Raw genomic sequence first — 144,179 nt, forward strand, 5'->3', positions numbered from 1 at the left:
CAGCTATATGAAGGATGCTTATCTATTTTCTTGGTTCTTTCGGTAAAGTCACGTAGAAGGGAAGTAATAAAATAATAAAATTTAAACATAATATGTATTTTATTATGTTTTAATTTTATTATTTTATTACTTCCCTTCTACGTGACTTTACCGAAAGAACCAAGAAGATGAATCCCTGCAGTCACAAAAGCTTTAAATCGAGATGCTTATCTATTTTTGTTACAAATACTCTCCACAACGCCGCTATTTTGTGCAAATTATTAATATCACCAGGGGACTTTATTCCCTCTTTCCTAGCAGAATTAGCATTAAAATGGATATTTATGCATGCAACAACACTAAAAGGCTCATAGCAACATCGTTTGAGACATATCAAATTCTTTGGCACGTGTCGTGACGGGTACCCCAACATCCGATCATGTCCGTTTTGTACTCGTTGAGCTGCATTGGATTTCGGTTGCTGAACGAAGACATTATAAGACTGCACTCATTACACACAAAGTGCTTGCCACAAATGAACCACAATGCTTTGCTGATCTCATCGAGGAGCATAAACCATCATGCAAACTCCGATCATCCTTGCAGCGGCTTTTGGCTAACCATCAAACAAAGAGTCACCATAATCAACGTTTTTGGGTTTAGATCGCGTTATTTATAAATGTGTTGTAACCCTCCACCACCCGACACGGCCAATCAATAAAAAAGTGTCACGTTGACAAATGACAAATAGTTCACTGCTTTAGCCCACCGATGTGTTGAAGCGTGAAACCACAACATTTACAAAAAAAATGTTGGTAATTGCATCCGGCATCATTGGGCAATTCGCCAGAATGGTGAGGCTCTGCTCTGTTTCCCGTTCTTATATAGAGCAGCAGCAGGGTGACGTCATCATTAACTCATCAACTCATCAGGTGCAACGGTTTGAGGCGGGGGGGGGGGGTTATTGTAATTATATACTAGATTAGTATTCAGGCAATTGTTACGATGCGAGCTAAAAAGAGTCACCGCATCGCGTGCTTTCAAATGCGCTTCTGCAGCCATCTGGAATGCTCTTCCTTCCGATATTAGGAAGCCACTGCAGCTATGCACTTTTAAACCATCCAGATTGAAAAGACATTTTTTTAGAACTGCTTGATGTTGTTTTTAGTTCTCTGTCCTTCCCCCGCACCTCCGATTCGCGCGGTTGACTACGTACGGTGCGAAAGCAGTTCAACTATCACTCTTTGGTTCTTTCGGTAAAGTCACGTATAAAGAGAAAGTAATAAATTAAATACTAGCATACGACGTTTCGATTGCAACACAAGTAATCATCATCAGGTATAAATGAAATAGAAACACAAATCTAGTATACTTAATAATATTTCATTACATTTCTAAGTATACTAGATTTGTGTTTCTATTTCATTTATACCTGATGATGATTGCTTGTGTTGCAATCGAAACGTCGTATGCTAATATTTAATTTATTACTTTCTCCTTATACGTCACTTTACCGAAAGAACCAGAGAGTCATTCCTGCATTCACGAAAGCTCCAAATTAAATATATAGTTCAACAATCGTACCTAAAAGCCGAGAGCAATGGCGGCACAGCGCCCCCTACTGGACGATCTGCGTGAAGTGCAACAAAGGCGCAGACTGCCGCCCTCTGCTGGCCTGCTGGGGAGTGGCATCCACGAAGTTTTCTGTACTTATGCACCAAACAAAAGTTCGGAGTGTTCGGCGTTCTAGGAAATGGTGGGTGCAGTGCTCGACAGAGTGCCGCCTACAGACTCCATAATCTTACTGGGCGACTTCAATGCTCACGTGGGAGACGATGGAGATACCTGGAGAGTTATGATTGTGAGAAATGCCCCCCCCTGATCTGAACCTGAACGGTGAGATGTTAAAGTCTATTTGTTTAACCAGGTGAGAACTCAAGAGACCAGGATGAGTCTCGGTGGCAAGAGTGATTGCTGATGCGTTTAATAATTCTGCACTAGTCACGGAATGTCGATAAACAAACACCATGTTTTGAACACAATGGTTGCACAGCGCCCCCTACTGGGCGACCTGTGTGAAGTGCAACAAAGGCACAGACTGCCGCCCTCTGCTGGTTTGCTGGGGAGTGGCATCCACGAGGTATCATGGAATGCCCTCGTCTGTCCCTCTCTACAGAGACGCAGAGCTTTGAGTCGAGTGAATTCCGGTGACTCGCGTGGAAAAAAACCCGACAGGGACTTTCCCATATTCTTAGGTTTTTTCGGTAAAGTCACGTAGGTAAAAAATTCAAACTAATAAAAGTAAAATAAAAATAAAATAAAAATCACGACGTTTCGGAGGCAACACAAGCTTCTGTCTTCAGGTGGAACCGTCACAGCACGATAGCTGTATCACTTGATATCACTTGATACAGCTATCGTGCTGTGACGGTTCCACCTGAAGACGGAAGCTTGTGTTGCCTCCGAAACGTCGTGATTTTTATTTTATTTTAATTTTACTTTTATTAATTTAAAAAAAATTTACCTACGTGACTTTACCGAAAAAACCTAAGAATATGAATCCTTGCAGTCACGAAAGCTTCAAATCTAGAAGGGACTTTCCCAGCCACATGCACCGTGACCCTGACCCAACCGGCGTCTCTCCCCCTGCAGTCGTTCTCTCTCCCCTCCACCGCTACAGCGCGCTCCTTGAGGCCGCGTAGATTGGAGGATCCTCACCCAGTGTGTCCCATCCTCCCAGCAATGTTCATACGGGAGCCCTCACCCCATGGCACGTGCAGGTATTGTGTGTTTCCCTCGATCGATGCGGGGTTTGGTTTGTGCGATTTAGCGTGCAGTAATACCACCGTGGCAAGATGTAAACTACCTCGCATGGTATGCCTGTTGCTGTATAGTTGGAGTCTGCGTGTCTCTCTCTCATCATCATCACGGTAGCTAGGAGATGTTAACTACCTTGCCTGGTATACAGGAGCTCGTGGGTTCGATCTCGACCCTGACGCCTGCTGCTGTATATTTGGAGTCTGTATGTCTCTATCTCATCATCATCACGGTGGCTAGGAGATGTTAACTACCTCGCCTGGTGTACAGGAGGTCATGGGTTCGATCCCGACCCTGATGACTGCTGCTGTATATTTGGAGTTTGCGTGTCGCTCTATCATCATCACGGTGGCTAGGAGATGTTAACTACCTCGCCCGGTATGCAGGAGGTCGTGGGTTCGATCCCGACCCTGATGCCTGTTGCTGTATATTTGAAGTCTGTGTGTCTCTCTCATCATCATCACGGTGGCTAGGAGATGTTAACTACGTTGCCTGGTATACAGGAGCTCGTGGGTTCGACCCTGACGTCTGCTGCTATATATTTGTAGTTTGCGTGTTTCTTTCGCCGTGGTCACGTGACAATGCAGCCTTTAAAGCGGTGCTCCAGAACGCTAAATTAGGCGAAACTTTTCGCCAGGATGACGCCATATTTATTTTTTCTATTGCTGCCATTATAAAGTCACGAAAAATACCATGCAGCATTTTCATTAAGTAGTTGTATATAAACTCTGTGGTTTTTTCGGTAAAGTCACGTAGAAGGAAAATAATAAATTTATACAAATAAAACATAATAAAATAAAATTCTCAAGACGTTTCGGCCACAACATAAGCAGCCGTCTTTAGGTGAAGACAGAGCTGTCTGAAAGACAGTGGCCCAGCTTAAAATACGATGCCAAGCTTAGCAGTGTTCATTGGAGTGCTGTCTTTCAGACAGCTCTGTCTTCACCTGAGGACGGCTGCTTGTGTTGCGGCCGAAACGACGTGAGAATTTTATTTTATTATGTTTTTTTTGTATTATTTTATTATTTCCCTTCTACGGGACTTTACCGAAAGAACCAAGAAGATGGTGGAGACTTGGTGCGATGAGGGGCGGAGCCAGGAAGAGGTGAAAAGAGCGGGTGGGTGCCTGAGTAGGTGAGTGGGTGGGTGAGTAGTTGAGTGGGTGAGCGAGTGGGTGGGTGAGCGTCAGGTGTGACGGTTAGACCAGGTGAGGGTGAGAGGTGACGATTGGTGGAGACTTAGTGCGACGAGGGGCGGAGCCAGGAAGAGGTTAAACGAGGGAGCGGGTGGCAGGGTTATGGGGCGTTGAGGGAGACAGCGAGGATGAAGGTGTGAACCCGTGCCGTGAAATAAAGACCTTACCTTGGTGACAAAGAAAAGGGCCAGAGTTTTCTTTCACATGTATGTTGAACTTCTTTCGCACCGTACGTAGCCGTCCATGCTAAGCGGAGGTGAGCGGAAAGGGCGGCTTCGCTCTCGGGATCAATGTGTAGAGGAGTAAAATGTGAACGTGACGTCAGGTGTGCCGTTCAGTGCGATGACGTCACGTCTCATAGGGTACTTAAGGGATACCCTGTGACGTAAGCGGGGTCACTGTGGGAACGGGTAGAGTGAGCAGGGTGAAGAGGGAACCAGTGGGTAGAGAGAGGGATCGAATGGTGAGTCTGGGGAGAAGCCGGTGGTAGCTGTAGAGGTGCTTCTCTCTCCACTCGGTGGAGTCGGCAGAGTCCACGATCCGACACGAGAGATAGAGACCGGAGCTAGACGGCAGGGACCCGGGCTCAGAGTAGGACCCCTAGCCCCTGGGAGTTGTGTACCCTGCTGTGTTATTATAACAGCTTTAATAAACCCTGGCGAAAGCCCTTAACTTACCTCCATCTTCGAGTAAATCCTTCGGAACTTCTCTACAAATGGAACAACGCAAACCCCTCCACCACGACACGGTGGCGATCCTCGGGAGAGACTCAGTGTGCGTACACGGCATTCGATAGACCACGTTTCGGTTTAACGTAACATTGGATTTCTTTCTCCAATATTTTACACGGAAAGCTGATCAAGTAAAACAATGAATGCATTTGTTCTTTTCTATCTACGTGACTTTACCGAAAGAACCAAAGAACACTGAAATTAATACGTAAATATTTGTAAAATCATAGATCTACTGTACTGTCTAAATATTACGTTTCAATGCGAGCAAAACATTTTTGTTGTGTCTTTGTTTGTGTTTCTCCCTTGTGATGGGACTTTGCAGGATGAACGTTGAGATTTATAAGGAGCATGGGGTGACCAATAAGTTCTGAATTGGTCTGTAGTAAGGTAGGGCACTGATAATGGGTTAACGGGTATGCAGTAGTATATAGTGTAGTGTATAGGGGTGTAGTGTATAGTAGTGTAACACATTCCTGCGGAGGGAGCTGGTAGGAACGTTGGGTTGCTCGGTCAATGGCCAGGGTCAACGGCTGCGTGGTGTATTCGGCAAATATGCCCGACTGTGAGGGCGGGCACAAGCCGGCGTGAGTCGGTTAAACGTTGAGTTTTATAAGGGCACCACGGGGTGACCAGCCCCTCCCCACCCAGCCTCACCCCTCCCACCCCCCACCCTCACCACCCAGCCTCTCCCCACCCCACCCAGCCCAGCCCCTCCCTCCCCACCTAGTCCCTTCCTGCACGATAGACACAATAATCCCCTGTGAGCTGGTGTAACCAGGTTCCTACCAGTATAATGTCGTGTATAGTGGTGGTGTATAGTGGTGTACAGTGTGGTGTATAGGGTGAACGTTGAGATTTATAAAGGGGCACGGGATGACAAATAAGTTCTGAATTGGTCTACAGTAAGGTAGGGCACTGATAAGGGGTTCACAGCTTTGCATGTCTTCAGTGTTCTTTAAGTCACTTTCTTTTTTATACTGTACATTATAAAATTATATCACGTTCAATAGAAATTGCCTTCGTTGATAATACGAAGAGTAAGTTATGAAGTGTTCATAGTGTTAAATGGTAAGTTACGAAGGCTGGGAACGCCACCTCATGGCACCAATGTTGTAAGTTATTCACTATACGACGTTTCAATATACGAACAAGCTCCAGGAACGCAGTATCACTGTGTGCGCAGCTAGCCTATTTCTACCCAAAATTCACGACACAGTCCGGGGTTTGAGTTCACTTGTGTGTGGCTACGTGGTCAAACGTGGGACTACTATACTGTGCACTGTATGTACTGTATTGTGTGTACTGTATGCGTAAAGGCAGCGGTGGTGTAGCGGTTAACGCTGCGCTACGAACCCGGCGACCCGAGTTTTGATTCCCGCTCACTGCCACCAACACGCAGTGATGTCGATTATCTGAACCGGTCCGGGCCTCCCCTAGGTAGACTCCACCCCAAATTAGTACCTGGTGTAGCAAACATCGCCGCTGGGAGAGACAAAGGCGGTCGGGCGTGGTGCCGGCCACCCACCCACCTCGTGTGCCACGGTGCCGGTAGCCATCATCGGTGCTGCCACTCGTCATATATATGTAATAACAGACTCCGTCAGGCACTGCTGGTCTCCGCTTGTCTTTTATTCTGGTTCTTCTCCGCACCCCACTGGTCTCCTCCACGGACCAGCGTCGTCTCCCTCTCGCGTGCCCCACACGCTCCTCCATTAGCTCCCCTACTCCCACACTCCGCACACCGCTGGCCGACGGCGTGATGAGGTCCTTCGGGCCACATGGCCGATGGCGCGGATCTCTCTCTCACCACCCAACGTGGCTCAGCTTCTTAACTTCCCTGACTGCCCCGATCTCTTCCGGGCTCCCACTTATATATATTCCCCCCACGTGACCCTGACTCCCCCCTCCCGGATCCTCAGATCCGGCCTTCCCATACTACCCCGCTGGCTCCGCCCCCATTCACCTCGCCTCCCATTGGAGCCGAGGTGAACGGTGGCCCATCCCACACGCCCCGCAGACCAGGCTCCGCCCCCCAATACCCCAGGCCGTGTGATCTGACCAGAGCCCAGCAACAACCCCATTTACGCTCGCATTACATATACGAGATCCGACGGGCGGTTTCGTCTAACGCCGTTAGCAACGTGAATGCAAGTACTGTGTCATTTTAAACATGCTGTCAGCGAGCGCCTAGTAAGGCCGGCTGGGCACACGAGAGGGTTAGATGTACACACATATATACAAAAACACACACTTATACATGTGTAGTGGTGTTAACTACTCGCTGTTCGCAAACTGAGAGCGGATCGTAAACAAGTTTTCCCGCTCAATCAAACGGTCAGGGTCAAATGGGGTGAGGTAGGATCCAAATGCCAGATTGGGAAGGACCAATCGCAGGGTTCCACAAGGTGGCCGGGGATTGGACAACCCGGCCACGAACAGGTATAAAAGCCAGAGCGCTGAGAGCTCTTGGTTAGTTCTGCTACACGAAAACCCAAGTCGGCTGAAGACAGCTAGGACCCTGGACCAAGCCTTCCAGCCCTTATCAGGGCTGGGGCTCAGTGTAACCAGTGGTCAGGGGAGATAGGTCCTGGATAGGACCCTGGCTCCCAGCCTTCCCGCCCTTGTGAGGGCGAAGGTCCTGAGCGACCAGAGGTCAGGGACCCGCCGGGCCAGCTGCGGGTCAGTGTGCCTCCCCTAGGTCCCAGCCGGAGGACGCTAGGCTAGCGGGAAGATTAGATAGATAGCAAGTCCGAAGGCTGTACCTTCGTAGAATAGGAGCAAAGAGTGAGTGTGAGCTGTGCAGGGTCAGGAGACTGTGTGTTAAGATAATAAACAGTGTGTGCCATAAAGAAGTTTAGAAGTCCGTCTTTTACAACACAACACATGTATACACACACACACATATAAAGATCCCCCATTTAGCCTTAACAGACTGCTGGGGAAAGTGCTGTTAGCGAGCACCTATGAAGGCCGGCACGGCACATGAGGGGGTGGGTGGCCAGCACCACGCCCGGCCGCCTTTGTCTCCCTAGTGACGATGTTTACTACACACTGCACCAGGTACTCATTTGAGGCTGAGTCGACCTAGGGGAGGCCCGGGACCGGTTCAAATAATCGTAACTGGTGGTGTTGGCCGTGAGCGGGAATCGAACCCGGGTCGCCAGGTTCATAACGCAGCGCGCTAACCGCTACACCCACCGCTCCCCACATAGACACACGCACACAGATACACTTATACGTACACGAAGACAAAGATCCCTCCGTTTCGCCTTCTGTCTCTCCCCCAGTGGCGATGTTTAACTACATCACCAGGTACTCGTTTGGGGCCGAGTCGACCTAGGGGAGGCCGACGACCGGCTCAGATAATTGTCGCCGATGTTGGTGGCCGCGAGCGGGAATCGAACTCGGGTGGTCGGGTTCATAGCGCAGCGTAGCGCTAACCGCTCCCCACACACACGTGTACGCGCACGCGGACGGACGGACGCACGAGTGTGTGGAAGCTGAGCGATCTTTACTTCACACATTGCACATTTATTCACACAAACACTGCACCTCAGCCAACTCTCCATTGGTCCCCGTGTCTCCACGTATTTCTCTGTGACCCCGTGTCTCAACGTGACCCCGCGTGCCTCCGTGTGACCCAATGTGTCTCCACGTCATCCAGTGTGTCCCCACGTGACCCAGTGTGTCTCCACGTGACCCCGTGTGTCTCCGCGTGACCCAGTGTGTCTCCACGTGACCCAGTGTGTCTCCATGTGACCCAGTGTGTCTCCACGTGACCCAGTGTGTCTCCACGTGACCCAGTGTGTCTCCACGTGACCCAGTGTGTCTCCACGTGACCCCAGTGTGTCTCCACGTGACCCAGTGCAAACTCCAAATATGCAAGTGTCAGGGTCGGGATCGAACCCATGGACTCATGCATACGAAGTGAGATCACATCTCTCCACCTGATGCGGGACGAATATATTGGTGTCTTTTTACGAAACATATGTATGTTGTCAATGTAGTCAATGTAGTATATTGGTGTCCTGTATCGTAGTTTAGTGTAGTGTATAATCGTGTATCGTGTGTGGTCTATAGTGTGTATCGTGTGTGGTGTCTAGTGTAGTGTATACTGTGTCGTCGTGTCGTGTTTAATATTGCTGTATAGTTGCATGTATTTTGAACTTCTTTCGCACCATATGTAACCAACCGTGCCTATCGGAGGTTAGGAACACGGTTATTGTAAATGTGTTGTGTTAGTTATACCTGCACACCACCACCAACGATGCATCGCCAAATGATGTTCTCATCTCGACCAGGAGGCAGCAATTGCCAACCCACCCCAGCTGCATTGTCGATGTTCGACGCACGGCGGTCAAACCACGTCTCTACAATGCTCAGAGCTGGACTTTGGACCAAATTAATCGAATAATCAAACTCTGTATGCGTTCATGCCTGGAATTGGTAATGAGGCTTAAACCATCAACTCGTTTCACCGGAGAACCGCGTTCAATCACAGGCGACTGCTTGGAATCGAAAGCCAGCATCTCAGGATGTGTTATTTTTACGATTGTGATCATGTTCTTACAAAGTCCATTGTTGGCACTGGTTAAAGCCAACGGCGCGAATCTACAGGTACATCTAGAAAGGTTTGTGTGATGCGGGGCTTGTTTTTACATTCCTTAAACATCTGAGAACATTCAATGGGGTGCCTCGTGAGGTTTGTAACCCCGTGTAAAGTCATTAAAAATCCTTGTTTCTTGTCTGTGAGCCTTGATACAAAACATATTTTACCACTCATCATCTACACACTACTCACCACCCTATATCCACACACTACTCACCACTCACCATCTCATATGCGCGCACTACTCACCACTCACCATCCATCCACACACTACTCACCACCCCATATCCACACACACTACTCACCACTCACCATCCACACACACTACTCACCACTCACTATCCACACACCACTCACCATCCACACACACTACTCACCAGCCACCAACCACAAGGGAGAACATCTCCCCGAACAATAAACCCGTTTCACAGATTTCAGAATGAGAGGAGACCAAGAAAGAACTGCATAGCTTAAACACAGATCCTCACAGAAGAAAGAGGCAATGACACAAACGTGCAAAAGGCAGAGCCAACCGACTCGCCCTCGCCTTAAATGGACTTGCTCCTCGCTACATTCATGACCTCCTTCAGCCACGAATATTCCATCAAGATCGTCAAGATCCTCAGCTTGTGCATTGCTCACCGTCCCACGGTCTCCAGGCTACACACGTGGAGGTGCGTTGGCAATTATGGCACCTACACTCTGGAACTCGTTGCCTTTCGAGGTCAAGGGGACTTCCGAGGCACTGCTCATCTTCACATCTCCACTAAAGCCGTCTCTGTTTAAAATGGCTTTCTCCCTTTAGTGATGTTCAAATGTCCTTCTCACTTCTTTCATTGGGTGATGTTCACTCATTTTCATCTTGCCATGCATAACACCATAAGAGCGATTGTTTATGGGCTCTTTGTAAATGGGAATTATTTAATTGTTATCAAATTAGGACCATTAAATCACAATTCAATTATTATTAAATAATTATTAAAATATCCTTTGTAAATTATAAAAAAGCATTAGTACAGTATTATTTATTTATTATTCAAGACTTTTTTATTACCGCTATTAAATTTGGAGCATTAAGTTATAATTTAAATCAGTATTACAATATTGTTATTTAATCATCATTATTTATCATTAAGTAATAATTATAAAATTGTTATTATTAAATGATAATCATTCAATAATTCTAAAATTATTACGATTAAATTATCATTACTTGACGGTTATGCCACTTGGTTCAGGGCACGGGGTCTGCAACCTGCGGCTACGGAGCGGCGTGCTGCTCTCTGAGGGACGGCTGCTTCGTGAGACGTTTTTATTTATCAAGGACCACCAGCACCGACTCTCCTACTCACACCACGTTGCATTGCGGCTCTTGAAATAATTAGTTGTTTGGTTTTTATTTTACTTACGGGTTTGTAAAAAACAAAGAAAAATTTCTCTCCTTGTTATTTTGCTTTCTGAACCCCCTGGTTTAAGGGAATCGTTTTTTTTAACCTTGAATATGAACTTACAGCTGTGTGGTTTGCTGGGCAAAACGCACAGCCTCACCCTAGCCGGAATGTTTTGTTTACGTAACAAACCTTTCTCATTGATTGTGTCGGGTGGTGGCGGGTTTAACGACACTTTAATATTTACGCGATTAACCCAAAAACACGTTTTATGGATAATATTGGTCGCGAAATCCTACTTTGAATTTGAAATCTTGAATAAGAATTTACACAGTGCGGTTGACAGTGGAAAAACACAGCCTCACCAAATCTGGTGTACAGTCTGTAGGGCAAACCATCACCTTTTTCGTGGTTACCGTGGGGTTTTGGTAAAAATATATCAATTGCGACTCTTTAACCTTAAACCATCAACTCGTTTCACCGGAGAACCACGTTTAATCACAGGCGACAGCAGGGAATCGAAAGCCCGCATCTCAGGATGTGTTATTTTTACGATTGTGATCATGTTCTTGCAAAGTCCATTGTTTGCACTGGTTGTAGTCAACGGCGCGAATCTACAGGTACATCTAGACAGGTTTGTTTGATGCGGGGCTTGTTTTTACATTCCTTAAACATCTGAGCACATTCCATGGGTTGCCTCGTGAGGTTTGTAACCCCGTGTAAAGTAATAAAAAATCCTTGTTTCTTGTCTGTGAGCCTTGATACAAAACATATTTTACCACTCATCATCTACACACTACTCACCACCCTATATCCACACACACTACTCACCACTCACCATCTCATATGCGCGCACTACTCACCACTCACCATCCATCCAAACACTACTCACCACCCCATATCCACACACACTACTCACCACTCACCATCCACACACACTACTCACCACTCACTATCCACACACCACTCACCATCCACACACACTACTCACCAGCCGCCATCCACAAAGGAGAACATCTCCCCCAACAATAAACCCGTTTCACAGATTTCAGAAGGAGAGAATGAGACCAAGAAAGAACTGCAAAGCTTAAACACAGATCCTCGCAGAAGGAAGAGGCAATGACACAAACGTGCAAAAGGCAGCGCCAACCGAATCGCCCTCGCCTTAAATGGACTTGCTCACTACATTACTGACCTCCTTCAGCCACGAATATTCCATCAAGATCGTCAAGATCCTCAGCTTGTGCATTGCTCACCGTCCTACGGTCTCCAGGCTACACACGTGGAGGTGAGTTGGCAATCGCGGCACCTAAACGCTGGAACTCGTTGCCCTTCGAGGTAAAGGGGACTTCCGAGACACTGCTCATCTTCACATCTCCACTAAAGCCATCTCTGTTTAAAATGGCTTTCTCCCTTTAGTGATGTTCAAATCTCCTTTACACTTCTTTCATTGGGTGATGTTCACTATTTTCTGCATTACCATGCATAGCACCCCGAGAGCGATTGTTTAAGGGCGCTTTGGTAATGTTAATTATTATATTACTATTACTGAATGATTATGGACTCAGGGAATTTATTATTTAATTATTAAAATACTTTTATTGCATTATTAGCGTCAAAGTATTATAGCACAACCATTTATTAATTAATTATTATTTAGGTGTAAGTATTAATAATTATAATTAAGTTAATAATATATTCAAAAATCGGTAAATCATTATTTCATTATTATCCATTTCCAATTACATGCTAATTACATTATTATAATAATGTTATAATAAAATGATACTAATTAAATTATTATTATTATTACTTGACGGTCACGCCAGTTGGTTCAGGCCACGGGGTCGGCAACCTGCAGCTCCGTAGCGGCGTGCGGCTCTTTGAGGGACGACTGCTTCGTGAGACGTTTTTATTTATCAAGGACCACCACCACCACGGTCTCTCGTACTCACACCACGTTCTTATTTATCAAGGACCACCACCACCGTCTCTCGTACTCACACCACGTTGCATTCCGGCTCTTGAAATAATGAGTTTGTTTTTTATTTTACTTACGGTTTGTTAAAAACAAAGAAAAAATGTCTCTCCTTGTTATTTTGGTTTCCAAACCACTTGGTTTAGGGGAATCGTTTTTTTTTCGTAAACCTTGAATACGAGCTTACAGCTGTGTGGTTTGCTGGGCAAAACGCACAGCCTCACCCGAGCGGGAATGTTTTTTTGTTTAGGTGACAAACCTTACTCATTGGTTGTGTCGGGTGGTGGCGGGTTTAACGACACTTTTACGTTTACGCGATCTACCCCAAAAACACGTTTTATGGATAATATTGGTCGCGATAGCCTACTTAGAATTTGAAATATTTAATAATAATTTACACAGTGCGTGTGACAGTGGAAAAACACAGCCTAACCAAATCTGGTGTAACCAGTCTGTAGGACAAACCATCACCTTTTTCATGGTTACCGTGGGGTTTTTGTTCAATATATCAATTTCGATTCTTTAACCTTGACACTGTGTGTGTGAATGTAACGCCACGTCTACACAGGTGAGTACGGGCTGCCGCGTGCAACATTCCAGGGCGCGTCTCGTGGTGTTTATAATTTAGCTGCAGGTGAAGCCAGTTCGTTTCCTTGTTCGTTGTCGCTGCTCTGATTTTTTTGCATCTCGCTGCGGTGGCTGGAAGATGTTAACTACCTCGCCTGGTATACAGGAGGCGTGGGTTCGATCACGACCCTGACGCCTGTACGTGTACTTGGAGTTTGCTTGTCTCTCACTCCATGGTCGTGTGAATTTATCTCCGGTCCTCCAATTCCCCCCCCCCCCCCCACACTTAGAAACATGCGTTTAGAGTGTTTGGCTGCTAGAAATGTCCACGTAATAAACCACTTCGTTAAGCTATCATTTGTGGTCAGATCGCTTCTGAAAAGAGTTACATACCTCAGTGGGCCTTACCTGGTAAAATTATATTTTTTATTTTTAGAATCTGCCAAACTCATCGAGTCCAGGATGTAAAATGTTAACATTAACAATAGGTGATGAATATATATATTTTTTTACGTTATGAAGATGTAAAACCTCTTTTTTACATAATTGGAAAATATACAGCGAAAGTCATGTAGATAACGTGCTTAAATGAACGACGATGTTTGTTTAGCTAGGGGTTGTTCGCTGTGGTAATGCGTGAGGCCACCCACCCAGGGACCCAAGCACTCAACCGCACGCCCTCCCAGCCACCCTTCCTTCACTCCTCCATCACCGCCTGCTTGACCGCCCTTCACGCCATCCTCCTGCCCATCTTTCTCCCCTCTCACCAAATAACCCCCACACTCAGTCAACCACCACCACCACCGCCTCACTCACACCTTCGATAAGCACAAGTGGCCAAGTACTCTGCGAAATAAGTTAAAGATACATAGAATGGAAATAATAAAATAATAAAAATAAAACAGAATAAAATAATTCTCACGACGTTTCGGCCACAACGCAAGCAGCCGTCCTCAGGTGAAGAACAGGTCTGTCAAAAAGACAGCGTCTGAATGAACACCACCAGGCTTGGCAGCGTAAATTTAAGCTGGGTTGGAGGGGGAAGAGCGCCGTGACAAAGGAATTTGCATATCAAGAGGAATTTAGCATATTTGTGGGAAATGCAGGTATGTGATTAGTACTACTTATGCGCGTGCATTATGCAGGATTAGCAGCATCAAAGGGAGGGGATATGGAAAATGCAGGTATGTGATTAGTACTACTTATGCCAGTGCATTATGCAGGATTAGCAGCATCAAAAGGAGGGGATATGGGAAATGCAGGTATGTGATTAGTACTACTTATGCCCGTGCATTATGCAGGATTAGCAGCATCAAAGGGAGGGGATAGGGGTAGCATTAATAAAGGGAAGGAGTGTTAATGGTATGTAGCTGCAGTAACTAAAACCACCACGTAAACAACTAAGTATAAACTACATAGTATCATCAGTATACTAAATATACTCTACAATAAACTGAGTAATACATTACAATCCTACGTCGTAAATAATATAATATGCTTCCAACTAAACTTTATTCTTTTACATAACACGAGTCTACACCGTACTATATACTGCCATAGACAAACCAACCTTAAATTATATACTATATTGCTATAAACCACACTAAACCTTATACATTGTAATATTACACTTATTGTAGAGTATATTTAGTATACTGATGATACTATGTAGTTTATACTTTAGTTGTTTACGTGGTGGTTTTAGTTACTGCAGCTACATACCATTAACACTCCTTCCCTTTATTAATGCTACCCCTATCCCCTCCCTTTGATGCTGCTAATCTTGCATAATGCACGGGCATAAATAATACTAACCACATACCTGCATTTCCCATATCCCCTCCCTTTGATGCTGCTAATCCTGCATAATGCACGGGCATAAGTAGTACTAATCACATACCTGCATTTCCCATATCCCCTCCCTTTGATCCTGCTAATCCTGCATAATGCACGGGCATAAGTAGTATTAATCACATCCCTGCATTTCCCATAAATATGCTAAATTCCTCTTGATATGCAAATTCATTTGTCAAGGCGCTCTTCCCCCTCCAAACCAGCTTAAATATACGCTGCCAAGCCTGGTGGTGTTAATTCAGACGCTGTCTTTCTGACAGCCCTGTTTTTCACCTGAGGACGGCTGCTTGCGTTGTGGCCGAAACGTCGTGAGAATTGTATTTTATTATGTTTTATTTTTATTATTTTATTTTTTCCCTTCTACGTGACTTTACCGAAAGAACCAAGAAGATGAATCCCTGCAGTCACGAAAGCTTTAAATCGAAATTTAAAGATACATACTTACCCACTCACTCACCCACACACTAACCCACTCGCCCACCTACACACCCACTCACCCACACACCTCTGATTAGCATATATACCACCACCATCCACCCAGAAAAAAACGGTGCAGTAGGATTAAATAAATAACAAATATTTCACAGATGAACAGAGGATGCATGACGTCAGTAGGTAAATATTAGTTGATAAAGTTTGAAAACGATTACATACTTTGAAGCTTAAACAAATAGGCCTTGCATGAAAAAAATGGATAAAGACACAGGTAAAAAACAAGTTAACCTTTACATCAGAATGTTTCCACAAGGTGCTGTTCCATTGTGCAATGCACACAGCCTGACCCTAGCCGGTCAATCAGCCTGTGGGACAAACCATTATCGCTGCGTCCCTGGCTGCTGCTGCTGGGTTTTGTTTGTATAAAAATTATATTACCTGAGACCGGTCAAAGCTATGTATGTTTGTTGGACGTCTTTCACACCGTACGTAGCCAACCGTGCTAATCGGAAGTGCAGGGGAAGAACAACAAACTAAAGACAAAAAGCAATTTTAGCTAACACAGTGTGTGACTGTAACGCCACGTCTACACAGGTGAGCGCGGCCGCCGTGTGGAACATTCCAAGGCGTGTCTTGAGGTATTTATAACTTAACTGTAGGTCATGTCCATTTCCTTGTTCGTCTCCGCTGTGTGAGCAGCTGCTGCTGCGATAGCTCCTCCATGAGCTGCGGCGAGCGACTGAGTGCGAGTGAAGCCATGGGCCATGGCGAGCGCGTCTCCCAGTGATTGTGTAGACAGTGAGCTGAGCTGCCCCATCTGCCTGGGCACGTTTGACTGCCCCTCCACGCTGAGCTGCGGACACTCGTTCTGCCTCCGGTGTCTGGAAGGTGCCTGGGAGACAGCGAGCAGCTTCAGCTGCCCGCAGTGCCGAGCGGCCTTCCCTGAGCGACCCCAGCTGAAGAGGAACGTGGCGCTCGCCAACCTGGTGGAGCAGCTCAGAGTTGGAGAGAGGATGGCTGCAGTTGTCTTCTGTGACACCTGTGGTGATGGGGAGACTCCTGCAGTGAAGACCTGCCTCAGGTGTGAGACTTCCTTCTGTGAGTCCCATCTAAAGCCTCATCTGAAAAACCCCAAGTTGATGGACCACGTCCTAGTGGCTCCCATTGTCAGCCTGGAGGAAAGAAGATGCAAGAAGCATAAACAGGAGCTCATGTTCTACTGCAAGCAGGACGCGAGCCTGGTGTGTGTTGCCTGTACCATTACCGGAGAACATAGAGGGCATGATGTCGATACACTGGAGGATGAGCATGAGACACGGAAGGTGAGTACCTCACGGTGTGAGAATGGGATCGCTTTAGTTCAAGGTAGCCATTTGGTTTTGAAAGGGAAATGGACAGGAGTTTGAGTGCAGGGAGGAGGAGGGTGGGTTGATGCTTTTTGAGTGAGCCGTGCTGGAGGAAGGCCGTGTTTGGACGTTGCTCGTGAAGTGAAGAGCCATTGTGTTGAACGAGCATGTCCCTGTCCCCTGCTGTGGCCTCTACAACACCTTGGCACGAGCTGACAAATTCGCAACTTCCACATCGCATTAAAGAAAACATGAGGAAGTTATTATTCTCTCTTCATTGCGCCTTCTTGCTTACAGACTGTTAAGTCAGTCCAGGCTGACTTCCTTGGCACTCTTCTGGTGGGCAATTCTAGAGCTGTCACTGTGGAGGGCTCTGTGTGGAGTGGGGCTGAGAGGGAGCCGCTCAAGGAGTGGAGTCTCCTCTGGTGACTTCGTCTCTTACAGAGTAGAGTCGGAGAAGAGACGCGAGCAGTGGATGAGAAGAGGAAGAAAGCGGAGGCATCTGTGGGACAGATGAAGTCCACTCGCAAGGACGTGCAGGTACGACCTGTGGGCTCTGTGACCTCGTGGCCTCCACCCTGCGTGAAGTCTGTGACTCTCTCTATGAGGACAACTCCGTAGATTCAAGTGAGCCTTCAGTATCATTGGAAATAGCAATACATTATTTATATTGCTGCTTGAATGTGGATAACGTTTATAACAAACAAGTTAATTTTTAGTACCACTGCAAAGCTGTATATGGGATAAATTGAATGACTTTCTATGGGTTTGATAATATAAACGTGCATTGGATTAAAAACTAACACTTAAAACAAGTAAAGATTGTGATACAATTTAATAGACAATCTGAGATCTTTAATTCTAGAACACAAGAGATGACTTGAAGAAATATGAGAGGGAACGCAGGGAAAACTGTTTTATCACACACCCAAGTATAAAATAGACAATGCATACATAATGAAATGGTAAAACTTGTTTTACTTGCATTTCAGTTTGTATTCATTGTGATGTATTAATGACTGAATCTTGGTGTCGTGCGTATAAGGCAACCGATAATTATGCAATTGCATATACTTTTTATATTTCTGCAAGGAATGGGTTTGAGCCTGTTTATTATCAACTGCATGGATTTACATTCTAACTAAATATATGACCTAGAATAGGGCGTATTCTCATATAGAGAACTGGGCGCCTTTGACCAGTGTAGCTTGCGACGGAAACTTCACATTCAAACTCTTTGGTTTTTTCAGTAAAGTCATGTAGGTTAAAAAAACAAATAGATTAAATCACGACGTTTCGGAGGCAACACAAGCCTCCGTCTTCAGGTGGAACTGTCACAGCAAAATTACTGTATCAAGGGAAGAGCTCTAAGAGATAAGACCTTATATACTGGTTAATGGGAGGGGGAGGAGCCAGGATGGGCCGTGGTGGGGGGGTTACAAGCTGGTGAGGTGACGACCAGTGCTGCAACTGCGGCTACGCCTGGAGCTGCAGCCGAGGCCTTGTGATGTAGATGGCGTAAGTAGATAAGAGAGCAAGGATTACGCCGCCTATTGTTATGCACGCCGGTAGGTTGCAGGCAAGCAGTGTGTGAAAAGCTAAAAAACTACTATGGCTGTACAATTATAAGGCAGCTAGAGTTTGGCTTGGTTGATGACATCTTTCCAATGATTGCTTAGTTTAAAACCATCCTCTCGGTTAAAGTTGTGTCTATGTTTGTATATCTGGATGGCTTCATGGACACATCTTTGGTAGTTACCGGGAGGTTTGCAGAGTACTTTGGTATCGGAAAAAACGATATCATGAGAACCCGCTGTGTTGAAACAACGATCAGCTACGGCCAAATAATTCGTTCTGCCGTATTTCAAATCTGATTTGTGCTCGCGAATTCGGTCAGACATATGTCGTTTTGTCTCCCCGATATAGCAGTCACCACAGGTACAACTCAATTTGTAAACACGGGGGTACTGTAAGTCAGGAATGACATCCTTTACGGGTGGGATCAGATCACGGATTTTGTGTACTGTATTGAATCGGACCTGGATCTTGTGTTTGTTTAGAATTTTGGAAATAGTTTTGGTAACGCCTGCTATGTATGGCAACGTAATTATATTGATCGGAGTTTCAGGTGGTTGTTTCTGCATGGTGGGAGAAACAGCTTGGCGGATAGTACAGTCACAGTATCCGTTCATCTTGAGGGCCAGATGTACATGTTTTAATTCACTGGCCAGGTGGTGTTGGTCTGAGATGCAAGCCCTATGGTATAGTCTTTTGATGAGGGCATTCTTTTGAGCCGGGTGGAGGGCTCATTGCATCTCAGACCAACACCACCTGGCCAGTGAATTCAAACATGTACATCTGGCCCTCAAGATGAACGGATACTCTGACCATACTATCCGCCAAGCTGTTTCTCCCACCATGCAGAAACAACCACCTGAAATTCTGATAAAAATCATCACGTTGCCATACATAGCAGGCGTTACCAAAAATATTTCCAAAATTCTAAACAAACGCAAGATCCAGGTCCGATTCAATACAGTACACCAAATCCGTGATCTGATCCCATCCGTAAAGGATGTCATTCCTGACTTACAGTACCTCATTGTTTACAAATTGAGTTGTACCCGGGGTGACTGCTATATCGGGGAGACAAAACGACATATTACTGACCAAATACGCGAGCACAAATCAGATTTGAATTTCACCTGAGAACAAATTCTTTGGCCGTAGCTGATCATTGTTTCAACACAGCGGGTTCTCATGATATCGTTTTCTCCGATACCAAAGTACTCTGCAAACCTCCCGGTTACTACCAAAGATTTGTCTATGAAGCCATCCAGATATACAAACATAGACACAACTTCAACCGAGAGGATTGTTTTAAACTAAGCAATCATTGGAAAGATGTCATCAACCAAGCCAAACTCTAGCTGCCTTATAATTGTACAGCCATAGTAGTTTTTTAGCTTTTCACACACTGCTTGCCTGCAACCCACCAGCGTGCATAACAAAAGGCGGCGTAATCCCTGCACTCTGATCTACTTACGCCATCTACATCACAAGGCCTCGGCTGCAGTTCCAGGCATAGCCGCAGTTGCAGCACTGGTCGTCACCTCACCAGTTTATAACTGCCCCCCCCTCCCACAGCCCATCCTGGCTCCTCCCCCCTCCCCTTAACCAGTATATAAGGTCGTGTCTCTTAGAGCTCTCTTCACTTGATACAGTAATTTTGCTGTGACTTTTCCACCTGAAGATGGAGGTTTGTGTTGCCTCCGAAACGTCGTGATTTAATTAATTTATTTCTTTTTTAACCTACGTGACTTTACCGAAAAAACCAAATAGTATACAATTATATCTTGCTCAATCAAGAGTCATATCGTGTGATTCACTTCATCTAGTGTTGGAAAAGATCCTAGAATATGGCAATTGTGTATTTATATCAATCTTTGTTGACAAATATGAGTAACAAAAATGCGTGAATGTTTAATTAAGATCTGCTAGATCAGTGAATGTTTCACCAGGTACAGCTAGTATCGTATAAAGCTCTTACGAGTGGGAACACGCAGCAGTGCTGGCTTAGGAAACATACCCACCCCTAATCATTCGCTCAGCAAATGAGAGCGACGCACGCTGAGCCAACCAGACCCCACCCCCCATGATTCTATTATCACGATTTAAAAAAGAAAAATCCGTTTTTTTTTATGTTAGCGAGGTGAGAACTCACTCGACCAGGATAGAGTTCCAGGCTCCATCTAAAAAAAACCTCGTCACAGAAATGTAGACTGAGGGCACCGCTAAGTTCACAGAGGTCCTGGAGCTCTTCTCTGAGAATGACCCCAGACTGGGAGTGCAGCAGCTGCTCCACCCTCGTCTCCCACTGATGCCATGGTAGCAGGAGTACAGTATTATGCACAGCATGTCATACTTAATGAGGTTATTATAAAAAAATATGTTGATTAAATGTTTACCATCTGTATTATTGGTGCTTTTACCGATACCCCAATGAAGCCCTCATCCGAAAGCAATAACGCTGATGGGAACACATCCCCATATATACAACAGTACAATGCCCAATTTTAGCGTTGATTCTATAAGCGCTCACTTCTTCAGGAAGCATACTGAGCATTTAGCGAGGTCTGCCAGTATTGATACAATAATTCAGTCCCAAAAGGCCATGGGGCAAATAGATTGTGTACAAAATACTTTAATTGATGATGTGCAGAGACAAATCTATGAAGAAGGTGATTCGTGTGCTTATCTGTTTTGGTAAATAATTTACAGATCCTCACCAATACACTTCTGGATGAAGGTTCCGCAACATCGTGTTGATCATTGAGGCTAGTTGGCCATACTTAGTTGCATGGGTCAGTGCAGGTTGGTGAAGGTAGAGTCCAGCACTGGTTCATATCTCAATCATTACGCAGCCCTCTAATCGTGTTGGAGGCAGGAGAGGGAGCCAAGCCTAGGCTGAGGCCAGGACACTCCAGTAATGTGGGTTAGTATCAGCAGCGTGGAAGAACGCGTCACAAAATCTAGTTTAATATATGGTCATTTTAGAGAGAACAGGGAGGCACTTATTGAGGTTGCGACTGGGAATTTGTAAATTTAGGAGGTCCTTACATACTTGGCGTATTTGTTTATAAGGAATCTTAGGATGAAGACAGCCCAGTGGTGGTCTCTAAACAAATCCAGGGGGGAAATTGGAGGTGATACAGAGGTTGCACTAATGTGTTGATATGGAGGCATCAAGGTGAAAGTGGGCAGCCAGGTGGTATAATGGAACAAGAGGCTAGGCAGTCGATGATTTCACACGAGTCAAAGATGAGGAGGATGGCGGCTTGGACTATATCAAAATGGAGCCGAGGTGAGACAATTTAACACGTAGGCTTTCGCGACCAATGTTATTCATAATCAACGATTTTTGGGTTTAGATCGCGTTTATTTATAAATGTGTCGTAACCCTCCACCACCCGACACGGCCAATCAGTAAAAATGTGTCACGTTGACAAAGACAAATAGTTCACTGCTTTAGCCCACCGGTGTGTTGAAGCAACAACATTTACAATTTGAGTACGACGTTTCGCTGGTAATTGCAATCAGCATCATCGGGCAATTCGCCAGAATGGTGAGGCTCTCCTGTGTCTCCCGTTCTTATATAGAGCAGCAGCAGGGTGACGTCATCATTAACTCATTAACTCATCAGGTGCAAAGATTCAAGGGGGGAGTTATTGTAATTATATACTAGATTAGTAATCAGGCTATTGTTACGATGCGAGTTGTAGATTAGTAATCATTTGGAATGTGTTTAATTGTGATTATGCTACATTAGTAATCAGTTAGTGGTTGTTTCCCTTATAAGTAATTGTAATGTATCTTATTTAATAATACGCTTCCAGGCCGCACTAAGCCTATAGCTGTCTGAGCGATTAAAGTTATTTCTGTTTCTCTCAATTTCAATCGATTCTCTAATTAGTCTTTGCCAGTAGTAACTAGTTTTACACAACACTTCCACGTTGTCAAAATCAATTGAGTGTCCATGTTGGCATGCATGTTCTGCTACTGCCGACAGTTGTGTTTGTGATAGTTTAATATTTCTCTGGTGTTCTTTTAGTCTTACACTAACGTTACGCCCTGTCTGTCCAATATAGCATCTGCCACATACACAATTAATCCGATATACACCTTCTGTTGATAATTTAGGTAATTCGTCTTTAGTGCACGTTACTAGTTGTTGAATTTTGTGTACTGTACCAAATCTTACTGTAATGTTTTGCTTTTGCAAAACACGGGCTAATTTATCAGTCACTCCTGAGATAAATGGTATTTTTATTGTTTTAATAATCTGGTCGCTTTCAGCAGTGTTGCTTTGCGATCGTGATTTGGCTTTTAGTGCTCTGTTAAAACAGTGTCAGATGGTGAAAGTCTAGTGAGAGAGATTAAACATGTTAAAGAAGCACTAAGACAGAATGGCTACAATAATGCTCAAATTAACAGAGCACTAAAAGCCAAATCACGATCGCAAAGCAACACTGCTGAAAGCGACCAGATTATTAAAACAATAAAAATACCATTTATCTCAGGAGTGACTGATAAATTAGCCCGTGTTTTGCAAAAGCAAAACATTACAGTAAGATTTGGTACAGTACACAAAATTCAACAACTAGTAACGTGCACTAAAGACGAATTACCTAAATTATCAACAGAAGGTGTATATCGGATTAATTGTGTATGTGGCAGATGCTATATTGGACAGACAGGGCGTAACGTTAGTGTAAGACTAAAAGAACACCAAAGAAATATTAAACTATCACAAACACAACTGTCGGCAGTAGCAGAACATGCATGCCAACAGGGACACTCAATTGATTTTGACAACGTGGAAGTGTTGTGTAAAACTAGTTACTACTGTCATCTGGTCCAACCCATATGAGACTAGGCTCGAAGGAAAGCTGTCTCGGGTGTGGACCAATCAACTTCAAGGACAGTGCACATTATCAGAGTTATGTTCTTTAGTTTGTATTATGACTGCAGGTATTGCGGTCTATGCAAACATGACTCCTTGTAAAAAGGTGTCAGTTTTGTTGCCAGATAGAAGGGTAAAGAACCAATTATCATACAGTGCGCCTTTTGGCGTCATCTGGTCCAACCCATATGAGACTAGGCTCGAAGGAAAGCTGTCTCGGGTGTGGACCAATCAACTTCAAGGACAGTGCACATTATCAGAGTTATGTTCTTTAGTTTGTATTATGACTGCAGGTATTGCGGTCTATGCAAACATGACTCCTTGTAAAAAGGTGTCAGTTTTGTTGCCAGATAGAAGGGTAAAGAACCAATTATCATAGTTACTACTGGCAAAGACTAATTAGAGAATCGATTGAAATTGAGAGAAACAGAAATAACTTTAATCGCTCAGACAGCTATAGGCTTAGTGCGGCCTGGAAGCGTATTATTAAATAAGATACATTACAATTACTTATAAGGGAAACAACCACTAACTGATTACTAATGTAGCATAATCACAATTAAACACATTCCAAATGATTACTAATCTACAACTCGCATCGTAACAATAGCCTGATTACTAATCTAGTATATAATTACAATAACTCCCCCCTTGAATCTTTGCACCTGATGAGTTAATGATGACGTCACCCTGCTGCTGCTCTATATAAGAACGGGAGACACAGGAGAGCCTCACCATTCTGGCGAATTGCCCGATGATGCTGATTGCAATTACCAGCGAAACGTCGTACTCAAATTGTAAATGTTGTTGCTTCAACACACCGGTGGGCTAAAGCAGTGAACTATTTGTCTTTGTCAACGTGACACATTTTTACTGATTGGCCGTGTCGGGTGGTGGAGGGTTACGACACATTTATAAATAAACGCGATCTAAACCCAAAAATCGTTGATTATGAGTGAGACAATTTGTTTATTTATATAGAAGATTTTGTTTATTAAACGATATGATCAATTTGAAGGGCAAGATAGCACCTAGAAACCTAAAGTGATAGACCTGTTCAATGAGATGTGAGTCCAAAGACATAACGTGAAGGCAGGGAAAGATAGGTTTGGAGTAACTGGAAAACAATGTGGCTTTTGTCTTAACAGCATAGAATATGAATTTACAGAATCCATCGCATGCCCCTTGCAGGATTCCATGGTCCAGACCAAGGCTCACATCTCAGGCGAGTTCACCCGCATGAGGGTGACGCTGGATGAGGACGAGAGGGCAGCTCTGGATCGCGTGGACATGAAGGGGCGCGAGCTGCTGTCCCGGATCGAGGAGAACATTGCTCATTATGAGCACGAGATCAGCGAGCTCCAGGCAGCAGCCACGCGCCTGCGCACTCTACAGGAGGAGAGGGACTCACTCACGTTCTTGCAGGTAGAGCACTCAGGGATCCAGGGCGAGTGCCCCAGTTCACGTATATTCGTTGCGTTTGTAAACTTGGCAGATGCGTTGCAACACAAAACACAAGATAACGCCACTTCCATTGTCAAGACAACATATAGCCCATGGGTTCTGAAAGTAAATGTAGAGTCAAGTTCACCAACTTGGATTTGTATATTGTAATAAAAATATAAACTAGCGCTGAATTAAAAAAAAAAACTATTAACACACAAATTCCTCGAGTTAATTGGTTGGTAATATATGCAGACATTGGCATTACAAATTGTAACCGCATCATCCTGTAATGAACATCAGATTGAGGCCACTTGACACTACATTACAAATTTTCATTTTACCAAATGTATACCAACCATTAGTAATGCTGAACACGGAAGGGCTTTTAACATCAGGAAAGCCAGAAGCAGTTATATTTCAGCATTGACTGCTGATGAGTCTTTGAAAGTTGAAACAAATCCCGAGATTGCTTGCCTCAACAAATGTTCACCCTGCTAAATTATGGACTCTGGTAACACCACGCTCTGGTTGTAATTCACGCTCGCAGTGGATCATTATTTTGAATGTTGGTTCACAATCACTGCAACTCGATGTCAAGTGCCACGGACGCCTCTTGCCATGACATCGGGTACCGAGTGGCAACAGTTTTAGAGGCCACACCTTGCTTATGAGAATCATTGAGTCCTAATGCATCCATGGCTTTGTCTTGATGACAACCAACAACACTAGGCCACGCGAATGTCTGAGTGCAGCCTCATCGCGTCTACCAATCACCGTGTGGTTAACGTGGCTGGAGGTGAACTGACTCACGCCCCCTGCCCTGTCTGACTCCTGCAGGTTCACCTGAAAGAGACAAACCGGTATGGACTATGAACTTGCACAGATTAACACACGGGGTGACGCCTTGTGTGGAACATGGGCTGAGTAATGATGATGATGTGTGATGATGATGTGTGATGATGATGTGTGATGATGATGTGTAAGACGAGGGTTGTGTGATGTTGTATGCTGTAATGCTGTGCGCGATGTTGCCGTTTGTGATGCCGTGTGTGATAATGCCGTGTGTGATAATGCCATGTGTGATGATGCCATGTGTGATGATGGCGGGTGATGATGTTGTGTGTGATGATGTGTAGTATGATACTGTGTATGCTGATGCTGTGTGTGATTATGCTGTGCGTGATGATACTGTGTACGACACGGGCTGTGTGTGTCACTGCTGGTTTTTGTCTCACAGGAGAGACGCTCAGAAGGAAGATCTACCCTCATCTGCCAGCAAAAAAGACATCGCCACGATCAGCGCCCTGCAGGGAGCTGTGGTCAACCTGCTGGCATTCATTTGTGAGTTCCACGGACTCTTACCACCTGTGCGTGTGTGTTATTGTGCGTGTAATTGTGTCTTGTGTGTATGTTGCGGAGCGGTGGCATAGTGGTTAACGTGCTACAATATGAACCTGGCAACACAAATTCGATTCCCGTTCACAGCCAACACCAGTGACAATTTTCTGAACCGGTCATGGGCCTCCCCTATGTCGACTCAGCCTCAAATGTCTACCTGGTGTAGTGTGTAAAAACTGCCACTAGGGAGACAAAGGCGGCCTTACGTGGTGCTGGCCACCCACCACCTCATGTTCTATACCGGCCTTGAAGTGCCACTCGCTAACAATTCTTGCCCCTACAGCCTATTTGGGCTATACGGGGTGTCTTGTAATTGTGTCTGTTTGTATGCGTATGTGTAGATGAGCGAGAGTGAGTACGGATGTGCAATGATGATGGAATGCTCTGTGCACTGAGCTACAAACATGGTCACCTACACGTGACTCACGGCCACGGCTATCATCAATGGTGAGTGGATTCAGAACCAATTCTGAGCCTCTCCCAGATGAACCCTTGGCTTAAACGACTACCGGGTACGTGCTGTAAGCATCAGCACTGCGGACACAAAGGCGGCCTGCAGAATGCATATGGTGAAATGGCTTTTATAACTACATGAATATAAATTTAAATAATGTTGTGGCTTGGCTCTCCAACACACCGGCGTGCTGTACTAGTGACGAATTGGCATGTTCTGTTTACGTGACAACCCTTACTAGTTGTCTGTGTCGGGTGGTGGCAGGTTTAATGACACAAATATTTACGCGATCTAACCCCAAAAAAACCTCTTATGGATTATATAAACTTAGGGTTGATTGGTAATGCCCAAGGATCATACATCCAGACTAAGACACGTTTGAAGATTTTTAGGCTTCATGTCAACAGCCTGATGCTCAGAGAGTCAAACTAAGGCATTTTTAGGATTCTTATGCTCCCCAGTTCATGGCTGAGGCTCACAGAGTGAGACTAAGGCATAACCATGGTCAACCTTGTCTATCACTACACGGTACGTGCAAACATCAACATTACGACTGTAATGTATTCATTAGACAATAATATATAGCACACACACGAGTGTATTTCACTATTACATAAGTTCCATTGATATGTAGTGTTGTAAGGACGGACTTCTAAACTTCTTTATGGCACACACTGTTTATTATCTTAATATACAGTCCCTATCACACTAAGGGGTATATGGTCCCCTCACCCGTTACCCTCAGAAGGTACAAGCCTCCGGACCTTGCAGGCTATCTAATCTCCCTGCTCTCCCAGCGTCCTCTGGCTGGACCTAGGGGATCTCTCCCCGACCACTGGTTACTCTGAGCCCTAGCCCTGATAAGGGCTGGAGGGCTTGGTCCAGGGTCCTAGACGTCTTCGGCCGACTTGGGTCTTCGTGTAGCAGAACTCCTCCAGAGCTCTCAGCGCTCTGGCTTTTATAACTGTTCGTGGCCGGGTTGTCCAATCCCCGGCCACCTTGTGGGACCCTCTGATTGGTCCTTCCCAATCTGGCGTTTGGATCCTACCTCACCCCATTTGACTCTGGCCGTTTGATTGAGCGGGAAAACCTTGTTTACGATCTGCTCTCACAGTTTGCGAACAGCGAGTAGTTAACACCACTACAGATATTACACGCGTGTATTATCCGTAAGGATGCTGTTGGCCAAAGTAACCATTGTAGCAGATGAAACTACGAGTATAAGTCTTCTCTGTAATGGATGTCATCATCAGACTCGAGTCAGACTACATCATCGTAGTGATGCGTAGGATTCATTGTTAATGATGTAGGCTCATATCCATACTAAGGCACCTTAAGGATTATTGGGGTTCTATGTAAATTCCCGAGGCTCACAGAGCCAGACTGGGCTATCATTGTGGCTGACCACGTGTATCACTGTGCAAACAGATACATTGCTATTGCCCATGTATTGCGATACCTCTACGTTCACATACAGCACACACACGAGTGTAAAGGAGTATTACATGAGCTCTATTAACCCTACACGTGTGTATAATTGAGTGTGGATGCTGTTGCTATTCTGCGTGTGAGTGTTTTACACAGAGACAATGTGGCTGATATTCTTAGGATTCCTTATTAGTGCTTGAGGCAGCGTGATACAGACTCAGACACAGTTAGGATTCTTAGAGTTCCGTGTTAAAATCTGAAGCTCTCAGCATCAACGGCACTGAGTCTTTGACACACACAAGCTATGGCTGATATTATTAGGATTCATTACACTGTGTAATAAAAAATGTCCCTGGGTAGTAAGTGTTATTTTCTAATTGCGTATGACTCAAAAGTACACAAAATGGCTATTATTTCCCACAAACTTTGCTTTTGTGACCAAGACAGTGATATTTTGAAATTTACAAATTTTCAATGGGAATTCCAGATAGATTCAGTGCTGAGTAGTAACTTGTAGTAACTTCTAGAACATTCAAGAACTTTCCAGTACTAAAAAAGTAGTATAAATACAGGACCCTTAAGCCTACCAGTTCAGTTTACAGTGGTACCTCGGTATACGTCGTTAATTTGTTCCAGAAGGTAGGACTTATACCGAAAATGACGTATACCAAGCGAATTTTTACTGTAAGAAATAAAGGGAAAGGAAATAATCCGTTCCAGAGTATAAGAAATTATATTTAATATGGCATAATATACATTAATGGGGTTGTATAAAATAAGAATTAGACTTAACGTATTACTAAAATGCATACATAAATTAAAATAAATGCCCACACGAGTGTACATCACTACACTATCACACACACACACGAGTGTACATCACTACACTATCACACACACACGAGTGTACATCACTACACTATCACACACACACGAGTGTACATCACTACACTATCACACACACACACGAGTGTAAATCACTACACTATCACACACACACACGAGTGTACATCACTACACTATCATACACACACGAGGGTACATCACTACACTATCACACACACGAGTGTACATCACTACACTATCACACACACACACACACGAGTATACATTACTACACTACTACACTACCACACACACACACGAGTGTACATCACTACACTATCACACACACGAGTGTACATCACTACACTATCACACACACACACGAGTGTACATTACTACACTATCACACACACGAGTGTACATCACTACACTATCACACACACACACACACGAGTTTACATCACTACACTATCACACACGAGTGTACATCACTACACTATCACACACACACACACGAGTGTACATCACTACACTATCACACACACGAGTGTACATCACTACACTATAACACACACACACACGAGTGCACATCACTACACTATCACACACACGAGTGTACATCACTACACTATCACACACACGAGTGTACATTACTACACTACTACACTACCACACACACACACGAGTGTACATCACTACACCATCACACACACACACGGTGTACATCACTACACTATCACACACACACGCGAGTGTACATCACTACACTATCACACACACACGAATGTACATCACTACACTATCACACACACACGAATGTACATCACTACACTATCACACACACACACACGCACACACGAGTGTACATCACTACATTAGCACACACACACGAGTGTACATCACTACACTATCACACACACACACGAGTGTACATCACTACACTATCACACACACGAGTGTACATCACTACACTATCACACACACACGAGTGTACATCACTACACTTTAACACACACACACGAGTGTACATCACTACACTATCACACACACACAGAGTGTACATCACTACACTATCACACACACACACACACGAGTGTACATCACTACACTATCACACACACACGAGTGTACATCACTACACTTTAACACACACACACGAGTGTACATCACTACACTATCACACACACAGAGTGAACATCACTACACTATCACACACACACACGAGTGTACATCACTACACTATTACACACACGAGTGTACATCACTACACTATCACACACACACACGAGTATACATCACTACACTATCATACACACAGTGTACATCACTACACTATCACACGCACACGAGTGCACAACACTATCACACACACACGAGTGTACATCACTACACTATCACACACACACACACGTGTGTACATCACTTCACTATCACACACACACGAGTGTACATCACTACACTATCACAAACAAGTGTACATCACTACACTATCACACACACACGGGTGTACATCACTACACCATCACACACACACGAGTGTACATCACTACACTATCACACACAAGTGTACATCACTACACTATCACACACACAGTGTACATCACTACATTATCACACACACACGAGTTACATCACTACACTTTCACACACACACTAGTGTACATCACTACACTATCACACACACACACGAGTCTACATCACTACACCATCACACACACACAAGTGTACATCGCCACACTATCACACACACACGAGTGTACATCACTACACTATCACACACACACACGAGTGTAAATCACTACACTATCACACACACACAGAGTGTACATCACTACACTATCACACACACACACGAGTGTACATCACTACACTATCACACACACACACGAGTGTACATCACTACAATATCACACACACACACGCGTGTACATCACTACACTATCACACACACACTCGAGTGTACATCACTACATTATCACACACACACGAGTGTACATCACTACACTATCACACACACGAATGTACATCACTACACTATCACACACACACACGAGTGTACATCACTACACTATCACACACACACACGAGTGCACATCACTACACTATCACACACACGCGTGTACATCACTACACTATCACACACGAGTGTACATCACTACACTATCACACACGCGAGTGTACATTACTACACTACTACACTACCACACACACACACGAGTGTACATCACTACACCATCACACACACACACGGTGTACATCACTACACTATCACACACACACGCGAGTGTACATCACTACACTATCACACACACACGAATGTACATCACTACACTATCACACACACACGAATGTACATCACTACACTATCACACACACACACACGAGTGTACATCACTACATTAACACACACACACGAGTGTACATCACTACACTATCACACACACACACTAGTGTACATCACTACACTATCACACACACACACGAGTGTAAATCACTACACTATCACACACACACGAGTGTACATCACTACACTTTAACACACACACACGAGTGCACATCACTACACTATCACACACACACACAGTGTACATCACTACACTATCACACACACACACACGAGTGTACATCACTACACTATCACACACACACGAGTGTACATCACTACACTTTAACACACACACACGAGTGTACATCACTACACTATCACACACACAGAGTGAACATCACTACACTATCACACACACACACACGAGTGTACATCACTACACTATTACACACACGAGTGTACATCACTACACTATCACACACACACACACGAGTATACATCACTACACTATCATACACACAGTGTACATCACTACACTATCACACGCACACGAGTGCACAACACTATCACACACACACGAGTGTACATCACTACACTATCACACACACACACGAGTGTACATCACTTCACTATCACACACACGAGTGTACATCACTACACTATCACAAACAAGTGTACATCACTACACTATCACACACACACGGGTGTACATCACTACACCATCACACACACACGAGTGTACATCACTACACTATCACACACAAGTGTACATCACTACACTATCACACACACAGTGTACATCACTACATTATCACACACACACGAGTGTACATCACTACACTTTCACACACACACACTAGTGTACATCACTACACTATCACACACACACACGAGTCTACATCACTACACCATCACACACACACAAGTGTACATCACCACACTATCACACACACATGAGTGTACATCACTACACTATCACACACACACGAGTGTAAATCACTACACTATCACACACACACGAGTGTACATCACTACACTATCACACACACACGAGTGTACATCACTACACTATCACACACACACGAGTGTACATCACTACACTATCACACACACACACGAGTGTACATCACTACACTATCACACACACACGAGTGTACATCACTACAATATCACACACACACAGAGTGTACATCACTACACTATCACACACACACACGCGTGTACATCACTACACTATCACACACACACACGCGTGTACATCACTACACTATCACACACACACTCGAGTGTACATCACTACATTATCACACACACACGAGTGTACATCACTACACTATCACACACACGAATGTACATCACTACACTATCACACACACACACGAGTGTACATCACTACACTACCACACACACACACACACGAGTGCACATCACAGCACTATCACACACACGAGTGTACATCACAACACTATCACACACACGAGTGTACATCACTACACTATCACACACGCGAGTGTACATTACTACACTACTACACTACCACACACACACACGAGTGTACATCACTACACCATCACACACACACACGGTGTACATCACTACACTATCACACACACACGCGAGTGTACATCACTACACTATCACACACACACGAATGTACATCACTACACTATCACACACACACGAATGTACATCACTACACTATCACACACACACACACGAGTGTACATCACTACATTATCACACACACACGAGTGTACATCACTACACTATCACACACACACACACGAGTGTACATCACTACACTATCACACACACACACGAGTGTAAATCACTACACTATCACACACACACGAGTGTACATCACTACACTATCACACACACACACACACACGAGTGTACATCACTACACTATCACACACACACGAGTGTACATCACTACACTATCACACACACAGAGTGTACATCACTACACTATCACACACACAAACACGAGTGTACATCACTACACTATTACACACACGAGTGTACATCACTACACTATCACACACACACACGAGTATACATCACTACACTATCACACACACAGTGTACATCACTACACTATCACACGCACACGAGTGCACAACACTATCTCACACACACACGAGTGTACATCACTACACTATCACACACACACACGAGTGTACATCACTTCACTATCACACACACGAGTGTACATCACTACACTATCACACACAAGTGTACATCACTACACTATCACACACACGAGTGTACATCACTACACTATCACACACAAGTGTACATCACTACACTATCACACACACACGAGTGTACATCACTACACCATCACACACACACGAGTGTACATCACTACACTATCACACACACACACGACTGTACATCACTACACTATCACATACACACGAGTGTACATCACTGCACTATCACACACACGAGTGTACATCACTACACTATCACACACACGAGTCTACATCACTACACTATCACACATACGAGTGTACATCACTACACTATTACACACACACACGAGTGTACATCACCACACTATCACACACACACGAGTATACATCACTACACTATCACACACACACAGTGTACATCACTACACTATCACACACACACAGTGTACATCACTACATTATCACACACACACGAGTGTACATCACTACACTTTCACACACACACACTAGTGTACATCACTACACTATCACACACACACACGAGTCTACATCACTACACCATCACACACACACAAGTGTACATCACTACACTATCACACACACACGAGTGTACATCACTACACTATCACACACACACACGAGTGTACATCACTACACTATCACACACACACGAGTGTACATCACTACACTATCACACACACACACGAGTGTACATCACTACACTATCACACACACACACGAGTGTACATCACTACACTATCACACACACACACGAGTGTACATCACTACAATATCACACACACACACACGCGTGTACATCACTACACTATCACACACACACACGCGTGTACATCACTACACTATCTCACACACACACACGCGTGTACATCACTACACTATCACACACACACTCGAGTGTACATCACTACACTATCACACACACGAATGTACATCACTACACTATCACACACACACACGAGTGTACATCACTACACTATCACACACACACGAGTGTACATCACTACACTATCACACACACACGAGTGCACATCACTACACTATCACACACACACGAGTGTACATCACTACACTATCACACACACGAGTGTACATCACTACACTATCACACACACACACACGAGTGTACATCACTACACTATCACACCCACCTCGTGTGCCGTGTCGGCCTTCACAGGTGCTCACCAACACCACTTGCCCCTACAGCCTGTGAAAGGTGACACACGGGAGATGTTTGTGTTTGTTGTACACACACAGAGACGCTGCGGCGGTGTTGATATCCACGCTGCTGCTGCTGCTGCGATCCACTGCCTCCCACGGGCACTACCGCACAGTGGGGCTGAACGATGAATCGATTTCAAATCGAAGTCGCAATTTGAAACAATGCGATTAGCAAATCGCAAAGGCTGCGATCTTTGAAAAGTCCTATTACTTTCTTATTGGAATGTTTATTTTTTATTATTAGAACTTTATTGATTTAACTTAATTAATTCTAGATTTGAAGCTTTGGTGACTGCAAGGATTCATAGTCTTAGGTTTTTTCGGAATAGTCACGTAGGTGAAAAAAATAAATAAATAACATTTTAAATGAAAATTTCTCCATTAAATCAAGACGTTTCGGAGGCAACACAAGTCTCCGTCTTCAGGTGGGACCGTCACAGCTAAATTGACTGTATCACTTTCTTTTATTATTATTTTACCTACGTGACTTTACCGAAAAAACTTAACAATTGTTCTATGTTTGATCGTTCCATTTCAATTAAAACATTTTAATAAATACATGTTGGGAGCATTTAATATCTTTTAAGTTTTCAGCCTTGCATTAGAATATATAGAGCAGTTCACATTTTGATGGTATCATCACATGTTTTACATCTATTACACAGTGAATATTGAACTGAAGCTCGACTTTTAAAAATGTAGATGGCGGGGCAGACAAACGCACCGCTGTACTGTACTTCTGTGCTCTCGAAAGCCGCGCCGCCTGCCTTTGCCAACGCGCGGTGACCGGCGTGGTGAAGTATGGTCAAATATCCCCCGCGACCCGCACGGTGTAGGGAGGCCCTCATCCAGCAGCGGATTGACAAAGTGCCCGTTACATGTCATCACACCGATAGCTACGCATTACAACTTTGTATAACAATGCTCATTATGAATTGCTCTATTGTAGTGTGAGTGCGTGTTAGTGCATGAGTGCTGTTGTTATAGTGGTGCTGTTGTTACACGGCTACTGTGATTATCGTTACTGCAGATGGACGCTCACCGACTGTGGACCCAAACTCGGCCCAGAACAACCTCCAGATTTCCTCGGACCTCAGGACGGTGACGCTGACCGCTGTCTCCCAGGGTCGCCCCGATCAACCACACCGCTTTAATGGCTACTACCAAGCCCTGTGCTCCGAGAGCTTCTCGTCGGGTCAGCACTACTGGGAGGTGGACGTGGGGGGTGCGGCGGGGAGCTGTGAGGTTGGAGTCGCGTACGGGACGATCGCACGGAAAGGGAGTGGTGATGAGTGCTGGCTGGGAAGTACCGACTCATCCTGGGTTTTACGTAAAAATAACAACAGCTGCTACGTGCGTCATGGTGGTGTACGGACCTCAGTGACGGTGAGGGATCCTCCCCGGAGAGTCGGGTGTCACCTGCACTGGGAGGCGGGGCTGCTGTCGTTTTACCGCGCCGACTCTATGGAGCTGCTGCTCTGCGTCCACCACTCGTTTAGTCAACCGCTCTACCCCGCACTGTGGGTGTGGTGTGTTGGTGACTCAGTGAGGATTCTGGATCTGAGTCGTGCGTCCTGAGAGCACGGAGTGTGAGCAGCGCAGAGAAACGGGCACAACGCACAGACTCACGCACACAAAGACACAGATCCCCCTTGTAGCCTTCACAGGCTGTTGGGGCAAGTGCTGTTAGCGAGCACCTATGGGGCCGTCCATAAATGACGTCACGCACCTGGGGGGGGGGGCAGACATTTGTGACGATGGGGGGGGGGGGGGGTTTGAGAAATGTGACGTCACGTCAAAATGCGCAACTTAAATAAATATATACAACACGTTCTACTTAATTAAATAGACGTTTTAATAAATGTTTTCTCCTACAACATCAGAGTGCAGCGCCACATTAAATACGCACTACAATGACAATAGCTTAAAGCAATTTGACGCATGTTTTATTTTTGGGAGGGGGGGCAGCGCTTTGTGACGTCATATTTGAGGGGGGGGGTGACTTTTGTGACGCCGTGTGAATCGCGTGACGTCATTTATGGACGGCCCCTATGAAGGCCGGTACAGCACACTAGGGGGTGGGTGACCAACACCACGCCCGGCCGCCTTTGTCTCCCCAGTGGTGACATTTACACACCGTACCAGGTACTATTTTTTTAGGCTGAGTCGACCTAGGGGAGGCCCATGCCCGGTTCACCAACACCAGTGACGATTATCGGAATCAGTCCAGGCTCTCCCCTAGGTCGACTGAGCCCCAAATTAGTACCTGCTGCGATGTGCAAACATCGCCACTGGGGAGACAAAGGCGGGTCGGGCGTGGTACTGGTCACTGACCCCCTCGTGTGCCACAGTGCCGGCCTTCATAGGTGCTACTAGCAAACAGCACTTGCCCCTACAGTCTGTTAAGGCTACACTGGGGATAATTTTCTTTGGGTTAGTGGGTTGGTGTATATGCCTTTGTCTGTGTGTGTTTTGTTATTGTGTCTGTGTGTGTCTTTGTTACTGTGTCTGTGTGTGTGTCTTTGTTACTGTGTCTGTGTGTGTGTCTTTGTTACTGTGTCTGTGTGTTTCTTTGTTACTGTGTCTGTGTCTTTGTCTGTATTTTTGTTTTGGTGCTGGCCACCCACCCCCTCGTGTGCGAGAGTTCCAGCCTTCACAGGCTCTGTTATTTGCTACTAACAGCCCTTTCTCCAACAGTCTGTTAAGACTACACAGACACACACAGATAGACAAACACACTCACACACATACAAACACACAGACACACAAACTAATAGACGCATGTACATACACACACAAATACACTCAAACAGAAACATACTCACACAGATACACACACACACAGATACACACACAGATACAAAGACAAATATCCCCCGTATAGCCTTAACAGACTGTACGGGCAAGTGCTGTTAGTGAGCTATAAAGGCCGGCACTTCCACGAGGGTGTGGGTGGCCACCATCACGCCTGGCCGCCTTTGTTTCCCAAGTGGCGAAATTTACACATTGTACCAGGTACTTATTTGAGGCTAAGACGACCTAGGGGAGGCCCATGACCGGTTTACAAACATCATTGATAGCGATTATATGAATCGATCTTGGATCTGCCCTAGGTCGACTCAGCCTCAAATGAGTACCTGGTGCGATCAGTAAATATCGCCCCTGGGGATACAAAGGCGGGTCTCTGCCAGGCTGGCCTTCATAGGTGCTCCTCACTAGCAGCACTTTACCCAACAGTCTGTTAAGGCTACACAGGGTATCTTTGTCTTAGTGTATAGAGAGCCATGTGCGTCGTGTGGGGTGGAGCGGTGGTGCAGTGGTTAGCGCACTGGTGGGGGAGGGCGGGGGGAGCCAAGCTTCTCTCTGACGTCATCGTCCCTCGCACCGCGCGCCGCGTGGCGCTCAACGCCGAGAGGGCGGAGCTCCACCGCGGGCGTGCTGGGAACACGCGTCACGTGACGCTACGGGGTGACGCGCGCCGTCCCCGCGTGGTCACTCGCTCGTTGGGCGATAAACCCGGGGTGGGAATGGGATGGCATCACTAGGGGGGACTACTCGTGGTGTGTGCTGAGCGTCGCTGGGCTAAAACATTTTTGTTATAACCTGGGGTCGAGTGACCCTCTCCTCCCCCCACCCAAACTAGTTTTATTTTACAGGGCATAGAGAGAGCTATAAGCCATTTTAATACCTAGTAGGAGTAAGAGGTCTTTCGCCACCAATATTATTCGTAAAGGTTTGTTTTGATTAATATTTTTATTTTCTGCTGTCAGACTTTTGGACCTGAAGCCACAGCCTTCGATTTATGGGATAACGCTTCTGCTGACAACAATGGGAACTGTGTTTTCACTTTGAAATGCGTTAAAGTTATTAAGCACCTGATATATATATAGAGTGAGGATCTACCTTACAATACGACACGACTAATATTGTCTCAACACGCATTAATAACAGAGACATTGTGTGTTATTACAGGGATAGTGTTGTATCTATGCCCTGTTTTCCGTTATTAATATTGAGAATAATTAAGAAATTTTTTTTATATCTATTTTTTTTTTTTATTAAATAATGAAAACAACTCACGGGCACACCGGGAGTCCATGAGACATGGAGGGCGGTTGAAATGATAGGAATTCGGTCACAAAAAGGTCATAGACATCCAGACGGACAAAAAGATGTATGGACTAAACCTCCCGAGACATCTGGAGATGTACAGATAAGGTGCAGAGTGAATGACGGTTGAAGCTTCGCGTTTTCTTGGCGTTTTCCTCACCGAAAAGTAGAAACTTAACAAAGATAATTAACCAACAAACAATAATATTTTTACTATTATTATATGTTTCCTACCTACACGACCTTCCAAAAAAGCTAAAGAGTGCGAATTCCAAAGGGCTTAAAAAAATAACTCGGAATAAACACCAATCTCTGGAGAACTAAACTGGGCGAAGCCCCAAGGTAATAATGTGACGAGGAGCATTACGAATATTCATTAAACATATACGAATGATAACAACGATACTAAGACCGAAGGAACTCATAAAATATAATTCAAGAATAAATGTAACACACAGGACCACATAAATGTATTGCAAACATCTCCTCGACCACCTTTGTCTTCCAGCGGGGTCTGACCTCAGAATGACCCACCCAGGGTAAGCAAGGAGGGAGCAAAAAGGTCACAAAAGGGGGGGTTTGTGCTGACATTGGTTGTTTTCTCTCGCAAGATACGCGGAGAGAGGAGTGGGTGCTCGCGTGTTTGAGTTAAGCACGGCCGCCTTTGTCTCCCCGCAGCACAAACAGATGGCCCAGGAATGCTTGGAGGGTTAGGAAAAGGTCGCGAGGAGGGATCGCGCCGGTGTCTGCTTCTTCTCGCTCTGTTTGTGTTTTTTTTTTGTTGCCCGCTCGCAAGGAATGCAGAGAGAAGGGAGTCACGTTTTGAGTTAGACACAGCACACAACACAGTCAGTCCGAGTCGAGCTCAGCGTTGCGACAGGGCACGCAAGGGAGCTGTGGCAGTCGTGCCTCGAGAAGAGATGGGACGACGAGACATCGTTAAAGTGGCAGCCTGAGAGCAGTCTGGGTTGAGTCGTGCTCAGTCTCGCAACTCGGCTTGCGACGCGGTGTTGCGACGGGGCTCGCAAGAGAGCGGAGGCGCGTCGTGCCTCGAGGAGAGATGGAACGACGAGACATCGTTAAAGTGACAGTCTGAGAGCAGTCTGTTCGAGTCGCGCTCAGTCTCGCAACTCGGCTTGCGACGCAGCGTTGCGACGGGGGCTCGCAAGAGAGCTGGGGCGGTTGTGCCTCGAGAAGTGATGGAACGAGGAGGAGTCGTTCGAGTTGCAGAAGTCTGAGTTCAACCTGGGTCGGGGCTGGGTTTCAGCCGTGCTCCGGCTGGTGGAGCGTCGTGAGGACACGAAACACCGATGCCGATAGCCGGAGTCGCTTCTCGCAGAACGAAGTTAAGTGCGAGTGAAGCTGGCCGCTGCACGAACAAGGGAAGCACGGAGCAGAGAGAGTGACAAGTGACGACAAGCAATCAACCTGTAAAAGGGTGGAGATCGCCAAGCGTCGACCAAGTGTGCAAAGCAGAGAGCGCGAAGCAGTGGAGAAAGCCTGGTCAAACGGCTGTGAGGAAGAGGACAGCACCATCGAATGCGCCGTGTGTTTGAGGGCACACCTACCAAAGACCAGTGTAAACAGACAAGACGTCACCGGGCGTCACCGAGCGTCGTGCCAACTCGTCATCCAGCAGTGGAGAAAGCCTGGTCAAACGGCTGTGAGGAAGAGGACAGCACCATCAAATGCGCCGTGTGTTTGAGGGCACACCTACCAAAGACCAGTGTAAACAGACAAGACGTCACCGGGCGTCACCGAGCGTCGTGCCAACTCGTCATCCAGCAGTGGAGAGAGAAAGAGCGCAAGAGCAGCACGACTCGGACGTCACCGGGCGTCACCGAGCGTCGTGCCAACTCGTCATCTAGCAGTAGAGAGAGAGCGCAAGAGCAGCACGACTCGGACGTCACAAGCAGAGACACGCAAGAGAGGCTCGCGGCGGCCACGCCCAACCCAGAGAAAACTTCTGGCCGCTGTTTGTATCCTCCTACACCACACAAGCTAACTACACAATTAATATTACGAGGGGACAACGCACACACAGCACGCACACGAATAAGACTTTAAAAATATATATATATTGTCTTTGCGTTTGAAAAAGGGTTGCCATTTCGAGGTGGTGCGTTCAATATCAACTGATCGTGCAAAGCAGTTGCTGCCGTCGAGTTACATGAAAAAAAATTGTTTAGTCATTCATATTAGGTAATCGCATAATATCGTAAATGCATAAGAGTTTATTCATTAATTTTAGTCAAATGCATAGTCTCGCAAATGCATAAGAGTTTATTCATTCATTTTAGTCAAATGCATAATCTCGTAATTGCATAAGAATTTTAGTTATTCATATTAATCGAATGCATAATATCGCAAATGCATAAGAGTTTGGTTATTCATGAATTATAGACGCATGTTTGACCTGCATGATAGAATATCACATGCTTGTTAGAATAAAATTGCTTAACACCAACTGTTCGAGTGCTTCTTTCCAAGTCCATGCAAAACTATCTTATTCATAAGAGCTGTTGCCTGTGATGAGATCTGAAACTGGTGACCTAAAATATCATAACACACACTAAGATAATCGGTAAACGTTTAATCGATGATAATCGTGTTATCCTGATTGATATAGCTCTGGATAAACTAAGCTGAGCCTAATTATCATAACTGCACACAGTAACATAATCGCAAGCATCCGCATAAAAAATTACGATCATCTCTACGACTATCATAATTTATGCATATTAATACACACACTATCATAATTAATGCGATTTGCGCATTTTTCGGAAAACTATTATTTTTTATTATTTTCATCAAAATTTCATAATCCCAACACATACAACAATAGAGACAACGCAAACTCCAAATATACAGCAGCTTTCAGGGTCGTAATCCAACCCACGACCTCCTGCATACCAGGCAAGGGAGTTAACATATCCTAGCCACAACGGCGTCCCTCCTTAACGTGGGACACCAATCCGGTGTGAACCCAACCTCGAGTCTCAAGCTGTTTAGCATCGCTTCGATGATTTGAGACACATTGGTTATATTGTACCAGTTGAAATTGTGTAAACGCCAATTGCATTGTGCTCTGGGCTGTGGATGAGATTTCTATTTTCGTCATTGCTTGCATGGGTTTGACTTGTTTTGCAATTATTTTCATTTTTGTGAACCAGGTAACTCATGTCAATGAGACTTATCCTGATCTCATGAGTGCTCACCTCGTTGGACTCAAATTCAACTCGACTCGATCATCATCAGCAAAAATATCATCAGCAGCAAAATTAGTACAACAGCAGGAGCAACAGCATTAGCAGTGGGGGCTCCATCGTTAGCATCATGATCAGTATCAGAAGTAGGGCCATAATCAATAATAATACAATCATTATCAGCAGTAACAGAATAATCAATAGCATAAGCAGCAGCATTATCGCTAGCATAATCAATATTATCAGGAGTAGGACCAGCAGCATTAATAATAATATAATCATTAGTAGTAGTAACAGAATCATAAGTAGCAGCAGCAGAAGCAGCATCATCATCATTCTTGCAACCGACACTCATCCTAGTGTAATAAAAGGACTCAGACGCTTCTCTCTGACTCCGTGTCCTTTATTTGGGGTTCGCGTTCTCCTTCCCTCACGGCACTCCTCCTGAGACTCTCTGCCTGGCAGCTCCACATCTGCCTTCGCTCCCGTAGCCTTCCGCGCTCCTGCAGCTCCGCTGCAGGCTCTTGGTGCAGCCCTCTGGCTGCTCTCACAGCAGCTCCATCGCTGCTCCCTGTTCCTCCGTGCGTGGCGATCTCGCCACCTCCCAACGTCAGCCCTTCGTGGCCTCTGTGGCTATCTCGCCATCTCCTACCTCAGCCCTTCGTGGCCTCTGTGGCTATCTCGCCATCTCCTACCTCAGCCCTTCGTGGCCTCTGTGGCTATCTCGCCATCTCCAACCTCAATCCTCCACTCTCTCTTCCACCCCGCTGGCTGGCGCCGTCATGAGCCCCTCAGCCACCAGGCTGAGGCACGGCGACCACCCAACGTGTTCACCACCCTTCACTCCCCCGACTGACCCAGATGGCTTCCTGTCTCCCCGCTATAACTTCTCCCCCACGTGACCCTGACTCCTCCCTCCGGATCGTCATATCCGCTCCGCCCATTTACGCCCGCATTACACTACCCTCCCCCGTAGAGAAAATTCCAGCCGTCCTCGGCTGAAACAGAACAAAATAATGCGGGCGAAGGCATCACAATCAGGAGTCCCCCAGACACAACGGAGATTATAAGAACAACAACACAAGTAACAAAAGGGGAGGTTTCAGGAACTGGAACAGAACACCGGCCTGTCCTCCGCGCAACAACAACAAGAATAAGAATGGCACAATGCACAACAACGGCAACTGACACGCAAGAACGGCCGACGCGCACAACCCAGAATGTGATGTTTTAGTGCGTGTCCATGTTGCAGTTCCATCCGCTCGGCCCAAGTCCAACGTCAAAGAGCAAGTGGTAGAGCAGGAATGACGAACGGGCGTTCAATCGCTCCTTCAAGTCCTCATCCAGTTAGCACACCAGGTAACACCCAGTGTGGCAGGCACTGAAGATCTGTGACGAGAAGGAGAATCCAATCCCCTGAGGCACAGCACAACAACGCACATCCACATGTCGTACACGACAGCCACCCGGCCCCAGGGTAGTGGAGATGATGTAAATCCGGCCCGCTTAAGAAAACCCCCATAAATACCCAAAATAGACGCAATGGATGCCCCAGTATTTACATTTTAACAACAATGTTATTTACACATAACAACAACAACAACAAAATTTCCTGCTCTTGCCCACCAGCAGTCCTCCCTTGAGGACCAACACAGACATCGCACGTACACAGCATGTACCCACGGTCACTCTCAGCAAAGCCCCCAGTCGCACACCCTCGCGTGGAGAGAGCCACGCTCCCCAGCGGTAACGTTTAACTCGCCCTAACCCCCACCGTGGTCGTCAACCCACAGCAACATCCACTGACCATACTCTCAGCTAGTGCAATTTCGGGGATGAGCAGCAACTCGGCCATGCTCCTCCCTTACTATCCCATCAGAGATGGACACACACCAGCCTCGTATAGTCCGATGCTTTATAGCCCAGGGAAGGTTCATCCCCCGGCAATGCCAGACCCCATGGACTCCCCCCACGGGGCAATGTTCTCTTATAGAGACAATAACACCCTAACCCAGATCCCGTGAGCCCCCGGCACACCAGGTTCAGTCTGCCACCGCACAACTGAACCATGACTCCCCGAGCCATATGAGCACATGGCTCATTAGTTTAAGACATACCACGGAGGTTTCGCCTCCGGGCTGTCAGGTCAGCTATCAGCCATAGGCCGATGTGACCACAACTCGTGCATCACCCAATCAACAATGGCAGGCATAACAGATGGAATATTTGCCCCACCGAGGTTTTTCCCGCGCGCTCAAAATGGCGTCCCCCTTCGCCCAGCGCGTTCGCGCAATATCTCGCGTGCGCGCAAAATGGCGGCCCAACGTGCGAACACGTGGCCAGTTTTCTCCATTCGTGCACCCCAGCTTCCCTTAGCTGGGGGTCACAAAATGCATCCCCCGTGTTATTGTAACAACCCCAACAACAATAGACGCACAGCCCCAGCTTGCTGCGCGCAGCAGTCATATCGGGGAATTTTTAACCAATATTTTACCAACCACATTGGTTACACAACCCAACTCGCCAAGCAACTTCGTGGCTGCATGCAATCAACCAAATACGCGACGCCACTTGGCGCCCATTTACGATCCCATTAGCATTAACATCTAAGCCACCCACAACAGCGTCATCGCGCACCCTCATTTTCAAAAAGCTCAATTACCCCTATAATATACACGCAATCTCGTGTGCTCAACACCCATACAACCAAATTTTTGGGTCCCCCTCTATAATATACACGCAATCTCGTGTGCACAACACCCATACAACCAAATTTTTGGGTCCCCCTCTATAATACACACGCAATCTCGTGTGCACAACACCCATACAACCAAATTTTTGGGTCCCCCACGAATTAGTTACCAATTCTCAACAGGTACGCACAATATAATAACAATCCCAATTCCAATAGTCAACCAATGCATTGCACCCCCTAACCGTACAGAACGGTGTAACAGCACATACAGTCAGCATATCGCGATCACACGCGTACATTTAAGCACAATAGCAAGCAGATCTGCAGGCAACCAACACACCATTAATCCTGTCGTAACTTTGCAGCAACAACACAACATTCTCTCTCTTGCAACAACCACATCGCACATAGCACCTCGCAGCACAATACACCAAAAAAATATATATTTTTTTTCAATTAAGCCCGTCGCGCACGGTAACCCACGAGATGGTACAGCACAGGATACCCGACGCTCCCAAGTTAATAATTAACTTCACCATCAAGATAACAACTCCACGCCGCAGCGCACACACACAATTTGACACTCAGCAAATACAGCAGACTCTCCGTCCATTCTCAACACACGCACACACTTTAATTAACACCAAGCAACAAGCAGATAGCGCATTAATCGTTATTACACACACATACACACAATCCGAACCGCGCTCCGCACAATCGAGTCATGAGAGAAAACCAAAATCGCCCCCCGGCCCTCGAAAGATGGGTGAGGTGTGTGTTAAGGCCGGGTGCGTATCGTTATGACTCGCCCGGGGCTGCAGCAAGAAGAGGACGGCAGGGTGGCAACTTGAGACGCCTCGCAGAACTCGTTCGGCGACTTGACGGCTCCGTTGTCACGCACCCGAGCCAGGACGGGAAGCTCCCGCCCCAGCAGCTACAGCATCGTCGTCCTCTCCTCGCAGCTCGTCCTCGCGCAGCAGCTCACTGCAGGCTGCTCTCCCCGAGGCACCTCCAGATGGCAGCGCAAAGCTGCGTCACCGCCGTGATGTTGAAATGGCGGCGTCTCCCCGCCGCGGTGAAGACAAGATGGCGGCTTCCCGCCGTTTCTCCCCTGCCACGCCCAAGATGGCGTCTTCGTGCCACGTGGCAGATGGCGCTGGCAGCGCAGGAAAGGCGGAGGCCTGCGGATCACCACCGGGCCTCCCCGACGTCGTCCTCGGCGTGGTGAACTCACACAGTTGCGCCAGCACGATTTTCAAGGTCGCCATCTGCGCCGCCATCTGTCTCCATCGTAAGTTGGCGTCCTCCGGCACAGACAGGTCCACCGACGCGGCGACACCTTGCTCACCCGGACCCGTACCCGTTCCAGCACGGATCTCCTCTTCCATCGCAGGCAGGTCCACCGTCTGAGGAAGGTCGTCGTCGTCGGATGATGTAGCAGATGATGGCGCAGGAATATTCTTTTATTTTCTTTCTTCTTTCTCTCAGTTGTTTTGAGATGCCGTTTCACTTCTGACACCAGTGTAATAAAAGGACTCAGACGCTTCTCTCTGACTCCGTGTCCTTTATTTGGGGTTCGCGTTCTCCTTCCCTCACGGCACTCCTCCTGAGACTCTCTGCCTGGCAGCTCCACATCTGCCTTCGCTCCCGTAGCCTTCCGCGCTCCTGCAGCTCCGCTGCAGGCTCTTGGTGCAGCCCTCTGGCTGCTCTCACAGCAGCTCCATCGCTGCTCCCTGTTCCTCCGTGCGTGGCGATCTCGCCACCTCCCAACGTCAGCCCTTCGTGGCCTCTGTGGCTATCTCGCCATCTCCTACCTCAGCCCTTCGTGGCCTCTGTGGCTATCTCGCCATCTCCTACCTCAGCCCTTCGTGGCCTCTGTGGCTATCTCGCCATCTCCAACCTTAATCCTCCACTCTCTCTTCCACCCCGCTGGCTGGCGCCGTCATGAGCCCCTCAGCCACCAGGCTGAGGCACGGCGACCACCCAACGTGTTCACCACCCTTCACTCCCCCGACTGACCCAGATGGCTTCATGTCTCCCCGCTATAACTTCTCCCCCACGTGACCCTGACTCCTCCCTCTCGGATCGTCATATCCGCTCCGCCCATTTACGCCCGCATTACACTAGTATCTTGAGTTCTCACCTGGTTAAACAAATCGACTTTAACACGTAGGCTTTCGCGACCAATATTATCAATAATAAAGGTTTCTTGGGTTAAATCGCATAAATATAAATATACTTGATTGTGTAATGGGTTACCTGTGAATTGGAATCACGTTCTAGATTTGAAGCTTTCGTGACTGCAAGGATTCATATTCTTAGGTTTTTTCGGTAAAGTCACCTATGTGACTTTACCGAAAAAACCTAAGAATATGGAATCACGTTGTATTGTGGGTCAAGGGTCAAAATATTCTGGGTGAATAAAAACTACAATTTTAAAATTATTTTCAAGATTGTCATCCAGGCTTGAATGTTTCTCTCTCAGAGCTGAGCCTGACTGCCTTGTGTTATATTACGCGAGATTAAACCCGGTACGATTTGTAAATCTACAGCATACGCCTTCACAGGTAAGTGCTGTCTGTACCATTGGGCCAAATTCTATGGCGTGTGTCGTGGTATTTCTAGCTGCACTCTCAATCAGTTTGCTTGTTCCTCGTCACCGTGAGCAATAATGATTATTGATCCTGACTGATGGATGATGATGAAGAGCATGATGATGATAATAATAACAATGACTGTGCTTGGTAATGATGATCACCACCCAATGCTCTCCTACCTGATACCTGTCACTCCTTAGGGGCCGTCCATAAATGACGTGACGATTTTGGACGATTTTTTACCCCCGTCACACAGCGTCACAAATGTCTGACCCCCCCCCCCCCCCCCATGGTGCATGACGTTATTTATGGACGGCCCCTTAACCCACGACCCACCCAGCCATCTACAGAGACCCTCCCTCCCACGTGCCCACACTCACACCTGCTCGGCCATACACCTGCCCATCCTGCCACCCGTTCCTCCTACCCTCCCACCTGCCCACCCACTCGCCCACCTTCTCGCCTGCCCACCCTCTCACCCGTCCACCTCATGCATATTCAAGCGCCCATTCCCGGCTGATCTCCCTCCCACCTGATCGCCCGCAAACACGCTCACACACCCACACGAAGACAAAGATCCCCCGTATAGCCTGAACAGACTGTTGGGCAAGTCCTGTAAGCGAGCACCTATGACGGCTGGCACGGTAAACGAGTGGGTGGGTGGCCAGCACCAACCCCGGCCGCCTTTGACTCCCGAGTGTCGATATTTATACTCCGCACCAGGTACTCATTTGAGGCCGAGTCGACCTAGGGGATGCCCATGACAGGTTCAGACAATGGTCACTGGTGTTGGTGGCCGTGAGTGGGAAAAGAATTTGGGTCGGCAGGTTCGTACCACAGCGCACTCACCACAACACTAATCTCCACCCACCCACACACACCTGCTCAACCACCCAATACGATCACCCTCCTACCCTCCCACCTGATCCCCCCACTCATTTACACATGAAGTTAGAAGATAATTTGTCAAAAAAATTACAATATTAAGTTGATTCTTTTTAAAGATAATTTGAAACTGTCATGCTAAAATAATGGCAATGATAGAGACGACATACTTTTTTTTTTTAAACCTTTAAAAATATTTTTTTACACGGTACGGTTTGGTGCAGAATCCCACAAAGCCTCACCATAGCCGACGAAATCAGTCCAAGGGACAAACCATCACCGTTCGCCTGGCCTCTCTGGGTTTTGTAAAAATCGCGACCCATAAACCCCAACACCGCGACGTGAATGCAACGCTCCTCTCTACGCAGGTGAGAGTCGATTCGTGTCTTGGTTCGTCGCCGCCGTGTGCGCTCCAGGGACAGCGTCTCTCAGCCACAGCGAGCGGCTATCGGTGAGAAGCCACGAGTCGTGGCGAGCGCAGCTCCCACTGAGAGAGTAGCGAGTGGACCTGGCTCCCGTCTGGAACTGGTCAAAGCCGACCGTGTAACGTGTCTCACGTTGCGTCTCGACAGCTGCGTGCGATACGAAGCTCGTGTCTGTGATCTTGACCACCTGAGCACATTTCCACGGAGTGTCTCGTGAGGTTTGTAACCTCGTGCTAAGTAATGTTGGCTTCCTTGTTCATCTCCGATGTTGTGAGCCCCCAGGATGTTGATGGTTAAAATATTTTAATTGGAACGTCCCTCGATTGAACTTATCATTCGCATGGGTGTCCTAGGTATCAAGTGACACATGCCTTTAAACTTCTATAAAACGATTTACTACGTGTGAATTTGCACGTATATTTGTGTGCATTTCGGTTTCTTCGTGTGTCTATGAAAGTGTAACTTACACCACTGAGTAGCTATGCCAGTGTGTTTATATTTACTACCCAGACCCAAGCGATGAGGTTGTCTATAACATGACACATCACACTATCTACTGTGTAAAGCTCAGATATAGTTCACGTGTGTGTAATGCTGTTACATACCCTCACCATGTGCTATAGCTGAGTTACATACAGTGCATAGTGTGCTGTATAGTGTGATGTGTGATGTTGTTACATACCCTCACCATGTACTATAGCTGAGTTACATACAGTACATAGTGTGCTGTATAGTGTGATGTGTAATGTTGTTACATACCCAAACCTGTCAACCCATACGGGTTTACCCGTATTCCTGTACAGGAAAATTGAGTAAAAACATGCTAGGTTATTTAATTTTCGTGTGCCTTTCTCCTAATTTTCAAGCTTGCGTGCCCGTGCCACGTCGTCATCTTACTTGCAGCAGCAGTAGGTTGCCGTACACTCATTGATATGCTAATTTTCTCTGCCCCCTTCCTCTCTCCGTCCCCGCTCCCCTCTCTATATTTAAGGGACCGTCACAGAAACGACCCCTCTCTTTGTGCCGATATGTGTCCTCTCTCTGTGTGCCGTTGTGATGTCTGTCTGCTTGTATGTCTGTCTATAGTTTTCTAGTTAGATTTTTGTTGCTATTTCTTTTATGCCTGATAATGATTGCTTGTGTTGCAATCGAAACGTCGTAATATGCTATTATTTTAATTTATTATTTTATCTTTAGACGTGACTTAACCGAAAGAACCAAAGAATAATTCCTGCAGTCACGAAAGCTCCAAAATTAAGAATGTTTTTATCTATTTGTTTGTGTTTCTCCCTTGTGATGGGACTTTTATGGATGGACGCTGAGATTTATAAGGGACACGGGGTGACCGATCACGTCTGGATTGGTCCGTAATAAAGTAGAGCACTGATAAGGGGTTGACGGCTCTGCATACCCACACCACGTGCTAGATCTGAGCTGTAAACAGTCAACGGCGAGGTTATTCTTCTTGGTTCTTTCGGTAAAGTCACGTAGAATGGAAATAATAAATAATACAAATAAAACATAAAATAATTCTCACGACGTTTCGGCCACAACGCAAGCAGCCGTCCTCAGGTGGAGAACAGGTCTGTCGAGGAGACAGACCTGACCAAGAAGATGAATCCCTGCAGTCACGAAAGCTTTAAGGCGAGGTTATTGTGAGAAAATTATGAGAAGTAAACTCCTTGCTTCTTTCGGTAAAGTCACGTAGATATTATCACCGAAACAACCAAAGAGTATGGAGGCCTGCTGTCACGAAAGCTTTGAATCAAGAATGATGTCGTCAAATAAAAGTCACATCGGTGATAAAATCGCGCTTCGTGAATTGAAAGAGACATTGATGAGGCGTCAATCATTAATGTTGTACAACAACAACAGCAGCAGCAGCTGCTGTGCGTCAACGAGCTGCACCACCCGCACGCCGTTCGCCGCAACGCGCTACAGACGCAGTCCATGGCGACACGGAGCCAAGGCGAATTCGTCGCTGCACTCCGACAACAAAGAAAGCGGTGGATAAAGCAAAGCACTTTCTGGCAATCACCCGAATGTCAACAAGACGCAGGGAACTACTAACTTTTATATTTATATATACTGTAGATGTCCATAATGCAGGTTGTCTGGGTTAGATGGTTAACCGCCATTAAAACTGTATAATGGATATTGGTCGCGAAAGCTTTACGTGTTAAACTACTGTTAGGTGTTCTAGATTTGAAGCTTTCGTGACTGCAAGGATTCATATTCTTAGGTTTTTTCGGTAAAGTCACGTAGGTAAAAAATTAAAATTAATAAAAGTAAAATAAAAAATAAAATTAAAATCACGACGTTTCGGAGGCAAGACGGAAGCTTGTGTTGCCTCCGAAACGTCGTGATTTTTTTAAATTTTTATTTTTTACCTACGTGACTTTACCGAAAAAAACCTAAGAATACTGTTAGGTGTGTTATGGTGATGTGTTAACTTTCCTTGTACTTGCACCAGAGGTGTGGACTCGAGTCATGTGACTTGGACTCGAGTCAGACTCGAGTCATGAATTTGATGACTTCAGACTCGACTTGGACTTGCATAACAATGACTTTGTCCCACCTCTGAGGTGTGGACTCGAGTCATGTGACTTGGACTCGAGTCAGACTCGAGTCATGAATTTGATGACTTCAGACTCGACTTGGACTTGCATAACAATGACTTTGTCCCACCTCTGACTTGCACTACTATCATGTTTGTGTACTGTTTGTTGTTGTAACGTTCTTACCCCGTGCTCCTACTGGACATCAGTTATAAAGAGCTTTACAGGTCATCGGATTCCTCCTGCAGTTTAAATATTCCGATTCTGATGTACGTCAGTCCAATTATGCCTAATTAACATCTGTGATAATAACAAATCGCGTTACCAGTATCTGCTTTGATCCACATTGCTCACCGTAGTTGCTGGGCTGTTCAGAATGTACCATTCACTCAGCGGGGGGGGGGGGGGTAGCAACAATATCGCATTAACTTTTACTTTAAAACATAAAAAACAAGACACGAATTATAAAATCACTTCAATTGTTATTGTACAATGATTAACAAATTACAACCTGGATCGACGGAATAGGGTAAAGTTTTATTCATAACATTATGAAATAATGGAATAGAATCACCCCTGTGGTTGGTAATGGTTTCTCTCTCCGTGGGTGATAGCGGAAAAATATTTTATTCAATTGTAATTACATTTTAAAGTTTGTTTAAAACATGTTATTGTATTTCAACTTTTAAATATAGGAACACTTTTTTTCGTGTAAACATCCCCGATTGTAAATGTTATTTTGGCCAATCAACAGTCGGAAAAAATGTAGCGTTAGCGTGACACACGCACACACGAACTACGCACTTGTATGATAATAGATGGATGAGTTATCAATGCGTCTGTGTTTGTATCTAAATGATAGAGTGTAACTCACACCGCTGAGTAGCTAAGCGAGTGCATGTTCACACATTCGCGTATTATCACTGTGGGGCATATTGCACGGAAACATGACAATTGCAGTTGACCGGCGATATAAAATAAAAACTTTAATTAAAAAAATCATGATCAGCTACAACCTTGTAGGCACAAAAGGTCGTATCGACACTTTACGTGGATTCATAATAAAAACGGAGGGGGGGGAGGCAATGAGTGTACCACGGTGGCTAGGAGATGTTAACTACCTCACCTCGTATGCAGGAGGTCGTGGGTTCGACCCCGATCCTGACGCCTGCTGCTGCTGCATATTTGGAGTTGTCGGTGTTTCTCCTCCCGTGGTCGCGTGGATTTTTCTCCGCGTCCCTCAGTTTTTCCTCCACATATAAAAACACGCGTTCAGAGTGTTTGGCTGCTAGACGTTTCCACGTGATTAGCCACTTCGTTGAGTTGCCATTTGTGGCCAGGTCGCTTCTGAAACAGAGCTACTTAGCTCGAGTTGGACCTAAACTGGTAAAATAAAAATTGTTCAGTTTAATAAGTACGTGAAACGTGACGAATGTAAGCGTTACTATAATGCGTTCACCAGGCGAGATTGTCCGTGGTAACGCACACAGCATTACTCCGGCCAGCCGGTCACACCGCTCGGGCTATGGAAGCGACCTTGGTGGTAAAACACAAGTGTTGTATCGGTCCACTATCACCAAACAATTTTTTCACAGATGCATGGAAAGAGTGATGGATGCCATTCAGGACAACGGAACAGGATATATAAATATATGTGCAAGTAGAACATAAATAATGCGAGATTCGCGGATGACGTAAATGGGATGGAAGAAAGCTGCGTAGTTGTACTGCAGGGAATTGTTCATACCCCGAATGAGTCAGGAAATGATTCAGGACGGAAGATTGACGTGGAAAAGACAGAGACGATGATGTTAGGAAGGGAGGGCATTGAGCAAGAAGTTGTAATAGAAAGAAGCAAGATTGTGAATGTAAATGAATGTATATGCTTGGGCAGTCTACTGACATGGGACAACGACTGCACGAAAGACACAATAAGAGCGAGGATCACAAAGGCAAAAAGAGGAACGGCAGGATGCAATGATATATGAAAAAGCAAGCAAATCAGCTACGAGACCAAACTGAACATCTTAAGAACATGCGTGTTCAGTACAGCTTTGTATTCCTGCGAGACTTAAAAAAAATACTAAGAGAGATAAGATATTGGCACTCGAAATGTATTGCTACAGAAAGGATACTGCCTCTAAGCTGGACCCAAAAAGGGACAATCGTAGAAATAATCTCTGAATCTACTATATTTATATTACCAAGTAAGGCCCACTGAGCTATATAGCTCTTTATCAGACGCAACCTGGCCACACATGATATCTCAACAAAGTTGCTTATCATGTGGAAATGTATAGCAGCCAAATACTCTAAACGTGTGTTTCTAAATGTGGAGGAAAAAACCGGAGGACCCGGAGAAAAATCCATGCGACTACGGGGAGAACGTGCAAACTCCAAATATACAGGTGGCAAGGTCGGGTTCGAACCCATGAACTCATGCATACGAAGCGAGGCAGATAAGATCTCTCCACCTGATGCAGGCCGACTATATTGGGGTTTTTTTACAGAACGTGTGTATGTTGTCAATGTATTTAATGTAGTATAGTGGTGTTGCGTATCGTAGTTTAGTGTAGTGTATAGTAGTGTACAGTCGTGTATCGTGTGTGATCTATAGTGTGTATCGTGTGTGGTGTGTAGTGTAGTGTATATTAGTGCTGTATAGTTGGATGTATGTTGAACTTCTTTCGCAACATACGTAGCCAACCGTGCTCATCGGAGTTTCGTAACACGGTTATTATAAATGTGTTGTGTTAGTTGTACCTGCACACCACCGCCTACGATGCATCGCTAAATGCTGTTCTCATCTCGACCAGGAGGCAACAATTACCAACCCACCCCAGCTGCATTGTCGATGTTCGACGCACGGCGGTCAAACCACGACTCTACAATGCTCAGAGCTGGACTTTGGACCAAATTAATCGAACAATCAAACTCTGTATGCGTTCATGCCTGGAATTGATAATGAGGCTTAAACCATCAACTCGTTTCACCGGAGAACTGCGTTTAATCACAGGCGACTGCTTGGAATTGAAAGCCCGCATCTCAGGATGTGATTTTTACGATTGTGATCATGTTCTTGCAAAGTCCATTGTTGGCACTTGTTAAAGCCAACGGCGCGAATCTACAGGTACATCTAGACAGGTTTGTGTGATGCGGGGCTTGTTTTTACATTCCTTAAACATCTGAGAACATTCAATGGGGTGCCTCGTGAGGTTTGTAACCCCGTGTAAAATAATTTAAAATCATTGGTTCTTGTCTGTTGATTTAAAAAAATACTGTATTCACCACTCACCATCCACACACTACTCACCATCCACACAAACTATTCAACACACACACACTACTCACCATCCACACACACTACTCACCACTCAACATCCACACACTACTCACCAGCCGCCATCCACAAGGGAGAACATCTCCCCCAACAATATACCCGTTTCACAGATTTCAGAAGGAGAGAATGAGACCAAGAAAGAACTGCAAAGCGTAAACACAGATCCTCGCAGAAGGAAGAGGCAATGACACAAACGTGCAAAAGGCAGCGCCAACAGACTCGCTCTCACCTTAAATGGACTCGCTCCTACCTACATTCATGACCTCCTTCAGCCACGAATATTCCATAAAGATCGTCAAGATCCTCAGCTTGTGCATTGCTCACCGTCCCACGGTCTCCAGGCTACACACGTGGAGGTGCGTTGGCAATTATGGCACCTACACTCTGCAACTCGTTGCCCTTCGAGGTCAAGGGGACTTCCGAGACACTGCTCATCTTCACATCTCGACTAAAGCAGTCTCTGTTTAAAACGGCTTTCTCCCTTTAACGATGTTCAAATGTCCTTCTCACTTCTTTCATTGGGTGATGTTCACTCATTTCCATCTTGCCATGCATAGCACCATAAGAGCGATTGTTTATGGGCTGTTTGTAAATGGGAATTATTTAATTATTATCAAATTAGGGCCATTAAATCACAATTAAATTATTATTAAATAATTATTAAAATATCCTTTGTAAATTATAAAAAAGCATTAGTACAGTATTATTTATTTATTATTCAAGACTTTTTTATTACCGCTATTAAATTTGGAGCATTAAGTTATAATTTAAATCAGTATTACAATATTGTTATTTAATCATTATTATTTATCATTAAGTAATACTTATAAAATTGTTATTATTAAATGATAATCATTCAATAATTCTAAAATTATTACGATTAAATTATCATTACTTGACGGTTATGCCACTTGGTTCAGGGCACGGGGTCTGCAACCTGCAGCTACGGAGTGGCGTGCTGCTCTCTGAGGGACGGCTGCTTCGTGAGACGTTTCTATTTATCAAGGACCACCACCAGCACCGACTCTCCTACTCACACCACGTTGCATTGCGGCTCTTGAAATAATTAGTTGTTTGGTTTTTATTTTACTTACGGGTTTGTAAAAAACAAAGAAAAATGTCTCTCCTTGTTATTTTGCTTTCTGAACCCCCTGGTTTAAGGGAATCGTTTTTTTTTTAACCTTGAATATGAACTTACAGCTGTGTGGTTTGCTGGGCAAAACGCACAGCCTCACCCTAGCCGGAATGTTTTGTTTACGTAACAAACCTTTCTCATTGATTGTGTCGGGTGGTGGCGGGTTTAACGACACTTTTAAATTAATGCGATTAACCCAAAAACACGTTTTATGGATAATATTGGTCGCGAAATCCTACTTAGAATTTGAAATCATGAATAAGAATTTACACAGTGCGGTTGACAGTGGAAAAACACAGCCTCACCAAATCTGGTGTACAGTCTGTAGGGCAAACCATCACCTTTTTCGTGGTTACCGTGGGGTTTTGGTAAAAATATATCAATTGCGAATCTTTAACCTTAAACCATCAACTCCTTTCATCGGAGAACCACGTTTAATCACAGGCGACAGCTTGGAATCGAAAGCACGCATCTCAGGATGTGTTATTTTTACGATTGTGATCATGTTCTTACAAAGTCCATTGTTGGCACTGGTTAAAGCCAATGGCGCGAATCTACAGGTACATCTAGACAGGTTTGTGTGATGCGGGGCTTGTTTCTACATTTAAATTCCTTAAACGTGTGAGTTCGTTCCATGGGGTGCCTAGTAAGGTTTGTAACACCGTGTAAAGTAAATTTGCATCCTTGTTTCCTTTCTGTGAGCCTTGATAAAAAATGTTAACCACTCACCATCTACACACTACTCAACATCCACACACAGTACTCACCACTCACTATCCACACACACTACTCACCATCCCCACACATTACTCACCACTCACAATCCACACACTACTCACCATTTCATATGCACACACACTACTCACCACTCACCATCCACACACACTACTCACCACTCAACATCCACACACTACTCACCATCCCCAAACATTACTCACCACTCACAATCCACACACTACTCACCATCTCATATGAACACACACTACTCACCACTCACCATCCACACACACCACTCACCATCCACACACACTACTCGCCAGCCGCCATCCACAAGGGAGAACAACTCCACCAGGAATAAATCCGTTTCGCAGATATTCAAAAGGAGAGAATGAGACCAAGAAAGAACTACAAAGCGTAAACACAGATCCTCGCAGAAGGAAGAGGCAATGACACAAACGTGCAAAAGGCAGCGCCAACCGACTCGCTCTCACCTTAAATGGACTCGCTCCTACCTACATTCATGACCTCCTTCAGCCACGAATATTCCATAAAGATCGTCAAGATCCTCAGCTTGTGCATTGCTCACCGTCCCACGGTCTCCAGGCTACACACGTGGAGGTGCGTTGGCAATTGCGGCACCTACACTGGAACTCGTTGCCTTTCGAGGTCAAGGGGATTTCCGAGACACTGCTCATCTTCACATCTCCACTTAAGCCGTTTCTGTGTAAAATGGCTTTCTCCCTTTAGTGATGTTCAAATGTCCTTCTCACTTCTTTCATTGGGTGATGTTCACTCATTTCCATCTTGCCATGCATAGCACCATAAGAGCGATTGTTTATGGGCTCTTTGTAAATGGGAATTATTTAATTGTTATCAAATTAGGACCATTAAATCACAATTCAATTATTAAATAATTAATAAATTCTCCTTTGTCGATTTTAAAAAAAGCATTACTACAGTATTATTTATTTATTATTCAGGACCTTTTTTTATTACCACTATTAAATTTGGAGCATTAAGTTATAATTTAAATCAGTATTACAACATTGTTATTTAATCATATTTATCATTAAATAATAATTATTAAATTGTTATCATTAAATGATAATCATTCAATAATTCTAAAATTATTACGATTAAATTATCATTACTTGACGGTCATGCCACTTGATTCAGGGCACGGGGTCTGCAACCTGCCGCTACGGAGCGGCGTGCGGCTCTCTGAGGGACGGCTGCTTCGTGAGACGTTTTTATTTATCAAGGACCACCACCACCAGCACCATCTCTCGTACTCACACCACGTTTTTTTTTTATCAAGGACCACCACCACCACCACCGTCTCTCGTACTCACACCACGTTTTTATTTATCAAGGACCACCACCACCACCACCGTCTCTCGTACGCACACCACGTTTTTACTTATCAAGGACCACCACCAGCACCGACTCTCCTACTCACACCACGTTGCATTGCGGCTCTTGAAATAATTAGTTGTTTGGTTTTTATTTTACTTACGGGTTTGTAAAAGACAAAGAAAAAATGTCTCTCCTTGTTATTTTGCTTTCTGAAGCCCCTGGTTTAAGGGAATCGTTTTTTAAACCTTGAATACGAACTTACAGCTAGCTGTGTGGTTTGCTGGGCAAAACGCACAGCCTCACCCTCGCCGGAATGTTTTGTTTACGTGACAAACCTTACTCATTGGTTGTGTCGGGTGGTGGCGGGTTTAACGACACTTTTATATTTACGCGATTAACCCAAAAACATGTTTAATGGATAATATTGGTCGCGAAATCCTACTTAGAATTTGAAATCTTGAATAAGAATTTACACAGTGCGTTTGACAGTGTAAAAACACAGCCTCACCCAATCTGGTGTACAGTCTGTAGGACAAACCATCACCTTTTTCGTGGTTACCGTGGGGTTTTGGTAAAAATATATCAATTGCGACTCTTTAACCTTAAACCATCAACTCCTTTCATCGGTCTTAATTTGGAGCTTTCGTGACTGCAGGAATTACTCTTTGGTTCTTTCGGTAAAGTCACGTAAAATATAAAATAATAAATTAAATACTAGCATACGACGTTTCGATTGCAACACAAGCAATCATCATCAGGTATAAATAAAATAGAAACACAAATCATCGGGTATAAATGAAATAGAAACACAAATAATCGGATAACCACGTTTAATCACAGGCGACAGCTTGGAATCGAAAGCCTGCATCTCAGGATGTGTTATTTTTACGATTGTGATCATGTTCTTGCAAAGTCCATTGTTGGCACTGGTTAAAGCCAACGGCGCGAATCTACAGGTACATCTAGACAGGTTTGTGTGATGCTGGGCTTGTTTTTACATTCCTTAAACATCTGAGCACATTCCATGGGGTGCCTCGTGAGGTTTGTAACCCCGTGTAAATTAATGAACAATTCTTGTTTCTTGTCTGTGAACCTTGATACAAAATATTCACCACTTATCATCTATACACTACTCACCACCCGATACCCACACACTACTCACCACTCAGCATCCACACACACTACTCACCAGCCGCCATCCACAAGGGAGAACATCTCACCCCGGGAATAAACCCGTTTCACAGATTTCTGAAGGAGGGAATGAGACCAAGAAATAACTGCAAAGCGTAAACACAGATCCTCGCAGAAAGTAGAGGCAATGACACGAACGTGCAAAAGGCAGCGCCAACCGACTCGCCCTTGCCTTAAATGGACTCGCTCCTACCTACATTCATGACCTTCAGCCACGAATATTCCATCAAGATCCTCAGCTTGTGCATTGCTCACCGTCCCACGGTCTCCAGGCTACACGGTGTCTTGGCAATCGCGGCACCTACACTCTGGAACTCGTTGCCCTTCGAGGTCAAGGGGACTTCCGAGACACTGCTCATCTTCACATCTCCACTAAAGCCGTCTCTGTTTTAAATGGCTTTCTCCCTTTAGTGATGTTCAAATGTTCTTCTCACTTCTTTCTTTGGGTGATGTTCACTATTTTCTACATTACCATGCATAGCACCCCGAGAGCGATTGTTTAAGGGCGCTTTGTAATGTTAATTATTTTAATATTACCATTACTGAATGATTATGTAATCAGTATAAATGTGTTATTTATTTTTGCATTATTAGCGTCAAAGTATTATGCCACAAACAGTAATTTATTATTTTATTATTATTTAGGTGTCAGTATTAAACCCTTATTTAATTATAATTAAGTTAGTAATACATAAAAAAAAATCACTCAATAATTATTTTATTGTTATCAATTTCCAATTACATAATAATGAAAAACTATTACTTGACGGTCACGCCAGTTGGTTCAGGGCACGGGGTCGGCAACCTGCAGCTCCAAAGCAGCGTGCGGCTCTTTGAGGGACGGCTGCTTCGTGAGACGTTCTTATTTATCAAGGACCACCACCACCTTCTCTCGTACTCACACCACGTTGCATTGCGGCTCTTGAAATAATGAGTTGTTTGGTTTCTATTTTACTTACCGAATTGTAAAAAATAAGAAAAAATGTCTCTCGTTGTTTTGGTTTCTTAACCCCCTGGTTTAGGGGAATCTTTTTTTGTTTAACCTTGAATACGAACTGACAGATGTGTGGTTTGCTGGGCAAAACGCACAGCCTCACCCTAGCGGGAATGTTTTTATTATTGTTACACGCTTTTATTTAACTCTGTTGTTGTCGTATCCTCAAATCATGTAACTCAATTTAACCCACTTCCCAATGTGGTATCGACTGCAAACTTGGTATACTTACGTCATACTGATGACAATACTATATTTTATCATTAAAATATGAAACAAGTATTTTTAAAAAATCTTTTTTACATGTTATGTTTCGGCTTGGGTCTAATTGTCCACGCTCAACTGACGTTGGCTGTAAATCACCACGGTCCCTTACGTTGTGGCAAGCTTCGTGGCCACTTCCTGGAGTCGTCGAGTTCTGCCATTACGAGTACGGTACAATTTCGATTTAAAGCTTTCGTGACTGCAGGGATTCATCTTCTTGGTTCTTTCGGTAAAGTCACGTAGAAGGGAAGTAATAAAATAATAAAAATGAAACATAATAAAAAAATTAAAATGAAACATAATAAAAAAATAAAATTAAAACATAATTAAATAATAAAACATAATAAAATAATAAAAATAAAACATAATAAAATAATAAAAATAAAACATAACATTTCGATTTAAAGCTTTCGTGACTGCAGGGATTCATCTTCTTGGTTCTTTCGGTAAAGTCACGTAGAAGGGAAGTAATAAAATAATAAAAATAAAACATAATAAAATACAGTTCTCACGACGTTTCGGCCACAACGCAAGCAGCCGAGGCGACAGTGTCTGACGCTGTCGCCTCGGCTGCTTGCGTTGTGGCCGAAACGTCGTGAGAATTATTTTATTATGTTTTATTTGTATTATTTTATTACTTCCCTTCTACGTGGTGACTTTACCGAAAGAACCAAGAAGAGTATGGTACATTTCATTAAAGCGTGTTTAAAAAATATATTTTTTAAATATTACTTATTTTGTTTACGTGACAAACCTTACTCATTGATTGTGTCGGGTGGTGGCGAGTTTTACGACACTTTTATATTTAAGCGATCTAACCCAAAAACACGTTTTATAGATAATATTTGTCACGATAGCCTACTTATAATTTTAAATCTTTAATAAGAATTTACACGGTGAGGTTTACAGTGGAAAACACAGCCTCACCCAAGCGGGTGTAACCAGTCTATAGGACAAACCATCACCGTTTTCATGGTTACCGTGGGGTTTTTGTAAAAATATATCAATTGCGACTCTTTAACCTTGACACTGTGTGTGTGAATGTGAGGCCACGTCTACACAGGTCAGTACGGGCTGCCGCGTGCAACATTCCAGGGCGCGTCTCGTGGTGTTTATAATTTAGCTGCAGGTGAAGTCAGTTCGTTTCCTTGTTCGTTGTCGCCGCTCTGTGATTTTTTTTACATCTCGCTGCGGTGGCTACAAGATGTTAACTACCTCGCCCGGTATACAAGAGGTCGTGGGGTCGATCCCAACCACGATGTTTGTACGTGTACTTGGAGTTTGCATTCTCTCTCCCTGTGGTCGCGTGCATTTTTCTCCGGATCTTCCGATTATTTCCTTCACACTTAGAAAAGTGCGTTTAGAGTGTTTGGCTGTTAGAAATGTCCACGTAATAAGCCACGTCTGTGAGCTATCAATTGTGGCCAGGTCGCTTCTGAAAAGAGCTATATACCTCAGTGGGCCTTGCCTGGTAAAATAAAAGTAGGTTTTATATTGTTTAGGTTATGAAGAATTAATTCCTCGATTATTTTTTAGGCATAATAGTAAAATGGACGGTGAAAGTCGTACAGATAATGAACTTAAATGAACCACGATGTTTGTTTTAGCCAGAGGATGTTCGCTGTGGTAATGCGTGAGGCCACTCACCTTGGGACCCAACCACTAAACCGCACGCCCTCCCAGCCACTCTTCCTCCAGCCCTCTCTCACCACCTGCTCGCCCACCCTCACGCCATCTTCCTGCCTATTTGTCTCCCCTCTCACCAAATAACCCCCCCCACTTACTCACTCAACCACCACCACCCACTCACTCGCACCTTCGATTTGCACGAATGGCTACGTACGCTGCAAAATAAGTATAACATACATACTCACACACTCACCCACACACCCACTCACCCAACCACTCACCCACAAACTAAACCACACACCTTCGATTAGCACGGTTGACTACGTACGGTGTCAAAGAAGTTCAGCATACATATAACCATCATCCACTCAGAATTAAACTGGCGTAAGAATAAAAAACCTAAAAAATTATTGACAGATGAACAGAGGATGCATGAAGCCAGTAATAATATTAGTTTGTAAAGGTTTAACACGATTACAGACTGTGAAGCTTTAACAAACAGGTCTTGCAAGAAAAAAATGGATAAAGACACAGTTGGGAAAAAAACAAGTTCACCTTCACATCAGAATGTCTGTATAAGGTGCGGTTCCACTGTGGCAATGCACACAGCCTGACCCTATGTTCGACGCACGACGGTCAAACCACGACTCTACAATGCTCACAGCTGGACTTTGGACAAATTAATCGCAGAACCAAACTCTGTATGCGTTTGTGTTCATGCCTGGCATTAATAATGGGGCTTAAACCATCAACTCGTTTCACCGCAGAACCGCGTTTAATCACAGGCGACTGCTTGGAATCGAAAGCCCGCATCTCAGGATGTGTTATTTTCACGATTGTGATCATGTTCTTACAAAGTCCGTTGTTGGCACTGGTTAAAGCCAACGGCGCGAATCTACAGGTACATCTAGACAGGTTTGTGTGATGCGGGGCTTTTTTTTACATTCCTTAAACATCTGAGCACATTCCATGGGGGTGGCTCGTAAGGTTTGTCACCCTGTGTAACGTAATTAAAAATCCTTGTTTCTTGTCTGTGAGCCTTGATACAAAAAATATTGACCACTCATCATCTACACACTACTCACCATCCACACACACTACTCACCACTCACCATCCACACACACTACTAACCAGCTGCCATCCACACGGGAGAACATCTCCCCCAGGAATAAACCCGTTTCACAGATTTCAAAAGGAGAGAATGAGACCTGTGGGACAAACCATTATCGCTGTGTCCCTGGCTGCTGCTGGGTTTTGTTTGTACAAAAATTACATCACTTGAGACCAGTCAAAGCTATGTTGAACTTCTTCCACACCGTACGGAGCCAACTGTGCTAATCGGAAGTGCAGGGGAAGGACAACAAACTAAACACAAAAAGCAGTTTTAGCTAACACAATGCGTGACTGTAACGCCACGTCTACACAGGTGAGCGTGGCCACCGCGTGGAATATTCCAGGGCGTTTCTGAAGGTATTCATAACTAAACCACAGGTGAAGTCAGTTCATTTCCTTGCTCGTCTCCGCTGTGTGAGCTGCTCACACAGCGTCTCCTGAAAAGTACACACCTCGTCAATGGTAATCAACATCTCACGATATAAAAAAATATATATTTTTGAAATAGATTCTCTGAGCCACAGTGAGAAACGGGTCATGGCGAGCGCAGCTCCCGCTGAGAACGTGGACCGTGAGTTGACCTGCTCCATCTGCCTGGACACGTTTGACTGCCCCTCCACGCTGACCTGCGGTCACTCGTTCTGCCTCCAGTGCCTGGAGGATGCCTGGAAGGAGACAGACTCCTACTGCTGCCCGCAGTGCCGCAAGACCTTCCCTCGACGACCCCAGCTGACCAGGAACGTGACGATCGCCAACCTCATAGAGCAGCTGCGAGTGACTGAGACCATAGCTGCTGCTGCTGCTGATGGTTTTGTTTTCTGTGAAAACTGCCCAAAAGGCAAGACGCTTGCAGTGAAGACCTGCCTCAGGTGTGATACGTCCTTCTGCAGGGAACACCTCGTGCCTCACCTGGAAAATAGGAAGTTTAAAGGTCACGTCCTGGTTTCACCAGATGTGAACCCTGAAGAACGCAAGTGCAAGAGGCACAAAGAGGAGCTCAAGTTCTACTGCAAGCAAGACGTGAGCCTCGTGTGCACAGTCTGCGCCTTCACTGGAGAACATCGAGGGCATGATGTTGACACGCTGGAGGACGAGCATCAGACACGGAAGGTGAGGACTGCATGCCGACAGCGATAATCAGTGAGGTGCAGAACAAACATGCATTGAGGTTATTTGGCAGCTATACATTTCCACATGATAAACCACTTTGATGAGTTATCATTTGTGGCCAGGTCGCTTCTAAAAAAAAAATAATACCTGGTTGGGCTTTGCCTGGTAGGATGGGGATGGCTTGATTGTATGTGTATGTTGTTGGGTGATTTGTTTAACTTCCTTGTACTTTGCACTTCTATCATGTTTTTGTATAGTTTGTTGTTGTAACGTTCTTACCCATCCCTACTGGACATTTGTGAAAAAGAGCTTTACAGCTCATCGAATTCCTCCAGTGTAAATACACATACAGATTATGATACCTCTACATAAGCTGATAAAAACAAACTGTCCCCTGGGTATAATAGAAACATATCATACAACAAACATCACCGTGGGTTGATTCTCTGTCCACAGGTCCTTTGCCTATTATACTTTTTCAGTCAGTCCAGGATGACTTCCTCACCACGCTTCTGGTGGGCAATTCAGAACTGTCACCGTGGAGGGCTCCAGATGGAGTGGAGTCTCCTCTGATGATTTCATCTCTTGCAGGGTAGAGTCGGTGAGGAAATGCGAGCAGTGGAGAAAGACAGGAAAAAGGCGGAGGCGTCCGTGGGACAGATGAAGGCCACTCGCAAGGACGTGCAGGTACCGCGCATGGCCTCTGTGGCCCTGTGACCTCCACCCCGAGTAGAGTCTGTGACTCTCCCCTTGAGGATAACTCCGTAGATTCAAGTGAACTCTGGTAGGCTTGAGTCAGTGTGTAATGACTGTGCAGGACATTGCATTATTATAGTTATGGGTGATTGAAACGTAATTTTTTTTATGCAACGTTCTTACACAAAAAATTGTGTCTCTCGTGAGACTTCAATGCACGTCGCAAGATAACTTGAATGGCTTGCAATGGATCAGATAAAATAAAGCAGTATGGAGCAACGATTGTATTTAATTATAAACGAGACATTAAACGAGTGAAGACGGCGATAAAAAACGACAGGAAATCGGCTTTTGAATGCTAGAATTAACATAAGAGATGCGGCTATAAAGAAAGTGCAAGGAATGCCAGAAAACACTTTTGCTCGCATGACACGCACCTACCTCTAAAGCAGCACAACGTAGAGACAATTATTATTTAAAACGTTTTAAATTGAATATGCACGAATCATAATGTATTAGTGATTGACTCTTTTGATGTAGTACATTTTAATGATTCAGATCATTACGTAATTGAATCTACTTTTGATATGTCTTCAACGATATTGCTATGAGCCTGTTTGCGTTTTCGCATGCATGAGTTTGTTAATTCATTCGTTTCTCAATCCACTTGTCCTGGTGAGGGTCGCCGCAGCAGAATGTTGAGTAGGGCGGTCCAGACCTCCCTTTCCCTGGTGACAGACTAGCACTTACTGGGGAATTCCCAGGTGTTCCCAGGCCAGCCGAGTGATATAGTCCCGCCAGCGTGTCCTGGGTCGGCCCTAGGGTCATCGCCCAGTGGAACGTTCCCAGGATAGTTCCAGGGGGAGCTACCGGGGGATATCCTTACCAGGTGCCCAAACCACCTCAACTGGCTCCTCTCGATCTGGAGGAGCAGCAGCTCGACTGAGGCTTTCCCAGATTACCGAGCTTCTCACCTGATCACGGAGAGTGAACCCGGCAACCCTGCGGAGAAACCTCATTTTCGTCCCTCGTACCCACGATCTCATCCTTTCGGTCATCACCCAAAACTCATGACAATAGGTGAAGGTGGGAACGTAGATTGACCTGTAAAGCATAAGCTTTGTTCAAGAACTCACCTCCCGCTTCACTACCATGGAACGGTACAGTGCCTGCAACACTGTGGATGCCGCACCGATCCACCGTCCAATCTCCTGCTCCCAATTACCATCACTTGGGATAGAAACCCCGAGGTACTTAAACTTCTTCACAAAAGGCAGTTTCCCCCCCTCACAGGGAGAGAATAATCCAATGTCTCCCGAGAGTGAACCATGACTTCAGATTTGGAAGTGCTGATCCTCATCCCAGCCCCTTCATACCTGGCATCAAACTGTTCCAGTGCACGCTGGAGATCACAGACTGATGAGGAAAAGAGGACGTCATCTGCAAAAAACAGCGATGCCATTTCCATGCCCCCGTACTGAAAACTCTCCATACTTGGACTGCGCCTTGATATCCTGTCTATGAAAATCACAAAAAGGAGCAGAGACAAGTCGCACCCTTGGCAGAGTCCAACATCCACAATGAATGACATTGATTTAACATCAAGAATACGGACACAGCTCTCTGTGACTAGAGGGACTGGATACCACACAAAGGCGGCACCGGTACATCATTCTTCCGCAATACCTCCCACATGATATTACAGGGAACACGGTCATATGCTTTCTCCAAGTCTACAAAGCAAAAGTAGACTGGAGCAGTATACCCCCATGACCTCTCAAATATCTGTATGAAGGAAAGAGCTGGTTCATTGTTCCATGACCCTGACGGAATCTGCATTGTTCCTCCTGAATCTGAGGATCAACCAACCGGCAAGAAACTCTTCTCCAGCACTCTAGCATTGGCTTTACCTGGGACGCTGAGGAGTGTGATCCCTCTGTAGTTGGAGCAAATCCTCTAGTCCCCTTCCTTAAAATGGGAACCACGACTCCAGTTTCCCAATCCAGAGGTATTGTACCAACCTTCGATGCAACATTGCAAAGGCATTCCTACACTGTCTAGCGCGCTTTAAACAACTCTGGGTGAACCTCATAGACTCTAGTAGCTTTGCTGCTAAGAAGGCCCTCGACCGCCAGAGTGACTTCAGCAGCCGTGATGGATCAGATCCCCCCAGCTGTTTCCAGGGCTGCCATCTGAGATTTGGGCATGTCCACTAGGTTGAGGAGCTCCTCAAAGTGTTCCTTCCACCTCTCGACTATCTCCTTAGTTGTGTTCAATGTTACTGAGAACAGATGGGGCCACATCCCATATACCCTTCCTAATGTGTCGGATGGTTTTGTAGAGGTGATAGCTACTCATTATTCGGGGACCTACGGTATAGCGTTGCCTCCCTCGGTAAACGGTCGGAGTCAGGGAGAGGTGAGAGCGGATTGTAATCACAGATTCCCGCCAGACAAACGGCCAATGGTCAGATAAGGTGAAAGAGGATCCAAACGACAAATTGGGAAGAACCAATCAGAAGGGTCCACAAAGTAGCGTGAGATTGGACAAGCCCAGTCACGAACCAGTATAAAAGCCAGAGCGCTGAGAGCTCTGGCTCAGTTCTCCACACACGAAGACCGAAGCCCGGGCTGAAGAAGATAGGACCCTGGACCAAGCCTTCTAGCCCTTCTAAGGGCTGAGGCTCAGTGTTCCAGTGGTCAGGGGAGAATAAGTCCTGGATAGGCAGGACCCTGGGTCCAAGCCTTCCAGCCCTTCTATGGGCTGAGGCTCTGCTTGACCAGAGGTCGGGGACCCACCGAGCCAGAGGTGGGTCAGTTAGCCTTCCCTAGGTCGCAGCCGGAGGACGCTAGGTTATGCGGGTAGACTTGTGTGTAGGTTCCGCCAAGCAAGGAGGCTGTACCTCCTCAGGTTAACGGGTAAGGGGACCGTATACCCCTTGTGTGTTAGGGACTGTGTCTAAGAAAGACAATAAACAGTGTGTGCCTCAAAGGAGTTTATTCGCCCGTGATTCAAGACACTACAGTTTGACAAGATCTTTGAGGCTGCTTGGTATTCTCTCTCCATGGCCTCTCCAAGTGCCTCCCTTGCTCGGGATTTCGCTTCAGTAATTGCTACCGCTGCCACGCTCTTGGCAAGCTGGTACCTCTCAATCGAGTCGGGAGACTTTTTCCAAGCATAGCTAGGAAGCATAGCTAGGAAAAAGTCTCCTTATTCAACTTGTCAGCATCCCTCAGCACTGGTGTCCACCAGCGGGATCTAGGTTTGCCACTTTCACAGACACTAACTGCCTTCCAACAATAGCTTTTGCAGTCACATCCACAATAGAGGTCCTGAACATCGTCCACTCGGACTCAATGTCCATGACCTTCTCTGGAGTGCAGGAGAAGTTTTATGAGAGGTGGATGTTGAAATCTTTCTGCACTGGGTCTTCCGCGAGACGTTTCCAGAAAAGCTGCACTCTTTTGTTTTTGAAGGACGCAGGGTAGACGGCTGGATAGCGTCTGATTCAAACTTTTCCATGAAAACATTGGCTATCACTGGTGACAAGGGGGAGCCCACAGGGGTACCCTCATTCTGTTTATAGATGGTACCATTCCAGGTAAAGTAAGTGTTGGTGAGGCAATGCCTAACCAACGCAGGTACATCCGAGTTCAGTCCATGTTGGACCAAGCCTTCAATTATTGTTAACGTGTCAGGCACTGGGACTTTGGTAAACAGAGAGACCACATAAAAACTGACGAGAATATCGTCAGGAGACAGTACCATGTCTTTGACCATAGAAACCAATTGGGTTGAGTTCAATACCTTTGAAGTGGTCTTGCCAGTGAAGGGAAGCAGAGTATCTGATATAAAACGGGCTAGCTTGTAGGTAGGAGAGTTGATCGTGGATACTATGGGCCGTAGTGGGGTGCCTTCTTTATGGATCTTGGGAAGACCATATAATCTGGGAGGTCTTGCAGCCGAGGGTTTTAGAGAGGGACGTTTGGTTGGTTCGATTAGGGAAGTCGAACTAGTGATGATCTTGTTGGTTTTTGTCGTTAGGCTGTTAGTAGGATTACCTGGAATGACACCTTCTACAAACAGAACGAGGGTACTCCTATGGGCTCCCCCTAGGCACCAGTGATAGCCAATGTTTTCATGAAAAAGTTTGCATCAGACGCCATCCAGACATCTACCCTGCGTCCTTCCCTGTGGAAGAGATATGTGGATGACACTTTCGTCATTTGGCCACATGGCCTCCCAGCATTGAACCATTTCCTGGACCACATCAATTCCAGACACCCATCCATCAGATTCACAATGGAAGTGGAGAAAGATGGCAAACTACCATTCTTGGATGTTCTGTTTGAGAGGAGACCTGATGGCTCCTTGGGACATTCTGTTTACAGGAAGGCCACCCACACAGATTCCTACTTGAAACCTGATTCCCACCACCACCCGGCTCAAAATAATTATCTCATCAAAACGCTATACCACAGAGCTCATTGCATCTCTGACCAACACCACCTGACCAGTGAATTAAACATGTACATCTGGCCCTCAAGATGAACGGATACTCTGACCGTACTATCCGCAAAGCTGTTTCTCCCACCATACAGAAACAACCACCTGAAACTCCGATCAAAACCATCACGTTGCCATACATAGCAGGCGTGACCAAAAATATCTCTAAAATTCTAAACAAACATAAGATCCAGGTCCGATTCAGTACAGTACATAAAATCCGTGATCTAATCGAATCTGTGAAAGATGTCATTCCTGACTTGAAATACCCTGGAGACTATAAAATGAGTTGCATCTGTGGTGATTGTTACATTGGGGAAACGAAACGTCATGTCTCTGATCAAGTCCGCGAGCACAAGTCAGATCTGAAACACGGCAAAACTGATTCTTCCGCCATTGCTGATCATTGTTACAACGCTGTGGGCTCTCATGATATTGTCTTTTCCGAGACCAAGGTGCTCTGCCAACCCTATGGCTACCATCAAAGGTTTGTGCATGAAGCCATCCAGATATACAAACATAGACATAACTTCAACCGTGATGATGGGTACAAATTGAGCAATCATTGGAAAGATGTTATTAACCATGTAAAAAAGATTTAGCTACGCATATTTGTACCATCTTATTTGACAGGTACTAGTCTATTTTACTGAGTTGTTGACATCCACCGCGTTTAACAGTGCTGCTATTGTTTGGTTTTGGAATCCAACATTGGCCGTAATCCCTGTGGAGGTGCTTCACTTGGACCTTCCCTTCTAGCCCCGGCCCCCCACCCTCCCAATCCCTGACTGCCACATTTAGATAAGCATCTCCCCCCTCCCCTTAACCAGTATTTAAGATATTGTCTCTTGGATTTCTCTTCACTTGATACAGTATATTTGGCTGTGATGGTCCCACCTAAAGACGGAGACTTGTGTTGCCTCCGAAACGTCATGATTTAATTTAGTTATTTTTCATTTATTTTTATTTTATTTTATTATTATTTTTTGCATTTGTGACTTTACCGAAACAACCTAAGAGTATGAATCCGTGCAGTCACGAAAGCTTCAAATCTAGAATTACACATATCAGCATCCTCGTGTTCGAACATGGTGATCATTATTGACATTCCGTTACTATCGCAGAATTCCAGTAACATCTCACCATTCGGGTTCAGATCAGGGGGGACATTCCCTCTAATCATGCCTCTCCAGGTTTCTCCATATTTTCCCACGTGAGCATTGACATCGCCCAGTAAGACTATGGAGTCGGTAGGCGGCACGATCGAGCATTGCACCCACCATCTCCAAGAGGGCTGATAACTCTGAACTGATGTTGGTACATATGCACAGACAACAGTCAGAGTTGTCCTTTCTGAGACCCGACGTCTCATTGAGGCAACCCTCTCATCCACTGGGACAAACTCAAACTGAACAGCACAGAGCCGGGATTTTGAATATCCCCAAACTCGCCCGGGGCCACTCGCCAGGGGTTCCTCCAGAATAGGAGAGACCACCCCCAATCGAGAAGTTCGCGTCCATTGCCAATACTTTGTGTGGAGGTGAGACCAACTATATTTAGTCGGTACCTTTCCACCTCCTCCACCAGGGCCGACTCGTTCCCCTCCCCCCCCGCCAGTGAAGTGACATTCCACGTCCTAATAACTAGTACCCATTTCCAAGGTTCCGTCCAACTGAGACCATCCCACTCCCTGCAATACTGGCATCGCACACAGCCCTCACCCTTCGTCCTACAGATGGTGGGCCCAGAGGACGGCGCCATGTAGCCATTTTGGGCAGGGCTGGCCACCAGGAGCTTCTCGGCGAACACCACCCCCAGGCCTGGCTCCATGGGGTTGTCCTGGAATACCTTGTCAGGGTCAGGCTCTCTGATTTTAGTATTTTTTAACCATTCATAAAGGGATGTTGTTGTCTGGAACCTCTGCCCAGACCTGTTAACCAAGGCAGATCCTACCAGGAATACAAGACTCCAGACGACATAGCTCTGAGGGTCATTGGAACACAAAAACCCCACCACCACGAAAATGTTACGAGTATCCAAAGTATCCAATGTCATGCAAATCTTGCTGTTAAAGTGGGCATCAAGTCAGCTAGTGATAATAATTCACACAACATCTCCATGTTGTGGAGAATATTAGTAATACAACCAGAAAAGCAGATCATTGGTCTCCATCAAATATCTGAGTTCAGAGTGATTTGAAACGATAGAGGGAGGGGAGAGATCCCAGCTTATGCATGGAGGAATGGACATTCCAATAACGTGAGGTAGTTTTAATAACATATAATTTTAATAAGTTATTAGTCGTTAATTTTCTCCATATTTGTGCATAAAATATCTCAGTTGTATTGACAGATATTTTTTTGTATGTTTGTTTTAGGTGGGTACATTTGTTTTAGGAATGCATCTTAGGTCAAATTATGGGACCGTATGGAAAATTATGTTTCGATTTACAATTTAATGTTTCACTTTGTGATGTGTTTATTTCCGCAGAAGAATACAATTTTGCTTTTTATCTTACTAACCAAATTATAGATGTGAACATCCTAGATTCTTAAACAGTTCACTGAGATGTGGAGGCAGGGCAAACTAGGTTTGGAGTAGCCAGAAAAAAATATGACTTTGGTATGTATAGCATTGAATATGAAATGATAGCATCCATCGTACACCCTTGCAGGATTGCATGGTACAGACCAAGGCTCGCATCTCAGGCGAGTTCACCCGCATGAGGGCGATGCTGGATGAGGACGAGAGGACAACTTTGTATCGCGTGGACACGAAGGGGCACGAGCTGCTGTCCCAGATCGAGGAGAACATCGCTCATTACGAGCACAAGATCAGCAAGCTCCAGGCAGCAGCCACGCGCCTGCGAACTCTGCAGGAGGAGAGGGACTCGCTCGCGTTCCTGCAGGTAGAGTGAGTAGGCATCACCCCACCTGGCCACCATTGACCACTGTTGCCTCCACAGTGGCGATGTTTACACACAAAACCAGGTACTCCTTTCAGGCTGAGTCGACCTTGGGGAGGCCTAGGACCCATTCAGATTATCGTCACTGGTGTTGGTCTTGAGCAGGAATCGAACTCGTGTCGCCGGGTTGGTAACGCAGTGCGCTTACCATTGCACTACCACTCCCCCCACACTAACTTATACGCGCACACACATATGCGCGCAGGTGCACACATCTTATATATAAAAGTCTCTGCGCGCTCGCGCTTGCGGGGGATTTGGCTCTCGGACGGTGGGGTTTAAGACCGAAATAATTTGCCAGCCGGCATGCCCTAAGCCCTGTGGTGGGAATAGGCTATTCCGTTTTCACGTCCGTAAATTTTAAAGTCGTTTAATTAACGAATTAGTGGCATTCTTATTTTAATGATTTACTTATTGCGCGACATCGACCGTATCAACTCATGATAATTGCCTGGGGGGGCGGACCCTGCCAAGTGATCGCGTTCACTCCAACTCACGGGGGACATTTTATTTTATGCGTTTAACATGGAATAAATATACACATCACGTTGCCGATTTCTCTTCACAGTGTGATGTCCTCTTTCCCCCCACCCCAATGCGTGCAGTTACTGCTATAAAGTCCTTAGATATTAATATCATATTATTAAAGCGCTTACATAGTATTATTCTGCCTCGGGTGGGAGGATGGTGGGGGGGGGGGGGGGGGTAGCGGCCCAGCCCGCAGCCTGGCAACGTCTCACCTCCTCCGGCTTGCCAATCTAGGCGAGCCCGCGGGCTCTGCACGGGACGAGGCGTCACTATGCCAATGTAAAGTACAATTTTATTACATCTTTCACTAAGAACAGGTTTATTGTTTACTATCATTAAACAAATAACTTTACAAATAATACTATTATAATGTTCATGTGCAGAAACTACATGTGTGTCCCTAAAGTCGATGTCTGTGTGTGTGGGTCCATGTCTGTGTGTAAGTCCATGTGTGTGTCTGTCTTTTTCAAACGGACAACGCCCCATGTGTGTGTACGTACAAGTGTTTGTGTGTCAGTCCATTTGTGTGCGTATCATTCGCTGTGTGTGTGTCTAAGTGAATGCGTGTGTGTGAGTTTATGTGTGTGCATGGCTCTATCTGAGTGTGTAAGTCAATGTGCGTTTGTGTGTCTGTGTGTCAGTCGATGTGTGTGTGTTAATCCATGTGTGTGTATCTAAAGTAGATGTCTGTGTGTCACAGTCCATATGTCTATGTGTGTGTAGGGCAATGTGTGTGTCAGTCTATGTAGGTGTGTGTAATTCCATGTGTGTGTGTCTTAGTCGATATGTGTGTGTGTATGTACATGTGTGTTTACGTCAATGTGTGTGTGAGTCCACGTATGTCTGTGTGTGAGTCCACGTATGTCTGTGTGTGAGTCGATGTGTGTGTGTGAGTCGCTGTATGTGTGTACGTCGATATATGTGTGTGTAACTCCATGTGTGTGTACAGTGAGGGAAAAAGTATTTGATCCCCTGCTGATTTTGTACGTTTGCCCACTGACAAAGAAATGATCAGTTTATAATTTTAATGGTAGGTTTATTTGAACAGTGAGAGACAGAATAACAACAAAATTCAGAAAAACGCATGTCAAAAATGTTATAAATTGATTTGAATTTTAATGAGGGAAATAAGTATTTGACCCCCTCTCAATCAGAAAGATGTCTGGCTCCCAGTTGTCTTTAATACAGATAACGAGCTGAGATTAGGAGCACACTCTTAAAGGGAGTGCTCCTAATCTCAGCTTTTTACCTGTATGAAAGACACCTGTTCACAGAAGCAATCAATCAATCAATTTCCTAACTCTCCACCATGGCCAAGACCAAAGAGCTCCCCAAGGATGTCAGGGACAAGATTGTAGATCTACACAAGGCTGGAATGGGCTACAAGACCATCGCCAAGCAGCTTGGTGAGAAGGTGACAACAGTTGGTGCGATTATTCGCAAATGGAAGAAACACAAAATAACTGTCAATCTCCCTCGGCCTGGGGCTTCGTGCAAGATCTCACCTCGAGGAGTTGCAATGATCATGAGAACGGTGAGGAATCAGCCCAGAATAACACGGGAAGATCTTGTCTGTAGGGTCAGCTGAAGGTTCGAGTTGCCAAACGTCAGCCTCGAAACCTTAAGGACTTGGAGAAGATCTGCAAAGAGGAGTGGGACAAAATCCCTCCTGAGATATGTGCAAACCTGGTGGCCAATTACAAGAAACGTCTGACCTCTGTGATTGCCAACAAGGGATTTGCCACCAAGTACTAAGTCATGTTTTGCAGAGGCGTCAAATACTTATTTCCCTCATTAAAATGCAAATCAATTTATAACATTTTTGACATGCGTTTTTCTGGATTTTGTTGTTGTTATTCTGTCTCTCACTCTTCAAATAAACCTACCATTAAAATTATACACTGATCATTTCTTTGTCAGTGGGCAAACGTACAAAATCAGCAGGGAATCAAATACTTTTTTCCCTCACTGTATCTAAAGTGCATGTCTATGCGTGTGTGAGTCCATATGTGTGTGTGCGTGTGTAAGTCCATGTGTTTGTGTGTATGAGTCGATGTGTCTGTGTGTGTCAGTCCATGGGCGTCTGTGTTAGTCGCTTTGTGTGCATGGCTCCATGTCAGTCAGTGTAAGTCAATTTATTTGCGTGTCTGTAGGTCCGTGTGTGCGTCTGAGTGAATGTATGTGCTTTATTGACCTGCTCAATGCCTATGATACCATCAGTAGGCCTGGCCTCTGGGTTGTTCTTCATGCTTTCGGAGTCCCTCAAACTTTGCTCACGATCCTTTAAGACCTTCATGATGGTGAGCGGCCCCACGTCAAACTACGTGGCCGTCAGAGCCATTCCCTCTACACTTTGGGGTGTGACAGGGATTTCCTCTGCCTCCACATTATTTTACATATCTTTTGACCACGTAGTTCGTGAAGCCTTCAATGGCTGTACCCGAGGAATTACCATATGGTAAACATACAATGGGAGGCTGATCGATGCCCACGTGTGGTCAAGGGATGCCTCCCTATTGCTCAACCATGTTATGTATGCCGATGCTCTGGTGATTGCTGCTCACTGCTGCTGAACCTGGAGCTTGCCACTAAGAGGTGGGGCCTTACCATCAGCCCCACCAAAACTAAGCACCTGCCTGGGTATTTTGTACCATCGAACAATCAACCCCCACAACTCACAATTGGTGATGCGGCAGTTGTGGAGAGATTGCCGAGATTCCCATACCTGGCCAGTGTGCTCATGACCGTCTCCGGTTTAACAGCAGAGGTCTCACTCCAAATCAGTCGAGCGCCATTAACTTATCATCGGCTGCGTTACGCTGTGTGGAAGCTACCTGGTCTCTCGCTCCGCATGAAGCTCCAGGTCTTCTCGGCCACGGTAATTCCCTCCCTTCTCTACGCTTGCGAAACGTGCACCCCCCTAATGGGACATCTTCGCCGGTTAGAAACATTTAGGCTGGCCTAATAACGATCCAACTTGGGTTTAACCATATATGTGTGTGTGCATCTAAGTCAGGGGTCCTCAAACAACGGCCCGCGGGCCACATGCGGCCCACCGAGGGCATTTATCCGGCCCATGGCCACTAATTGGGCTGCGCTGGTGAGCACTAATTGGGCTGTGCTGGTGAGCACTAATTGGGCTGCGCTGGTGAGCACTCATTGGGCTGCGCTGGTGAGCACTAATTGGGCTGCGCTGGTGAGCACTAATTGGGCTGCGCTGGTGAGCACTCATTGGGCTGCGGTGGTGAGCACTAATTGGGCTGCGGTGGTGAGCACTAATTGGGCTGCGCTGGTGAGCACTAATTGGGCTGCGCTGGTGAGCACTCATTGGGCTGCGGTGGCGAGCACTGATTTGGCTGCGCTGGTGAGCACTGATTGGGCTGCGGCGGTGGGCAGTGATTGAGCTGCGGCGGTGGGCACTCATTGGGCTGCGCTGGTGAATGGTTCAATGGGCCAATTGACTGGACTTGCCCCCCAGGCCTAAGGCTGCCAGCCCTCCCCTGGCTGCGCTTGACTGGCTCTCCCTCCCTCAGCTCCCTCACTTGCCCCTCGGCTCCACTCCCAGTGATATTCCCGTGTGCTGAGTAAATGATAGAGGGGTAATAACAGAGTGATCTCTGGAGGGGCTGCCTGCTGTTTTCCCGTGCTGGTCAGTGACAGACAGCCGAGGAGTAGGAAACCCAATTTAAATGACAGTAAGTGCATTTAAATTCTGATTGCTATTCAATTATATGAGGTTATATGTTGTATGTTGTGTAAGCCCCGGTTCATACTGTTACGGTCTCTGAGCAGTGCGAGTTCAGCCATATGCTTGTATGGCTGAACTTGCATTAGATTCGGAAGAAAAAAGGCACATGTGCCTTCTTTTTTCCTGCAGTGGAATCGGATCGCATGGGTCTTCTTCCCCATGCGATCAGATTCCTATGCGAGTTCGCAGATCGCACTGCGATCTGTGAACAAAACTGCAGGTGTAATTAACTTTTTAATGGCACCCGCACCAGTGTGAGCCTGGGATAAAAGCGGAGTTCCCCCAATCAGACTGCATTGATGGGCAGTGCAGTCTGTATGTCTCTGTGTGGGCAAAGTTATTGCTGGTATATTGTTTTTGTAGCGCTGTGTATATATATTGGTATTTTACTAATAGCAATTTTGACTCCCTAGGAAACAATGATGTCAAGAAAAAGAAAAATTGACTCGGAGTGTAGGATATTCAAAAAACAGTGGACTTATGATTACTTTTTCATGCAGTACAAGGAAAGAGCTGTGTGTCTGATATGCCAGAATATAGTGTCTGTGTTCAAAGAATACAATTTACGTCGACACTATGAAACTCAACATAAAGATAAATATGATTGGTCGGAGAAGTGAGAAAAGATAAAATATTAAAACTGAAAAACACATTAACAACTCAGCAAAATACTTTTGTGAAGCAGAAGCAGCTAAATATTTCATCACTGCGAGCAAGTTTTCAAGTTGCCAAGCTAATAGTGTGCACTGGCAGACCATTTGTTGAGGGAGAATTTGTTAAAGAATGCATTATTTATGTTGCTAAAGAGATGTGTCCAGAGAAGGCCGATTTATTTAGTACGGTGAGTCTTTCAGGACCTACACGTACACGGAGGATTGAAGAAATGGGAGACAATTTCCATCAGCATTTGCAAAACTCCACAAAAAACTTTCCTATTTTTCCTTGGCACTCGACGAAAGCAATGATGTTCGTGATTCTGCACAACTTCTAATTTTTATTCGTGGGACGAATGACTTTCGAAGTCACAGAAGAGCTTGCTGCACTGCAAAGCATCAAACGAACAACTACAGGAGAGGATATCTATGAAAAGGTTTGCCAAACTGTGAATGGTCTGGAGCTGAACTGGGCTAAACTAGCCAGTGTGACAACTGATGGTGCTCCTAGCATGGTGGGGTCTAAGAAAGGAGTAATTGCTCGCATTAACCAAGAGATGGACAAACATAACCATTCTCATCCAATAGCCATACACTGCCTCATCCACCAACAAGCGCTGTGTAGTAAATCACTGAAGTGGGACTCTGTTCACTTCATTAGAGCTCATGCACTAAACCACAGACAATTTCAGGAATTTCTGTCTGAGCTAAATGTTGACTATGAAGATGTTCTGTACCACACAGAAGTCCGTTGGCTGAGTCGAGGGAGAGTTTTGAAACGTTTCTATGACTTCCACAGATTACAGCTTTTCTGTTTTCAAAAAACAAAGAAGTACCAGAGCTCAATGATGCAGAATGGAAATGGCACCTTGCCTTTCTGACAGATGTAACAGAGCTACTCAACAGTTTCAATGTGCAACTTCAAGGAAAGGGGAAGCTCATCTGTGATATGCAATCACATGTCAAAGCATTTGAAGTAAAATTAGGCCTCCTCATCAAACAAGTGAAGGAGGAAAACTTCTGCCATCTCCCCACAACTCAAAATCTGTTAGCGGAAAAACCATTGGTTGCATTCCCAAACAAAACATGTGTGGATTCACTGCAAAAATTGCTAAATGAGTTCCAATTTAGATTTAAAGAGCTTCATCTCCATGAACAGGACATACAGCTTTTCCGTAACCCATTTTCTATTGACATTGAAAATGTGGATACAATTTACCAAATGGAACTGGCTGAACTGCAGAATTGTGACTCTCTGAAAGACGCATTCAAGTCAAGCAGCCTTCATAATTTCTATGCATTTCTCCCCTCTGAGACATATCCTCATCTCAGGAACCATGCACTCAAAATGGCAACCATCTTTGGCAGCGCTTATGTCTTTGAACAAACTTTTTCCAGAATGAAACATTTGAAATCTCCAACCAGATCTAGACTAACAGATGCACACTTGCATCACTTGTTACGACTAGCAGTGACAAATATGGAACCGGACATTGACCATCTCATTAGCCAAAAGCAGGCCCATAGTTCCCATTGAAATACTGGCAAGTTTGTTGATTTAACTTTACTTGTTATTCATTTTAAATATTGTATTTGTTCCCGTTTTGTTTCTTCACTTCAAAATAAGATATATGCAGTGTGCATAGGAATTTGTTCATAGTTTTTTTTAACTATAGTCCGGCCCTCCAACGGTCTGAGGGACAGTGAACTGGCCCCCTGTTTAAAAAGTTTGAGGACCCCTGATCTAAGTCGATGTGTTTCTATGTGTGCGGCTCAATATCTGTGTGTAAGTCCATGTGTGTGTCTGCCTTTTTCGCCCGAGCAACGCCGGGTACTTCCCGCTAGTTCCTTATAAGGGAAACAATTACCAATGAGTAACAATTGAATGATTACCAATCTATATAATTACAATACCCCCCTCCTTGCCTCGAATCACTGCACCTGATTGAATTGAATTAAATGATGACGTCACCCTGAGGCTGTTCTATTTAAGAACGGAAGCAACAGGAGAGCTTCACCATTCTTGCCCGATGAAGCTGATTGTAATTATCAGCGAAACGTCGTACTCAAATTTTTAAATGCTGTTGATCCTCTCTTCAGCACACCGGTGGGCTAAAGAAGTGAATTATTTTGTCATTTGAAAACGTGACACATTTTTTTACTGTTTGGCCGTGTCGGGTGGTGGAGGGTTACGACACATTTATAAATAACGCGATCTGACCCATAAACCTATATTATAAATAATATTAGTTGTGTTGTAGTGCAAGGTAGACCTTCACTCTAGATATTTATCAGACTTAATTACATAACAGACTTCAAAGAGAAAAGACAATTCCAATTTTTGTCAGCAGAGAGAGAGGCGTTATCCCATGAATCCTCGGGTGTGGCTGGAGGTCCAAAGTCTCAGTCTGAGAGCAGATAATTAAAACTTTAAACAAAACAAACCTTAATCACGAAAAATATTGGTGGCGAAAGCTCTCCTACTATTTCTACGTGTTAAAATGGCTTCTCTATCTCTATGCCCTGTACAATACAACTACTTTGGTGGGTGGAGGAGTCCCTCGACCCCATGGTTATAACAAAAATGTTTTATCCCAGCGACGCTCGGCACACACCATGAGTAGTCCCCCCCACTAGTGTGTAATAAAGGACTCTCTCTCAGATGTCGATCTCCGTTGTCCTTTATTGGGTTCGTAGAATCTCCGTACCACGGCGTCTCGCTCAGGCCCGCGTCCCGCTCGACGACCTCTCCACAGCCCTCGGCTGCTCCGTTATGCAGGCTCCCTGCTGTTCCACTATGCAGTCTCCCTGCTGCCCCGTCAGGCGATTCTTGCAGCCACACCGCTGCCCCGCTCTCTAGCGTCACTGCTGCCCCTTTCACAGCTAGCCTCTCACTGCCCCGTTAGCTCTCTAGCGTCGGACACCGATGGCCGTCGGTGTCGACGTCTCCCACCGCGTGGCAACCGCGCCACACTCTCCGTCTTGCCCAGCGTGGCCTCCTCGTATTTCACTCCGTCTCAACTCCCCTTTCCCCTTCCGGTTCTCTCCCTAAATCCTCTCCCCCACGTGACCCTAACTCCACCCACTCCCCACGTGACCCAGACTCCACCCCCCCTCAATTCTTGCTCGCATTACACGACCCCCCCCCCCCCCCCCCTCTAATGAAAACCCAGCCGTCCCCGGCTGCAACAATTACAAAAAATATATATAGTGCGAGCAATATTGGAACCATCTGGCATCACTGGACAACGAAGAGTATAAAACGATAACAAGAACAATAACAATCAACGAAAGGAAAGGGATTTGGAACACGTGCGGGTCGCCGGCCCGTCTCGAACGGGCGGCGGTACCCCCACGGACCGAGAACGCGACTGGGTCTTAAGATCGACGGGAGTAGAACCGCCCGCCGCTTTTGGAGGCCCGTCAACGCCAAGGCCCCGTCCCCCAGGGAGACCCAAGTCCGGGGTCTCCGGCAACCGTGTCTGTGGTGGGGTTGGAAGGGCAGCGGGGCCAAGTGGCCCCATCGCCGTGGTAGGCCCACCCAAAGCAGGATTCGCCACATCCGCCTGCGTCACGGCTGGTTTGTCTGCAGAAGGCACGACAGGCGCGCTTGCAGAGTCAACAGGCAAGGGCATAGGTGCGTCGGGTGCAACAGACACAGCCTAGACGTATGAACATACCAGCGCCGCGATCCGAACCGAACCCGTGCGGATTGCGGGTTAGGGACTTCAATAAGCTTAACCGGCCCCTGCCATGGTTTGTGAAGCTTAGGGGAGGTCCCTGGCCGCACCTGCGGGCAGTGCAGCCATGCCATGTCCCCCACTCGCCAGGGGCATGTACCGGTCGAGCGTTGGGCGCAACGCTCGTTTCGCGCCTGAGACTTGGCAGTAGCCAACCGGGCCCCCTCCCGTGCCTCGGCGACGCGTCGAACCATGTCCTGAATATATTCGGGGAGAGGTTTAACAGGACCCTTCGCCCCCGTACTCAGCTGCACTTCCACCGGCGGCACATTCTCGCAGCCGTACATGAGAAAAAATGGAGAATACCCAGTGGACGCATGAGGCGTCATCCGATACGCGGAGAGTACCCCAGGTATATGGAAGTCCCAATCCGCTTGTTTCTCGTCAACCGTGTGACATAGCATGGCCGACAGCGTCCGATTAAGGCGTTCCACCATGCCATCCGTCTGCGGGTGGTATGGAGATGTACGAACCTTCTTGGTTCCCAGAGCAGCGCACACTTCCGCCAACAATTTGGAAGAAAAATTTCGCCCCTGATCCATGAGTAGCCTCTCCAGCGCCCCCTTGTCCATCACATATCCAAATAGGAAGGCGTCCGTGATAGACGCCGCCGACTGGTAAGGGCCAAGCCATAGGCCAGCGTGAAAGATATTCTACCCCGACCAGAAAATATTTATTACCCCTAGCGGACGGCGGGAAAGGTCCCAAAATATCCAGCGCCACCAACTCGTTGATTCGAGACACTTGTATAGACTGCACCGGCGGCACGTAAGGGTTTTTAGGCGGCTTCCGCCGGGCACACTCGGGACACGCCCGAATGTGTCCGACGACATCCGTCGTCATGCCGTGCCAGAAGTAGTCACGCTGTAATGTTAACAAAGTCTTTTGCACCCCGAGATGTAACAAAGTGTCGCCGTGCAGAGTCCGAATCAATTCGTACCATAGCGACGATGATACCACCAGACGCCAGCGGTCATGCAATCCCTCTCTCCACATGAGCAACCCATCCCAGAGAGCGGCCCCCGGCGTCCCACCGAACAGCAATTTCCCCGCTCCCTTCGCAGCCCGACTCCGTAAAGCCCCCAACGAGTCGTCAAGCAATTGTTCGCGAATCCATACCGAGCGCGGCAGGTTCAGAACCCCATCGGCCGGTCCTGGGCACACCGGAGCCCCAGGCATCTCGACAGCTGACACGACAGGCCGAGGGGGTAGCTGAACCGGCGTACACCTATTCGTACCCAACGCGCAAGCGCAAGGGGACCCCTGCGGTAATCTAGAGAGTGCGTCCGCATTCGCGTGACGCGACCCCTTCCGATATTGTATGTCGAATGAAAATTCCTGCAGGGTCTCCAACCATCGTGCCAATTGGCCAGACGGTTGGTCAACCCTCAGGGCGTATTGCAGAGCCGCATGGTCCATGCGCACAATAAATGACCGGCCGTAAAGATACGGCCAATATTGGCGGAGAAAATGGACAATAGCCAACAATTCGCGGCGAGTGACGCAGTAGCGGGTTTCTGCCGGGGACAGTACACGGCTACCGTAGGCTACCACGCGCTCCATGCCGCCTTTGGACTGTGACAGAACGGCCCCAATCCCAGTGTCACTAGCGTCCGTATCCAGAATAAACGGTCTATCGAAATCCGGATAGTCCAATGTCGGCGCCGTCGCCAACCGATCGCGTAGGCCCTGAAACGCCGCTTCCTCTGGCGGACCCCGACTGAACCTCCGACCTTTACACGTAAGGAGGTGCAAGGGCCTAGCGATCATAGCAAAGTTTGGGACGATCCTGCGATAGTATGAGGCGAACCCCAAGAAGCGACGGACGTCCCCAACCGAGGCCGGGGTTGGCCAGTTACGGACGCACGCCGTCTTCTCCGGGTCCGTGGCCACCCCGTCCGCACTGACTATGTGTCCCAAATAACGCACGGATCGTTGCAGTAGGTGACACTTTTTTGGTTTGAATTTTAAATTTGCGGAGCGCATCCTAGCAAAAACCGTCTCCAATCTCTGCAAATGTTCGTCAAATGTGCGGCTAAAGACGATGACATCGTCCAAATAAATCAAACATGTCTCCCACTGCAGACCCGTTAACACCAGCTCCATCAACCGCTGAAAGGTGGCTGGAGCCGCATTCAAGCCCATCGGAAGGCAATTAAACTAAATCAGTCCCTGCGGCGTGCGAAAAGCCGTCTTTTCCCTCGAAGACTCGTCAAGGGGAAGCTGCCAGAACCCCGAAGAGAGATCCAATGTTGAAAAAAACTTCGCTCCAGACAAGGCATCGAGGGAATCATCCATACGCGGAAGTGGGTACGCGTCTGCGACGGACACCTTATTCAATTTACGAAAATCGACGCAAAATCGCAGTTTCCCATCCTTCTTTTTCACAAGGACCACCGGCGCGCCTCATGGACTGTTAGACGGAGATATAATATCAGCGGCTAGCATGTCCTCCACTGCCCCGCGAACCTGATCCCGCTCCGTCGGGCTCAACCGATGCGAGTTCAACCGAATCGGAGCGGCATCCCCCGTCTCAATGTGGTGGGAAAGCAGGGAGGTGCGTCCCAAGTCAAAATCATCCGAGCTGAACACGTCGGAATAACTTAGCAACAGCGCGTGAAGCGCGGACCGCTGCTCCCTGGTCAGGGACGAATTCTCCCCGCATAACTCGGCAACCCAACGGTCATCCTGCCCCGTTGGCCCCGAAACCCCCCCTACCCTTTCCCGGCAGACCCGGTTGTCATGGGTCGTGAACGCGGTTGTGACGTGAGCCACAACCGTTCCGGACGGGACACTGACATTCTCTGCACTCCCATTTAGCACCTGTAAGAATGGGGGCTGGCCCGGCCGGACAATTGTTTGTGCCCCAACCAGCGCCGAGCCGCCCGTTATAGCCGTGGATGGCGATAACAGAACCCCCGCCGCTCCCTCAACGCCAGGTACTGGCTTCCGATATCTCAACGGGATAAGCATCTGCGAACCAGGTGGAATGTCAACAGATACCTCGGACAGCGCCTGCACCTGGCAAACAGGGGCAGACCGGCCCCATGGCGACGGTAGGAACGAAATTTTACGCCCCCCCGGTAATTCAATGCAGTTTTGATCAATCCTTATTTGAATGGGCATTTTTGCCAGGAAATCAGTCCCCAACAAACAGGGCACCGCGAGGGACCTAGAGATCAACACGGTCCCTGAAGCCGACACTCCCCCGATGGTTATGTTGGCGTCCACCTGGCCCACAATGCCCATACTTCCCCCATTCGCCGCTATGCATGAATCATAAACTGCTCGCACTCTCCCTGGCGGAATGCCCAAAAGATGAAAAATGACTTCCGAAATAATGGTCGCGGACGCACCGGAGTCCACCAAAATACGCACCTCGACCCCCTGAATGGAACCCGGTACCGTGGACGACCCCGTAGCGGCCGCAACTACCCTGCGTGCCAATCGGCGCCATTGCATCAGCGAGCGACCCGGGTCAACTGGAGGCACCTTGTTGTTAACGACACACGGACCGCGCGGCGATGATGATGCATGAGGTGACAGGCCTTGCCGGGTGTCTGGTGCGCACCGACTTGCCTGTACTGGTGGGTCTTTTCGTGCGGCGTCCGTGGTCGCGGCCTCGTGCTGGGGGCGGCCCCGGGATGCGAGCCCAGCAGTCCCTTGTGAAGTGGCCCTTACGGCCGCAGCGGAAGCACTCCACATCATTTCGACGCACGGCACCCCCCCTGTCCCAACGCTCCCGCGCCGGCGGCGCGGACCTCAGCCCTGTCCCCCCCCGAGCAGGCCACTGGGCGGAGGCGGCCGTAAACTCCTGCGGACCCTTGTCGTCAGGAACGTAAATCGCCTTCGTAGGATCCCACCCCGTAGCACCGCCTTTCAACGACGGGCCCCCCCGTCCAAGCCGACGCCTGCTTCCAGCGTCGGAGATTAAATTGAGCGTCCAAGTACTTAGTCACAGCACGGGACGTCAATTCATCATGGCTGCACACCGGCATGGGGATCCCAAGGTCTCTAGATAATTCGAGCATCTTGCCCAACACGAGGGGCTCCAACAAATCGGGCTCCGTCTCGGGGTATGCCGCCATCGCAAGTTCTAGAACTGCGCCTCTGTAGGCCACCGGCGATTCATCAGGCGCCTGCTGGCGCTGAATAAATCTCCGATGGGCGTCGTCCGGAGGCTCGTACGCATCCGCCATCTCCTCGAAGACACCCTGCAGCGTCTTCTTCTTGTCGGCCTTGATGGAGCGGAAGAACCGGACGGACTCGTCGTCGAGAAGTGTTGATAAGACTTCCAGGGCCTCTGCGTCCGTCCACATGGCGGAGCGTACGGCCGCTTGAAAGTGGCAGGCGAATGCGCTCCAATCGCCGCCGATTGAGAATTATTTGACCGTTGTCAAATGACGGCTGCGGGTTCTTGCTCCTCCGTCCTCCTCCGATAGTGACACGCGCGGCAGCGACAAGATGGCGTCGCTTTGCAACGTGTGCAAGATGGCGGCTTCCCGCGGCGGAGGGCGCAAGATGGCGGGTTCCCGCCGTTCTTCCTCGGCCACGCCCAAGATGGCGTCTTCATGCCGCGTGGTCGAGAAGGCTGACGGCGACGGCAAGGCCCCGGCCCGTTGTTCCTTGCCGGGCCTCCCCGAAGTCGTTGCCGGCGTGACGAGAACGCACAATTGCGCCAGTACCGTCTTCAGCGCCTCCAGTTGCGCCGCCACCTGTCGCCATCCATCGTTAGCGTCCAGTCGCGCGGGTGGGCCCACCGAAGTGGCCACGTCCTGCACGGCTGGAACCCCGCTCGTCCCCGAAGATGGTGCAGGGACGGTCTTCTTCCTGAGCTGTTTTGACATGCCGTTTCACTTCTGACACCAATGTAATAAAGGACTCTCTCTCAGATGTCGATCTCCGTTGTCCTTTATTGGGTTCGTAGAATCTCCGTACCACGGCGTCTCGCTCAGGCCCGCGTCCCGCTCGACGACCTCTCCACAGCCCTCGGCTGCTCCGTTATGCAGGCTCCCTGCTGTTCCACTATGCAGTCTCCCTGCTGCCCCGTCAGGCGATTCTTGCAGCCACACCGCTGCCCCGATCTCTAGCGTCACTGCTGCCCCTTTCACAGCTAGCCTCTCACTGCCCCGTTAGCTCTCTAGCATCTGACACCGATGGCCGTCGGTGTCGACGTCTCCCACCGCGTGGCAACCGCGCCACACTCTCCGTCTTGCCCAGCGTGGCCTCCTCGTATTTCACTCCGTCTCAACTCCCCTTTCCCCTTCCGGTTCTCTCCCTAAATCCTCTCCCCCACGTGACCCTAACTCCACCCACTCCCCACGTGACCCAGACTCCACCCCCCCTCAATCCTTGCTCGCATTACACATGCACAAACACTCACTGCCAGCACGAGGCTGACTCATTACATCTCGCGAAGGATCGCTCCACTGAAAAAACATTGTTCCGTGATTAAGTTCGCGTTTTACGACGAAAACTGCCTGTACATTTAGAAAGGCGGCACATGCAAGGTATCACAAAGAACATAATAACGCAACTTGCATTGTCAATACAATCTATCGGCCATATATTTTATTGAAACAAGTCCACCAACGTGAATTTGTATGCTCTAGTAAAAAATATAACTTACTACTGAATTTCCAAATAATGAATAAACGATTAACATTTTGACTTTAAACTTTCGTGACTGCAGGAATTCATATTCTTTGGTTCTGTCGGTAAAGTCACGTAGATAGAAAAATAAAAATGAAGTGTTTTGTTTATTATTATTTTATTTTTATTCTTTTTATTTTCATTAACTTTATTTTTATTATTATATTTCTATCTACGAAACTTAACACACAAATCCTTCGAGTTAATAAACGGTTGGTAATTTATACAGACGTTGGCACTACAACATCTAACCACATGGTCCTGTAATATACAGATTTAAGTTACTTACCGCTAGATTTAGTTAATTCATGTATCCAAATGTCGATCAACCAAGAGTAATGCTGAAAAGAGAAGAGCTTTTAACATCACGAAAGCCACAGGCATTTATTATTTGATCAGTCTCGGAAAGTTTAAACCAATCCGAAGATTGTCTGCTTCAACAAGTGTTCACCCTGGATAGAAGTTTTTTTTTTCATTAGATCGCTTAAATATAAAGGTGTCGTTAAACCCGCCACCACCCGATACAACCAATTAGATTTGTCACGTAAATATAAAATGCCAATAAGTTACTAGTTCAGCACACCATTGTGTTGGAGAATAAACAAATAACCTTTACAATTGGAGTACAACTTTTTCCAGTAATTACAACCAGCCTCATCAGGTGACCGTCAGAATTGTGGAGAAATTCTCCTGTTTTGGTCTTCGAGGAATAAATGTGATGTCATCACCCTGAGCCAATCATGTGCGAAGCCCAGAGTGGGAAAGGTGAGTTAATGTATGCATATACATGACAATGGATCTCGATTATTAGTTGGGCTATTCATAGTTAATCAATATGTAGGTACGTTACGTATGTACATTACCGACTTTTGGGCCCAAAATTGTATCAAAAGTGGGCTTCTCTGAGGTTTTTAGGCCCAAACAATTTCCCAAAAATTCTAAACTTTTGACAAAGGTAACACGATGCAGTGGAAAATTATTTCCAATCACTGCCACTCAATGTCGAGTGACACGTACGCCTATTGCCCGTGGCAACGGTTTGAGAGGCCACACCTTGCTGATGAGAACCATCGAGTCCAAACGAGTCCACGGCTTTGTCTTGATTACAACCAACAACACTGGGATAAGCAAATGGTTGAGTGCAGCCTCATCGCGTCTACCAATCACCGTGTGGTTAATGTGGCTGGAGGTAAACTGATTCGCGCCCCCTGTGTCTGACTCCTGCAGGTTCACCTGAAGGAGACAAACCGGTATGGACTCATCAACTTGCACAGATTAACACACGGGGTGACGCCTTGTGTGGGACATGGACTGCATGACGATGATGAGTGTAATGATGCTGTGTACCACGATCTGTGATGCTGTGTTACTTTGTGTGTGATGATGCTTTGTAAGACACTGGCTGTGTGTGATGATGCGATGTGTGATGATGATGATGCTGTGAGTGGTGATGCGGTGTGTTGATGCAGTGTAAGACACGGGCTATGTGTGATGGTGCTGTGAGTGGTGATGCTGTGTGTTGATGCAGTGTAAGACACGGGCTGTGTGAGTCACTGCTGGTTCTGGTGTCATAGGAGAGACGCTCAGAAGGAAGCTCCACACTCATCTCTCAGCAAAAAAGACATCGCCGTGATGAGCGCCCTGCAGGGAGCTGGGGTCAACCTGCTGGCATTCATGTGTGAGTTCCACGGACTCTTACCATCTGTGCGTGTGTGTTATTGCGCGTATAATTGTGCTTGTACAAGTATGTTGTGGAGCGGTAGTGTAGTGGTTAGCACACTGCGCTATGAACCTGGTATCCTGGGTGTGATTCCTGCTCAAGGCCAAAACCAGTGATGGATCATCTTAACCGGTCCTGGGCCTCCCCGAGTTCGACGCAGCCTCAAATGAGTACCTAGTGCGGTGTGTAAACATCACATCACCTCTGGGGAGACAAATAGGGCCTGACGTGGTGCTGACCCCGTCGTGTGCCATGCGGGCCTTCATAGGTGCTTTCTAACAGCACTTGCCCCAAACGTCTAAGGATATACGGGGGTATCTTTGTCTTATTAAAAGTATATAGATCTACATTGAACTTCTTTTACACCAACCGTGCTAATCGGAGGTGTCTGGTTGTATGGATGAGCGACAGTGAGTACGGATATCCAGTGAAGATTGGATGTATTGTGCACTGAGCTACAAAACATCATCACCAACAGGCTATTCATGGCTAACATCAGTGGTGAGTGGATTTAGAACCAATTTTGGATCCCTCCTTGGTCCACCCAGCCTTAATGAGTACCTAGTACATCTTGTAAAGTTCACCACTGCAGACACAAAGGCTGCCTGTAGGATTTGTACGGTTCAATGATAAAGACTATAGATTTTAGAACAAGGAATCTTATCGTTGATTGTTAATACCCAAGGATCACACATCCAGACTAAGACATAGGAGTCTTAGGCTTCATGTTAACATTTTGATGCACAGAGAGTCAAACTAAGGCACCTTTACAATTCTTAGCTTCCCCAGTTAATGGCTGAGCCTCACAGAGCCAGACTAAGGCATAACCTTGGTTAATATTGCCTATCACCGCACTGCACGTGCAAAGATAAACATTACGACTGTAATGTATTCATTGGACAATATATAGCACACATGAGTGTATTTCACTATTACATGAGCTCCATTGATATTACACGTGTGTATTATCCAGTGAGGATGCTGTTGGCCAAAGCAACCATTGTAGCAGATTAATATATGACAATAAGTCTTCCCTGTAATGGATGTCATCATCAGACTCGAGAAAGACCACATCACCATTGTGATGCGTAGGGTTCATTGTTAATGCTGTAGGCTCATAACCAAACTAAGGCAGCCTACCGATTCGCATTATTCATTCATAATGCTTGAAGCTGCTTTATCCCTTCTAAGGCACAGTAAGGATTATTGGGGTTCAAGGTTAATACCCGAGGCTCACAGAGCCATACTGGGGAATCACTGTGGCTGACCATGTGTATCAATGTGCATATATAGCGTTGTAAAGGACGGACTTCTAAACTTCTTTATGGCACACACTGTTTATTGTCTTAATACACAGTCCCTATCACACAAAGGGGTATATGGTCCCCTCACCCGTTACCCTGAGGAGGTATAGCCTCCAGACCTTGTACAGCTCCACACTCACGCTTACCTCATATTCTAAGGAGGTACAGCCTCCGGACCTTGCTGTCTATCTAATCTTCCTGCTATCCCAGCGTCCTCTGGCTGGACCTAGGGGAGGCACACTGACCCACCGCTGGCCCGGCGGGTCCCTGACCTCTGGTCGCTCAGGGCCTTCGCTCTCACAAGGGCGGGAAGGCTGGGAGACAGGGTCCTAGCTATCTAGGACCTAATCTCTCCCAGACCACTGGTTACACTGAGCCCTAGCCCTGATAAGGGCTGGAGGGCTTGGTCCAGGGTCCTAGATGTCTTCGGCCAACTTGGGTTTTCGTGTAGCAGAACTGGCCAAGAGCTCTCAGCGCTCTGGCTTTTATACCTGTTCGTGGCCGAGTTGTCCAATCCCTGGCCACCTTGTGGAACCTGCCGATTGGTCTTTCCCAATCTGGCGTTTGGATCCCACCTTACCCTATTTGACCCTGACCGTTCTAACGAGCGGGAAAACCCTGTTTATGATCCGCTCTCTCACAGCTTGCAAACAGCGAGTAGTTTTCACCACTACACATACATACACATACATTACGATAGCCCTTGTATTGCAATACCTCTACATTAATATACAGCACACACACGAGTGCAAAGGAGTTTTACATGAGCTCTATTAACACTACTCTTTTGTATTATTGAATGAGGATGCTGTTGCTATGCTGTCTCTGTGAGTGTTTACCACAGAGACGCTGTGGCTGAGATTCTGAGGATTCATAATTAGTACTTGAGGCAGCGTGATACAGATTTAGACACAGTTAGGATTCTTAGGGTTCAGTGTTAATGTGTAAAGCTCTCAGAATCAAAGGCACCTTGAGAATGATTTGTGAATATTCAGAGGTTTATCAGACAGCCAGCCAGCCAAGGGCTTCACCCTGGTTGACCGTGTAAATCACTACATAGTGACGACACTACACTATCACACACACGAGTGTACATCACTACACTATCACACACACACACGAGTGTACATCACCACACTATCACACACACACACGAGTGTACGTCACTGCACTATCACACACACACACGAGTGTACATCACTACACTATCACACACACACACGTGTGTACATCATTACACTATCACACACACACACGAGTGTACATCACTACACTATCACACACACACACACACAGTGTACATCACTACACTATCACACACACGAGTGGACATCACTACACTATCACACAAACACACACAAGTGTACATCACTACACTATCACACACACGAGTGGACATCACTACACTATCACACACACGAGTGTACATCACTACACTATCACACACACAGAGTGTACATCACTACACTATCACACACACACACGAGTGTACATCACTACACTATCACACACACACAGTGTACATCACTACACTATCACACACACACACGAGTGTACATCACTACACTATCACACACACACGCGTGTACATCACTACACTATCACACACACACGAGTGTACATCACTACACTATCACACACACACGAGTGTACATCACTACACTATCACACACGAGTGTACATCACTACACTATCACACACACGAGTGTACATCACTACACTATCACACACACACGAGTGTACATCACTACACTATCACACACACACACGAGTGTACATCACTACACTATCACACACACACACACACGAGTGTACATCACTACACTATCACACACACACGAGTGTACATCACTACACTATCACAGACACGAGTGTACATCACTACACTATCACACACACAAACGAGTGTACATCACTACACTATCACACACACACGGGTGTACATCACTACACTATCACACACACACGGGTGTACATCACTACACTATCACACACACACAGTGTACATCACAACACTAACACACACACACACACACGAGTGTACATCACAACACCATCACATACACACGAGTGTACATCACAACACCATCACAAACACACGAGTGTACATCACTACACTATCACACACACGCATGAGTGTACATCACTACACTATCTCACACACACAGAGTACATCACTACACTATCTCACACACACAGTGTACATCACTACACTATCACACACACGAGTGTACATCACTACACTATCTCACACACACAGTGTACATCACTACACTATCACACACACGACTGTACATCACTACACTATCTCACACACACAGTGTACATCACTACACTATCTCACACACACAGTGTACATCACTACACTATCACACACACGAGTGTACATCACTACACTATCACACACACACACGAGTGTACATCACTACACTATCACACACACACACAGTATACATCACTACACTATCACACACACACACGAGTGTACATCACTACACTATCACACACACGAGTGTACATCACTGCACTATCACACACACACGAGTGTACATCACTACACTATCACACACACACAGTATACATCACTACACTATCACACACACAAACTAGTGTACATCACTACACTATCACACACACACACGAGTGTACATCACTACACTATCACACACACGAGTGTACATCACTACACTATCACACACACGAGTGTACATCACTACACTATCACACACACACGAGTGTACATCACTACACTATCATACACACAGTGTACATCACTACACTATCACACACACAGAGTGTACATCACTACACTATCACACACACACACACGAGTGTACATCACTACACTATCACACACACACGAGTGTACATCACTACACTATTACACACACACACGAGTGTACATCACTACACTATCACACACACACACACGAGTGTACATCACTACACTATCACACACACACACGAGTGTACACCACTACACTATCACACACACGAGGGTACATCACTACACTATCACACCCACCTCGTGTGCTGTGCCGGCCTTCACAGGTGCTCACCAACACCACTTGCCCCTACAGTCTGTGAAAGGTGACACACGGGAGATGTTTGTGTTTGTTGTACACACACAGAGACGCTGCGGCGGTGTTGATATCCACGCTGCTGCTGTGATCCACTGCCTCCCACGGGCACTACCGCACAGTGGGGCTGAACGATGAATCGATTTCAAATCGAAGTCGCAATTTGAAACAATGCGATTAGCAAATCGCAAAGGCTGCGATTTTTGAAAAGTCCTATTTCTTATTGGAATGTTTTATTTTTTATTATTAGAACTTTTTTTATTTAACTTAACAATTAATTCTAGATTTGAAGCTTTCGTGACTGCAAGGATTCATACTCTTAGGTTGTTTCGGTAAAGTCACGTAGGTAAAAATAAATAAATAAAAATAATAATACATGAAAATAACTCAATTAAATCACGACGTTTCGAAGGCAACACAAGTCTCCGTCTTCAGGTGGGACCGTCACAGCTAAATTTACTGTATCACTTTATTTTATTATTATTTTACCTACGTGACTTTAGCGAAAAAACTTAACAATTGTTCTATGTTTGATCGTTCTATTTCAATTAAATTTTTTAATAAATACATGTTGGAAGCAATTAATATATTTTAAGTTTTCAGCCTTACATTAGAATATATAGAGCAGTTCACATTTTGATGGTATCATCACATGTTTTACATCTATTACACAGTGAATATTGAACTGAAGCTCGACTTTAAAAAATGTAGATGGCGGGGCAGATAAACGCACCGCTGTACTGTACTTCTGTGCTCTCGCCAGCTGCGCCGCCTGCCTTCACCAACGCGCGGTGACCGGCGTGGTGACCGGCGTGGTGAAGTATGGTCAAATATCCCCCGCGACCCGCACGGCGTAAGGAGGCCCTCATCCAGCAGTGGATTGACAAAGTGCCCGTTACATGTCATCACACCGATAGCTACGCATTACAACGTTGTATAACAATGCTCATTATGAATTGCTCTATTGTAGTGCACGTGCGTGTTAGTGCACGAGTGCTGTTGTTATAGTGGTGCTGTTGATACACGGCTACTGTGATTATCGTTACTGCAGACGGACGCTCACCGACTCTGGACCCAAACTCGGCCCACAACAACCTCCAGATCTCCTCGGATCTCAGGACGGTGACGTGGACCGCTGTCTTCCAGGGTCGCCCCGATCACCCACACCGCTTTGACTACTGGGACCAAGCCCTGTGCTCCGAGAGCTTCTCGTCGGGTCAGCACTACTGGGAGGTGGACGTGGGGGGTGAGGCGGGGTGGAGTGAGGTTGGAGTCGCGTACGGGACGATCGCACGGAAAGGGAGTGGTAAAGAGTGCAGGCTGGGACACAACGACTCATCCTGGGTTTTATGTAAAAATAACAACAGCTGCTCAGTGTGTCATGGTGATGTAGAGACCTCAGTGCCGTTGAGGGATCCTCCCCGGAGAGTCGGGTGTCACCTGCACTGGGAGGCGGGGCTGCTGTCGTTTTACTGCGCAGACTCCATGGAGTTGCTGCACTCCATCCACCACTCGTTTAGTCAACCGCTCTACCCCGCACTGTATGTGGATGATGTTGATGTCTCAGTGAGGATTCTGGATCTGAGTCGTGCGTCTTGAGAGCACGGAGTGTGAGCAGTGAAGAGAAACGGGCACAACGCACAGACTCACGCACACAAAGACACAGATCCCCCGTGTAGCCTTCACAGGCTGTTGGGGCAAGTGCTGTTAGCGAGCACCTATGGGTCCGTCCATAAATGATGTCACGCACCTGGGGGGGGGGGGCAGACATTTGTGACGATGGGGGGGGGGGGGGGGGTGAAAAATGTGACGTCATGTCAAAATGCTCAACTTAAATAAATTTCGACAACACGTTCTACTTAATTAAATAGACTTTTTTTTTACAAATGTTTTCTCCTACAACATCAGAGTGCAGCGCCACATTAAATATGCACTACAATGACAATAGTTTAAAGCTATTTGAGGCATGTTTTATTTTCTTGGGGGGGGGGGCAGAGCTTTGTGACGTCACATTTGAGGGGGGGTCTGACTTTTTATGACGCCGTGTGTCGAAGGGGGGGGGGGGGTCAAAAATCGTGTGATGTCATTTATGGACGGCCCATATGAAGGCCGGCACAGCACACTAGGGGGTGGGTGGCCAACACCACGCCCGGCCGCCTTTGTCTCCCCAGTGGTGATGTTTACACACCGTTCCAGGAACTCTTTTTTCAGGCTGATTCGACCTAGGGGAGGCCCATGACCGGTTCACCAACACCAGTGACGTTTATCGGAATCAGTCCAGGCTCTCCCCTAGGTCGACTGAGCCTCAAATTAGTACCTGCTGCGATGTGCAAACATCGCCACTGGGGAGACAAAGGCGGGTCGGGCGTGGTGCTGGTCACCGACCCCCTCATGTGCCACAGTGCCGGCCTTCATAGGTGCTACTAGCAAACAACACTTGCCCCTACAGTCTGTTAAGGCTACACGGGGGATACTTTTATTTGGGTTCGTGGGTTGGTCTGTATACCTTTGTCTGTGTCTTTGTTATTGTGTCTGTGTGTGTATCTTTGTTATTGTGTCTGTGTGTGTGTCTGTGTGTGTGTCTTTGTGTGTATTTTTGTTTTGGTGCTGGCCACCCACCCCCTCGTGTGCAAGAGTGACAGCCTTCACAGGCTCTGTTATTTGCTACTAACAGCCCTTTCCCCAACAGTCTGTTAAGACTACACAGACACACACACAGATAGACAAACACACTCACAGACATACAAACACACAGACACACAAACAGATAGACACATGTACATACACTCACAAATACACTCACAAACAGATACATACACACAGATAAATACACAGATACACACACAGATACAAAGACAAATATCCCCCATATAGCCTTAACAGACTGTACGGGCAAGTGCTGTTAGTGAGCACCTATAAAGGCCGGCACTTCACACGAGGGTGTGGGTGGCCACCATCACGCCTGGCCGCCTTTGTTTCCCAAATGGCGATATTTACACATTGTACCAGGTACTTATTTGAGGCTGAGACGACCTAGGGGAGGCCCATGACCGGTTTACCAACAACATTGATAGCGATTATATGAATCGGTCTTGGGTCTCCCCTAGATCGACTCAGCCTCAAATGAGTACCTGGTGCGATCAGTAAATATCGCCCCTGGGGATACAAAGGCGGGTCTCTGCCAGGCTGGCCTTCATAGGTGCTCCTCACTAGCAGCACTTAACTCAACAGTATTTGAAAGCTATACGGGGGATTTTGGTTTCCGGGTAAGTGGGTCGGTGTGTGTATGCCTTTCTCTGTGTCTTTGTTATTGTGTTTGTCTTTGTTACTGTGTCTGTGCGTGCCTTTGTGTGTCTTTGTTATTGTGTTTGTGTCTTTGTTACTGTGTCTGTGCGTGTCTTTGTCTTTGTGTGTCTTTGTTATTGTGTTTGTGTCTTTGTTACTGTGTCTGTGCGTGTCTTTGTCTTTGTGTGTCTTTGTTATTGTGTTTGTGTCTTTGTTACTGTGTCTGTGCGTGTCTTTGTCTTTGTGTATTTCTGGGCGTGGTGCTGCCTACCCACTCCCTTTTGTGTCACAGTACCGGCCTTCATCGGTGCTACTCGCTACGAACAGCACTTGCCCTAACAGTCTGTTAAGGCTACACGGGGGATCTTTCTCTTTAGTGCATAGAGAGTCATGTGCGTAGTGTGGGGTGGAGCGGTGGCGCAGTGGTTAGCGCACTGGTGGGGGAGGGCGGGGGGAGCCAAGCTTCTCTCTGACGCCATCGTCCCTCGCACCGCGCGCCGCGTGGCGCTCAACGCCGAGAGGGCGGAGCTCCACCGCGGGCGTGCTGGGAACACGCGTCACGTGACGCTGCGGGGTGACGCGCGCCGTCCCCGCGTGGTCACTCGCTCGTTGGGCGATAAACCCGGGGTGGGAATTGGATGGCATCACTAGGGGGGGACTACTCGTGGTGTGTGCTGAGCGTCGCTGAGTTAAAACATTTTTGTTATAACCAGGGGTCGAATGACCCCCCTCCTCCCCCTCCACCCAAACTAGTTTTATTTTACAGGGCATAGAGAGAGAGAAGCCATTTAACACATAGTAGTAGTAGGAGGGCTTTCGCCACCAATATTTTTCGTAAAGGTTTGTTTTGATTAATATTTGTATTATCTGCTCTCAGACTTGGACCTGAAGCCACAATCTTCGAATCATGGGATAACGCTTCTGCTGACAACAATGGGAACTGTGTTTTGACTTTGAAGTGGGTTAAAGTTATTAAGCGCCTGATATATATCTAGAGTGAGGATCTACCTTACAATACGACACGACTAATATTGTCTCAACACGCATTAATAACACAAAGACACTGTGTATTATTACAGGGATAGAGACAACGCAAGCTCCAAATATACAGCAGCTTTCAGGGTCGTAATCCAACCCACGACCTCCTTCATACCAGGCGAGGGAGTTATCATCTCCGAGCCACCGCAGCACCCATCTTTAACGTGAGACACCAATCTGGTGTGAACCCAACCTCGAGTCTCAGGGTGTCTAGCAACACGTAGATGATTTGAGACGCATTGAGTATATCGTACCAGTTGTGTAATTATGTGAACGCGAATCGCATTGTGCTCTGGGCTGTGGGTGAGATTTCTGTTTGCTTCATTGCTGGCATGCGTTTGACTTGTTTTGCTTTTTTCATTTTTGTGACCTAGGTCACTCTTGTCAATGAGACTCATCCTGGTCTCCTGAGTTCTCACCTCGTTAAATTTAAATTCAATTCGACTCGATCATCAGCAGAAGTATCATCAGCAGAAAAAATAGTAACAGGAGCAACAGCATCAACAGCAGTAGCTCCATCATTATCTTAATCAGCATCAGGAGTGGAACTAGCATCAATAATTATAGAATCATTATCAGCAATAACAGAATCATCAACAGCAGCATCATTATCATCACTCCGTGCAACCGAGACTCATCCTGGTTTCTTGAGTTCTCACCTGGTTAAACAAATCGACTTTAACACGTAGGCTTTCGCGACCAATATTATCAATGATAAAGGTTTATTGGATTAAATCGCGTAAATATACATAGACTTGATTGTGTTGTGGGTTACCTGTGAATTGTAATTACATTGTATTGTGGGTCAGGGGTCAATGTGTTCTGGGTGAATAAAAAATAAAATCTGAAAATCTATTGTCAAGATTGTCATCCAGGCTGTGAATGTGACTCCCTCATAGCTGAGACTGACTTGTGTAAACATTTATTTTTTTGGGATGGTTCCTGTTGTTTTATTTGTATAGATGTTATATTATCGGAGATTAAACCCGGGCACGGTTAGTAAATCTGCAGCTTACGCCTTCACAGGTAAGTGCTGTCTGTAGCCTTGGGCCACATTCCATGGCGCATCTTGTGTTATTTGTTGCTGCACTCTGTCAGTTTGCTTGTTCCTCGTCATCATGAGCTATGATGATGAATGGATCCTGACTGATGGATAATGATGAAGAGCAAGATGATGATAATGACTACACTTGGTAATGATGACCACCACCCACTCACCTGCGCCCAACACTCTCTTACCCGACACCTGCCACTCCCTAACCTACTACCCCCCATCCTATTGTAATAAAAGACTCCGTCAGGCACTGCTGGTCTCAATTGGTCTTTTATTCAAGTTCTTTCTCCGCACCCCGCTGGTCTCCTCCACAGACCAGCGTCGTCTCGCGCGCCCCCGCACGTGGTTCCTCCTCAGCTCCTCCACTCGTCCTCACACCCCACTGGTCCTGACAAGGGACCAGCGTCTTTTCTCGCGTGCCATGCACGCTCCTCTCGCGTGCCCCGCTCGCTCCTCTCGCGTGCCCCGCACGCTCCCCTCGCGTGCCCCGCTCGCTCCTCTCGCGTGCCCCGCACGCTCCTCCGTTAGCTCCTCCTCGTGCGTGCCCCGCACGTGCTCTCCTGTCAGCTCCTCTCCCGTCAGTCGCTCCGCTCCTCCCCGCTCCGCACACCGCTGGCCGACGGTGTGCCGCCGAAGCCCCATCAGCCACGTGGCTGATGGCGCGGCGGCCACCCAACGTGGTCCCGCTTCTTCACTCCATCAACTGACCCCGATTTCTTCCGGGCTCCCCTCTATATTGTCTCTCCCACATGACCCTGACTCCTCCCCTTCCAGATCATCAGATCCGGCATTCCCATACTGCCCTGCTGGTTCCACCTCCATTCACCTCGCTTCCCATTGGAGCCGAGGTGAACGGCGGCACCTCCCACACGTACCCCATACCGGGCTCCGCCCCCAATACCCCGAGCCGTGTGATTGGGCCAGAGCCCAGCAGCAACCCCATTTATGCTCGCATTACATGACCCCCCCCCCCCCTGATGAAAAATCCAGCCATCCCGGCTGCAATAGCAAAAATAATGTGAGCGACGGCATCACAATCAGGAATCGCCCCAGACACAATGGAGAGTACAACGACAAACACAATTAACGAAAGAGAAGGGATCAAGATCCGGTACGGAACACCGGCCCGTCCTCCGTGCAACAAGCAAGAAGAATTTAGGAATGGAAAGTAATGCACAACAACGGTAACCGACATGCAAGAACGGCAGACGCGCATAATCAGGAATGCGGTGTCTCAGAGCGTGTCCGTGTTGCTGGTCCATCCGCGTGGCTCAAGTCCAACTTCAGAGAACAACTGGTAGAGCAGGAGTGACGAACAGGCGCTCCACTCCCCCTTCAAGTCCACATCCGGTTAGCACAACGGGTGACACCTAGTGTGTCAGGCACCGAAGATCTGTGACGAGAAGGAGAACCCAACCCCCTGAGGCACAGCACCACGAAACGCACATCCGCATGTCGTACACGACAGCCACCCGGCCCCAGGGTAGTGGAGATGATCGAAATCCGCCCCGCGTAAGGAGAAACCCAATAAATACCCAAAAATCGACGCGATGAACGCCCCAGTATCTACATTTTAACAAAAAAATATTATTTACACGTGACAACAAACATTTTCCTGCTCTTGCCCATCAGCAGTCCTCTCTTGAGGACCAGCACAGACATCTCACGTACACAGCATCTACCCACTGTCACTCTCAACACAGCCCCCGGCCGCACACCCTCGCGTGGAGAGAGCCACGCTCCCCAGCGGCAACATTTAACCTGCCTTCGGCCGCACCGTGGTCGTCCAACCACAGCAACATCCACTGGCCATCCACTCGACCAGTGCAATTTCGGGGACGAGACAATGGCACATCGCAACGACTCAGCCACACTCCATCCCGTACTATCCCATCACCAATGGACACACCCCAGCATCGTATAGTCTGACGCTTTACAGACAAGGGAAGGTTCATCCCTTGGAAAGGCCAGACCCCATCGACCCCCCACGGGGCAATATTCCCTAGCCAATATCTTGACGATATGGAGTCGCACTCCCCAACACGCATTCTGAACAAATTAGGCTTACTATCACCAATAGGCTGAACCCGCTGTCTAGCATGTGTCCTCACTGCCGTCCTAGCAATCACCCCGGACCCGTCACATTCCACTAACCTAGGCCATATTCCATTCGCTTGAACCCCCACAATATCCACATCCCCGAATAGGATCTGCAGGACTAGTTCCCCTATACATTCAATAACGTCATAACCCAGAGCGGAACAAGTCTGCGGCCCTTCCCGCTGGAGGACCCGCAAGGGGAATCCACGCCCCATGCTAGCCAGGTCTCCGCGTTCGCTGCCACGTAATGGAACCTCTACTCCTGAATTCCGTGAGCCCCCGGCCCACCAGGTTAACAGTCTGTAACCGCATGATGAAACCCCGACTCCCCGAGCCATATGAGCACACGGCCCATTAGTTTGAGACATACCACGGAGTGTCTCGCCTCCGGGCTGCCAGGTCAGCCATCGGCCATAGGCCGATGTGACCACTACTCGTGCATCACCCACTCAACAATGGCAGGCGTATACTGGTGAAATATTTGCCCCAGAATAGAACCCAGCCAGCATCTCAGTCCCAAAATGCTGGTGCAATGACATGCTCCCCTTAGTCAGACACGGGCCTCTATGCTCCCGTTACCCCGATGGGCGCCAACATGCCAGCATTGCGCACAACACGCAATGCACGCACACAAGTAAGAGCGCAACACGAGAGTCAAGGGATGAGATCCATTAACCGCATCACCTCAAAATGGCGGCGTCACGCGCAAAGCGCCCCACCGAGGTTTTCCCCGCGCGCTCAAAATGGCGGCCCCATGCGCCGAGCGCATCCCCGCGATTTCCCGCGTGCGCTCAAAATGGCGGCCCCATGCGCCGAGCGCATCCCCGTGATTTCCCCGCGCGCTCAAAATGGCGGCCCCATGCGCCGAGCGCATCCTCGTGATTTCCCGCGCGCGCTCAAAATGGCGGCCCCATGCGTCGAGTGCATCCCCCGCGATTTCCTGCGCGCGCTCAAAATGGCGGCCCCCTGCGCTGAGCGCTTCCCCGCGATTTCCCACGCGCGCTCAAAATGGCGGCCCCCTGCGCCGAGTGCATCCCCGCGATTTCCCGCGCTTGCAAAAATGGCGGCCCAACGTGTGACCACTTCGGCAGTTTTTCCCGTGCGTGCACCCCAGCTGCCCCTTGTTGGGGGTCACAACACACATCCCCTGTCACGTTTTAACAACCCCCAATGATACTACGCATAGCCGCAGCTCGCTGCGCACAGCAGTCATATCGGGGGAAATTTTTAACCCATAGTTGACCAAGACACATTGCTCATACACACCAACTCGCAATGCAACCCCTGGCCGCACGCAATCAACGGAAAGAGCGACGCCACTTGGCGGTAATTTACGGCCCCATCACCCTTGACGGCAGAGCCACCAACAATGCCCTCATCCCTCAACACTCGCAATTTTCTATGAACACACATGCAAGCTCGTGTGCACGAACACCCATACAACCAAAAATTAGGGTCCCCCACGAATCGATCAATTTCAGAACAGGTACGCACAACTAATAACAATCCCGAACCCAATGGTCAAACAATGCACCGCACTCCGTATCCATACAGAAAGACAGTCTATACAGTACGTGCAGTCAGCATATCGTGATTACAAGCAGCAAAGTTCCACACAGGTCGTACATTATGCACAATCGCAAGCAGAGCTGCAGGCAGACACACACCGTTAACCCTGTCGTACCTTGCAGCAAAAAAAATCATCAAAATAATCACGTCGCACACGGCAACCCACGGGATGGTAACAGCGCGGGACACTCGACGCAACCGAATTAATAATTAACTTGGCCATCAAGATAACATCCCCATGCCGCAACGCATAAACACTATTTGACACAGAGCAAACACAAGCAGCTCCGCACGTTCGAGACATAACAAACAATCGCACCCCGGCACAAGCAAGATGGGTGAGGTGTGTGTTAGGGCCGGGTGCATATCGTCACGACTTGCCCGTGGCTGCAGCGAGCAGAGGACGGCAGGGTGGTGACTTGAGACGCCTCGAAGAACTCGGACGGTGAGCGCGGCGTCCTCCCGCGACTGCTCCGGTGTCTCGCACACGAGCTAGGACGGGGGTGCTCCCGCCCCGGCAGCAGCAGCAGCGTCGGCGTCCTCTCCTTGTGGCTCCTTCCCGCAAAACAGCGGCTCAGCAGCAGGAAGCACACCACGCGGCGCCTCCAAGATGGCAGCGCACGGCCGCCTCTCCGCCGCGATGCTCAAGATGGCGGCGGCCTGCCACGTGGTCGCTGGAGGATGTGTGCCGGCGGCCGTCTCTTCGTCGTCGGAAGACGTAACAAGTGGGTTACGCTTTTTCAAGTTCTCGGCCATCTTCCTCGATGTTATTTTGCCTTGAAAAAGTCCACTTTTGACTCCAGTGTAATAAAAAACTCCGTCAGGCACTGCTTGTCTCCGTTGGTCTTTTATTCAAGTTCTTTCTCCGCATCCCGCTGGTCTCCTCCGCGGACCAGCGTCGTCTCGTGCGCGCACCCGCACGCGCTTCCTCCTCAGCTCCTCCACTCGTTCTCACACCCCGCTGGTCCTGACAAGGGACCAGCGTCTCCTCTCGCGTGCCCCGCACGCTCCTCTCGCGTGCCCCGCACGCTCCTCTCGCGTGCCCCGCACGCTCCTCTTGCGTGCCCCGCACGCTCCTCTCGCGTGCCACGCACGCACCTCCATTAGCTCCTCCTCGTGCGCGCCCCGCATGCGCTCTCCCATCAGCTCCTCTCCCGTCAGTCGCTCCGCTCCTCCCCGCTCCGCACACCGCTGGCCGACGGTGTGCCGCCGAAGCCCCATCAGCCACGTGGCTGATGGCGCGGCGGACACCCAACGTGGTCCCGCTTCTTCACTCCATCAACTGACCCCGATTTCTTCCGGGCTCCCCTCTATATTGTCTCTCCCACATGACCCTGACTCCTCCCCTTCCAGATCATCAGATCCGGCATTCCCATACTGCCCTGCTGGTTCCACCTCCATTCACCTCGCTTCCCATTGGAGCCGAGGTGAACGGCGGCACCTCCCACACGTACCCCATACCGGGCTCCGCCCCCAATACCCCGAGCCGTGTGATTGGGCCAGAGCCCAGCAGCAACCCCATTTATGCTCGCATTACATGACCCCCCCCCCCCCCCTGATGAAAAATCCAGCCATCCCGGCTGCAATAGCAAAAATAATGTGAGCGACGGCATCACAATCAGGAATCGCCCCAGACACAATGGAGAGTACAACGACAAACACAATTAACGAAAGGGAAGGGATCAAGATCCGGTACGGAACACCGGCCCGTCCTCCGTGCAACAAGCAAGAAGAATTTAGGAATGGAAAGTAATGCACAACAACGGTAACCGACATGCAAGAACGGCAGACGCGCATAATCAGGAATGCGGTGTCTCAGAGCGTGTCCGTGTTGCTGGTCCATCCGCGTGGCTCAAGTCCAACTTCAGAGAACAACTGGTAGAGCAGGAGTGACGAACAGGCGCTCCACTCCCCCTTCAAGTCCACATCCGGTTAGCACAACGGGTGACACCTAGTGTGTCAGGCACCGAAGATCTGTGACGAGAAGGAGAACCTAACCCCCTGAGGCACAGCACCATGAAACGCACATCCGCATGTCGTACACGACAGCCACCCGGCCCCAGGGTAGTGGAGATGATCGAAATCCGCCCCGCGTAAGGAGAAACCCAATAAATACCCAAAAATCGACGCGATGAACGCCCCAGTATCTACATTTTAACAAAAAAATATTATTTACACGTGACAACAAACATTTTCCTGCTCTTGCCCATCAGCAGTCCTCTCTTGAGGACCAGCACAGACATCTCACGTACACAGCATCTACCCACTGTCACTCTCAACACAGCCCCCGGCCGCACACCCTCGCGTGGAGAGAGCCACGCTCCCCAGCGGCAACATTTAACCTGCCTTCGGCCGCACCGTGGTCGTCCAACCACAGCAACATCCACTGGCCATCCACTCGACCAGTGCAATTTCGGGGACGAGACAATGGCACATCGCAACGACTCAGCCACACTCCATCCCGTACTATCCCATCACCAATGGACACACCCCAGCATCGTATAGTCTGACGTTTTACAGACAAGGGAAGGTTCATCCCTTGGCAAGGCCAGACCCCATCGACCCCCCACGGGGCAATATTCCCTAGCCAATATCTTGACGATATGGAGTCGCACTCCCCAACACGCATTCTGAACAAATTAGGCTTACTATCACCAATAGGCTGAACCCGCTGTCTAGCATGTGTCCTCACTGCCGTCCTAGCAATCACCCCGGACCCGTCACATTCCACTAACCTAGGCCATATTCCATTCGCTTGAACCCCCACAATATCCACATCCCCAAATAGGATCTGCAGGACTAGTTCCCCTATACATTCAATAACGTCATAACCCAGAGCGGAACAAGTCTGCGGCCCTTCCCGCTGGAGGACCCGCAAGGGGAATCCACGCCCCATGCTAGCCAGGTGTCCGCGTTCGCTGCCACGTAATGGAACCTCTACTCCTGAATTCCGTGAGCCCCCGGCCCACCAGGTTAACAGTCTGTAACCGCATGATGAAACCCCGACTCCCCGAGCCATATGAGCACACGGCCCATTAGTTTGAGACATACCACGGAGTGTCTCGCCTCCGGGCTGCCAGGTCAGCCATCGGCCATAGGCCGATGTGACCACTACTCGTGCATCACCCACTCAACAATGGCAGGCGTATACTGGTGAAATATTTGCCCCAGAATAGAACCCAGCCAGCATCTCAGTCCCAAAATGCTGGTGCAATGACATGCTCCCCTTAGTCAGACACGGGCCTCTATGCTCCCGTTACCCCGATGGGCGCCAACACGCCAGCATTGCGCACAACACGCAATGCACGCACACAAGTAAGAGCGCAACACGAGAGTCAAGGGATGAGATCCATTAACCGCATCACCTCAAAATGGCGGCGTCACGCGCAAAGCGCCCCACCGAGGTTTTCCCCGCGCGCTCAAAATGGCGGCCCCATGCGCCGAGCGCATCCCCGCGATTTCCCGCGTGCGCTCAAAATGGCGGCCCCATGCGCCGAGCGCATCCCCGTGATTTCCCCGCGCGCTCAAAATGGCGGCCCCATGCGCCGAGCGCATCCTCGTGATTTCCCGCGCGCGCTCAAAATGGCGGCCCCATGCGTCGAGTGCATCCCCCGCGATTTCCTGCGTGCGCTCAAAATGGCGGCCCCCTGCGCTGAGCGCTTCCCCGCGATTTCCCACGCGCGCTCAAAATGGCGGCCCCCTGCGCCGAGTGCATCCCCGCGATTTCCCGCGCTTGCAAAAATGGCGGCCCAACGTGTGACCACTTCGGCAGTTTTTCCCGTGCGTGCACCCCAGCTGCCCCTTGTTGGGGGTCACAACACACATCCCCTGTCACGTTTTAACAACCCCCAATGATACTACGCATAGCCGCAGCTCGCTGCGCACAGCAGTCATATCGGGGGAAATTTTTAACCCATAGTTGACCAAGACACATTGCTCATACACACCAACTCGCAATGCAACCCCTGGCCGCACGCAATCAACGGAAAGAGCGACGCCACTTGGCGGTAATTTACGGCCCCATCACCCTTGACGGCAGAGCCACCAACAATGCCCTCATCCCTCAACACTCGCAATTTTCTATGAACACACATGCAAGCTCGTGTGCACGAACACCCATACAACCAAAAATTAGGGTCCCCCACGAATCGATCAATTTCAGAACAGGTACGCACAACTAATAACAATCCCGAACCCAATGGTCAAACAATGCACCGCACTCCGTATCCATACAGAAAGACAGTCTATACAGTACGTGCAGTCAGCATATCGTGATTACAAGCAGCAAAGTTCCACACAGGTCGTACATTATGCACAATCGCAAGCAGAGCTGCAGGCAGACACACACCGTTAACCCTGTCGTACCTTGCAGCAAAAAAAATCATCAAAATAATCACGTCGCACACGGCAACCCACGGGATGGTAACAGCACGGGACACTCGACGCAACCGAATTAATAATTAACTTCGCCATCAAGATAACATCCCCATGCCGCAACGCATAAACACTATTTGACACAGAGCAAACACAAGCAGCTCCGCACGTTCGAGACATAACAAACAATCGCACCCCGGCACAAGCAAGATGGGTGAGGTGTGTGTTAGGGCCGGGTGCATATCGTCACGACTTGCCCGTGGCTGCAGCGAGCAGAGGACGGCAGGGTGGTGACTTGAGACGCCTCGAAGAACTCGGACGGTGAGCGCGGCGTCCTCCCGCGACTGCTCCGGTGTCTCGCACACGAGCTAGGACGGGGGTGCTCCCGCCCCGGCAGCAGCAGCAGCGTCGGCGTCCTCTCCTTGTGGCTCCTTCCCGCAAAACAGCGGCTCAGCAGCAGGAAGCACACCACGCGGCGCCTCCAAGATGGCAGCGCACGGCCGCCTCTCCGCCGCGATGCTCAAGATGGCGGTGGCCTGCCACGTGGTCGCTGGAGGATGTGTGCCGGCGGCCGTCTCTTCGTCGTCGGAAGACGTAACAAGTGGGTTACGCTTTTTCAAGTTCTCGGCCATCTTCCTCGATGTTATTTTGCCTTGAAAAAGTCCACTTTTGACTCCAGTGTAATAAAAGACTCCGTCAGGCACTGCTTGTCTCCGTTGGTCTTTTATTCAAGTTCTTTCTCCGCATCCCGCTGGTCTCCTCCGCGGACCAGCGTCGTCTCGTGCGCGCACCCGCACGCGCTTCCTCCTCAGCTCCTCCACTCGTTCTCACACCCCGCTGGTCCTGACAAGGGACCAGCGTCTCCTCTCGCGTGCCCCGCACGCTCCTCTTGCGTGCCCCGCACGCTCCTCTCGCGTGCCCCGCACGCTCCTCTTGCGTGCCCCGCACGCTCCTCTCGCGTGCCACGCACGCACCTCCATTAGCTCCTCCTCGTGCGCGCCCCGCATGCGCTCTCCCGTCAGCTCCTCTCCCGTCAGTCGCTCCGCTCCTCCCCGCTCCGCACACCGCTGGCCGACGGTGTGCCGCCGAAGCCCCATCAGCCACGTGGCTGATGGCGCGGCGGCCACCCAACGTGGTCCCGCTTCTTCACTCCATCAACTGACCCTAATCTCTTCCGGGCTCCCCTCTATATCCTCTCTCCCACGTGACCTTGACTCCTCCCCTTCCAGATCGTCAGATCCGGCTTTCCCATACTGCCCTGCTGGCTCCACCCCCATTCACCTCGCTTCCCATTGGAGCCGAGGTGAACGGCGGCACCTCCCACACGCACCCCATACCGTGTTCCGCCCCAAATACCCCGGGTCGTGTGATTGGGCCAGAGCCCAGCAGCAACCCCATTTACGCTCGCATTACACATATATACAGACACAGACACAATATCAACTCAGAAATCATTGGAAAGATGTCATCAACTATTTTGGGTCATGACTTGATTTGTGTTTTCGTGTCAACCTCTACCTTCAGCAGTGTGGATGTGTGTAGGGAGGTGCAATGCCCCCCCCCCCCTCGATCTCTACCCCCCTCTTTCTCCCCCTATCTCTACCCCCTTCCTACCCCCATTGTCTACTCCTCCATTAAATTTCGATTTAAAGCTTTCGTGACTGCAGGGATTCATCTTCTTGGTTCTTTCGGTAAAGTCACGTAGAAGGGAAATAATAAAATAATAAAAATAAAACATAATAAAATACAATTCTCACGACGTTTCGGCCACAACGCAAGCAGCCGTCCTCAGGTGTCTTGTGTTTCCGACAGACCTGTTCTTCACCTACATTCTTAGACCTCCTTTGCCAGTACCAAAATATAATAATAGGGGGGTTTTCCCCTTTTTTCTGCCAACAAAACTGAAATATTTTTACAAGGATTCATGTCTGCATTAACCACAATACTTGCAGTCAAAATTCAAACAAAAACACACTGATAATAAATGCATTGTCCTTAAAACTGATTGGTTCACACCAGAGACAGCTTTCTTTTGAGCCTTGTCTCAATTGGTGCTCGACCAGAGGACGCCAAAAGGCACCAATTGAGACTGGGCTCAAAAGAAAGCTGTCTCTGGTGTGGACCAATCAGTTTCAAGGACAATGCATATATTATCAGTGTGTTTTTTGTTCAGAGTTGTTTCTTTTTGTTTGCATTTTGACTGCTTGTGTTGTGGTTATTGCAAACATGATGCCTTGTATAAAGGTGTCAGTTTTTGTACCAGTTACAAGGGTAAAAAGCTATTACTAAACATAAAGTAGTGAGAAATGCAATGATGAGAGATAAAATGACGTCACGCACCTGGGGGGGGGGGTCAGACATTTGTGACGATGTGTGACGAGAAGGGGGGGGGGTTTGAGAAATGTGACGTCACATAAAAATGCGCAACTTTAAATAAATAAAATAGACTTTTTAATACATGTTGTCTCCTACAACATCATTGTGCAGCGCCACATTAAATACGCACTACAATGACAATAGTAGTTTAAAGCGATTTGAAGCATGTTTTATATTAGGGGGGGGCAGAGCTTTGTGACGTCATATTTGAGGGGGGGGTCTGACTTTTTGTGACGCCGTGTGACTCAGGGGGGGGGGGGGAGGAGGGTCAAAAATCGTCAAAAATCGCGTGACGTCATTTATGGACGGCCCCTAAAGTGATGAGAGATGAGACTTCCCTACCCCGTATAATTTCTGAAATCTGTCACCCCCCTGCCAACATTTGTATATTGGTTTAGCCATGTTTGTTTGTTGTAGTACAGAGTTAGACTGATGGCCTTAATCTAAGTTGTCTTGTGGTTGTTGTTGGTTGTTTGACTTGCATCCCACTGGGATTTTTGCACACAGCGTTGGTGTACGGTGATTTTTTTCTGCAATGTTTTGCTGTCTTTTCTTGGATTTCTGTTTGCACTTAGTCACATATTCACTTTAAGATGTTTTTTGTTCATGTTTTTGTTTTTTGTTTGTTGCGGTTGCACCCGATTCAAGAGCCGAATGGCTCACAGGGCTATACCTAATAAATGAACTTGAACTTGATTTGTTCTGGATTTGAAGCTTTCGTGACTGCAAGGAATCACAATCGTAGGTTTTTTCGGTAAAGTCACGTAGAGTAAAAAATAAAAATTAATAAAAGTAATAACAGAAATAAAATAAAATAATAAAAATCACGATGTTTCGGAGGCAACACAAGTCTCCGTCATCATGTGGGACCGTCACAGCTAGATTTGCTGTATCAAGTGAGGCATTAAATTTCAAGATACAAGTTCTTAAAGACAAGTTAAGGGGGAGGGGGGAGGAGCTTATCTGAGTGTGGTAGACAATGAATGGAGCGTAATTCTAGATTTGAAGCTTTCGTGACTGCAAGGATTCATATTCTTGGGTTTTTTCGGTAAAGTCACGTAGGTAAAAAATTAAAATTAATAAAAGTAAAAATAAAAATCACGACGTTTCAGAGGCAACACAAGCTTCCATCTTCAGGTGGAACGTCACAGCACGACTGCTGTATCAAGTGAGAGAAATTCCAAGAACACAGTATTTTTAAGCGATGGGTATTACCTTTTTCGATTTAAAGCTTTCGTGACTGCAGGGATTCATCTTCTTGGTTCTTTCGGTAAAGCCACGTAGAAGGGAAACAATCAAAATAATAAAATAAAACATAATAAAATTATTCTCACGACGTTTCAGCCACAACGCAAGCAGCCGTCATCAGGTGAAGACCAGGTCTGTCGCGGAGACAGCGTCTGAATGTCTCCCCGACAGACCTGGTCTTCACCTGATGACGGCTGCTTGCGTTGTGGCCGAAACTTCGTGAGAATTATTTTACGTTTTATTTTATTATTTTTATTGTTTCCATTCTACGTGACTTTACCGAAAGAACCAAGAAGAGGGGGTATTACCTTGTTATCGCGGCATCTCTCGTTGTCTGTTCAAAACTCTAACAGATAGGTGGAATTCCTCCCCGTAGAGGGTATTAATTCTAGATTTGAAGCTTTCGTGACTGCATGGATTCATATTTATTAGGTTTCTTCGGTAAAGTCATGTAGGTGAAAAATTAAAATTAATTAAAGTAAAATAAAATAAAAATCACGACGTTTCGGAGGGCAACACAAGCGTCATGATTTTTATTTTTATTTTACTTTTATTAATTTATTTTTTTTACCTACGTGACTTTACCGAAATAACCTACGAAATAGAAAATGATAATTTTGAGCTTTCGTGACTGCAGGAAATACTCTTTGGTTCTTTCGGTAAAGTCACGTATAAAGATAAAATAATAAATTAAATCCTAGCATACGACGTTTCGATTGCACAACACAAGCAATCATCATCAGGTATAAATGAAAAAGAAACACAAATCTAGTATACTTAGAAATGTAATGTAATATTATTAAGTATACGAGATTTGTGTTTCTATTTCATTTATACCTGATGATGATTGCTTGTGTTGCAATCGAAACGTCGTAGTATGCTATTATTTAATTTATTATTTTATCTTTATACGTGACTTTACCGAAAGCTCCAAATTTACATTTTCAATTTCTTAGGTTTTTTCGGTAAAGTCACGTAAAAAATTAAAATTAATAAAAGTAAAATAAAAATAAAATAAAAATCACGACGCTTGTGTTCCCTCCGAAACGTCGTGATGTTTATTTTATTTTACTTTTATTAATTTTAATTTTTTTTCTTTATACGTGACTTTACCGAAAGAACCAAAGACTAAATAGAAAATGGAACGTATTGGAGGGAGGGGTGGGAGGGGCTAAAAGTGTTCGCAAGTCGAGGAGTTGCACCACCACCACCGCCATCACCACCACCACCCCCCCGGCATGTTGCGTCGATTCCTCGGAATCGAATTGCTTTGAATCTATCGGAAGAATCGATTCCTCTCCCCCCACTCACCACCACCACCACATCCACCATTGCTCAGTCGCTTCAGGTCACGCATCAGCAGACAGCAAGAAGCAGGCAACAGTCAGCAATCAGCAGGCGTTGGCTTCGTGTGAACTCTTCCGAAGACGGCGCGCGGGCGATCGGGACTTCTATTCGGTAAACTTTGAACATTGCGCAAAATCGTTGAAATAATTTAAATTAACAAAAAAGTTACGGTGTTGGCGGCGGCGTTCCCCGGTCACCGGGGTGCCCGGGGCCTGTCGCCCTGGTCGGTAGGGGATTCTAGGCGAGCGCGGGGGGCCCGAGAGCCCGTCGGAGGCCTATAGGGGGAGGGGTGAAAAAAAGTTTTAAAAGTTACATTGACGATCAAACAGCAGCAGTAGCATCATCATCATAATCAGCAGCAGTAGCATCAGCAGTAGTGTCAGCAGCAGTGTCATCAGCAGCAGCAGTAGTGTCATCAGCAGCAGTAGCATCACCAGCAGCAGTTGCATCAGAAGCTTTAACAGCAGCAGTGTCGTCAGCAGCAGTAGCGTCAGCAGCAGTGTCGTCAGCAGCAGTTGTGTCAGCAGCAGCAGTAGCATCAGCAGTAGCTTCATCAGCAGCAGTAGCATCAGCAGTGTCATTAGCAGCAGTGTTAGCAGCAGTAGCATCACCAGCAGTGTCATCAGCAGTAGCGTCAGCAGCAGTGTCATCAGCAGCTTCATCAGCAGTGTCATCAGCAGCAGTGTCATCAGCAGCAGTGTCATCAGCAGCAGTGTCATCAGCAGCAGTGTCATCAGCAGCAGTGTCATCAGCAGCAGTAGCATCAGCAGCAGTAGCATCAGCAGTGTCAGCATCAGCAGTGTCAGCAGCAGCAGTGTCAGCAGCAGCAGTGTCAGCAGCAGTAGCATCAGCAGCAGTAGCATCAGCAGCAGTGTCATCAGCAGCAGTAGCATCAGCAGCAGTAGCATCAGCAGTGTCATCATCAGCAGTGTCATAAGCAGTGCCATCAGCAGCAGTGTCACCAGCAGCAGTGTCATCAGCAGCAGTTGCTTGATCAGCAGCAGTGTCATCAGCAGCAGTGTCATCAGCAGCAGTGTCATCAGCAGCAGTGTCATCAGCAGCAGTGTCATCAGCAGCAGTGTCATCAGCAGCAGTGTCATCAGCAGCAGTAGCATCAGCAGCAGTAGCATCAGCAGCAGTAGCATCAGCAGCAGTAGCATCAGCAGTGTCATCAGCAGCAGTTGTGTCAGCAGCAGCAGCAGTAGCATCAGCAGTAGCTTCATCAGCAGCAGTAGCATCAGCAGTGTCATCAGCAGCAGTGTTAGCAGCAGTAGCATCACCAGCAGTGTCATCAGCAGTAGCGTCAGCAGCAGTGTCATCAGCAGCTTCATCAGAAGCAGTGTCATCAGCAGCTTCATCAGCAGCAGTGTCATCAGCAGCAGTGTCATCAGCAGCAGTGTCATCAGCAGCAGTAGCATCAGCAGTGTCAGCATCAGCAGTGTCAGCAGCAGCAGTGTCAGCAGCAGCAGTAGCATCAGCAGTTGCTTCATCAGCAGCAGTGTCATCAGCAGCAGTAGCATCAGCAGCAGTAGCATCAGCAGTGTTATCAGCAGTGTCATAAGCAGTGCCATCAGCAGCAGTGTCACCAGCAGCAGTGTCATCAGCAGCAGTTGCTTCATCATCAGCAGTGTCATCAACAGCAGTGTCATCAGCAGCAGTGTCATCAGCAGCAGTGTCAGCAGCAGCAGTGTCATCAGCAGTAGTAGCATCAGCAGTGTTAGCAGCAGTAGCATCAGCAGTTGCTTCATCAGCAGCAGTGTCATCGGCAGCAGTGTCATCGGCAGCAGTGTCATCAGCAGTATCATCAGCAGCAGTAGCATCAGAATCTTCATCATCAGCAGTGTCATCAGCAGTGTCATCAGCAGCAGTAGCATCAGCAGCAGTAGCATCAGCAGTGTCATCAGCAGCGTCATCAGCAGCAGTAGTGTCATCAGCACCAGTGTCATCAGCAGTAGCAGCATAAACTCAGCAGCAGTAGCATCAGCAACAGTGTCATCAGTAACAGCAGTAGCAGCATTAAGAGCAGCATGAAGATCATCAGCAGCATCAGCAGCAGTGTCATCAGCAGCAGTAGCATCAGCAGCATAAACTCCGCAGCAGTAGCATCAGCAACAGTGTCATCAGTAGCAGTAACAGCAGTAGCAGCATGAAGAGCAGCAGCATGAAGATCAGCAGCAGCAGTGTCATCAGCAGCAGTGTCATCAGCAGCAGTGTCATCAGCAGTAGCAGTATAAACTCAACAGCAGTAGCATCAGCAACAGTGTCATCAGTAGCAGTAAGAGAAGTAGCAGCATGAAGATCAGCAGCAGCAGCAGTAGTGTCATCAGCAGCAGCTTCATCAGCAGTGGCAGCATAAACTCAGCAGCAGTGTCATCAGCAGTTGTCATCAGCAGCATCCGCAATAGTAGCACCAGCATCATCAGCATCATCATCATCAGCAGTAGCGTCACACAGCAGCAGCAGCAGCATCATCAGCAGTAACAGCAGCATCAGCAGTAACAGCAGCATCAGCAGTAGCAGCAGCATCAGCAGTAGCGTCACACAGCAGTAGCAGTAGCATCATCAGCAGTAGCAGCAGCATCATCAGCAGTAGCAGCATCAGCAGTAGCAGCAGCATCAGCAGTAGCGTCACACAGCAGCATCATCAGCAGTAGCAGCAGCATCAGCAGTAGCGTCACACAGCAGCAGCATCAGCAGTAGCAGCAGCATCATCAGCAGTAGCAGCATCAGCAGTAGCAGCAGCATCAGCAGTAGCGTCACACAGCAGTGTCATCAGCAGCATCATTTCCAACACCGTGGTGCTGATGATGATGATCGTGATGGTGTTTGTCGATGATTTCTGTTGCTGATGTGTGATCCTATAGCCTAGGGACACCCCCAGTGGCAGCTGTCCCTGTGTGTGAGTCTGCTGTCAGTAGTAGTAGGGGTAGCGATGATTGCTGCTACTACTGCCGTGTGATTCCTATAGCCTAGGTGCACACCCAGTGGCAGCTATCCCTGTGTGTGAGTCTGCTGTCAGTAGTAGTAGTAGGGGTAGCGATGATTGCTGCTGCTACTACTGCCGTGTGATCCTATAGCCTAGGGGCACACCCAGTGGCAGCTGTCCCTGTGTGTGAGTCTTCTGTCAGTAGTAGTAGGGGTAGCGACGATTTGCTGGATTGTTTTCCCTGTCTGCGTGTCTGTCCCGTGTGTTTCAGGAGTTGGCCATCATGCTTCGGCTGTTGCTGCTTGTGCTGGTGGTTCGGCCTGCACTGATGGAGGTGTTCACATCAATAGGTGACGCACGCGCAAACACGCACACACGCAAATACGCACGCACACAAACACGCACGCACACACGCACACAAACACACACACGCGCAAACACGCACACACACGCAAACACGCACGCAAACACGTACGCAGACGCACGCAAACACGCACGCAAACACACGCAAACACGCACACACACATGCACACAAACACGCACACGCAAACACGCACGCAAATACGCACACACACAAACACGCAAACGCACATACACGCAAACGCACATACACGCAAACACACGCACGCACGCAAACACGCACAAACACACACGCACACACACGCACACACACGCACACAAACACGCACACAAACACGCACACACAAACACGCAAACACACAAACACACACACACACGCACAAACACGCACACACACGCAAACACGCACGCAAACACGCGCAAACACGCGCACAAACACGCACGCAAACACGCACGCAAACACGCACGCACACAAACACGCACGCACACAAACACGCACACAAACAAACACGCACACACGCACATACACGCACATACACGCACATACACGCACATACACGCACATACACGCACACGCACACACACACGCAAACACACACACGCAAACACACGCGCACGCACACACGCGCACATGCAAACGCACAAACACGCAAACGCACAAAACAAAGACAAAGGTCCCTTGTGTAGCCTTTAACAGACTGTCGGGGCAATCGCTGTTAGCCAGATTTTTTTTTCGAAGGTAAATAATCGAAAACGTAAAATTTAGCACGGGGCACGCGAGCACAGCCACCTTGTTTCTTCAAACTTATCTATGAACATCATTTGTTTTTTTTTACGACAGGGAACCAAGGTGGAGTGGGGTGGGGAGGGGGTGTCCAGGCTGCTGCAGTAAGCGGCAGAGGTCGCAAACGGGTTTTTATTCCGTACCCGTACCTGGCCACACCAGGGTCGCAAATGGGTACCCATACCCTGCCGGGTACGGGTACCCGTACCCTACCCGTACCCTACCCGAAATGAGTGACAAACGGTGACTCACCAGTGACTCACGGCCTACCCGTACCCGGCCGCACCAGGGTCGCAAACGGGTACCCATACTCGGCCGGGTACGGTTACCCGTTCCCTACCCGTGCCCTACCCGAAATGAGTGACAAACGGTGACTCACCAGTGACTCACGGCCTACCCGTACCCGGCCGCACCAGGGTCGCAAATGGGTAACCGTACCCGTACCTGGCCGGGTACGGGTAGCCGGGTATTGGGTAGGGTACGGGTATCGGGTACCCGGTTGCGACCTCTGGTAAGCGGTTAAGAACCACTGCTCCAGATGATGTACAATGCAGGGTAACAGATAATAATACTCCAAAGCTGCAGACGCAATAACGAATGTCACGATAATTGTTTTTTTACCCTTCTATCTGGCAACAAAATTGACACCTTTTTTTTACAAGGAGTCATGTTTGCATAGACCACAATACCTGCGGTCGTAATGCAAACAAAAAACATAACTCTGATAATGTATGCACTGTCCTTGGTCTATGCTAACATGACTCCTTGTAAAAAAAGGTGTCAGTTTTGTTGCCAGATAGAAGGGTAAAAAATCAATTATCATTTTTTTTACTGGCAAATGAGGTTCCAATGGTGTCAATGCTTACCCCGAGCTCTCATACTCTGATGGTGCATTGTCTTTGAGTTGTGCACCTTTTGGCGTCATCTGGTCCAACACCATGTGAGACTAGGCTCTAAGAAAAGCTGTCTCGGGTGTGAACCAATCAACTTCAAGGACAGTGCACATTATCAGAGTTATGTGTTTTTTGTTTGCATTATGACTGCACGTAGTATGGTCTATGTTAACATGACTCCTTGTAAAAAAAAGTGTCAGTTTTGTTGCCCGATAGAAGGGTAAAAAATCAATTATCATTTTTTTTACTGGCAAATGAGGTTCCAATGGTGTCAATGCTTACCCCGAGCTCTCGTACTCTGATGGTGCATTGTCTTTGAGTTGTGCACCTTTTGGCGTCATCTGGTCCAACACCATGTGAGACTAGGCTCTAAGAAAAGCTGTCTCGGGTGTGGACCAATCAACCTCAAGGACAGTGCACATACATTATCAGAGTTATGTTTTTGTTTGCGTTATGGCTGCAGGTATTGTGGTCTATGCAAACATGACTCCTTGTAAAAAAAGGTGTCAGTTTTGTTGCCAGATAGAAGGGTAAATAACCAATTATATTTTTTACTGGCAAATGAGGTTCCAATGGAACGAATGTCACGTTAATAGCTTCGAAAAGTCAAAAAAGTCTCCCCGCCTGTTTCGCCATCTTCCCCAGGTGGTCTCCTGAGCCCGGAGGCACATTCCTCGTGGCTGTCGTTGCAGATTCTCAGAAGCTTGAAAAACATTTTTTGTTTAAGCACCCTGTACATCTCTGTGTGTCTTGATTTCAAGCTGTTCGTGATTGCAGGGATTCATTTTCTTGGTTCTTTCGGTAAAGTCATCACGTTAGAAGGGAAATAATAAAGTAAAATAATATAAAACAATAAGAAATTCTCACGACGTTTCGACTGCAACACAAGCAATCATCATCAGTAAAGTCACGTAGGTAAAAAAATGAAATTAAAATTAATAAAAATAAAATAATAAAAATCACGACGTTTCTGAGGCAATGCAAGCTTCCGTCTTCAGGTGAAACCGTCACAGCAAAATATCTGTATCTTCTTTTATTTTTATTAATTTTAATTTCATTTTTTACCTACACGGTGACTTTACCGAAAAAACTAAGAGCATGAATCCTTGCAGTCACGAAAGCTTCAAATCTAAAATCATCATCAGGTGTGAAATCCACGGCAAGAATTTTTTTTTTTCAAATTTTCTTGCTGTGGATTTCACACCTGATGATGATTGCTTGTGTTGCAATCGAAACGCCGTGAGAATTTTTATTGTTTTATATTATTTTACTTTATTATTTTCCTTCTACGTGACGACTTTACCAAAAGAACCAAGAAGATGAATCTCTGTGTGTGTTTGTGGAGCTGAGTGGACTTGCCGATGACTGGTACCAGCGATGTCAAGATCGGCCTCTGTGGAGGAGGCTCATGAACGACGCTGTGCTGCTACTGGGCAGTGCCAGGCTAGGTGCACAGTGAGGCTACTGGGCAGTTGGAGGCAGTCGCCCTCCCAACAACAACGGAGGGCGGAGGAGCGACGCTCACAACAACGAGCGGAGCGCCGGGTGGCTAAAACGCAGCGAGTTGGCACAGTAGGGGGGTACAGCTGGTGGTGGTGCATCTACTGGTCATCTCAGTCAGTCGACCCATGGCACCTGCAGGGTCTGTCCCGTGCCCTCCTCATGCACCTAGCCTGGCACAGCAGCACTCAACCCATGGCACCTGCAGGGTCTGCCCCGTGACCTCCTCCTCATGCACCTAGCCTGGCACAGCAGCAGTCAACCCATGGCACCTGCTGGGTCTGCCCCGTGACCTCCTCCTCATGCACCTAGCCTGGCACAGCAGCAGTCAACCCATGGCACCTGCTGGGTCAGTCCCGTGACCTCCTCCTCCTGCACCTAGCCTGGCACAGCAGCAGTCAACCCATGGCACCTGCTGGGTCTGTCCCGTGAACTCCTCCTCATGCACCTAGCCTGGCACAGCAGCACTCAACCCATGGCACCTGCAGGGTCTGTCCCGTGACCTCTTCCTCATGCACCTAGCCTGGTACAGCAGCAGTCAACCCATGGCACCTGCTGGGTTTGTCCCGTGACCTCCTCCTCCTGCACCTAGCCTGGCACAGCAGTCAACCCATGGCACCTGCAGGGTCTGTCCCGTGACCTCATGCACCTGGCCTGGTACAGCAGCAGTCAACCCATGGCACCTGCAGGGTCTGCCCCGTGACCTCCTCATGCACCTAGCCTGGCACAGCAGCAGCAGTCAACCCATGGCACCTGGAGGGTCTGTCCCGTGACCTCCTCCTCATGCACCTAGCCTGGCACAGCAGCACTCAACCCATGGCACCTGCAGGGTCAGTCCCGTGACCTCCTCCTCATGCATCTGTAAAGTAGTAACTCGGCAGGAGACGACTTCACGGGTAGCACACTCTTTATTTTCACCAACTTGTAGTTACACGGATGACTAACACCCTACTTCGTTACACGGGTGACCAACACCCACTTAGCTACACGGGTGACGGACACCCACTCAGCTACACGGGTGACTAACACCCACTCAGCTACACGGGTGACCAACACCCACTCAGCTACACGGGTGACCAACACCCACTCAGCTACACGGGTGACCAACACCCTCCTTAGCTACTCGGGTGACTAACACCCACTCAGCTGTACTGACACGGGCTCTTATGCCTCGTAGCCTTCCGGGACACACCCAGCCGGGGTGCCCGTCTCGGCTCTGGGTACCACCGTCCCGACCCACACGGGCGTCGGACTACGGTCCCCCAGTCTCGGCTCCGAGCCACACAGGGCCCCGGTCCCCACAAGGACGGCGGGACTAGGGGTCTCGGGCCACTACCTCCTCCACCCCGTCTTCGGTCTTCAACTGGTTAACACTGACCACGAGTGCTCTCGCGCGTCCCCCTTTATACCCCTCCTGCGGACGTCGCTGAGAGCACCCACTTATCTGACCAATCACTGCGCACTCGCTACGATCCTCTTTTCCCAGCTTGTGTGAGCGCGCCTTACCACCGGCGCGCGCGTCCATGCCACGCCCACATTGCGTGCCCAACCCCGCGCCCCGTGATCCATCACAGCCGGCGCACGTCAATACCACCACTACATCACCCCCTACCACATAGCTCGCAGCCGACCCGGCTGCTAATAAAACATACAACACCCCTTCACCCCCATGTGTGCCCCGTAACATAACACAAACCCTAACAACACAACATGAACACCGCAATCCGCAAAACCCAGCAACCCCCACACCCACAACAAGAACAACATGCACAATCCGGCGAGTGGCAACGATACTGTGTATGCGGAAAGAGTAACAATAAAAAAAAATTTCTTTAATCATTTTCTCTTCTTTTCTCTCCGACTCATGCAGCGTCCCAATGTCCGAGCGTCCCTTGAACGGGACATTACCCCGGCAGAGGGGGAAGCCGGCAACGAAGTCGGGCTTTAACAAAAAAAGAATTTTTTTTTTTTTTTCATGAAAAGTGTTGAGTCCTTGCCCGAGTCCGCCTTGCCGGACCGTCGTACGGCACAGGACGCAGTTGGCCATCCGGCGGCGCCGGCAGTTCAGGAAGGCATGGGCCAGGCATCGGGGCTCCGCGCGAGCCGCGGGGTTCCGGTTCCCGACGGTCAACAGCCGTCAGGTCCGAGACACCTGGGGGTGGGTCAGGTGGAGACACGTGAGGATCAGCCTGCGACACATCCCTCCCCGAGTCGACGGTCACATCACACGCTCGGTCGTCACGGCACAACCCGGGGTCACGCGGCGCCGCGTAGGGTTTCAGTCGGGAGGGGTGCACGTACCAACGGCGTTTTCCCCATTTAATCTGTATACTCTGGGGTCGTGCAACCCGCACAATTTCCACCGGTCCCCTCCATGGTCTCAACAGTTTGGGGGACGTAGCCAACGGTGCGTGTGGACAATGCAGCCAGGCCTTATCGCCCGGTTCCCAATTGTGCGTATGCACCTTCCGTTCATGCAATCGCTCGTTCGCGATCTGCCGAGAGCGTGAATTCAATCTCGCAGCCTCTCGCGCCTCAGCCAATTTGGCAATGTTAAACTTAATGTGGTCTGCCAATTTTGATTTTGCACGTGGCTGTGAAATCCCCAGTTGGACGTCCATGGCCGGATCAGCCTCCCGCCCATACATCAGAAAAAATGGAGAAAACCCCGTCGCCGCATGGGGTGCCATCCGATAGGCCGCTAGTACCCCCGGTACCTGTAAGTCCCAATCCACCTGGTCGTTGCATACCTGTTGGCACAGCATAGACGTAATCGTCCTGTTCAGACGTTCAACCATACCGTCAGTCTGCGGGTGGTACGGGGAGGTACGTACTTTCTTTGTACCCAACAGGTCGCACACCTCGCGCAACAAAACACTCGAAAAGTTTTTCCCTTGATCCGTCAGCAAGCGTTCGGGGGCGCCTTTGTCCAAAACGTAACCTTGGACAAAGGCGTCCGCCACTGCCGCAGCCGACTGGTTGGCGAGTGGCCACGCCATGGGCCAGCGGGTGAAGTACTCTACGCCAACCAGCAGGAACTTATTTCCCCGAGGTGTAGTGGGAAAGGGCCCCAAGATGTCTAGCGCGACCAATTCGTTCGTGCGCGAAACTTGAATGGATTGAAGCGGTGGATTAGCCGCTATTGGTGGCGGTTTTCTTTTAGCGCACCCTACACACCCCTTAAGAATGTTCGCCACGTCATTGCCCATCCCAGGCCAATAGTAGTCTCGCTGAATGAGGGCGAGCGTTTTGTGAAACCCCAGATGCATGAGTCGTTCATGGGCAGCCAGGACGACCTTACCCCGTACAGCAACCGGCACCACAAGCATGTGACGCCGGGACATGGAGTCCCACTTCATCAAGAGGCCCTGTCTGCACACCCAGGAACCGACCCGCGTTTCCCCGCCCTCGGGAACGTTAACCTTCCGACGTAGCGCGAGTAGGGAGCTGTCGGCCATTTGCAGACGGCCCCACTCGATGAGAGGCAATGCTAACAGCGAGTCCCTCCCCGTGGGGGCGTCGACCCCCGTAGTATCCGTGGCGGCTAGCACCACTTCCGCGGGGACATCGACAGAAGGTTTACACCGCGCCGATCCTAACTGACATGCGCATTCCGTACGCGTCGGCAACCGTGACAATGCATCCGCATTCGAGTGGCGCAACCCCTTGCGGTAAATCGTCGTGAATTGGTAGTCCTGAAGGACCTCCAACCATCGGGACAATTGGCCGGATGGCTGCGCCACCCGCATAGCGTATTGGAGAGCCGCATGGTCCGTGCGAACCGTAAAGTGACGGCCATACAGATACGGCCTGAATTGCTGTATAAAAAACACAATCGCCAGCAATTCACGCCATGTCACGCAGTAGCGTTGTTCCGCGGGGGACAGAACCCTGCTACCGTAGGCGACCACCCGTTCGACCCCCCCGACCACCTGTGAGAGCACTCCCCCGATACCCGTGTTACTGGCATCCGTGTCGAGCACAAACGGTTGCGTGAAATCGGGGTAACACAGGGGGGGAGCCTGCACCAAGGCGTCACGAAGGGAGCAGAACGCGGCCTCCTCCTCCGGCCCCCAGTGAAACCGCACCCCTTTAGCCGTCAAGGCGTGCAGGGGCCTGGCTATGGTGGCAAACTGCTTGACAAAACGACGGTAATAGGAGGCAAATCCTATGAAGCTGCGGACTTCAGTAACAGAGGTCGGTGTTGGCCATGAGCCGACGCATTGCGTCTTAGCAGGGTCCGTCGAGATCCCCGAACGGCTAACGATATGGCCCAAATACCTGACCGATTCCCGAAGCAGAAAACATTTAGCCGGTTTAAATTTAAGCTTCGCGGAACGCATCCTGAGAAACACTGCTCTCAGTCGCTGGAGGTGCTCCTCAAAAGTTCGGCTGAAAACGATGATATCATCGAGGTAAATCAAACAGGTGTCCCATTGAAGGCCTGACAAAACCAATTCCATGAGCCTCTGGAACGTGGCAGGAGCGGAATGTAAACCCATGGGCAATCGGTTGAACTCAAATAGGCCTCCCGGTGTCCGGAAAGCGGTTTTAGGTTTTGATTCGTCATCGAGGGGCAATTGCCAAAATCCCGAAAGCAAATCGAGCGTCGAAAAAAACTGTGCTCCTGCCAAGGCATCCAGCGACTCATCCATCCTGGGGAGCGGATACGCATCGGCCATTGATATTTTGTTTAGGCGGCGGAAATCAACACAGAACCGCAGGGATCCATCCTGTTTTTTAACCAAGACGATAGGAGCACCCCACGGACTGGAAGAGGGCGCAATGATGTCGGCCGCCAACATGTCATTTACTGCCGACTGCACATGCTCCTTCTCGGCTGGACTGAGCCGGAAGGGATTCTGTCGAATAGGGGCCGCGTCCCCAGTCTCTATGTGGTGGCGCAACAGGTCTGTGCAGCCAATGTCGTACTTGTGCCTGCTAAACACGTCAGCGAACTCGAGCAGCAAGCCCCTCAATGCACCCAACTGCACACTGGACAAGGTACTGGACCCGGCACACAACGAGTCCAACCACTCCGTCCCCTCCTCACTTTGGGGATGCGTATCGACATTTGAATCGGCGTGAGCAACGAGCTGTTCCTCGACGGGTAGCGGCGCGGCGTGAGCGAGCACCGTTCCCTGCGTAATCACGGCCGGCCGCGACCCCGTATTCAGGACCACAACGAACGGCTCACTGTCCCCCCTCACCATGGTCTGGGCCACCGCTAAGTCGAGGTCCCCTTTAGCCCTGTTAGACGGCCCCAATAGAACTCCCTGCGCCCCCGCATCCGCCCCAAGGGGTTTTCTCAACCGAAGGGGTACCAACATTTGCGATCCCGGGGGCACCCGTACAGTCCGGGTTGCCAGCGCCTGCACCGTCGCACAAGCCGTGCGTATCTTATTTGGACTTTTCAAAAACTCAACCCGCCGACCCGACGGAAGCTCAATGCAGGCCTGGTCTATGAGAATTTTTATGGGCATTTTAGACAGAAAGTCCGTGCCTAGTAAACAAGGAACGGCCAACGATGATGATACAAAAATAGGACCCGCCAATTTAATGTTGCCAATACAAATAGTCGCCCGAATCTGGCCGATGATTCCCAAAGATCCCCCGTTTGCCGCGTAAAATGGTACGTCGACCGGCAGAAGTGGTCGACATTGTACGGGAAGAATATTATAAATAAGGTCCGAAATAATAGTGGCCGACGCACCCGTGTCCACGAGCACCCGGACCTCAACCCCGTCAATGTACCCCGTTACCACGGACGACCCGGCCGACGCAGCCACAATCCTGTGGGCCAATTCGGACCACTCGACTGCCTTCGGGCCGTACGCGGACCCCTCTCGCCGAACCGAACCCCCGGCGCCCATACACGGTCCCCCCACCGCTAAGCGGCGACCCGAACGTGCCGTGCGTGTGGACCGAACGTGTGAGGTGCCGCGACTTGCCGGGTTCAGTTGGGATGTCTTGAGTCCCTGGTCGTCGTCCGGACGTGGTCCCGCGGTGCGTTGACGCGGGGCCCGGCACCCGGACGCGACGTGGCCCCGAAGGCCGCAGTTGTAGCAGACGACGAGGGACGTCGTAGGTTTTGGTTGCTCCAGCTTGCGGGAGGAGCGTGTGGGCGAACGACCTCCCGTTCTCCACTCCCCCGGCCTCGAACCAGCGAAGGCCTCCTCCCGAGGCACAGCAGGCTGAGGTCCGATGATCGTGGCGGCCGGTGCCCCGTTCTCCACCGATGCGCAGACGACCGTCGGCTTCCGCTGTAGGACCTCGTAAGCGTGGATACTCGTGGCAATCCCCAGGGAGCAGATGTCCATTTCGTCCGCCGTATTAATGGGAACTCCCAATCCGTGAGCCAGCGCCAGCAGCTGCTCCGTCACCATGGCGTCCTTCCCCTCCTTGTCCATGCGGGGAAAAGCAGAATCCGCCAGGGCGAGCAGCGCCGTGCGATAGGCGAGCGTTGTTTCTCCAACCACCTTCCGCCGATCGTAGAACTGGTGGCGACAGGTCGAGGGCGGCCCGAACACCTTGGCCAACAGGTGCAGCGCGGCCTGGAGCGTTGAGCGGGACGACCTCGGGGCAGACGTGAAGGCCGCAAGCGCGTCGTCGTCGAGCATCGCTGGCAGCGCGCGCAGGGCAGTGGTGTCGGACCACCCCGACATTTCTTGATGCGCGATGAACCGTCGCTGGAAGGCTCCCCAGTCGCCCCCGTCCGCCTTGAACACCGACAGCGCGGGCAATCGTTGCTGGAGAACTCGATCGTCGTCGTCGTCGTTGGAACGATTTTCCCGCGCGCCGCTGTGGTTGTAGAAAATGTCGGCTCCCTCTGCAGGCGCAAAATGGAGAGCTCCGGCGCTCGCCGATGACGCGGGCTGCGCTGTGTGGAGACCTCTGGCCACGTGGTGTCCGCGTTACCCGCCAACCGGAGGCGGACCCTCAAAAATGGCGCCAACTCCAAAACTTTTGGCGCGAAACGCCTTATGGCGGGAACCCTCCAGCCGCGCCGCCTCTTCCAACCCCGCAGGCGTTCCACCGGCCGCTGGAACAAAGATCTCCGCCAAGATCGCAGCGGCGGCGAGCAGCAACTCCGCCAGGCGGGAGTGTGCGTCCTGCAGGCTGGTGTCGGAGGCGGGCGGAGCATCGGCCATTTCCGCGAAGTGCTGCATCGGCGGCAACTCCTCGTCCTCTCCTCCCGAGGGTGGTGTCACCGGTACGTTGTCGTCTCCCCGGTCTTGCACGTGGGAACGAGAAGTCTTCCTTGTGTCCATTCTCCTTGAAGACAGGTTTACTTCTGACGCCAGTTGTAAAGTAGTAACTCGGCAGGAGACGACTTCACGGGTAGCACACTCTTTATTTTCACCAACTTGTAGTTACACGGATGACTAACACCCTACTTCGTTACACGGGTGACCAACACCCACTTAGCTACACGGGTGACGGACACCCACTCAGCTACACGGGTGACTAACACCCACTCAGCTACACGGGTGACCAACACCCACTCAGCTACACGGGTGACCAACACCCACTCAGCTACACGGGTGACCAACACCCTCCTTAGCTACTCGGGTGACTAACACCCACTCAGCTGTACTGACACGGGCTCTTATGCCCCGTAGCCTTCCGGGACACACCCAGCCAGGGTGCCCGTCTCGGCTCTGGGTACCACCGTCCCGACCCACACGGGCGTCGGACTACGGTCCCCCAGTCTCGGCTCCGAGCCACACAGGGCCCCGGTCCCCACAAGGACGGCGGGACTAGGGGTCTCGGGCCACTACCTCCTCCACCCCGTCTTCGGTCTTCAACTGGTTAACACTGACCACGAGTGCTCTCGCGCGTCCCCCTTTATACCCCTCCTGCGGACGTCGCTGAGAGCACCCACTTATCTGACCAATCACTGCGCACTCGCTACGATCCTCTTTTCCCAGCTTGTGTGAGCGCGCCTTACCACCGGCGCGCGCGTCCATGCCACGCCCACATCGCGTGCCCAACCCCGCGCCCCGTGATCCATCACAGCCGGCGCACGTCAATACCACCACTACACATCTAGCCTGGCACAGCAGCAGTCTACCCATGGCACCTGCTGGGTCAGTCCCGTGACCTCCTCATGCACCTAGCCTGGCACAGCAGCACTCAACCCATGGCACCTGCTGGGTCAGTCCCGTGACCTCCTCCTCATGCACCTAGCCTGGCACAGCAGCAGCAATCAACCCATGGCACCTGGAGGGTCTGTCCTGTGACCTCCTCCTGCACCTAGCCTGGCACAGCAGCAGTCAACCCATGGCACCTGCTGGGTCAGTCCCGTGACCTCCTCCTCATGCACCTAGCCTGGCACAGCAGCAGTCAACCCATGGCACCTGCAGGGTCTGCCCCGTGACCTCCTCATGCACCTAGCCTGGCACAGCAGCAGTCAACCCATGGCATCTGCAGGGTCTGCTCCGTGACCTCCTGCCAGTGGGCGTTCAACACTTCACGTGGCCTCAGCGTGCACCCAGCCTGATGTGGTACAGGAGGACGTGGAGCTGAGTGGACTTGCCGATGACTGGTACCAGCGGTGTTAAGATCGGCCTCTGTGGAGGAGGCTCGTGAAGGACGCTACTGGGCAGTTGGAGGCAGTCGCCCTCCAGCAACAACGGAGGGCGGAGGAGCGACGCTCACAACAACGAGCGGAGCGCCGGGTGGCTAAAGCACAGCAAGTTGGCACAGTAGGGGGCACAGGTGGTGCATCAGCCAGTCATTTCGGTCATCTCAGTCAGTCGACCCGTGGCACTTGCAGGGTCTGCCCCGTGACCTCCTGCCAGCGGGCCTTCGACACTTCACGTGGCCTCAAGGTGCACATGGCCTGGCACAAGCGTCGTGGTGACGTCACCGCCACTTAGTGGCGAATGGCGGTTGTTGTTGTTGTGTGTGTCTGTGTGTATCTGTGTGTGTCTGTGTGTCTCTGTGTGTGTCTCTGTGTGTGTCTCTGTGGGTGTCTCTGTGAGCGTTCGACACTTCACGTGGCCTCAGCGTGCACCTAGCCTGGCATAAGCGCCGTGGTGACGTCACCGCTACTTAGTGGCGAATGGCGCTTGTTGTTGGTGTGTGTGTGTGTGTCAGTGTGTGTATCTGTGTGTGTATCTCTGTGTATCTGTGTGTATGTGTGTGTCTGTGTGTGTGTGTCTGTGTATATGTGTGTGTGTCTCTGTGTGTGTCTGTGTGTCTCTGTGTGTGTGTCTCTGTGTCTCTGTGTGTGTCTCTGTGCGTGTCTCTGTGCGTGTCTCTGTGCGTGTCTCTGTGCGTGTCTCTCTGTGTGTGTCTGTGTGTGTCTCTGTGTGTGTCTCTGTGTGTGTGTATCTGTGCGTGTCTCTGTGTGTGTCTCTGTGCGTGTCTCTATGTGTCTTTGTGTGTGTCTCTGTGTGTATCTGTGCGTCTCTCTGTGCATGTCTCTCTGTGTGTCTCTGTGCTTGTCTCTGTGTGTGTCTCTGTGCGTCTCTCTGTGTGTGTCTCTGTGCGTGTCTCTGTGCGTGTCTCTGTGCGTGTCTCTGTGTGTGTCTCTGTGTGTTGTTGTGTTTTTGCAACCCCCTCTGTCTCCCTCTGTCTCAGGACACATGAGCGAGCTGCTCGACACCGAATCGGACCTCCTGCGCGCTCTCGACTCGTACATCGCCGAGCAACAGAGACGCCTGCACAGCCTGAGAGCGTGAGAACAGCAGCAGCAGCATCATCAGCAGCAGCAGCATCAGCAGCATCAACGTTATGATCATCAGCAACATCATCAGCAGCATCATCGTCATCAGCAGCATCAGCAGCAGCATTATGATCATCAGCAACATCATCAGCAGCATCGTCATCAGCAGCATCGTCATCATCATCGTCATCATCATCGTCATCATCAGCAGTATCGTCATCATCAGCAGCATCGTCATCATCAGCAGCAGCAGCATCAACATGAGCAGCAGCAGCATCAGCAGCAGCATCAGCAGCAGCAGCATCAACATTATGATCATCAGCAACATCATCAGCAGCAGCAGCATCAGCAGCATCAGCAGCAGCAGCATCAACATCAGCAGCAGCAGCAGCAGCATCAGCAGCAGCATCAGCAGCAGCATCAACATTATGATCATCAGCAGCATCAGCAGCATCAGCAGCAGCATCATCAGCAGCAGCATCAGCAGCAGCATCATCAGCAGCAGCATCAGCAACATTATGATCATCAGCAACATCATCAGCAGCAACATCAATATCAGCAGCAGCATTATGATCATCATCAGCAGCAACATCAATATCAGCAGCGTCATCAGCAGCATCGTCATCATCAGCAGCATTGTCATCATCAGCAGCATCATGATCATCAGCTGCAACATCAATATCAGCAGCAGCATCAACATTATGATCATCAGCAACATCATCAGCAGAAACATCAATATCAGCAGCGTCATCAGCAGCATCATGATCATCAGCCGCAACATCAATATCAGCAGCAGCATCATTATGATCATCAGCAACATCATCAGCAGCATCAACATTATGATCATCAGCAACATCAATATCAGCAGCATCGTCATCAGCAGCAGCATCGTCATCATCAGCAGCATCATGATCATCAGCATCAACATCAGCAGCAGCATCATCAGCAGCAGCATCATCAGCAGCATCGTCATCATCAGCAACATCATCAGCAGCAATATCAATATCAGCAGCGTCATCAGCAGCATCGTTATCATCAGCAACATCATCAGCAGAAACATCAATATCAGCAGCAGCATCAACAGCATTGTCATCAGCAACATCATCAGCAGCAATATCAATATCAGCAGCGTCATCAGCAGCATCGTCATCAGCAGCAGGGGGAGAGCCACACAAACTCCAAATACACAGTCATTGTCAGAGTCGAGATCGAACCCACGACCTCCTGTACACCGGCAAGGCAGTTTACATGTCGCCGCATGCAATTTCCAAATAGACAGCAGCAGGCATCAGGGTCGGGATTGAACCCACAACCTCCTGCATACCAGGCGATGTAGTTAACATCTCCTAGTCACCCACCCACCAACTCACCCACTCACACACCCACTCACCCACCCACCCACCCACCCCACCAACCCACCTACCCCCTCACCCACCCACCCACCTACCCACCCCACCAACCCACCTACCCCCTCACCCACTCACCCACCCACCCCCTCACCTACTCACCCACTCACCCACCCACTAACCCACCGACCCACTCACTCACCCACTCACCCATTCACCCACTCACCAACCCACCCACCCACTCACCCAACCACCCACTGACCCACCCACTCACCCACCCACTCACCCACCCACCCACTCACTCACTCACCCCCTCACCCACCCACTCACTCACCCACCCACCCACCCACCCACCCACCAACTCACCCACTCACTCACTTACCCACTCACCCACCCACTCACCCACCCACTCACCCATCCACTCACTCACCCACTCACTCACCCACTCACTCACTCACCCACCCACCCACCCACCCACCCCACCAACCCACCTACCCCCTCACCCACCCACCCACCTACCCACCCCACCAACCCACCTACCCCCTCACCCACTCACCCACCCACCCCCTCACCTACTCACCCACTCACCCACTCACCCACCCACCCACCCACTCACCCAACCACCCACTCACCCACCCACTCACCCACCCACTCACCCACCCACTCACCCACCCACCCACTCACCCAACCACCCACTCACCCACTCACCCACCCACCCACTCACCCACCCACCCACCCACCCACTCACTCACCCACCCACCCACCCACTCACTCACCCACCCACTCACTCACCCACCCACCCAACCACCCAGCCACCCACAAAACCCACCGTCCCCCCCCCCCACCGCTCTCCCCGCGCTCTCCCTCGCAGGTGGGCGGAGTCTATACAGGAAGTCCGCCGCGCCGCGACCCTTGACCCGGAAGGGTTCCTGGGCAATCCGGTCAACGCCTACCGGCTACTCAAGCGGCTGGGGCAGCAGTGGCGGACGCTGGACGACACGGCCATCATGAACCCGGCCACAGGTGGGTCGCAAGCAAGCCGCACCCGCTCACTCACTCATTCACTCATTCACTCGCTCGCTCATTCACTCGCTCACTCACTCATTCACTCATTCACTCGCTCACTCATTCGCTCACTCATTCACTCGCTCACTCACTCACTCAGCTTACACTCACTCACTCATTCACTCACTCATTCACTCACTCATTCACTCACTCGCTCACTCACTCACTCGCTCACTCATTTGCTCACTCATTCACTCGCTCACTCACTCACTCAGCTTAACACTCACTCACTCACTCATTCACTCACTCACTCAGCTTACACTCGCTCACTCATTCACTCGCTCACTCATTCACTCATTCACTCATTCACTCGCTCACTCATTCACTCAGCTTTCATTCACTTAGCTTACACTCACTCATTCACTCATTCACTCGCTCGCTCATTCACTCGCTCACTCACTCACTCATCCACTCATTCACTCGCTCACTCATTCGCTCACTCATTCACTCGCTCACTCACTCACTCAGCTTACACTCACTCACTCATTCACTCACTCATTCACTCATTCACTCGCTCACTCACTCGCTCACTCATTTTCTCACTCATTCACTCGCTCACTCACTCACTCAGCTTAACACTCACTCACTCATTCACTCACTCACTCAGCTTACACTCGCTCACTCATTCACTCGCTCACTCATTCACTCATTCACTCATTCACTCGCTCACTCATTCACTCAGCTTTCATTCACTTAGCTTACACTCACTCGCTCATTCACTCAGCTTACACTCGTTCATTCACTCAGCTTCCACTCGCTCAGCTTCCACTCACTCATTCACTGAGCTTAGACTCACTCATTCACTCACTCAGCTTCCACTCATACAGCTTACACTCACTCATTCACTCAGCTTAAGCTCACTCACTCATTCACTCACTCAGCTTACACTCATACAGCTTAGACTCACTCATTCATTCAGCTTAAGCTCACTCACTCATTCACTCACTCAGCTTACACTCGCTCAGCTTCCACTCACTCAGCTTACACTCACTCGGCTTAGACTCACTCATCCACTCAGCTTAGACTCACTCACTCATTCACTCAGCTTACACTCATTCACTCAGCTCTCATTCACTCGCTCAATCACTCAGCTTAAACTCGCTCACTCATTCACTCAGCGTTCACTCACTCGGCTTACACTCACTCAGCTTAGACTCACTCATTCACTCAGCTACACTCTCTCACTCATTCACTCAGCTTACACTCATTCAGCTTACACCCACCTACTCACCCACCTGCTCACCCACCTGCTCACCCACTCGCTCACCCACTCGCTCACCCACTCGCTCACCCACTCGCTCACCCACTCGCTTGCTCACCCACTCGCTCGCTCACCCACTCATTCACCCACGCACTCACCCACTCGCTCATCCACTCGCTCATTCACCCACTCGCTCGCTCACCCACCCACTCACCCACCCGCTCACCCACTCACTCACCCACTCGCTCACCCACTCGCTCACCCACTCATTCACCCACCCACTCACCCACTCGCTCACCCCCTCGCTCACCCACTCGCTCATTCACTCACCCACTCGCTCACCCACTCGCTCACCCACTCGCTCACCCACTCATTCACCCACCCACCCGCTCACCCACTCGCTCACCCACTCACCCACTCGCTCGCTCACTCACCCACTCGCTCACCCACTCACTCACCCACTCGCTCACCCACCCACTCACCCACCCGCTCGCCCACCCGCTCGCTCACCCACTCGCTCACCCACTCGCTTACCCACTCGCTCGCCCACTCGCTCACCCACCCACTCACCCACTCGCTCACCCACCCACTCACCCACCCGCTCGCCCACCCGCTCGCTCACCCATTCGCTCACCCGCTCGCTCACCCATTCGCTCACCCACCCACCCACTCGCTCGCCCACTCACCCAGAGCTGCGGTTTGTCTCCGTCTCCCTCTTACCAAGAGTTCCTAGCGAACATATCTGCCCAGCGTCTGCGGCTGCCCACCGAGGAGGATGTGACCGGGGCAGCCAAGGCCCTGATGCGTCTCCAGGACACGTACAGGCTGAGCACGCGCGACATCGCAGACAGGAACCTACCAGGTACTCGCTCCCTTCTACGTGACTTTACCGAAAGAACCAAGAAGATGAATCCCTGCAGTCACGAACAGCTTGAAATCGAAAGAGACTCACTCTGTGAGACATTCTATGTCTGTGGCTGCTACAGCCTGGGCCGGGTCTCAGAACCTGAGTCCTCTGAGTCTCTAAACCCTGAGTCTCTAGACTGTGAGTCTCTAAACCCTGAGTCTCTAAACCCTGAGTCTCTGAGTCTTTAGACTGTGAGTCTCTAGACTGTGAGTCTCTACTCCCTGAGTCTTTGAGTCTCTAAACCCATGAGTCTCTAGACTCTGAGTCCTAAACCCTGAGTCCCTGAGACTCTAAGTTACTCCACCCACTCGCTCCCTCATTCACCCGCTCACCCACTCGCTCCCTCATTTACTCGCTCCCTCATTCACCCGCTCACCCACTCGATCCCTCATTCACCCGCTCACCCACTCGCTCCCTCATTCACTCGCTCCCTCATTCACCCGCTCACCCACTCGCTCCCTCATTTACCCGCTCACCCACTCGTTCCCTCATTCACCCGCTCACCCACTCGCTCCCTCATTCACCCGCTCACCCACTCGCTCACCCGCTCGCTCCCTCATTCACCCGCTCACCCACTCGCTCACCCACTCACTCACCCACTCGCTCACCCACTCGCTCCCTCATTCACTCGCTCCCTCATTCACCCGCTCACCCACTCACTCACCCACTCGCTCACCCACTAGCTCCCTCATTCACCCACTCGCTCACCCACTCACTCATTCACTCGCTCCCTCATTCACTCGCTCCCTCATTCACCAGCTCACCCAATCGCTCCCTCATTCACTCGCTCCCTCATTCACTCGCTCCCTCATTCACCAGCTCACCCAATCGCTCCCTCATTCACCCGCTCACCCACTCGCTCACCCACTCGCTCCCTCATTCACCCTCTCACCCACTCACTCACCCGCTCGCTCCCTCATTCACCCGCTCACCCACTCGCTCACCCACTCGCTCACCCGCTCGCTACCTCATTCACCCGCTCACCCACTCGTTCACCCACTCGCTCACCCACTCGCTCACCCGCTCGCTCCCTCATTCAGTCTCTGAGTCTCTAAGTCTCTGAGTCTCTAAACCCTGAGTCTCTAAACCCTGAGTCTCTAATCCCCGAGTCTCCGAGTCTCTGGACCCCGTAACCCTTCCTCTCCCCACCCTGCCCCACCCTAACCCACTCGCTCACCCACTCGCTCACCCACTCGCTCACCCACTCACTCCCTCATTCACCCGCTCACCCACTCGCTCACCCACTCGCTCCCTCATTCACCCGCTCACCCACCCGCTCACCCACTCGCTCCCTCACCTACTCGCTCCCTCATTCACTCGCTCCCTCATTCACCCGCTCACACACTCGCTCCCTCACCCACTCATTCGCTCGCTCCCTCATTCACCCGCTCACCCACTCGCTCACCCACTCGCTCACCTACTCGCTCCCTCATTCACCCGCTCACCCACTCGCTCACCCACTCGCTCACCCACTCGCTGACTCATTCACCCGCTCACTCGCTCACCCACTCGCTCACCCACTCGCTCGCTCATTCAGTCTCTGAGTCTCTCAACCCCGAGTCTCCGAGTCTCTGGACCTCGTAACCCTTCTCCCCACCCCGCCCCACCCTCACCCACTCGCTCACCCACTCGCTCACCCACTCGCTCACCCACTCGCTCACCCACTCGCTCATTCAGTCTCTGAGTCTCTGAGTATCTAAGTCTCTAAACCCCGAGTCTCTGAGTCTCCAATCCCCGAGTCTCTAAACCCTGAGTCTCTAAACCCTGAGTCTCCAATCCCCGAGTCCCTGAGTCTCCAATCCCCGAGTCTCCTAGTCTCGTAACCCTTCTCTCCACCCCGTCCCACCCTCACCCACCGTCTCTCTCCCTGTGTGTGTGTCTGTGCGCTCGCTCATTCACCCTCAAGGCGCGATGTACCACGTCGCTTTCCCTGTGTGCTCGCTCATTCACCCGCTCACCCACTCGCTCATCCACTCGCTCACTCATTCACCCGCTCACCCACCCGCTCACCCACTCGTTCCCTCACCTACTCGTTCCCTCATTCACTCGCTCCCTCATTCACCCGCTCACACACTCGCTCCCTCACCCACTCACTCATTCGTTTGCTCCCTCATTCACCCGCTCACCCACTCGCTCCCTCACCCACTCGCTGACTCATTCACCCGCTCACCCACTCGCTCACCCACTCGCTCATTCGCTCGCTCACTCATTCAGTCCCTGAGTCTCCAATCCCCGAGTCTCTGGACCCCGTAACCCTTCCCCTCCCCACCCCGCCCCACCCTCACCCACGGTCTCTCTCCCACTCACTCCCTCATTCACTCGCTCCCTCATTCACCCGCTCACCCACTCGCTCACCCACTCGCTCACCCACTCGCTCATTCAGTCTCTGAGTCTCTGAGTATCTAAGTCTCTAAACCCAGAGTCTCCGAGTCTCCAATCCCCGAGTCTCTGGACCCGTAACCCTTCCCTCCCCACCCCGCCCCACCCTCACCCACTCGCTCACCCACTCGCTCACCCACTCGCTCACCCACTCGCTCACCCACTCGCTCACCCACTCGCTCACCCACTCGCTCGCTCATTCAGTCACCGAGTCTCTAAGTCTCTAAACCCCGAGTCTCCGAGTCTCCGAGTCTCCAATCCCCGAGTCTCCTAGTCTCGTAACCCTTCTCCCCACCCCGCCCCACCCTCACCCACTCGCTCACCCACTCGCTCACCCACTCGCTCGCTCATTCAGTCACCGAGTCTCTAAGTCTCTAAACCCCGAGTCTCCGAGTCTCCAATCCCCGAGTCTCCTAGTCTCGTAACCCTTCTCCCCACCCCGCCCCACCCTCACCCACTCGCTCACCCACTCGCTCACCCACTCGCTCGCTCATTCAGTCATCGAGTCTCTAAGTCTCTAAACCCCGAGTCTCCGAGTCTCCAATCCCCGAGTCTCCGAGTCTCGTAACCCTTCTCTCCACCCCGCCCCACCCTCACCCACGGTCTCTCTCCCTGTGCGTGTGTCTGTGCGCGTGTCCAAGGCGCGATGTATCGTGACGCTCTGTCTGCCCGCGACTGCTACGACCTGGGCCGCGTCGACTACACGGAGGGCGACTACCGCCACACGCAGCTCTGGATGCGGCAGGCGCTGCGCATGATGCACCGAGGAGGAGGAGGAGGGGGAGGGGAGAGACGTGGGGCGGAGGGCGGAGAGGCGGAGGAGACACCGGGGGGTGGAGGATCAGCGGTGGAGGGGGTGGAGTGGCTAACGGGGGCGGTGGTGGTGGACGAGGTGGACGTCTTGGACCACCTGAGCTTCGTGGCGTTTCAGCAGGGCAAGACGGAGGAAGCGTACGCGCTCACGAAGCGGCTGGTCAAGCTGGGTACGAGTGACGGGGGGGGTGGGGGGGGGGGGGGGGTGAGCGGGTGGGTGAGCGGGTGGGTGAGCGGGTGAGTGGGTGAATGAGCGAGTGAGCGAATGAGTGGGTGAGCGAGTGAATGAGCCAGTGAGCGAGTGGGTGAGCGGGTGGGTGAGCGGATGGGTGAGGGAGCGAGTGGGTGAGCGGGTGGGTGAGCGGGTGGGTGAGAGAGCGGGTGGGTGAGCGGGTGGGTGAGAGAGCGGGTGGGTGAGCGGGTGGGTGAGCGGGTGGGTGAGTGGATGAGAGGGTGGGTGAGCGAGTGGGTGAGCGGGTGGGTGAGCGAGTGAGCGAGTTGGTGAGCGAGTGGCTCAGCGGGTGAATAAGTGAGTGGGTGAGCGGGTGAATGAGGGAGCGAGTGGGTGAACAAGTGAATGAGCGAGTGTGTGAGCAAGTGAATGAGCGAGTGGGTGAGCGGGTGAATGAGGGAGCGAGTGGGTGAGCAAGTGGGTGAGCAAGTGAATGAGCGAGTGGGTGAGCGGGTGAATGAGGAAGCGAGTGGGTGAGCGAGTGGGTGAGCGAGCGGGTGAGCGAATGGTTGAGCGAGCGAGTGGGTGGGTGAGCAAGTGGGTGAGCAGATGAATTAGCGAGTGACGAGTGGGTAAGCGAGTGAATGAGTGAGTGGGTGAGTGGGTGAATAAGTGAAAGAATGAGCGAGCAAGTGAATGGGCGAGTGGGTGAGCGAGTGACGAGTGGGTAAGCGATTGAATGAGTGAGTGGGTGAGTGGGTGAATGAGCGAGTGAGTGAATGTGCGAGTGGGTGAGCGAATGTGCGAGTGAGTGAGCGGGTGAATGAACGAATGTGCGAGTGAGTGAATGAGCGAGTGGGTTAGCGAGTGATAGTGCGAGTGTGTGCATGGCAGCTGTACCGTTACCAGCTTGACCTCTGTGGGTTACACGGGGTCAGGTGGGCTAGTTCTGGAATGTGTCTGTGTCGAGGGGAGGCTGTCACATCTCACCCCATATCCATCTCCCCATCTCCCTCCTCACTACCACCGCCTCCCAGACCATCTCACTCTCTCTTCCCGTCTCTCCCCCCAACTCTCACACCCCATCTCCCCATATCCATCTCCCCATTTCTTTCTTCCCATTTCTCTCTCCGCATTTCTCCCCCCATCTCTCTTGCCACCACCAACGCCTCCTCCCAGACCCGTCTCTCTCTCCCCATCTCTCTCTCCATCTCTCTCCCCATCCCCATCTCCCCATCCCCATCTCCCCCCATCTCTCTCCCCACCACCACCGTCTCCTCCCAGACCCATCTCACTCTCTCTCCCCATCTCGCTCCCCATCTCCCCATCTCACTCTCTCCCCCCAACTCCCCATCTCCCCATCTCCCCATCTCTCTCTCCCCATCTCCCCAGACCCCTCTCACTCTCTCTCCCCATCTCTCTCCCCATCTCTCTCCCCATCTCTCTCCCCATCTCTCTCCCCATCTCCCCATCTCTCTCCCCATCTCTCTCCCCATCTCCCCATCTCTCCCCAGACCCGTCTCACTCTCACTCTCTCTCCCCATCTCCCCAGACCCGTCTCACTCTCACTCTCTCTCCCCCATCTCCCCATCTCACTCTCTCACCCCATCTCTCTCCCCATCTCCCCAGACCCGTCTCACTCTCACTCTCTCTCCCCATCTCCCCATCTCCCCAGACTCGTCTCACTCTCTCTCTCCATCTCCCCATCTCACTCTCTCTCCCCATCTCTCTCACCATCTCTCTCCCCATGCACCCATCTCCCCATCTCTCTCCCCATCTCCCCATCTCTCCATCCCCATCTCACTCTCTCTCCCCATCTCCCCCCCCATCTCCCCCCCCCCATCTCCCCCCCATCTCCCCCCCCCCATCTCCCCATCTCCCCATCTCTCTCTCCCCATCTCCCCCCCCATCTCCCCATCCCCCCATCTCTCCTCCCCATCTCTATCCCCATCCCCCATCTCCCCAGACCCGTCTCACTCTCTCTCCCCATCTCCCCAGAACCGTCTCACTCTCTCTCCCCATCTCTCTCCCCATCTCTCTCCCCATCTCCCCATCTCTCTCCCCATCCCCAGACCCGTCTCACTCTCTCTCCCCCATCTCCCCATCTCCCCATCTCTCCCCCCTTCTCCCCCCCATCTCCCCAACTCCCCATCTCCCCATCCCCCCATCTCTCTCCCCATCTCTCTCCCCATCCCCCATCTTTCCAGAACCGTCTCACTCTCTCTCCCCATCTCTCTCCCCATCTCCCCATCTCTCTCCCCATCCCCAGACCCGTCTCACTCTCTCTCCCCATCTCCCCAGACCCGTCTCACTCTCTCCCCAATTATCTCCCCATCTACCCATCTCCCCATCTCTCCCCCCATCTCCCCCCCCCCATCTCTCCCCCCATCTCCCCATCTCCCCATCCCCCCATCTCTCTCCCCATCCCCCCATCTCCCCAGACCCGTCTCACTCTCTCTCCCCATCTCCCCAGACCCGTCTCACTCTCTCTCCCCATCCCCCCATCTCCCCATCTCTCTCCCCATCCCCCCAGACACATCTCACTCTCACCATCTCTCTCCCCATCTCACTCTTTCCCCCCCCCCATCTCTCCCCAGACCCGTCTCACGAGTGTGCCCAGGGGAACCTCGACTACTTCTCCCGGGCGCTGTCCGCCAAGCGGAAGGGCGACGACGAATCTCACCTCCTCACCACCGGCATCCGCAGCGACTCCTCATCCTCCTCGTCGTCATCGAAGAGGAGGAGGAAGGACACGATGGGGGGAGAGAGACTCGGGGAGGAGGAAGTGGAGGTGGAAGAGGAAGTGGATGAGGAGGTGGACGATGGAAAAAGTGCAAGCTACATGAAGCTGTGTCGGGGAGAGGGGATCAAGATGGTGAGTCGGGGGGGTAGGCGACGGACGACCTCACGGCTCCCTCCGTGCCTCCCTCCCGCTCTTCTCCGCGTCATCTCTCTTGTCCTCCACGTCTCCCTGTCTCCCTCTCCCTGTGTTTCTCTGTGTCTCTCTGTGTCTCTCTCTGTCTCTGTCTCTCTCTTTTTTTTTAATAATAACATTGCTTTATGTAAACCCCCACCTCTCGCTCACTCTCTCGCCCACTCTCTCGCCCACTCTCTCGCTCACTCTCTCGCTCACTCTCTCGCTCACTCTCTCGCTCACTCTCTCGCCCACTCTCTCGCCCACTCTCTCGCCCACTCTCTCGCCCACTCTCTCGCCCACTCTCTCGCTCACTCTCTCGCTCACTCTCTCGCTCACTCTCTCGCCCACTCTCTCGCTCACTCTCTCGCCCACTCTCTCGCTCACTCTCTCGCCCACTCTCTCGCCCACTCTCTCGCCCACTCTATCGCTCACTCTCTCGCCCACCCTCTCGCCCACTCTCTCGCCCACTCTCTCGCCCACTCTCTCGCTCACTCTCTCGCTCACTTTCTCGCTCACTCTCTCGCTCACTCTCTCGCTCACTCTCTCGCCCACTCTCTCGCTCACTCTCTCGCTCACTCTGTCGCCCACTCTCTCGCTCACTCTCTCGCCCACTCTCTCGCTCACTCTCTCGCCCACTCTCTCGCTCACTCTCTCGCTCACTCTCTCGCTCACTCTCTCGCCCACTCTCTCGCCCACTCTCTCGCTCTCTCTCTCGCCCACTCTCTCGCCCACTCTCTCGCCCACTCTCTCGCTCACTCTCTCGCTCTCTCTCTCGCGCACTCTCTCGCTCTCTCTCTCGCTCTCTCTCTCGCGCACTCTCTCGCCCACTCTCTCGCTCACTCTCTCGCCCACTCTCTCGCTCACTCTCTCGCTCACTCTCTCGCTCACTCTCTCGCCCACTCTCTCGCCCACTCTCTCGCTCTCTCTCTCGCCCACTCTCTCGCCCACTCTCTCGCCCACTCTCTCGCTCACTCTCTCGCCCACTCTCTCGCTCACTCTCTCGCTCTCTCTCTCGCGCACTCTCTCGCTCTCTCTCTCGCTCTCTCTCTCGCGCACTCTCTCGCGCACTCTCTCGCTCACTCTCTCGCTCACTCTCTCGCTCACTCACTCGCTCACTCTCTCGCTCACTCTCTCGCTCACTCTCTCGCTCACTCTCTCGCTCACTCTCCCGCCCACTCTCTCGCCCACTCTCTCGCCCACTTTCTCGCTCACTCTCTCGCTCACTCTCTCGCTCACTCTCTCGCTCACTCTCTCGCTCACTCTCTCGCTCACTTTCTCGCTCACTCTCTCGCTCACTCTCTCGCTCACTCTCTCGCTCTCTCTCCCGCCCACTCTCACGCCCACTCTCTCGCTCACTCTCTCGCTCACTCTCTCGCTCACTCTCTCGCTCACTCTCTCGCTCACTCTCCCGCTCACTCTCTCGCTCACTCTCTCGCTCACTCTCCCGCTCACTCTCTCGCTCACTCTCTCGCTCACTCTCTCGCTCACTCTCTCGCCCCTCTCTCGCCCACTCTCTCGCTCACTCTGTCGCTCACTCTCTCGCTCTCTCTCCCGCTCACTCTCTCGCTCACTCTCTCGCCCACTCTCTCGCCCACTCTCTCGCCCACTCTCTCGCTCACTCTCTCGCCCACTCTCCCGCTCACTCTCTCGCTCACTCTCCCGCTCACTTTCTCGCTCACTCTCTCGCTCACTCTCCCGCTCACTCTCTCGCTCTCTCTCCCGCCCACTCTCTCGCTCACTCTCTCGCTCTCTCTCGTTCTGCACGCAGCCCTTCCCGCAGTCCGACGGCCTCCGACGGGTAGCTCATATCAGCATGCAGAGCTCCCCATCATCTGCCACTGAGCACACGGCCTCCTCCATCGCCCACTGCTCCTTGAAGGCCGGCACTGCGTGGGTCAGCAGCCGCGCATGGCGGAACTCCGGCCACACCCTGGCTCCGACCAGAGCGCGGAAGATGCCCAGGCTGCTGGCCGGACGTTTCCCCTCCAGGGCCACCTTCCTCGCCCTGTAAATGGCGAGCTTGGCATAGCCGACGAGCATTCTCTCCCTCTCTCACCCTCTCACCCTCTCCCCCTCTCTCCCTCTCTCCCCGCTCTCTCTCTGTATGCGTGGCACGTGCAGTGCCATGTGCAGTGTTTGTGATGTCCACACGTGACGCTGCACTCGATGTGTGACTTCGCATCGAACTCGGCTCCGGTGCTAACGCTGCTGGCAGCAATAACATTGGTTTGAAACTTTCTCTCTCCATCTCCCTCTCTCTCTCTCTCTCCCGCTCTCTCCCCCCGTGCAGGCAGCACCAATGTAGGAGACACTCTGCCTTCGGGGCAGCTCTCCAACGTGCCGTGGAGATGCACCGGCGTGCGCTACACCAACAACGAGGCGTACTTCGACGTGATAGAGGAGGTGGATGTCATCATTGATCGCTCTGGTGAGAGAGAGAGAGAAGAAGAGAGAGAGAGAGATAGTGGGAGAGAGATGCAGAGAGAGACGCAGAGAGAGACGCAGAGAGAGACGCAGAGAGAGACGCAGAGAGAGACGCAGAGAGACGCAGAGAGAGACGCAGAGAGAGACGCAGAGAGAGACAGAGACACAGGGAGAGACACAGGGAGAGACACAGGGAGAGACACAGGGAGAGACACAGGGAGAGACACAGGGAGAGACACAGGGAGAGACACAGGGAGAGACACAGGGAGAGACACAGGGAGAGACACAGGGAGAGACACAGGGAGAGACACAGGGAGAGACACAGGGAGAGACACAGGGAGAGACACAGGGAGAGACACAGGGAGAGACACAGGGAGAGACACAGAGAGAGACACAGAGTGTGAGAGACTTTTGACTTTCAAACCACTTTTATTGCTGCCAGCAGCAACAGCACTGGAGCTGGTTTCGCTACGAAACACACAAAGTCACCAAACACGAAAGCTTTAAATCAAAATTGCACCATCTTTGCTTGCCCACAACTTGTGTCCAACAATAAAAATTCACTTGGGAAAAAACACAGAGAGAGAGACAGGGCTGAGAGGGTGAAGATGAGAGGGAGGGCAGAGGAGGGAGAGAGTGTGGGGAGAGAGAGTTTGGAGAGAGAGGAGAGTGTGGGGTGAATTTGGAAAGATTTTTTTTGTTGACCAGTGCAATAGACACACAGAGACACAGAGGGGGGGGGGGAGACAGAGAAAGAGACAGAGAGAGACTTTTATGTGTGTCTCCGTGCGTGTCCGTGTCCGTGTGTCTCCGCGTGTGTCTCAGGCTCCACGGTGACGGCTGAGATTCAGGGCGTGATTGACGCCTGTGTGAAGCTCACGGGGATGCCTGACCTCACACTCTCCTTCATGGTGACACACGCACATACACACACGTACATACGCATACATACACACACGTACATACGCATACATACACACACGTACATACGCATACACACACACGTACACACGCATACACACACACACGTACATACGCATACATACACACGTACAGACGCATACACACACACACGTACACACGCATACACACACACGTACACACGCATACATACACACACGTACATACGCATACATACACACACATACATACGCATACACACACATACATACTCATACATACACACACGTACATACGCATACATACACACACATACACACGCATATACGTACACACACGTACATACTCATACATACACACACGTACATACGCATACATACACACGTACACACGCATACACACACACGTACACACGCATACACACACACACGTACATACGCATACACACACACGTACACACGCATACATACACACACGTACATACGCATACATACATACATGTACATACGCATACACACACACGTACATACGCATACACACACACACGTACATACGCATACATATGTAATGCGAGCAAGGGAAGAGGGGGCGGAGTCTGGGTCACGTGAGGAGAAGGAGGAGTCAGGGTCACGTGAGAGAGAGGATTTAGGGGGAGAACCGGAAGCGATCTGGGAGTTGAGAAGGAGTGGAAACAGGGGGAGGCCACGCTGGGTAGTGGCGAGAGGGTGGTGCCATTTGCCACGTAGTGGGAGGCCACGGCACCGTCGGCCAGCGGTGTACGTGGGCACAGAAGAGCTAGTGGGCTAGAGTTAGTGGAGTAGAGCTAGCGGAGGAGAGCTAGTGGAGTGTGGGAAGCTAGCCGGGTGTGAAGAGCTAGCAGAGTGTGCGGGGCACACAGAGCAGCGGTGTGGCTGCAGACGGAGCAGCGGTGTGGCTGCACGGTGCACGGTGGAGGAGGTACGGGTCTGAGCGAGGACGCCGCAGGGGCGAGAGAGACAAGAACCCGAATAAAGGACAACGGAGACCTACACTGTCTGAAGAGTCCTTTATTACACATATACACACGTACATACACATACACACACGTACACACGCATACATACACACACGTACACACGCATACACGTACACACACATACACAACAACGACAACAACCGTCATTCGCCACTAAGTGGAGGTGACGTCACCACGACGCTTGTGCCAGGCCATGTGCACGTTGAGGCCACGTGAAGTGTCGAACGTCCACTGGCAGGAGGTCACGGGGCAGACCCAGCAGGTGCCACGGGTCGACTGACTGAGATGACTGGCTGATGCACCACCTGTGCCTCCTACTGCAGCAACTTACACACACACACACAAACACTTATACATGTACGTAAAGACAAAGATCCCCTGTATAGCCTCAGCAGACTTTTGGGGCAAGTGGTGTTAGCGAGCACCTATGAAGGCCGGAACGGTACACGAGGGGGTGGGTGGCCAGCACCACGCCCGACCGCCTTTGTCTCCCCAGTGGCGATGTTTACTCCACGCCACCGCTACACCAGGTATTCATTTGAGGCTGAGTCGACCTTGGGGAGGTCCATGACCGGTTCAGATTAACGTCACCGGCCGTGGTCATGAGCTGGAATCAAACTCGGGTTGCTGAGTTCGTAGCGCAGTGTAGCACTAACCACTGCGCCACCGCTCCCCTACATATACAGATGCACACACTCGCATTTACATATTCACACTTGTACTGTCTGCTTGTGTCTCTCCCCATGTCTCTCACCCCATGTTTCTCCCCATGTCTCTCTTCCCATCTCTCTCCCTGTGTGTCTCTCTCATCATTTCTCTCTCTTACCATGTCCCTCTCTCTCCCCGTGTCTCTCTGTCTCTCATCGCGTCTCTGTCTCCCCGTGTGTCTCTCTCTCCCCGTGTCTCTCTCTCTCTCTCCCCGTGTCTCTGTCTGTCTCCCCGTGTGTCTCTCTCTCCCCGTGTCTCACCCCCCGCGTGTCTCTGTCTCTCCGTGTGTAGAACCCGCGTCTGCTGGACGATGTGAGTTTCCACCCGTGCGTGCGCTTCAAGCGCTGGGAGTCGGAGCGCGTTCTCTCCTTCATCCCTCCCGACGGGAACTTCCGGCTCATCTCCTATCACGTCTCCTCGCAGAGGTGACACGGAGATACACGCAGAGAGACACGCGGAGACAGAGAGACACATGGAGAGACACACGGAGAGACACACGGAGAGACACACGGAGACACACATGGAGAGACACACAGATAGACACACGGAGAGACACACGGAGAGACACACGGAGAGACACACACGGAGAGACACACAGAGACACACAGAGACACACGGAGAGACACACGGAGAGACACACGGAGACACACACAGAGACACCCACAGAGACACACACAGAGACACCCACAGAGACACCCACAGAGACACCCACAGAGACACCCACGAAGACACCCACAGAGACACACACAGAGACACACACGAAGACACACACAGAGACACCCACAGAGACAGAGAGACACACAGAGAGACAAAGACACACACGAAGACATATCCATCCCGGCGTGCGTGTCTCTGTCTTCCTCCCCCAGCCTGGTGTCCGTGCCCGTGCGCGTGCGTCACTCCGTGTCGTTCCGTGAGGGTGGTGGCGGCGGCGGGCGTCTGGAGTTGACGCTGGGGCCTCGGCACAGCGGCGGGAAGACGCTGGAGGCGGTCGTCGTCACGGCGACGCTGCCGCCCCCCGTGCTCGCCGTGGCGCTCACGGCAACGCAGGGGACCCACGCCTTCGACCCCGTCTCCAAGGTGACGGGGGGGGGGGAGAGACGGGGGGGGGGTATGGGGAGAGGGGAGGAGAGAGGGAAATAGGGGGGGGGTATGGGGAGAGGGGAGGAGAGAGGGACATGGGGGGGGGGGGGGTATGG

At 49.2% G+C, this 144,179-nt stretch overlaps 3 protein-coding genes across 3 annotated transcripts; all 3 read left to right on the forward strand.

Moving 5' to 3' along the window:
* Positions 1-16,251: 16,251 nt before the first annotated feature.
* LOC133359515 (E3 ubiquitin/ISG15 ligase TRIM25-like) lies at positions 16,252-36,396 on the forward strand. Its single transcript, XM_061577932.1, has 6 exons — positions 16,252-16,878; positions 17,347-17,442; positions 24,557-24,790; positions 25,649-25,671; positions 26,049-26,152; positions 35,713-36,396. The coding sequence occupies exons 1-6, from the start codon at positions 16,321-16,323 to the stop codon at positions 36,258-36,260; spliced, it is 1,563 nt and encodes a 520-aa protein (XP_061433916.1). The 5' UTR covers positions 16,252-16,320; the 3' UTR covers positions 36,261-36,396.
* Positions 36,397-63,394: 26,998 nt separating this feature from the next.
* On the forward strand, positions 63,395-94,316 carry LOC133359558 (E3 ubiquitin/ISG15 ligase TRIM25-like). The gene is made up of 6 exons (XM_061578002.1): positions 63,395-64,014; positions 64,606-64,701; positions 71,891-72,124; positions 87,730-87,752; positions 88,077-88,180; positions 93,658-94,316. Exons 1-6 carry the CDS (start codon positions 63,442-63,444, stop codon positions 94,203-94,205), a joined length of 1,578 nt encoding a protein of 525 aa, XP_061433986.1. The 5' UTR covers positions 63,395-63,441; the 3' UTR covers positions 94,206-94,316.
* A 16,662-nt stretch (positions 94,317-110,978) lies between these two features.
* Positions 110,979-141,268, forward strand: LOC133359589 (prolyl 4-hydroxylase subunit alpha-1-like). Its single transcript, XM_061578041.1, has 9 exons — positions 110,979-111,108; positions 114,195-114,273; positions 127,049-127,145; positions 129,351-129,502; positions 131,470-131,607; positions 134,673-135,014; positions 137,614-137,891; positions 140,224-140,361; positions 141,183-141,268. The coding sequence occupies exons 2-8, from the start codon at positions 114,207-114,209 to the stop codon at positions 140,236-140,238; spliced, it is 1,089 nt and encodes a 362-aa protein (XP_061434025.1). The 5' UTR covers positions 110,979-111,108; positions 114,195-114,206; the 3' UTR covers positions 140,239-140,361; positions 141,183-141,268.
* Positions 141,269-144,179: the final 2,911 nt, after the last annotated feature.

Source organism: Lethenteron reissneri, chromosome 65 (genome assembly GCF_015708825.2).
Source record: "Lethenteron reissneri isolate LAM-NWPU_2019-01 chromosome 65, ASM1570882v1, whole genome shotgun sequence".
NCBI classification, from domain to species: domain Eukaryota; kingdom Metazoa; phylum Chordata; class Hyperoartia; order Petromyzontiformes; family Petromyzontidae; genus Lethenteron; species Lethenteron reissneri.

Bases quoted from the DNA above. Each gene is read 5' to 3' on its own strand.
- LOC133359558 (XM_061578002.1), top strand. From the start codon at position 63,442: ATGGCGAGCGCAGCTCCCGCTGAGAACGTGGACCGTGAGTTGACCTGC. The intron at 64,015-64,605 runs GTGAGGACTGCA...CATCTCTTGCAG, and splicing joins ACGAGCATCAGACACGGAAG to GGTAGAGTCGGTGAGGAAAT. The intron at 64,702-71,890 runs GTACCGCGCATG...ACACCCTTGCAG, and splicing joins CCACTCGCAAGGACGTGCAG to GATTGCATGGTACAGACCAA.
- LOC133359589 (XM_061578041.1), top strand. From the start codon at position 114,207: ATGCTTCGGCTGTTGCTGCTTGTGCTGGTGGTTCGGCCTGCACTGATG. The intron at 114,274-127,048 runs GTGACGCACGCG...CCTCTGTCTCAG, and splicing joins GGAGGTGTTCACATCAATAG to GACACATGAGCGAGCTGCTC. The intron at 129,503-131,469 runs GTGGGTCGCAAG...CCTCTTACCAAG, and splicing joins CATCATGAACCCGGCCACAG to AGTTCCTAGCGAACATATCT.
- LOC133359515 (XM_061577932.1), top strand. From the start codon at position 16,321: ATGGCGAGCGCGTCTCCCAGTGATTGTGTAGACAGTGAGCTGAGCTGC. The intron at 24,791-25,648 runs GTAGAGCACTCA...TGACTCCTGCAG, and splicing joins ACTCACTCACGTTCTTGCAG to GTTCACCTGAAAGAGACAAA. The intron at 25,672-26,048 runs GTATGGACTATG...TTTGTCTCACAG, and splicing joins CACCTGAAAGAGACAAACCG to GAGAGACGCTCAGAAGGAAG.